This window comes from Heloderma suspectum, chromosome 1 (assembly GCF_057233095.1).
Source record: "Heloderma suspectum isolate Gila_16-S chromosome 1, 16-S_ref, whole genome shotgun sequence".
NCBI lineage: Eukaryota > Metazoa > Chordata > Lepidosauria > Squamata > Helodermatidae > Heloderma > Heloderma suspectum.
This window is the reverse complement of record NC_139458.1, coordinates 337,630,836-337,775,014: the sequence shown is the minus strand read 5'-3', so window position 1 is coordinate 337,775,014 and position 144,179 is coordinate 337,630,836. Positions and strand designations below refer to the sequence as shown.

General features: G+C 45.3%; 1 protein-coding gene across 3 annotated transcripts; it reads left to right on the top strand.

Moving 5' to 3' along the window:
• The first annotated feature begins 42,814 nt into the window (after positions 1-42,814).
• SGK1 (serum/glucocorticoid regulated kinase 1) lies at positions 42,815-139,009 on the top strand. 3 transcript variants are annotated; one of them, XM_084827586.1, is made up of 15 exons: positions 42,815-42,883; positions 86,467-86,682; positions 102,404-102,490; positions 103,554-103,581; positions 131,559-131,634; positions 132,459-132,534; positions 133,075-133,179; positions 133,830-133,913; positions 134,026-134,157; positions 134,461-134,573; positions 135,055-135,178; positions 135,621-135,716; positions 136,173-136,328; positions 136,447-136,536; positions 137,680-139,009. In XM_084827586.1, the coding sequence occupies exons 1-15, from the start codon at positions 42,815-42,817 to the stop codon at positions 137,845-137,847; spliced, it is 1,620 nt and encodes a 539-aa protein (XP_084683712.1). In that variant the 3' UTR covers positions 137,848-139,009. The 3 variants fall into 3 exon arrangements, with proteins under 3 accessions (XP_084683712.1, XP_084683711.1, XP_084683710.1); XM_084827585.1 differs by lacking the exons at positions 42,815-42,883; positions 86,467-86,682; positions 102,404-102,490; positions 103,554-103,581 and adding an exon at positions 128,102-128,186; XM_084827584.1 differs by lacking the exons at positions 42,815-42,883; positions 86,467-86,682; positions 102,404-102,490; positions 103,554-103,581 and adding an exon at positions 131,071-131,341.
• The last annotated feature ends 5,170 nt before the right edge of the window (positions 139,010-144,179 follow it).

The following is a 144,179-nucleotide window of genomic DNA, read 5'->3' as shown; positions in this document are numbered from 1 at the left end:
AACTCCATGATGTGCCTTTAGAACCTCTTACAACATTTTCACTAATACTCTGCAGATGTAGTAGGCCATCAATTCATTCTCTGTGGCCCAGATGATAATAAAGGAATTTTATCTTTGAATCTTTTTTATTATCATCTGGGCCACAGAGAATGAATGCCAATTGATGCTTTTCAGGGATAAAAAGGGGAACTTCCACAAATCTTGCAATAAACCAGCCTTCCCCCACCTGGTGCCCTCCAGATGTAGTGGACTTCAACTCCCAAATGGCGATGCTGGCTGATGCTGGGAGTTGTAATCCAACACATTTGGAGACACCAGGCTGGGGGAAGGCTGCAATAAACCACAGATCTCTGCATACCTGTTTTCCCCTTGTACACCCTGCATCTGTCAACTCCATGTGCAAATGAACTCTCTCTTCACCTCTGTTGGAGCACTCAGACTCAATTCAAGGGTTCCAGAAAAGACCAAACATCAGATCATGCCATAATAACTGCTGAGTGACATCTTTTGTTGAGTTGACGGTCAGGAATGAGCAGCTGATGTTCCCTGAATGGCGGCTAAGAAGTAGAACCCCCTTGGTCTGCTCTTTGTAGGTGCCACCCTTCAGTGTGTGAGAAAGAAAACAGAGTGGTGTTTTTTCAGTTTTGCAGGTTGAACTGGGAGGCAGACACTCCCTTAAGGCATTCCCCCTCACGTGATGAACCATCTCATGAGGAGGAAAGTGGGGCTGTGCCAGCTGGATCCGGCCTCACTGTCACATCTCCTTCTGCCCTCCTCATCATCCTTGTGTTAGGGTAAGGGCTACCATGGGAAGCCTGCTGCATCAACAAAGGCTCTCCCTGTCATCCGTTATGGAGGGTGGATGGCGGAGGTGGGCAGAGGCAGCAGGTTACGCGATGGTGGGGATAGGGCCAGCTGGTGCAGCTCTCCTCTCCCTTAAGGTAGGGGTGGGGAACACATGGGCTGTGGGCCACATGCAGCCCCCATGGTTCTTGTTATGGCCCCCACTGTGTTCCCCTGCTGTAGCAATAAAAGTCGCAGTGACTTTGCAGGCAATCAAGGTGCTCCCAGAAGCGTGGTTCTGCCTGCAAAATTGCTCTGATTTCTGTCACTGCCACAGCAAATTCTGCAGTGATGGGGGTGGGGGGTGGCCCCCAGTGTGTTCTAGGGGTGGCAATAGGACGTCCCTGGACGTTGCACACCCCTGCTCTAAGATGACTGTTAATCAAGTGAGGATGAAGATCTGATGGGAACTAGAGTGAGTCACAAATCTGATGTTTAGCTGGAATGGAAGCAGTTGGGGGGTGGGGGAAGCAAGTGTGTGGGCTACAGGACTTCCAGCCGTTGTTCGCTTTGGAAATCTTACACCAGATCAGCAGTTTTGCTTCCTGCTGTAGGAGTCTATTGCTTCCAATTGCTCCGCTTGTCTATTTGTAAATAAAACCAAGGTTTGACACCACTGAAATCTCATGCTGCATCATCCAAAGGACACTAAACCTGATAGCATTACTTCAGAAATTCTCACCACTTGGGGAAGTGAGGAGCCATTAACAATATTTTATAACACTGTGATTTTTAAAAAATACATCTTAATATAAAATACTTTTAAAAGACCATATCCATTTAAAAGCTTCAACACCACTGAGAGTTGAGAGTTGGGGGCATTGAGATGGACTGAGTTTCCTAAAGTAAAACAGTTCAAGGCTCAACTGATACACAAAGCTGTGATTATGATGATTAGGATCACCATAATTGCCATCATTTTTTTAGACTACCCTTCATCCAAATATATTTGTGCAGTGTACAAACAAGATCCCAAAGTGGATGTATAACTCTGAAATACGATAAAAATAAAACAGAATACAGTCCTAAAACAAGTGGAATAGATTTTATTTATATGAAAACCCACAGTTCACAATCCAGCAACAAACCATGGTTCTCTTCATGGGTTGTTTGTGGTGAACAAACCATGGTTTGTTAGCATGGCTAGGTTCAGACAACACAATAACCCATGTTTCAACAACAACCATGGTTCAACGACAACCCACACTCAACTCATACTCAACCCTTGAGTGTGCGTTATCATGTTGTGTGAACTCAGCCAATGAAACCATAGTGGACAGAGGGCATCCCAAGCCAGAATCAGCTTTGCAGCATGACTGTGCTTGTTTATATTTACCACCTATCTGCTTGAGCCTATTGTGAGGCCTGGACCTCTTGATACATGGGGATAGCAATCCTACAGCCCCTAGGCAGCATCTGGGGTGCCACAGGAAGCTGCAGATCACCGACTCTGTGCCCATAGACAGAGCCATGAGCACAGAGGAGGAGATCCAATCATGGCTCTTCCACCCTAGTCACCACAGAAAGCTTCTCTTATGACTCACAATTTTATCCCTTGGAGAGGGAGAAAAGCAGGCATGCTGATGGACAGGGGGTGGGGGGAGAGGAAAGGCCATGGTATATAATATCCTATGGGCTTTCCAGTCCTCTCCCCACCCACCAAAAGATAAGTCAGCTAGACAGGCTCAGAGGCCCACCTAGCTGCTTTTTGTATTTTTAATGGAGGAAAGGAGGCAAAATTGCCTCCATTCTCCTCTCACCCTGCCTGCAGGGCATAGGATAGGCAGAGGGCTCCAAACTCAGAGCCCTGTCTATTGAGAGTGCAACCCATGGGATTGCGTCCTAAGCCATAACTGTACTAGGTGGGGCAGAACAATAACAAAAAAGGGCACCTGAGGTAAGAGCCTTTCCGTGTTCAACCACATCACTTAGCTGGGCAAGTTAAGCAATGCTGAGTCTCCACGGATTCTGCCCAATTGTGCCTCTGATCCAATTAGCCCAAATGCAGGGTGAAGGAATGTTGTTCCCTGTTAAAAGCCATGTAAATGTAATGCCAAGAGGTACATAGCTCACTGGAAGGATGGGATTCAGAAAGCCCTTCCTGCCCAGAGCCAACAGCGGAGTGAAGTGCAGCTAAGCCGAGTAATCCGTACACTGCTCAGCCCCGCCAACCGCTGAGGATTTAATTCTGACTTGGTCAAATGTTTATAAAAATCATTGCCAGGAACAGCTCATAAAGTAAACCATATGCAAAGCGCACTTTCTTGCTAACATTTTTCAGCATTGAACAGATGCTTGTAAAGAATATTTCTGGCATTATGGTTTTGTTCTTTGTATTTTGAGAGAGAGAGAGAAAGAGAAAGAGGAGGAACTCTGAAATGATTTTTTTAACTCTGTCCTCTAAGGTTGTTTCCACGTTGACAGGCTGACAGGTGACTGATGCTCGGAGAGAGGACTGATCATTGGAGCATCTGAGATGTAGGGGCAAGAATGCCTGTTCTGACTGGTGCTAGTCAAGACAGACAGGCAGGATTGGTAATGGGAGGCAGAGCTATCACTGAACTCACAGTGATGGCACTTTTAAATGATCACAACAGGAAGTCCCTCTCCAATAAAGTGGCCCCTGATGTGTTTCCTGTTTGTGAACCACCACTGCTGACTGAGGCAATGCGCAGAAGAACCCTTAAAAATGAGTTGGGCCTTTCACTATTGTCTTAATCAGGTGTTCAAGCATACATGAAGCAAATCATGTGAGAAGGGAAAGCAAGTCCATACTCGCTGACCTCACCCTTGCCTTGCATCCTCTTCCACATGTTGGAAGGAAAATTTCTGCAGGGGGGAGCCTGCCATAAGGGTTCTAAGGGGATGCTTCCATGCCAATTGAAGGAGAAGCAAATGGAGGAATACCGAATTTTTTAAAAAGGAATCAGCTTTGCTGCACTTTGATCCATGCAGGGCTCCATGAGTGAGTGCTCCGCACCAATAAAAACTGCTTTACAGAACATACTTCTGGGTGGGGTTGGAGTGATGTCATCTGACTGGTGGGGCTGCTCAACCAATAAGAGAGGCTTCTCCCCCGCCGCTGCCTTTCTCCTTTCCCCTGAAACTCCAGATACACCTGCATTTCAGGAACAAACCTCATCTGAGTAGACACACATAAGTCTGTGCTGGGAAACGGGAAACACCTTTTGTCTCAATAAAAAAAAATCACTCCTTCTCTCTTCCTCCCCTCCCTGCACTGCATTAAGAACTTTCTTAAAGCGACAATCATAAAAGAACACAGTGTTCTAGCTGCTGTGCTGGATCAATCCAAGCGTCAAAGCGTCGACATTAAGGTTCCTAAATGCATTATTTTGATTCTTGGGGATATCAGTGACTTCCTGGAGTGCGCACTCTAGGGACAAGCCTCATTGAGCACAATGGGATTTACTTTTGAGTAGACACTAATTAGTTTGTGCTGGGAAACACAGCGGCGGGAAACACAGCAACTATACCATGGAGACCTGACTTAAGGAAAAGAATCAGACTTTAAGCAGTCTCAGGAAATCCATTTTTTCTGTGATAAGCTCTGGGGTGGCTGCTGGATGGCCACAACGTCATGTATCCCTAACGACCTCCAAATGGAGCCAGCTCGGAGTAAACCGCTCATAGAGAAACCCCTGAAATCTAGGGATGTCAGAGAAATTATCTCAAAAGTGAAATGGGCTCGAAATCAGCCACATTCAGTTCGCCGAACCCTATCCTGGGACGGGGCGCCCCGGTCTACCCGAACGTGAGCTCACGCGGCACTTTATATTTTTTTATCTGCCGAAAGTTTTACGAAGGTATTTACGAAGGCAACTTCGCAAATTAGGACAAAAGATGGCGAAAGGGATTTCACGAAACTATTTAATAAACATGCAGTTTCCTTTCCTGCTACGACGCGGCTTTCTTTCGCTGGGAGGGACGGGGTCACGAAGTGCACGTAGCCTGCCTGCCCTGAGGCTGAGCTGCATAGCCTCATCTTTTGTTTTATACTTTTATTGTCTGTTCAGGTTCAGGTCAGGTGAGGTCACGTGAGCGAGATCCCTCCAGGCCACCCCCCCACCCCCCCCAGGAAGATAACATCATTGAGGGGAGGGAACTCATCGACCATTTATCACCTGGATTCCTGCCTTTAGTTCACATAGGACGGCGGTCGTGCAGCCTCACTTGCTCCAAGCTAGACTCCAGAGTCCAGAGACAGACTAGAACAGGCGCTGCTGCTACTCCATCCCAGCTGCTGCAAGGAGGGTGTTTCTTTCTTTCTCTGCATCCCCGTGTTCTACGGCACTGCAGTTCAACCTTTTTTTCTTTTTTCTTTATTACAGTGAAGGTATGTTTACTTTACCTGAATGTGCCCCTATGCTTAGTGATTTTGGGGTGAGATGGAGGAGCAGGGGGAACTGGGTGGGAAGGAATCCTGCAAGGACTCCATCCCCCATCCTCCTGGGCTTTCCAGGATTCACCCATGTGCCTGCCTATGTATTTCTGAGTGGGTTGGGGAGGGGGGGGAACTGGAAGGACTCCATCCCCCATCCTCCTGGGCTTTCCAGGATTCACCCATGTGCCTGCCTATGTATTTCTGAGTGGGTTGGGGAGGGGGGGGAACTGGAAGGACTCCATCCCCCATCCTCCTGGGCTTTCCAGGATTCACCCATGTGCCTGCCTATGTATTTCTTTCTGGGGCGGGGGGAGGGGGGAGCTGGAAAGACTCCATCCCCCATCCTCCTGGGCTTTCCAGGATTCACCCATGTGCCTGCCTATGTATTTCTTTCTGGGATGGGGGGAGGGGGGAGCTGGAAGGACTCCATCCCCCATCCTCCTGGGCTTTCCAGGATTCACCCAAGTGCCTGCCTATGTATTTCTTTCTGGGGCGGGGGGAGGGGGGGAGCTGGAAGGATTCCATCCCCCATCCTCCTGGGCTTTCCAGGATTAATCCATGTGCCTGCCTATGTATTTCTGAGTGGGTTGGGGAGGGGGGGGAACTGGAAGGACTCCATCCCCCATCCTCCTGGGCTTTCCAGGATTCACCCATGTGCCTGCCTATGTATTTCTTTCTGAGGCGGGGGGAGGGGGGAACTGGAAGGACTCCATCCCCCATCCTCCTGGGCTTTCCAGGATTCACCCATGTGCCTGCCTATGTATTTCTTTCTGAGGCAGGGGGAGGGGGGAGCTGGAAGGATTCCATCCCCCATCCTCCTGGGCATGGATGGACCACATCCTCCATCCTGGGCTTTTCAGCCTAGTCTGCTGTACAATATGCCCCTATTTAGTTAGCACTGAATGGCTGGATTGGAGGGTAACTACTTCTACACTGTACTATATCTGCGATTGTAGGCTGTTCACATGATTTCAGCTTTGCCACATGCATTTATGTCTCCTTCTGCCCAGAGACATGAACATGGAGAAAAGAGGAACCCGTGGTCAATCCGCCACTCAAAAGAGGCGTGGACGCCCAGCAAGAACATACACCGCTGAGGTTGCATTTCAGCGGTATTTTAATAATGAGATGGCAGTGGAGGAAGCCCAAGGTGTGACCAGCAGCGACAGAGGCCCCAGCCCCAGCCCACCCCACACCCGTAAGCAGCGCACACCACCAATTTCTGCTACAGAAAGTGACACAGGCACAACCGGCCACAACTCCAGAGGAAGAGGAAGAAAGTTCTTGGATGGTGAGCGGAAGGGCAGTGTCTCCAAACCCAAAGCGGATGAAAATGTTCCCAAGCAGACTCTGCAGCGGCGGGATGAAAGTCAAGATATCTACCTCATTCCAAATGATGAATCTGGTAAGACTCTGTCACCACAGGTGCTTGTGAATATCTGGATACAAATAAATATATTTGAATATTTGAATAGTCCCTACATTAGCCTTCTGCAACCTGCAGCCTTCCAGATGTTTTGGGCTACAACTCCCAGCATTATTGACCATTGGTCATGCCGGCTGGGCCTGATGGGAGTTGAAGTCCAAAACCTTTGGAGGGGAGCATTTGGGGAAGGGATCTTCTTCTTCAACACAACAAAACATACACGACTGTTTTACATTCATTCATATTCATTGCTGTGAACATATTTCATATTATTTAAATGTTACATGGTGCTCCAGTACTAAAGAAAACCCCAAGTCTTTAAAAGAACTGCAATACTTTCTTAAACGATACACCTTTTCAGTGGGAAAACACTTCAGTGTTTTGTGCTTGCTTTGTTTCCAAAGCCATTCATCATAGTTTGCTGTCTTGTTTGGGCTTGATCTCTTTTTAACTAGAGCTGCAATGTGAATTGATTAAGCAATTACATTTCTGAGGATGGTTTTTAAAATGGTGCAGAAATCTGAGTCAGAGACTTATTTAGTCTCTTTAGTCTGACCCCCGATATGGCTACTACAAAAAGAGGGCCTGACCAATCAGGCACTGCTCCTGGGGGACCACAAATCCACCCTGGAAAAAGGCAGTGGGATTCGCCAAGTATGTGCTCAGGTCAGGACCAGCCCTATCGTTAGGGAGCTGCGAGGTGTTGTGGCACAGAACTGGGGGTGCTCCTCAGACTGCCTTGCAGCTCCTCAGCCAGCTTGTTGTCCTCTGGTGTGGTGGAAGAGGCTCTCCTATTGTCACTGTTCAAGTAAGATTCAGCTATCGCCCTATGTAGGATGGAGGGGTGCCATTTTACCCTTTGCCTCAGGAAGCAAAACGCGTTGGGCCAGCCCTGTGGGTGATGAGTCCCACACAATGGTATAATAGAGCTGATGAAAGGAGTGGACCTTGCAAGGGAGCCAGATATCTCCTCCCCCATGCTTTTCAGACTTTCACCAGTGAGGACACGTTTAGATAACTCTTGTTGAGTTTCCAAGTCTGTACAGTACATTTTTTTTGCACCTAATGTGTTTTCTCAGTGCCCGGTAGTGCAGGAGTAGCTTACAACTGCACCTTGTGTCATGTGGATTGATTGCAAGTCCTCCAAGCTATGTTTCATAGATTGCTACAACAACACAGTTTTATTCTCTTGGCTATTACTCATGTGTAAAAGTCGCATTTCTCATGAAACTCTGCTTCTATCTATTTTGAATCTTTACAGAGACGCCCATAACCGTCCTCCCTGCATCAGACAGTGGAAGTGGGACAGGTGAACCAGGTCTACAGCTGCCTGCTGATGATCACCTCGTGGGCGGCGGCTCAGGTGATTTTGAAAAAAAGGCCGGAGGACTTAGCGTCATCAGTGATCCGGACAGCGAAGATGATGAGGAGCTCTTCTATATCAATGATGTCCCTGCTGAGACTGGGTCTGACTCTGTTCTCCACTTCCAGCCTTCTGGGTTCTGTGGGAGCAATCCCAAACCTCAGGAACAAACATCCCCTGCTAAGCACTGGTCAGCACCATCAACAACACCATCAACAACACCATCCACAGATGAGTGGAAACATGCAGCTCCAGATGCCACCTCATCTGGAACCGAAACCCCCATTCCCCAAAGAAGAAATGGTGGTGGCAGGGTGAGCTCCTATGTGTGGCGCTTCTTCAAATATGCAGAGAATGACTGCTATGTCGTGATGTGCGATATTTGTCGAAGCCGTGTGCGGCTAGGAAAAGAAGGGGGCTGTCCACGAGTGGGCACATCTGCCATGAGGCGACACATGGAGGTGCATCATCCGCTTCTTGTGCCCAAAGATAGCAACGGGAAGCCACAACCATCCAAAAAGAACAGTACCGCCTTTGCCTCATCTTCCAAAGACCTCACGTAAAGTGGTCTGGGTGGGAAGGGCACAGAAGGCAGCTTCGCTAAGAGGCAGGTCTCACTGGAGAAATGCCTTGCGCTGACACAGAAATTACCCTCTGACAGCGCCCAGGCACGACTGTGGACCCACCTCCTGACAGTGGCCATTGCAGCACGTATGCTTCCCTTCTCCCTGGTGGAAGATGAAGACTTTTTGACCTTTATTAAGAGCATCTGCCCTCGGTGGGATGTCCCCTCTCGTCACTACATTAGTGGCGTAGCCATTCCAGCCCTGGCTTCTGCAATCAGACGGGTGCTCCAACAGGATTTGAAATGTGCAGTTGGAGGAAGTGTACATTTAACGAGTGACACATGGACAAGTAACCAAACAAAGTCTTATCTGTGTGTCACCGCGCAATGGGTATCCATCAGTGCGAGCAGCCGACTGAGTCGTAGAACAGCGACATTGTCCCTCACAATGCTCTCAGGGACACACACAGCGGAAAACATCAGCAGCAGCATCAGTGGTGTTGTTCAGTCCTGGTTGGCCCCCTTAAATCTTACAGTGGGCTGTGTAGCAACAGACAATGCCTCAAACTACCTAAAAGCAGCCCGCATTGCACAGCTAAACCACGTTCCGTGCGTTACGCACTGCTTGAAACTTGTGGTGCGTTCTGGATTGAGCAACGCCTCCCCTAAAATTGGCAAGCTACTTAAGGTGGCCCGATCCATTTGCACCCACTTCAGGCAGTCCTGCTCAGCAATGGAGGCAATCGGCGCCATCCAATGTAGCCGTGGCCTTCCAGAACACAAATTCATTTTGGATGTGTCCACACGCTGGAACAGCACATTGCATATGCTTCAGAGACTCTGTGAGCAGAGACCAGCTATAAATGACTACATCACTGAGAAGCAACACCACTCCAAATTTTTTGTCACACCACATCAGTGGCTCTGGATGCAAGACCTGGTGGACATTTTAAAAATTTTCGATGAATGCACAGCGGTACTGAGTGCAGACTATGCCACACTGGGCCAAGTGCTACCTGTGCTGAGGATCATAGAGGGGGTGCTGAGAAAACGCCATTCTGAGATTTGTGAGCGCACCAGTGCTGGAGGCAGTCAATTATTCCCCAATCCTGCAGTTAGGCTTGCAGAATTCCTTCTGCAGGAGCTGGGCACCAACAAACACATAACTTCAATCAGGGGGGACATGAAATACGTTGCTGCTGCATTCCTTGAACCACGGTTCAGGGATAGCTCAACAAGTGCGGAGCCTCCAAACGACAACCCTGACTTCCAAAGTTTAAAATAATATTTGACTGAGAAAGTCATGGAGTGCTTCCAGAGAGATGGGCTGGATGAGAAGGAGCTGGGTGAGGCTATTAGGACTACTACCTCCCCTGAAGACAAATCTGCAGCAGTAGCACCATCACCAGCAGGAGGGGCAATGATGACGCCACAGCAGCTGCACCACCACAACAAACTGAGTCAGACACAGGGGCATCTTGTCTCAAGTTCAGCTTTTACTCCTCAATGGCAGTGGAGCTTGGTGTAAGTGGGCGCAGGCAGGGGGAATGTGCCAAAGCAGCCAGGAAAGCATCAGCCTATGATGTGGCTGTCCGGGAACTTGAAGGTTATTCAAGAGAGAGTTTCTCGGGAACACAGATCAGCCCAGAGAGTGATCCTCTCCTATACTGGGATACAAAATGTGGCGTTTGGCCACATCTGACCAAAATCGCCATTTGGCATCTATCTTGCCCTCCCTCGAGTGTGGCCTCTGAAAGGCTTTTCTCCACCACTGGCAACATTGTCACCGCCCACCGAAGCAGACTCACGCCACAACATGTCTCCACCCTCGCCTTCATACGCTCCAACAGGGGATGGATTCCCAAGGAGCACCTCCCCCCCACCACCACCAGCTGTCAGCAACAGAGTAGAGCAGTCATCAAGTGACGAGGAGGACCCCTGGGATGATGACACTGCTGCTAATGTGAGCCAGAGTTCTCAGGGACCATGAGGCAGAATGATACAATTTGTGAGTGGTCACACTGAGGTGTCCCTCAGAACTTTGTCCAAACCTGCAGTCCCTGTCTGGCCTGGGCAGAGCCCAAAGCACTGGCGATATGTGGCGGAGCTTTATAATACCTCACATGCAGAATCCAGTTGCGCTACCCGACTGTGTGTGGCGGACTATGCAACAGCGTACATCCCTACTACACACACACACACACACACACACAGAGTTCTCTATGCATCCCAGTGTACTCCGCTATCGACTGTATATGTGTGTCTTTACCCCTCTGAATGTTAGTATGATTCTGATTCCCCAAATGTATGTATAGTTCTATTTCTCTTGATGTTGATGTGTGCTTTTAATTCATTTAAAATTCTTTCATAAATCACGGAATTGCTTTCAAAGACCTTGTTGTGGTCTCTCCCTGGACTCCCTCAGCTTTTGGGTTTTCCTAAGCACCGAGAGCTCTATGTGAAAAGATCCTTCTGGTATGCGTCCAGTTTACATGTATGTGATATGCACCTACACGTAAAACAAAGCATACTTCATAGAATCGTAGAGCCACAGAATCATAGGGTTGGAGGGGGCCTACAAAGCCATCGAGTCCAACCCCCTGCTCAATGCAGGTATCCAAGTCAGAGCATCCCTGGCAGATGGCTGTCCAGCCTCGTCTTGAATGCATTCATTCATAACATCAGGGATGCGGACTGTCCATCTCCCTATGAGGGAAGCTTACAGCAGCTGTTCTTGTTTGGCTGGGATTCTGGGGAGGCATTCTTGTTGCGGTTAACAGTAAGCAAACACAGAGATCATTGTGTACAATGATTTAGATTTAAGAAATTATATCTGTGGACTTGAACCAAGGAATTGTAACCTATTTTTTAGAAAGAACTTTATATACAAACAGAACAGATCAAAACAAAACACAGAAACAATTCAACAATTCAAAAACAACGTTGGGCTGGCTGGCTGTGGCTGCAGGCCTCGGCTCGTAGGAGGAGGATGGCTTTCCCGCTCCAGGGCCTCCACCCTTCTTCGAAGGTCGTCACCTCTGTGTAGAAAGAAAGAGAAGAATAAAGTACAATGGTAATATGCATCTTGCAGGCAGAGTTGTTAGCTCAGGTCAGGTGCCATTCTGTAGTACTACTTACAGGTCCTCCTGAGCATCCGGACGTCTCTTATCAGACACGTCAGGATCACAAGAGGAGGGGCTTCATCTGTGGAAGAAGGGTGGCCTTCCTCCACAGATGCTGCTCCTCTCGCTGCTGGCTCTTCCTCCTCCTCTTCCTCTTCCTCCTCTTCCTCTTCCTCCTCCTCCTCCTCCTCTGTCCTCTCCCTCTCCGTGGCCCTCAGTGCCTCCTCCACCAGCAAGGCACAATGCGCAGCTGTGGGATGTCACAGTAACAGAATGAATGCCTTTATATATGTGGTGAGTGAACAAAACCACAGTCACTGATTGATCTGTCTATCACCATCCCCACTACCATAAGGACCACTGATTCTGTCCTCCCACCACAAGGTCTAATGATGAGGGGATAATTAGGGAGGCAGATTATACAGTAATGACAGTTTTGGTGTGATGGGGACTGTTGGACTTCTGTAAACATGCACATGATTGCACTTCTAGTCACCCCACTTCTACATATGCAATGCCATGGTATCTGTTCATTCTAGTGATGCATTGCATAAATGCCACCTTTTTTCCTAGAGCAAGGAACCCAAGGCGGCTCACATTAGCCTCTTCCTCTCCATTAACGCTGACAACAACAACACTGAGGTAGTAGGCTGGGGCTTTCTGACTGGGCCAAAGTCACCCAGCGAGCTTCCATGGCTGAGTGGACTATACCCAGATCTCCAAGGTCTCAGATGAACACTTGCTCATGAGTTGACTTGAGTGCCAATGTCTTGGTAGAAAGGTGGGGTGGGTGGGGTGCAAAAATTCAGCAATCACTACATGAAGAAGGAAGATGACACCGAGAGGCTGGCCCTGTTGCTTCTGGGCTGGTGCCAGTCCCCCTGTGTGCACTGCAGAGACCGGCAGCAGCAGCATTTCCCTGGAAATGGACAGTGTGTCAGTGTGTAATATGAGTTGTAGTAGCCAGGCCCGCATAATCCTATGCATGTGGTTGTACAGGGAAAAACAATGCAGTTCCCAGCATCCCTTCTTCAACCAGCCAAAGTGGCCGGAAGATGATGGGACCTTTTTCTGTCCAAGTACAGCAAGCATAGGATTGCAGGCTAAATATCAGGATTTGTTTGTTTCTGCATGAGACCACAAAGAGATAGCTTCATTTTCGGTACACATCCTTGTCTTCATATTTAGTTGAGCTTGATGATGGGATAACTATAACTTACCAGGCATATACCTCTGCAAAAATGGGGGCCGGCCTGCTTGGACCCACACTCTGCGGATCTGCCAGTAGTAGGCGGGGGGGTTGGACAGCGGTGCCCTCCGCTTGGCAGCAGCAATTCCCTCTCTGCTTGAGTGCCTTCCATTTGGACCTCAATTGTCCAACTGTGCGATGGTGGCCCACTCGCTCCATCCTCCTCTTTATCTGGGCCCAATAAAGTTCATTGCGGCAGGAGGAGCTGCCAAACAGCACTGCCACCGCCTCGCTGCGCTTAATGTTGATGAGGAGGGCCTTGGTCTCCTCATGGTCCCACCTCCTGCCACGCACTGGTGCAGCCATTTTGCAATTTGCACACAAACACACACACCAAGACAGCCATGCGCACAACCACCACTTAACTACACACACACACAGACCAAACCGGACAAAAACACCACAATGCACAACTACACACACACACACAGACCAGACAAAACCACAACAATGAACAAACAACAGGAAATCCAATAATAAGCAAGCACCACCACTAACACACACCACCACCACACCACAGAACTCCACCCACAAATCCCCACGCAGACGCAAGCGCAAATGCAGACGACATTCAGGAAGTTAGCAGGAAGTTGACGACAGATTTTGCAGAAGCGGAGCTGCAGCCCCGTTTTTTTTTTATTGTGACTGTGAGACAGTTAGGTTAACAAGACCAGTAAAGGCGAGGATCATTAAGCACAAATACACAGAAATTAATAAAATCACAGTCCCTGTCCCTGTCCGAGAAAACAAGACAGCGGGGGAACGCACAGAAGGCGGGAAAGTGGGAAACATATTTCGGGCAGCAACGACAAAAAATACGTAAATAATTACGAAAATAGTGGAAAAGTTCTGGCCAAGGCAATCCACAATGGCGAGAGTACGGCGGAAGCAACGGGGGGATTCCCCCCTACGGAGGAAATCCGTAAGCAATCAGAACATAATATTTACAATTACATTGTAATTGTTAATCTTTACGTAGACTATGGCGAAAATAAGGGCAAAGCAAATAGCGTTGTCCTTATTTTCGCCGTGGTCTACGTAAATCTTTACGTAGACTACAGGGGTCAAATAAGGAACGCAAATGGCGTTGTCCTTTTCGCCGTAGTCTACGTAAAGATTTTTGTAGACTACAAGGGTCAAATAAGGAACGCAAATGGCGGCGCCCCATGGGCGCCGCCATTTGCATACACACTTTTTTTTTTTTCCAAAGTCACCCGTGATAGGCTACGTAACGATTTACGTAGCCTATCACGGCCACGTGGTCTCTTTCTTTCTTTCTTTCTTTCTTTCGTAGTTCGTGGCAGGGGAGACGGGGCGCTTCTCCCCGGCCTGAATTTCGGCCGGGCGAGGCAGGAAGCCTCCCCCCACGGCCTGAATTTCGACCAGGCGAGGCGGGAAGCCTCCCCCCCTTCGCATGAACTTCGGGGGGAGAAGCGAGACCAGGTAAGTGACTTTCGTACATCCCTAGAAATCACACAGACTGCCTACACAAGTCCCCAAATCCAATACCAAATCAAGCTGGAATGCCCAGATAAGGCTTATAATAAATCTGGCCCACCTGGATCCCAATCCGTCACCATCACGTAGCCTATCACGGGTGACTTAAAAAAAAAAAAAAAAAGCACGTACGCAAATGGCGGCCCCCATAGGGAGCCGCCATTCGCGTTCCTTATTTGGTCGCTGTAGTCTATGTAAATCTTTACGTAGACTACGGCGAAAATAAGGGCAACGCAAATATTAGCCGTATGTGCTTTTTTTTTTTTTTAAAGTCACCCGTGATAGGCTACGTGCCGCCCCCGCCCCTGACAAAGACCCGACGAACCGCCGCCGGGACCCGCCGCCGGGAGGGACATTCGGGAAAGGTAAGTCCCGTCCCGGGGCGGGGGGCAGGGGGGTGCGGAGAATTTCTCCACAAAACTTCTTCGGGGGGCCGAACACATTGGCGCTCGGCCCCCCGAAGTTTCGGGGAGAAATTCTCCGCCAACCCTAGCTTGAAAACCCAGATTATCCCAAAGCTAGCCTGAGGCTTTCAGCAGGTCACACGGCAGTTTACTGCGAATTGTTTGGGTAGCTACTGGGTGGAGTCTCATCCACACATCACCATTGAGATAGCCTGTTCCCTCCCTCCCACTCTCACCTTTTGCTGCCCGTTTTGCTTTCTTTGGCCAGTGTGTGTGTTAGTGCCCCCACCCTCCCCATTCTGTGTCTGACCCTCCCCACCCAATTTTTAAAAAATTATTTTCCCTCTAAGCCACAGTAGCACAATTAAGGATGGACGAAAGTCCCTTACCTGGTCCCATAGCTTGCTTCGTGGTGGGGGTAGGCGCTCCGTTTCTCCCCCTGAAATTCTTGGTGGGGGGGAGGTGCCCCGCCCCTCCCGGCCAAAATTCATGCCAGGGGGGAGGCGCCCCATCCCTCGCCGCCAAAATTCAGGCCGGGGGGGAGCGCCCCGTCTCCCCGGCTGTGAAATAAAAAAGTAAATTGAAAAAAGAAAAAAAAACGTGATAGGCTACATAACGATTTAGGTAGCCTATCACGGCTGACTTTGAAAATCTAGCTGTGATAGGCTACATAAATCGTTACGTAGCCTATCACGTTTTTTGTTTTTTGTTTAACTGGGAAATGGCGGTGGTGGCAGCCGGTCGGAAGACTGGCCGCTGCCCCCGCCCCCGCCGAAATGCCTCCAGGACCCGCCGCCGAGAGGGACATTTGACAGAGGTAAGTCCCATCCTGGGGGGACGGAGAATTTCCCCACCAATTTCGGGGGGCCGAATGCGTTGGCATTCAGCCTCCCGGAGATTCGTGGAGAAATTCTCCGCCATCCCTAAGCACAATAGCGATAGGACTAAATGTGCAGACCCATTGATTTCATTTTATTTGGGGTGCTGGAACCATCAGGTGGAGTAGTCTTTTCTGGGGGACTTTGCCCATTCCCTCTTGTTTCCCCAATGGAAGTAGTTTTTCCATTCCCATTGAGAAAATCCCCAGGAGTACAGCAAAACCCCTCATATTACCACAGTAGTGGGAATACTTAATCACTTTAGGTAGCCTGCTTTCAATTTTTAACATTTCCCCCGCCCCTTTCTGTGCATGTTTACTCAGAAGTAAGAAATAATTCTCATTCCCCTGCAGTGAAAAGGTTAAAGGCTAACTTTAGTAATTCACCCCAAAGCGCTCTTTCACTTCTCTAATGCTTTCTTAAATCGCTACTGTGATGTGCTTCTTTGATGTTCTGTAGTTTCTCTGTTACGTAAAATTCCTTCTCCGCTTTTTCGCTTTATCACAGTAATTTCTCATTGCAAGCAGGGGGAAGGAGAAAGGGAGTGGAGCCAATAGGCAAAAGTGCACACATGGTGGAAAATGGGGGTGGGAAACTCATTGGTCTCCCCAGCTTTTTTTACTCCATGTCCACCCACCCCACACCCCACTTGTAAATATCTCCACTCCCCCCAGGTGGCTGTGGCTGGTGAAACTGGAGCACTTACTTCAGGTTCACAATGTAGTGGCAACTAGGGATGGCGTAGAAATCCGCCACAGACTCCAATTAGTCCATGACTACCCCCCCGCCGCCCCCCGAAATCCCCCCCGGGACGGAACCGGACGGTGGCTGGTCCGGGTCTCCATCTTCGTTCCACTGCTGGGCGTAGGGGACGCCATTTGCTTCCCTGCCATTGGCCATGATTGGCTACGTAAATATTTAGGTAGCCTATCACAGCAAAAAGCAGGGACACAAATGGCGTAGGGGATGCCATTTGCGTCCCTGCCGTTGGCCATGATTGGCTACGTAAATATTTACGTAGCCAATCACGGCCAACAGCAGGGACGCAAATGGTGTCCCCTATGCTGGACGCCATTTGCATCTGCAGACCGGCCGTGGCTGGAAGTCCGGCTGGAGCCAGCCGGCGGCTCCGTGGACTCCCTGCGGAGCAGAGCCAGCCGGCGAGGATTCCAGGGGGAGGACTGGATTGCCTCCCCCTGCCTGCGGATGCCCCGGACCAGAACAGGGTAAGTACTTCGTACACCCCTAGCAGTATGCTATTTCTACATTGTGCTTTTACACAGTATCAATTTAAGAGGATTTTCTTAAAAGGTAGAGGCTGCTGAGCAGAGCCCACCTAGGCTGAATCTACACATAGCAGTTATACCATACTGTTATCATAACCATTGGACACCAATGGGCACCAATAGTTATGATAACGGTATAACTGCTATGTGTAGATTCAGCCCTATACTTTTGGGGAGATGCCCGCCAGAGGTTAGTGGTAGGCAAGGCAAAATAAATACCATGAGGTAGTTCAGAACTCCTGAACACCCAGCTGAAAAATGGCGGAAACACCAGGGAAACACAAGGAGGGGAAACACTGGGGGAACACCCCTTGACTGGGGTCAGTGAGGTCATGGCCAGGTGAAAGACACACCCCTGGGCAGGGCTATCATGTAAATGTGGAGGGTTGGTACACAACACAACAGAAGCACAGGCAAGCCAAATTAAGGAAAAGAATTGGATTAAAAGTAGTCTCAGAAAAGCTGGGTTTTCCATGAAAATCTTCAGGATGGGTGCAGGATGGCCACAACGTCATGTGCCCCGAACGACCTCCAACTGCAGCCAACTTGCAGCAAATCCCCCATGGAGATACACCCTTGGTTTTTGCATGTTTTTCCACCATTCTAAAAGGCTGAAATGCCTCTCCTGAGGCTTAGTTAATGGCAGGAAGAGCTTTCAGCTAAAATATGCTGGTGCTTTGGGCCCCACCACTTTTGCCTTTGGCTCCACCTAGGGATGGGGGAGAATTTCTCCCCGAAACTTTGGGGGGCCGAGTGCCAATGCATTCGGTCCTCCGAAGGTTGTTCAGGGAGAAATTCTCCGCGCCCCCCGCCTCCCCCCCCCCGGGATGGGACTTACCTTTCATTAATGTCCCTCCCAGCGGCGGGTCCCGGCGGCGGTTCGGCAGGTCTTCGTCAGGGGCGGGGGCAGCAGCCGGTCTTTCGACCGGCTGCCGCCGCCGCCATTACAAGAAAAGTTTAAAAAAAAAACCGCCCCTGTGATAGGCTACGTAACGATTAACGTAGCCTATCACGGCTAAATTTACAAAGTCAGCTGTGATAGGCTACGTTAATCGTCACGTAGCCTATCACGGGTGACTTTGAAAAAAAAAAGCGCGTACGGCTAATGGCGGCTCCCATAGGGAGCCGCCATTCGCGTTCCTTATTTGGTCCCTGTAGTCTACGTAAAGATTTACGTAGATTTACGTAGACTACGGCGAAAATAAGGGCAACACTATTTGCGTTGCCCTTATTTTCGCCGTAGTCTACGTAAATCTTTACGTAGACTACAGGGACCAAATAAGGAACGCGAATGGCGGCTCCCTATGGGGGCCGCCATTTGCGTACGCGCTTTTTTTTTTTTCTCAAAGTCACCCATGATAGGCTACGTGACGATTAATGTAGCCTATCACGGCTGACTTTGCAGATCTAGCCGTGATAGGCTACATTAATCATTACGTAGCCTATCACAGGGGCGTTTTTTTTTTCTTTTGAAGTTCGCGGCCGGGGAGACGGGGCGCTTTTCCCCGGCCTGAATTTCGGCCAGGCGAGGCGGGAAGCCTCCCCCCCGGCCTGAATTTCAGCCATGCGAGGAGGGAAGCCTCCCCCCCCGACCTGAACTTCGGGGGGAGCAGCCAAGCGCCTCCCCCCCACCGCCAAGCAAGCTGCGAGACCAGGTAAGTGACTTTCGTGCATCCCTTGCTCCACCCCATGTTACTTCCAGCCCTTCCACCACTGTAATGTGGCCCCCAACAGCTTCTCCAAAATGGAATTTGGCCCCCTCAGGCTGAAAGAGGTTCAACACCCCTGGTGTATAGGACTACAGGTCAAATCAACTTATCTTAGGATCCAAGGCATTTTGTGAAACACGCTTTCTGGGTTTGTAGCATTCAGAGTGAAGGTGGCAGAGTTCCTGTCTAAATGCTTCCTCAATCATGTTAAAAGCAAACAAAACCTGCCTGCAAGTGGAAAAATAGCCTACCTTCTTCTCAAACATATTTTAAATGTGCAAGGAGATATTTAGGGAGGCATTCAAACATGGAAACACGTATACCTGCAAGCAGAAATCATAGTATCTCAGGAAGTTATGCCACTGGATTTCTCTGTGCATGTAGACTGGACATAAGGAATGTCATAGAGATTCAAGCCCGATTCAGGCATTCAAAGAAAGGGGTTAAAATCAACACATGAGGAGGAGTGCTCCAGCCCGCCCCTCTCGTCGCATTTGTCACCTTCAACCCATGGAGGGCGACGGGGAGAGGGGCGGGCTGGAGCACTCCTCCTCCTCATGTGCTGATTTTAACCCCTTGATGGGGGGGAGCCTCCTCTACCCCTGTGGGCCCTCCACATGAGGCAGAGGGAGGATTTTTCAGCAATCTGGCTCACGTGGACAGCCTCCACAGATATAGGAGGCCCTCCGCTTCACACTGTTGCCTTCCAGAAGTTGGGACTTGGGAGCAACAAATGCGACAAGGGAGAGGGGCGGGGCTGGAGCACTCCTTCCCCTCACATTTTGATTTTAACCCTTTTTGAATGCCTGAATAGGGCTATAGAGGTGGAAGACGCAAGCTCTAGGGTAGGTGGGGTCCAAGCCATTTAGACCTTCATATGTGAAAAGTCGTGGGGTTGTGAAGTGATGAAAGATGACAAGAAACATCTTCACTGAGTTCACATAATGAAATATTCCCATACATACACATTACAGAAAAAGATATCCAAAAGATAGCAAAGGAGGAGAACACAGGCATCCTTCGAGATCCCTGTCATAATTTCATAATTTTGAAAATTTCAGGAGCTCCTCCAAGAAGCAATGGTGTGTGTGAATGCTGGACTGAGTCAGCCATACCATTACTGAGTACCTTTGGGCATATCCTTAGTCTGTAAGATTAGAATGCTAATGGCCTGTCTCACAGGCTATTGTAAAGGTGAAATAAGAAGAACTCAGAATGGAAAAGTACCATATAAATTGGCCAATAACGTACTGGGTGCTCTGCTGAAATACTGTAGAATGCATGAGAAGGTTCATGATAGCGATATGAGAGCTGTGTGAGAGAGAATTGCATTTGAAAACTGCCAACGTAGCAGAATTGTCCTCTCCTTCCCCGGCGAAATGCTTCCATTTATTTCTATTAAATGTGAATATTGACTCTTGATTAATATTGGTAGCCGGCAAAAGCAAAAGTGCTGACTACCATGGGCATAATTCAGAGGTTGTAACTTGCCCAGGCCTTGTATATCCCCAAAGTTTTTTGGAAGAGCAAACAAATGCAGCCGAATGTTTTATCATAGGGCTCCTTTGCCGGCCCGTAACACTACCCTAACACGTTGTGCAGCGCAGCCCCAGGATGAAAGGACCTCGTGGAGACTGAGAATGCTGCTGCCCGTTATGGCTTTAACCAGGCTGTTTCACGCATCCTTGGCATAAGGTAAGGAATGGATGGAGCACAGTATTGTGATCGCATCGCCCCAATGCTGAAAGATCTGCACTGATTGCCAATCGTTTTCCGGGCTCAATTCAAAGGGTTGGTTTCAATTGTTAAAGCTTTAAGGGCACAACGATATGCATGTTTAGACAGAGAAAAGGCCTACAACTCCCAGCATTCCTGTCAGGAGTGCCCTAGCTGCCTCTTACAGTCCCCTCCAATAGCCAACTCAAGACACAGACAAAAGGATTCTTTTCAAGGCTTTAATCCTTTTACAACTTGATGACTCTTTCAGATGCTAATCACCAGCGACTAAGCAAGGAACAGTGCTGGGGAAAGATAGCAGAGTAGCCTATGCTCCAGGTTAGGCAGTTGGTCCCTGTTTGAAGGTGAATCACGGGAAGACCCTGAACTTATGGGCTATGGAGAGATCCTCCCTCTTTCCCTTGGGTCCTCGGGACGCAATTGTTGCTTGCGCACCAAACGAGCGCTATGCCTCCTTTCGGCGCCCTTCATCTGTCGTCGCTCCCTGCGTCTGCGCCGAGCGTCCAGCAAACCCCCCTCCACTGCTCTCTCACTGCCAGGGTCACTATCTATCCCAGGAATGCTGGCAGGAGGAATCTCTGCCAGCTGCTGTGCTTGTGAGAGACACGCAAGCTCCTCTCCCATGCATTGCTGTTCCTCCTCAGAATCAGAACTGCTCTGGGGCTCTATTGGCTCAGTTTCCATCCTGACAATTCCCCAGCCAGCCATGCACCCTAAATGATGTAGGGCCTGGCTATCTGACGGACTATCTGTTTGGTATGAACCATCTCAGTTATTAAGATTGACAGGCCATTTTGACCCGCACTTGCAAAGGCCCACTTATCAAGCACAGGGAAAAGGGATTTCTCTTGTGTTGCTCCCAAATTCTGGAACACATTCCCTTTGCAATTGCAACTGGCCCGACCCACACGTTCTTTGCATTCAGGAAGTGGGTCAAGACACATCTTTTTTAACCTGGCTTTTTAAAATGTTGGGTGTGTGTTTTTTAAGGCTGTTTTTAATGTTTTACCTTTTTTTTTTATTTGATTATGGTTTTTATTTTCTAAATGTTTTGTAAACTGCCTTGATTGGCTTCCAAAAGGTAGTATGGAAATAGAATAAATAAATATGGACTGGGTCTACTTTCAGTCACATATCTGGGCACACTTTAACTCTGATGCAAGCTGGTTGTTTGCATACAAAAAGTGACTTTTGTGTGGCTTGACAGGTGGCTACTCTAAGCCAGTGAAGTTTTATGTCACACTCCAACTGCCTGGGTGGGGGCTACAGATTTGTGTTTGACAAGGAGAAAAGAAAGAAATTTGTATTTTTACAGTCGTCTGGTAAGCAACTGTCTGGGAGGAGGATGCCATTGCATTTGATTCTGATTTAAAGACCAGCATTCCTTTAACATTGAATGTCTGCCTGCTTTCTCCCCCCACCTGCACTCCCATCTACTCATAGATTTAAATGTTTGATACCAAACTGCTACTAATGGTGTGGATCCAGAATGGGTTCAGATCTGCCTACCACATACAGCAGGGAAGAGGGTCCACTCTTTTCAGCTCCATTTTTGAGTCCACAGCTTTGCTCCAAAATAGTGCCGACATAGACCCAAAAGGGTTTCTAGGCCTCACTGCATTCCTTGGGATGTGACAGGGCCTAGAGCAGCCTTCTCCACACTGGTGCCCTTCCGGCTTAGACTACAACTCCCACTATGCCCCAGCCAACAGAGCTGGCTGGGGCATTCTGGGAGTTGTAGTCCAACAGATCTGGAGGGCCTCAGGCTGGGGAAGGCTGCCTCAGGGAAAGGATTTGCTGCCTGCTAGCTTTCTAGGCTACCCCTGAATGATGGGGCCTAGATTAAACCCTAATCTAGCCTAATCTGGCCTAACATAACTTCTTCAGGGCCTCCTCAATCCTGATAAACTGTACTCTTGTTTTCCCACTTCCCTGCACAGTAGACCTGACCTGTTCACAGGGTAGATCCTACCCAGTCTTTGCTGACATACTACCACAGACCTGCATTTTTTGCCCAGCCTTATGTTCATCCAACTTTGACCGGCTTAAGCATGCTCAGTTGTATGTTATTACATCCCTTCCCTAGTCATTTTGACTGCCTGTTAAATATGCCCTGTTTAGTCTGTGTTTATCAGATTCTGCATTTGGAAAAGGCGATATGATGTATTTTTCTCATCTCAAATACATCTCTCACACTCTAAAGCCTTAATGATACTCTTCACCGATGTGTGGACCATCCCATCTCATTGAAGCTGCTTTGAGATTACTTAGCACTGCCAGGAAAGGTAGTGCTTTAAAATGACTCACTGTGGCTGGAGATAAACAATGATTTTTGTTGAAATGAAAGTGGTTTGAGTGAGGCATCTCGCTTCTCCAGGGCATATACATTTCTTTTGTTCCACAAACTGTTTCCCCGAGGTAAAAGTGAGAGGGGTGTACACACAAACAAATAGAGTTGTGAACTGTATTGAGCAGTATAGAAATATAATAAATAAACAAGCAAGCAAACAAACAAACAAATAAACTGTCTGGACTGTCTCTGATCTGCCCAGAGTTTCTGAATTAGCTTTATTGCTAACAGGATACATAACCAGTTCTTCACACAGGTTAATTTTTGTGATCCATTCCCTAGATAGAAAGACATTCCACAGTAGTAGTATTTCTACAGAGGAATGTTACCTTAAAAGAGAAAACAATGGAAAACAGGAAAAGTCATGACAATGAAATGCAGCTTTAAAAAAAAAAACATCTAAAGTTTATCTCTCCTTGGCATTTCATAAGGATTTAGCAAATGTGGAGATAACTTTTACAACATCAAATACCTATTTATCTTTTGCTCTTCTGCCTCCAACTATTGTACATTAAAGAATTTTGACTCTATTTTTTTTACTGTGGGTGTCACGCAGTGCAAACACCAGTTCTGCAAACGTTTGCAGAGATTCTGTTGGGAAACATTTGGTAATTAAAATGGAAAGATATACAGCACCAAAGTTGTGCACAGTATGAATACACAGCAGAAGCTTCCAATAGTAAAGCCCCCCCCCCCACACACACACACACTGGAACAATTATGCCATAATCAAATGATACAGTTTGTTACAAATGATACTGCAATTCCCTAATTGCAAATTTGAAACAATTAGTGACTTTCACTTTACTATAGGAAAAACGGACTTTTGCTGTAGCAGAGTACAGAATAGGCAAAAGAGAAATCCTGAACAACTCATTGAGAATGGAATAACATTGCTGAGCCTCGCATATCCATTTCACCCCACCCTAAGAAATGTGACCCCTTTGCTTGTTAAACTCCGCCATTCAGATTACAGACGCTGGCCACGAGCCAGTACAGTCCCGTGCTTATAGGCGAGGTTCTACCACTGTTGTCTATGGCAGGGGGAAATGCTCTGGGATGCTTGCAGAACTCTGTCTCCCTTAGCCCATAATGAGAACATCATGTGCACAGAGGGCTTTGGATGACAGCCAGTCTTGCTTTAGAATATTGCCTGTTCCTCCTTCTGGAAGTCAACAGGTTCGTCTTGCCAGATCAAATGTTCAAAATGAGATAATACCTGGGGGCCATGAGGCATGTTTGACATCTTCTGCGCTTCCCTTTTCACACATGCAAGTAAGCCATCACAGGTCAGGAATCACTGATGAGAGGCATCATATCACTTCAGATACAGTGTATTTTAGTGCAGTCATTTCATGCATCCAACTATAACTCTTCAAGCAGGGATGGCGTCAAAGGTAGGCATGGCTGGGCACCTTCCAAGGACTCACACCTGGCAGCAGTCCACTGGCAAGAGCCCCCTGGGGTTGATCCTCCTCTTCACCCTTGCAACCTGCCTTTTTACCTGCCTCTTGCACCGATCCAGAAAAAAGTGGTGTTGAGAAGGAGAAGTAAATGCCACCGCCTGCTTTCACATTGGCCCTCTGCCTGTCAAGCCAGCAAGTGGTAGCAATGATGAGAAAGAGGATGAGAAGCAACAGCAGTAGGGATGCTGGAGAAATCTGCCGCAGACTCAAATGAGACCGGATTCCAAAGAATCTGACCTCCGGAGTCTGCAGTGCCCTTACCTCCAACTCCGGAGGAGTTCCCGTGGGGTGGCTCTCCAGCTTCCTAAAAAATGTGATATGCTAATGGTGGCTGCCATTAGCTTATCACAGGAAAGATACAGCTGTAAATGGCATATTGTAAGCCATTTGTGGCTGTAAAGCACTTCCTTTTACCTAAAAGCAGCCATAAACAGCTGCAATTTAAGTAAAAGAAAGTGCTTTATGGCGGCAAATGGCGTAACATTAGGTGTACGAAACACTTACCTGGTTCCGCTGGGGCCATCCACGGTGGGGGGGAGGCACTCCGTCCCCCCCCCCCCCGAATCCTCCCCAGCCGGCTCCGCTCTGTGGCGATTCCATGGAGCCGCTGGCTGGGGCCGGCTGCAGCCAGAATTCTGGCTGCTGCCGGGCTGCTGTGGCCGCAAATGGCAGCCACTACGCCGGCCACCATTTGCGTGGCTGCCAGCCGTGATAGGCTATGTAAATACTTACGTAGCCTATCACGGCAAAGAGCAGGGGTGCAAATGGCGTAGCGGCCGCCATTTGCGCCCCTGCTTTTTGCCGTGATAGGCTACATAAGTATTTACATAGCCTATCACACTAAAGCAGCCACGCAAATGGCAGCCGCTACCACGGCCGCCATTTGTGGCTGCAGCAGCCCAGCAGTGGCTGGGAGACCAGCCGGAGGAGCCGCTGCCACCGCATCCGCCACCACCGGAGCCGCATCCGCCACCAGGTAAGCTCCGTCCCAGGGGGATTCCGCGGGATGGCGGGGGGGGGGAGGCTGTTCTGCCACGGATTCCGGCCTCGCTGGAGACCATGGTGGAATTCTCTGACATCCCTACATAAAATACACCATTTATGGCTGTAATTTCCCCACAATAGGGTAATGGCAGCCACCATTAGTGTATATGTTTTTGAGAAAGCCAGTGAACCACTCTGCCAACTCCGGCAGATGCGGCAGGGCTCCAGAGGACTCTGTTGGGCCCCAAGTGGCCCAAATTGGCCCACAGCAGACCCTCCCTGGACCAGGCAGGGATTCATACATCCCTAAATAGCAGCTGGTGGCAATAGCAGCTGCCGAAAATACCACAGGAATGGTGCCAAGCAAACCTCTTCGGGAAGAATGTTCCAGAACTAGGGTGCCTCTACTGAAAAGGCTCCCTCCCTCGTAGACACCCACTTCAGTTCATTCAGTGGGGGCCCTCAGAGTAGGGCCTTCTGAGGAAATTCTTAAGGTTCAGGTTATTAATAATAATCATTAATAATAAAATGTATGTATCACTTCTCACTGCAAAAAGCAGTCTTGAAGTGACTTACACACACAGAAATCCATATATATGTAACATGGGCTGAATCTACACATAGCAGTTATACCGTTATCATAACTATTGGTGCCCATTGGTGTCATATGTACCAATAGTTATGATAATGGTATGATAACGGTATAACTGCTGTGTGTAGATTCAGCCATGGTTAATACTTTCAAAGTTAAGCCTGTCACTTCAAATTGGGCCCAGGCAGAAATGAACTGGGCACATAGATTGTGTTGATGACAACCAAAGAGTTCAGCTAGGAGAGGATATGTCGTAATATTCCGCTCTATGGCCTTTAGCACTATAAGTAGTCCACAGGAATAACAAGGAAGTAGGGGAGGAATCATGGCTCAGAGGGATGCTTCTGTATAATGAACTCCTGAGTGCTGTTTTTTGGCACGCTACATTTTCTGCATCACCCCTCACCTAAATATTTCCCCAGAAGTCACAGAACAACAACCCTTTAAGAGATTGTCTGAAATCTCTGGTGGGTTTGTGTGTTGTTTAGTCTGGTAGCTCTTCCCTTTTCTTCCCCCCTGCCACTGCCCCCAATGAATATTATTGATTCAGGGTTCCTAGAGGGTTTTTCCATGTGTCGCACCACCACAATAAATTCACAGTTTATTCGTCGGAGGATTTGTTCTGGGGAGTCAGAATCTTTCCTCAGGTAAACAGCCTTCACTCCTAACAGCCTGCCTGCACATTAAGATCTGCACCTGAGGCCTTCTCATGACCCTATTAGTAAGTTGGTGGGTAGTGGCTCCACAGCTGAGGAATATCCTTCCGGCTGGGGTCCAGCAGGTCCCATCATTACATACATTGAGAAGGGTCTTAGACTCATTTCTTTACTGCAAGGGTGGGCAAATTGTGGCCTTCCAGATGTTTTGACCTATAATTCACATCAGCCCTGGGCAACAGAGCCAATGCTGAGGGATCATAGGAGTTGTAGGCCAAAACATCTGGAGGGACACAGGTTGCCCACTCCTGGTTTACTTTGACCTGTTTATCGCAGAGAGGGTTTTTGGACTGCTGCTGACTGGTTTTAAAAGCTGGTTGTATCTCTTGATTTTTAGTATCTTTGTGCTGGACATTTGGGGTATGTTTGTTTTAGCCCTGGCTTTTATTAATGTTTAATTGTATTGAAGATCATTGTTATTCAAATGGGGGGTTTGCAGAAGCTGTTTTACCTGTAAAGGTGGCATAGAACACTTTTAAATAAACAAATAAAATGTTTTTCCCGTTGTGGGGTCCAGTTGCCTATACATGCAACTGGAATCTGAAGGAGAAAGCATATGGGAGGGGGATTCTGAGTGAAGGAAATGATCAGGAGGAAAAGGGTGAAGGCCCAGCCTCCGAAGATGGCTTTTCATTTAAAACAAACAAACGCTGAAGCTTTGTTACGAATATATTTATGTAACAATACATGCAGTTTGCCCACAGTCTCAACGTATCACAATTTCTCCAGCTACCATTGGCTCAGCTACTCTCTGATGTATCTTGACAATCTTAGTGCCAGGTAGCTGACTGTTTCTAGGAAATGGGGCACCTTTCAAATCTCAGTGCCAACATCCTTGATTAACGATTCCTAAATTAAATGGTATAAGCGCAATCCAGTGCAGAGTTAAATGTGCTTCAGCATAATAGGCACAATTAAGCGACAATAGCCACAATTAAGAGCTCTTTCCAGAATGTGACCGGTAAAGTATTCCATGCACATACAGACTATTCTGAAGGCCTTCTTTTGAGCTGCATATGCCAGATACAAAGCCACAAGGCACAATCCTATGTGTGTTTAGACAGAAAAAAGGCCTATAACTCCCAGCATGCCCCAGCCAGCCACAGCTGGCTGGGGCATGCTGGGACTTGTAGGTTTTTTTTTCTGTCTAAACATGCTTAGGATTGCACCCTTACCACTCTGAAGACCTCTGGATGCCTGATTCACGTTCATAAGTTTATTTATTACAGTCACCTATTTCCAATGTTGTGCTCCATCATGCATCGCCGCTCATTCCACAGGCCAGCGTGGTCAGTGATAACAGAGCACCAAATGTTTTCTCTTGGATGGACTCAACCTCTCAATATGCAAAAAAGAGACTTTATTGCCATACGGCATTTCCAGAACGTTTGTCATCTGGCCATATTTTACTGTGCTTATGCATCGTGGGTGGGAAACAATGTGTGTGAATAAGAATAAATCTGGGATTCCAACTTTAATGCATTTTCTCCCATCTGGAATCACTACTAGGTTTATATGATGTTCCTAGAAGATGCCAGATAGCTCATAATTTATGCATACTTCATCACTTACTCAATTGTATTCACACCTCTCAGATCGTGAATCTCCTTTCCCACTTTGTGTTATACTTGCAATTTTGCTTCTCCTTTTTTGACAGAAGTTGCTTTAAACATTTTTGTCATCTTTTGGAAGGGTCTCTGGTTTTTAGGGTGCCCCCCACCCAATATGCCTGCAGGTTCTTATTTAAAAAATATTGGGAAATGCTTGCAGTGTGAGTGACGGTGAAAATCCATGTAAAAATCCATTAATTTTTTTCCCTTTCCTAACTGGACAGTGTTATTTTTCTAATTTTGGGAAAACCCAAACTATCTCCTATATTGCTATTCACTGACGTTGAAACAGTTCTGATGTGAAATTTAAGGAAAATTCATTGAAATGTAGCAATGATCCAAAATGTGCATTAGGGCTTCATTGCTAGAAAAAGAGATGCTGGAAGTCATGTCTTGCTAGAAACATTCTCATCTTGAAACCCTACCTCAAATCTCTGATGTGTGGTGAGGGGTATGCACTCTACCCATGCTCAGGAGCTGTTCTTCACAACTTCAAGGGTTCAGCTCAGGGCCGTCCCAAAGCACTTTGCTGCCAAGAACCCAGACAAATTCCACATACAGAATCTGACTGGACTGGACACTGAGTCTTACTTCCGCACTGGTGACAGGATAGCACCTTCAGGCAGAAGACTAGCTTAGGCAGCACAAAACAAACTGTGTGGTACATACAGGTCTGTTCCCAAACAGAGGGGAAGGGCCGGGGTCTGCCTTCCACTGCTCGCCTGAGGCAGTTGCATCACTTTGCCTAATGGTAGGACTGGCCTGGGTCAAGGGCTGGCATTTAAAACAAATGCCGAGGCTGAGTCCTGATGGAGAGCACTGCCAAAAATTAAGCCCTGGGAAATATTTGTCCCTCTCTGAATAGTTTGCCCATAGGCAAACTATTACTGTATCATGTTTCCTAGCCCTTATGTGGAAAATAGTTGGCGTCATATACAAGTCAATAACTGTTACCCTATGAACTATTTATCATTAAACTGTGATAATGGTAAAATGTTTCCCTTTGCCTATGTCGCTTATTTCATATCTCCTCAGTTAACAGTCATCTGTTCTGTTGGGGCTTTTACGTGCACCTGTGATTTGTTAGCCACAGTGAAAATCTCATTGCTGCTAGGCCTCAGTGCAGACCTATAGCATACTCACAGCAGTAAATGGATGAAGCTGAGCTAAAGCAGGCTGCCCTGAGAGAGAATTCATTTAACATCAGAATTGATTGTCACAGTCTGTATGAGAAAGGATCTGGTAAGCCTGTAGAGCTGCTGTTGAATTAAGCTCTTTGTGTATGGAACTCAGAAATGGGGGGGGGGGACTAAACAGATAAACTTTCTGAATAAACATCTCCTCTTGCTTTTAAATGTATCCTTGGCCGACCAAGTCAAGATACAGAAAGGAAATGTAATTAACAGGCTGCAATAATCATGAACTTCTGGTACTTTGCCTCTCAGGGCCAGGCTAGCTAGGACAAATTCAGGCATACTCAGAACAGCACAACTCCTGAAGTTAAGGTGAAGTTTAATCTGTTCTCCCCCATGATACATTTGTTAAGACGCTGAACTGCAGACTGGAAGGTCGGCAGGACAGCAGTTCGAGACCCGAGTGCTGCGTGACGGAGTGAGCTCCCATCTTCAGTCCCAGCTCCTGCCAACCTAGCAGTTTGAAAGCAAGAAATTGCAAGTAGATAAATAGGTGCCGCCTCGGCGGGAAAGGTAACAGCGTTCCGTGCACCTCGGTGTTCAGTCATGCCGGCCACATGACCACGGAAGCGTCTTCGGACAGCGCTGGCTCTTCGGCTTAGAAACGGGGATGAGCACCGCACCCTAGAGTCGGACACGACTGGTTGGGGACACCTTTACCTTTACCTTTATATCAATGTAACACCCACATTTGGTGTCAAAGAAAGCCAAACTCATGTGGCAGGCATAATAAATACAAACAGTGAAGACTGCTTCATTTAAATCATTTATCAAATGATGGCAGCATTTGAGCAGATGATAAGATCATTATGTAACACAGGGGTCCCCAATCTTGGTGGAGCTGTGGGTACATTTGGGAATTTGAGAAACTGCTGTGGGCACCACCACAGAATGGCTCCCATGGAGAAAGTGCTGCTGTGAGAGCTTGGCTGGTCAAAAGTGAACTAAAGAGAGGGGAGAAACAGTGTGTGTGTGGGGGGGGAATAGCAAGGCAATGGGGGAGGGGGGAAGACAAAGAGCAAACAGTAGAGACTGGGTTAGAAACAGCAAGGTAATGAGGTGAGGGAAAAAATAGCAAAGCTAGAGACTGGAAGAAAGGGGGAAATAGCAAGGTAAAGGGGGGAGCAAAGATAGATGCTAGTAAGCAAGAGAAAGACAACTACCCCAACATTTCCCAAAGTTTTTATTGAAAAAAAATTGGCAGTGGGCAGGGAGTGGAGAGCTTTGTGGGTGCCATGGCAGCTGTGGGCACCACATTGGGGACCCCTAATGTAACACTATTCCCATTGGGGTATTCTGTGGTGTCTGGGATTGCAACTGGGGTGCCTTGACTTCAGCTTGAAGCTGCAGCAAAACCTGTTTTCTTTTTTAAGGACGGGGGAGAAAGAGCAAAACCCCTCCCCCAGAGTAAAATTCATGGATTTCTGACAATCTCCAAAGATTTTGCAATGTTCTTCCCACCCCCTGAAACCAACAAAAACATATGGGCTGAATATTTTGAAACAAGACACCTGTGCACTTCAAACATCACTGTTTTAGTTGGTACCCATTAAACCTACTGATATGTGAAGTGACCCTTAAGATATTCTTCATTTCCATGAGGGATGAAAACTTCCTTTTCAGAGATGGAAAGCTTGGAAGCCAAATTTTTCATCATGTTTCTGACTCCCATTGTGTTGTGTACATATGGACATTTAGATAATGCAAAATTCTCCTTATATTCTTAGTATGTAGCTCCTTCAATGGGAAAAGAATAACAATAATAGCATGAACATATTTTTTTAACCCACCCCCCACCCCAAAGAATAGAAAAGCAGACAAATTAAATATTTTGTACAAGTTGTAAGGGTGCTTCCAGAGGAATCTTATCTCTCACTAACAAAAGGCATTGTGCTATTCCATCTTTTCTACCTTGATGGATTATCTGCAGTAAGAGAAAAGACAGAAGAAGCAGTGGGAAAATATGGGAGGGATATGAGTTGAAGATGACATCATCTGGACCCCACATATAAATTCTGTGAATGAGGCAGGGTAAAGGCATGATAAAAGCCTCCTCAGGCACCCTGAATTATATTAGCAGTGGTCAATGCCCTTTTGAAAGCACCCACTATTTCTCAAAATGAGCACATGTTGCAATCCTAACCTCATAATAACATGCATACTGTCCTGTACAGGGAAAAAGGAACTATCTGAGATCACACTGAAGTCCTAAATAGAAGCCCTAAATCCTCTTTGTGCTAAGGCCGTATTATTTCACCATCACTGTAAAAACAGGAAGAACAAGAGCCCCATATTTCCCACATGGCAGCACTTTCCTCCATCTTCCTCTCCATTGACCCTACCAGAGATGGTTATTTCCAGGTCTCACAACTCTGGAAATTCCCTCCTACATCCCTTCCTCATTGTGAGAACACTGGAGGAGTTGTTCTTTCAGTTCAGCACCACACCCCAGTTTACTTCTGTCTGTATATTGACAGTATACCAATGTGTACTGATCTTGTAACTGACAGTAAAGTTTGGCTGCTCTGAATTTGTCAGCATAAAGTGATGGATGGAGAAGATATACTTGCAAAATTCTGGGAACTCCTGCTGCCCTGGACGTAGACTTGCACATCAGTAGAGAACAGGTTCCCCTTCATGGATCACTGCCTTGTTGTGGCGAAGGGGCTTGCATAACTCAGTGAAGCCATAAGCTACACCGTGCAGGGCCACCCAAGACGGACAGGTCATGGCAGAGAGTTCTGACAAAATGTGGTCCACTGGAGAAGGAAATGGCAACTAGGGATGTCAGAGAATTCTGCCACGGATCTTGGTGAGGCCGAATGCCAGTGTATTCGGACCCCCGGAATCCGCGGCGGAACGAAGCCCCCTGCCCCCCCCCACGAAAGCCACATGAAACGGAGCACTTACCTGCTGCCGTCCGCGCTGACTTGTAAATGGCGACTACGGCTGCGGCTGCCATTCGCTTCTTCATTATAGCCATGAAAGGCTACGTAAATAATTACATTGCCTATCACAGCTAACACAGGGACGCCATTTGGGTCCCTGCGGAGGCCGTGATAGGCTACGTAAGTATTTACGTAGCCTATCACGACAAAAAACAAAAACAGCAGATGCAAATGGCAGCGGCTATGGCAGCCGCCATTTGTGTTCCCTTTTTTTCGCCGTAATAGCCTACGTAAATATTTACGTAGGCTAAAAGGGCGGGGGAAAAGGGAACACAAATGGCATAGTGGCTGCCATTTGCGTTCCTTTTTTTTTTTTTTTTGCCATTTTAGCCTACATAAATATTTACATGGAGTGGAGCCAGCCGGAGAGAATTTCGGGGGGAGGGACGGAGCGCCTCCCCCCCCCACCGCGAATGTCACCCTTCGAAAAGGTAAGTGACTTTCGTACATCCCTAATGGCAACCCACTCCAGTATTCTTGCCAAGAAAACCCCATGGAACGTATCACAAGGCTAAAAGATATGACGCCGGAAGATGAGCCCCTCAGGTCGGAAGGTGTCCAATATACTACTGGGGAAGAGCAGAGGGAATTTCCAAGTAGCGCCAGAGAGAGTGAAGCGGCTGGGCCAAAGCCGAAAGGACACTCAGCTGTGGATGTGTCTGGTGGTGAAAAGAAAATCCAATGCTGCAAAGAACAATATTGTTTAGGAACCTGGAATGTCAGATCAATGAATCAAGGTAGGCTGGAGGTGGTCAAACATGAGATGGCAAGATTGAACATCGACATCTTGGGAATCAGCGAACTAAAATGGACAAGCATGGGCAAATTTAACTCAGGTGACCATTATATCTACTACTGTGGGCAAGAATCCCTTAGAAGAAATGGAGTAGCACTCATAGTCATTAAAAGGGTGGGAAAAGCAGTACTGGGGTACAATCTCAAAAATGATAGAATGATCTCAGTACAAATCCAAGGATTGAAGGCTAAAGGAGAAGGGGATAGCAGAGGATGAGATGGCTAGATAGCATCACCAATGCAATGAATATGAACTTGAGCACGCTCCGGGAAAGAGCGGAGGACAGGAAGGCCTGGCGTGCTATGGTCCATGGGGTCACGAAGAGTTGGACATGACTTAACGACTGAACAACAACAACAAAGAGAACAGGTTGTAACAATAACATTTTTCAGATTGTTTTTAATGATACATTTTAATTGCTTTTTGGTAAGCAATATTCTGTGCACTGTGAACTTCATCTCATTTATCTTCACAGCAGCGCTTTAGAGTAGATATTATGAGAACCAGACCTAATTTGTGAATTTAAGCAGGGGTGTGGCCCTCTAGATGTTGCTGGACTACAACTCCCACTATCCCTGACCATTTGGTCATGTTGGCTGTGGCTGATGGGAACTGGAAGCCAACAATGTATGGAGAGCTAAAGCTTGCCTGCCCCTGATAAATGAGTCATGCACACTGACTACTTGCATGAAAAATCTAATGTACCAGGACTGTAGCAACTATTTCTATTAAAAGGGGTTTAGGCTTTCAGAGCTACCCTATTCATGGGAAATTCAAGTTATGTGTCAAGAATGCTTAAATGCCACTTTTAGAGTATTGTTTAGTATGCCGCCTTTCCAAAGAAGTGGAAGTTCTGGAAGCATTTAGAGAGTGAAGGAGGAAAGTGCACTGGAGATTTACAGTCTCTTTGTAATAATCTACTTACACATGTACAAATTGAGCAGGTATGAAGAAAACACAGATATCAGCAATGCTAGTCCCAAAGCAGCATCAGCATCCTGGAAGCCAAAGTAATCTCTTTAGCAAGCCCCCCCCCCCCCCGCCCCAGCCACGCTCCAAAGGCTTAGACGTCTACTTTCAACTTCTACGCATACGTCACCAGCAAAACTTTCTGGGCCTTTCTTCAGCCCACCACAATGCTACAGGGGTATGAAAAACTGCACCTGCTGAAATTCCCTCTTCTGTACAGATCTTAAAGCTGCAGAAGGTTATCCACGATAAATGCAGTTTCTCCTTTTGGACTTGTTTTGTTTTTCTTTAAAAGCTGTACTTAAAGCTATACCAAATATATCAAATGGTGCCTGGCTGCACACAGCAAAAAAAGAAAAGAAAGAAAAGATGGATATTAAGACACTGACCTGATTCACACATAATGTTAACCCATAGTTTATTTAACTCATGGTTAACTCATGGTTTCTTATCCAACCCAGGGTTTGTCTGGGAGATGATTGACTGGTATTTTGTTTTCTCAATCCCTGGGTTGTTTGTTCCCTTCCTCCTTTGCCTGCTCCCTCCCTGTATCCCAAATGCCTTTGCAGTACTGTAGTACTGGTATGTAGAGCAGCTGGTTTGGTTTTTTTAGAATCATTCTTGGTCCCCACCTGTGTAGCCTGGTGAAACAACCCATGAACACCCCATGGTTCTGGGTTCACACATAACAGCAACCCATGGTTTAAACAACCCAGAGTTCACAACCCAACAACAAATCATGGGTTCCCTTTATGACCTAGTTTGCACATAATGCCCAGTTCTTGGGTTGTTTAACCCAGGAATTGGTGCGGCCACACAGGAGCAAGTGAACCACTGCCTATTGCCCACTCACCACTTCTGCTTTCCTGCTTATCATGTTGCTTGAACCTGAAACTCTGGGTTGTTTAGGGGTTAAATGGCCCAGACTTAACCCAACAATCACCCATGATTTGTTGTTGGGTTAACTCTGACTTCTTTAACCCCTAAACAACCCAGAGTTCTGGGTTCAGATGTCACAGCAACAAGCCACGAACACGGCATTCCTGGGCTGTTTAGGAAAGTGAAAGAGTTAGCTGTTACATGCAGACTGGGTTGTTTCGGGAAGCTGGCTCAAAGCGGAAGTGACAAGCACACAGGTGACAACATGCTTATTCACACTGTCATGTGGTTCCACCAATCCCTGGGTTAAACAACCCAGGAATTGGTGTTACATGCAAACCATGGTTTGTTAGGGCAGCTGGGTTCACACAACATGACAACCCAGAATTCAACAGCTCACACCATGACTTAGCGTTATGTGCAAAACTGTGGGTTGTATCCAACAGTGGGCTCGCCTTCTCAGAAAGCGCTTCCACGCTTCCACTCAAGCAAGGTAGGGCATTCAATTGTCATCCTACCTACCATAGCCTTTCGGGACATATCCCATTCTGTTCTGGAACTTTTCATGGAGGGCAGGAGGCTTAAGTGGGTAAGAAGCATCAGTGAAAATTGGGCACTCCAATGTGTGTGAGTTGGAAGTAGGGGTGTACGGATTACTTACCCCATTTCGGGTGGGGCTGTCCGCTTGTGGGGGAGGTGATCCATCGCTCCCCCGGAATCCTCCCCGGCTGGCTCAGCTCTGTGGCAAGTCCGTGGAGCTGCTGGCCAGGCCCGCCCGCCTGAAGCCTAACTTCTGCTCTTTTTGTGATAGGCTACGTAAATATATACGTAGCCTATCATGGCTAACGCAGGGACACAAATGGCGTAGCGGCCACCATTTGCATCCCTGCGTTAGCCGTGATAGGCTACATATATATTTACGTAGCCTATCATGGCTAAAGTAGGGAGGCAAATGGCAGCCACAAACTGTGGCAGCCATTTGCGGCTGCAGACTGTGGCAGCGGACGGACCGGACTGGCTGACACCAGGTTGGGTCCGGCCCGGGAAAATTTTACGGGGTGGTGAGGGGGATTGCTGGAGTATGTGGTGGAATTCTCTAACATCCCTAGTTGGAAGCACTTTTCACTAAAGCAAAACCACCACTGGAGACAACCCTGTGTTTTTATTTTATCCAAAATAGGTCCAATGGGATACAAATTGCTCCCCCTGTACACACCACACCAAAAACTTCACTGTAGTGTCCCCCCTCCCAAAAAAAGTGGGAGTGGGACACTTTGAGATGTCTCCATGGCACTGTGTAAGAGACATGTCAATTGTACAAGGTAAAAAACAAACAAACTACTAATGAAGCTTCTATTGGGAAAGAGAAGAAAACCATATGTTTTATTTTAAAAATGAAAAAGGCTGTGATAAAAGAATATGAAGGGGAGGGGAGAGGGCAACAGCAATGATGAGAAACATTTATCCAAACACATGCAAGAGATACCAACAGGATGCCAGGAGCTGTTTATCGAGGTATTAGTTTTCTCACAAACAAAGTTGGGAGTGAAACTTTCTTGCCGCTTTTTAAATAGCCATTCATCTAGTTGCCTGTCAAAAGCAACAATTGCCTGCAGATGACCAAACAAGGAAGACTGTGCAGTGAGGAAGACTGTTGGGTTTCCCCTTTTCTAAACAGTCCATGTGCCATGTGTAAGTCATATCTGGGATGTGTGAGTAGGCAGTGTGGAAAAGCTCTTTGTGGACTAGTAACTTGGGTGGGCTTATTTACAAGGCTGATTTATCAGACAGGTCATGCAGTGAAGATACACTTGCCATTCATATTGTTTTCCTGTGAAAATCACATGAGAAAAGTGCTGTCCTAGATAGATCCTGAGTATCTGAAATCCACTTAACCCTTCTGGTGAGGCTTTCCCTCCAAGTCACTTCAGAATAGGTGGGGGAGGGGGGTTAATGGAAATCTGCTTGGCCTAACTGGGCAATAAAGTGAGTTGGGTGTACCAAAATATGAAGAAGAAATAAAAAGGAAGAATACATCTACCAAGTCTTTATCTGCTGGGGGGTGGGGTGGGGGTTGTAGCATGTGGAGCAGATATTCGTAAAAATGATAAGAGAGGAGCCCACCAACTCCATGAAATATCACAAGTCCAAAGTATAGAATTCATATGCGAAAAGGAAAAGGAAAACGTAATCAGTTCATGGGGCAGGCAGAGAGTGTGAAAAATATTTCTAGGTAGATGAATAATAGTATTAAATTGCGGGGGGGGGAGCTGAGAGAGACAGATCAAAGATTTGTCTGCAGGTGTCACGAAAAATGAAGAACAGCTAATGATCTTTGTAAACTATCATTTGGTGCAGCCTGATCTTATACACTTATACTCAGAAATAAGTCCCATTGAGTCCAATGGGGCATGCCCCCAAGTGAGTCCAATCATACACGGGACTGCAATCTTCAGGTCTTCAACTTAAAGAAACAATGCATGTCTTCGAAGCCTCCTGTGTAGCCCGCCATGGGTGGCCACACTGCCACCAATGTCCCCTGAATGCCCCTCCATGCCACCACTGCTGCTGGGATTATGCAGGGAAAGTGGGTCCACGGGGATGCCTCCCCTTGTGTGCCCCTCTTCCCCAGCCCAACTGCACCCCCAACAACCTGCCATACAACTGTTTGGTGGGCTGTCAAGAGTGTGGTTTAAATGGGAAAGACAGCACACAGGCAGAATCATCCCTGCACGCTTTCTTCTCCATTTAAATTACACACTTTTCCCCTGCCCAGCATATTTATTGGTGCGGGGAGGCAGGCAGTGATCTCAGTGCATAGGGATGGGAGGTTTAATCCTCCCCATCCCTGCATACTGAGATGGGGGGAAGAGTGACTTGGTTCGCATGTAATAACAACCCAGCGTACAGGCTTGAGTATGGGTTGTTGTTGAATCATGGGTTGCCATTACGTGCAAACCCCGCGTTATGGTTTAACTATGGGTTGTTAACCACAAACAACCCAGAGTTCACAATCCAACACTGAGAGTCACTGTAGTGGCTAGAGTGTTGGACTGGGAGTTGGGATATCTGGGTTCTAGTCCACCACCCACCCTCACTGGGTGACTTTGAGCCAGTCTCAGACTCTCAGACCAACCTCCCTCACAGGATAAAATGGAGAGGAGCAGGGTTATGTATGACCCCTTGGGTTCCTTAAGGAGGAAAAAAGCCAGGATATAAATGTAATAAATAAATAAACAAACAAACAACTATGGATTCTCTTCCTGGATGTTTGTGGTTAACAACTAATTGTTAAACCAGAGTGCAGAGTTCACATGTAACGACAACCCACGATTCAATGACAATCCATAGGGGCTGTTTGCACAACACACCACAGCTCATGGGTCCCATCTTGAATATTCAATCCCCAACCATGGGTTGTCATGTCATGTGAATCTAGCCAGTGTGGGTTATGTAAGGGTTATGCAATTACCCTCAGGCCATGAATTGTGCAAGGTTTGTTTAATGTTCGCATAACCCCTGCTGGCCAGGTTCCCATGACATGATGATCAGAGGTTAAATATACAGGATGGTACCCACAGGCACTGTGGCTCATCATGGCAGCATGTCGTGCAAACCCAGTCATACTGAACCCATAACTCTGGGTTGTCATTATGTGCGAAACAGGCCAGTGTGTGTGTGCATGCATGAGCCTGTGTGTGTACATGAGTGTGTGTATAAATATGTGCATGGGTGCGGCCCCCAACCCACTTCCCATCACTGCATGTTGCCCTTGGGGACAAAATGGTTGCCCATCTCTGCTAGAGTTATGCAAATCAAGTGCACATTTAATACAGGGAACATGCAATGTGTAATATCCCTCGTAAAGTTTCTCCTCTTTACCTCAGCTGTGTAGATCTTGACAACATGGACAGGAGGGCAGTTAATGACTGGGGAGAAGATAATCTAGATTCTGCCTCAAGTGCGCAAAAAGGTCGGTCCTGAGAACAATGATTCAATATAAGCTTTCCAATTAGCAGGAGACAAGAAGCTGCCATGCCAATCGAACCCCCCTAAGAAGAAAAACTTCCATTTTGTTCTGAGCATCTATGTTTAGCTCTCTTTATCAAGGGAGACTAATCTTCCTAGCAGGAGCAACAGAGTTATTGTGCTTTACTGTGACAAATTTCACATGCAGAATCAGCAAGGTGCTGGTCTCGCTTTACATTGTATGGCAGCCTCTGTTTGCCTGACTAGGAACCAGAAAGCAGAGGGTGGCTGGGTATGACACCAGTGAAATCCCAAACAGTAGGATTTAGCAGACCACCTCCAACCCCTTTCATTTATTACTGACCATGTTGGGATTTTTGGCCAAAGGCCCCAACCTTCACCTTTCAAGAGGGCTATCCCAAATCTCAGATTTCATCTAAGTACTTTGTAATAGGGAGGAACAGGGAAGCACGTCCCATTTATTTGTCTGGGATGTGTGTGTATTCTGTGCCTCCAAAGGTTTGCTGTGTACACACATGGAATCCGGTAGCTGATGCAGAATTTGGCAGTCAAGGAATAAATGAGATTTTCCCCCTTTTTTTCTTTTTAAGTGGCAAAGAAGCTGAACCTGCTCAGTTTCAAGGGGAAGTCTGAAGGAACTCCTACCAGTTTTGCTTTATCAGTAAATCTAGCTGAAGTAGGCTTCCCCAGCCTGGTGTCCTCCAGGTGTGTTGAACAACAACTCCCAGCATCCACAGCCAGCATCAGGGATGCTGGGAGTTCTACTACAGCTCATCTGGAGGGCACCGGATTAGGAAAGCCTGAGCTAAAATATGAAAGGTTGCTGTGGTGTGCGTCCGTGTGTGAGGGAGGTTGTTGATGTTGTGTGAAACTGACAATGGGATTCTCCTTCCTGACTTTGCCCAGAACTGATGAGGGTTGCAACTTGCAACACATGCAGGAATTGGGGGAGGGGAGTTGCAGGCTTTATCCAATAGGTGCCTGTGACATGCCATGCAACTACAACACTGCAGACAAATGACAGTGGCTTTTCTAGCTTGAGAGAGAATCGCATTCTCCAAGCAGGGAAAGGTAATAACTTCAAAACACAAACATCTTGATCCTTCACAAGAAATATGGATTTGCATCATAAAATATATTGATTTATCTCAAAAGGCCCAGAGTATGTGGAGACAGGCTGCGAGAGGGGAAAGCCTTCTGCACATGCTTAAAGGTTCTTCATTTCATATTATTATTATCATCATCATCTGATACCCAGTTGTTGTTCAGTCGTTAAGTCATGTCCAACTCTTCGTGACCCCATGGACCACAGCACGCCAGGCCTTCCTGTCCTCCGCTCTCTCCCTTAGTGTGCTCAACTTCTCAAGTCCATATTCATTGCATCGGTGATGCTATCTAGCCATCTCATCCTCTGCCGTCCCCTTCTCCTTTTGCCTTCAATCTTTCACAGCATCAGGGTCTTTTCCAGAGAGTTTTCTCTTCGCATTAGATGGCCCAAATATTTGAGCTTCAGCTTCAGTATCTGTCCTTCCAATGAGCACTCAGGGTTGATTTCCTTTAGGATTGACTGATTTGACCTCCTTGCAGTCCAGGGGACTCGTAAGAGTCTTCTCCAGCACCACAGTTCGAAAGCATCAATTCTTCGGCACTCAGCCTTCCTTATAGTCCAGCTGTCACAGCCATACATTACTACTGGGAAAACCATAGCTTTGATTAGATGGACCTTTGTCGGCAAGGTGATGTCTCTGCTTCTTAATATGCTGTCTAGGTTTGCCATAGCTTTCCTCCCAAGGAGCAAGCGTCTCATGGCCACAGTCACCGTCTGTGGTGATCTTGGAGTCCAAGAAAATAAAATCTGTTACTGTTTCCATTTCTTCCCCATATGCCAGGAAGTGATGAGGCCAGATGCCATGATCTTTGTTTTTTTAATGTTGAATTTCAAACCAGCTTTTGCACTCTCTACTTTCACCCTCAACAAGAGGCTCTTTAGATCTTCTTCGCTTTCTGCCATTAGGGTGGTATCGTCTGCGTATCTGAGGTTGTCGATAATTCTCCCAGCAATCTTAATTCTGACCTGTGATTCATCCAACCCGGAGTTTCTCATGATGTATTCTGCATATAAGTTAAATAAGCAGGGCGACAATATGCAGCCTTGTTGTACTCCTTTCCCAATTTTGAACCAATCGGTTGTTCCATGTCCGGTTCTTACTGTTGCTTCTTGACCCTCGTACAGGTTTCTCAGGAGACAGGTAAGGTGGTCTAGTACTCCTATCTCTTTAAGAATTTGCCACAGTTTGTTGTGATCCACACAATCAAAGGCTTTAGCGTAGTCAATGAAGCAGAAATAGACATTTTTCTGGAATTCTCTTGCTTTCTCCATGATCCAGCGAATGTTGGCAATTTGATCTCTAGTTCCTCTGCCTCTTCTAAACCCAGCTTGTACTTCCGGTAGTTCTCGGTTCACATACTGCTGAAGCCTAGCTAGTAGGATTTTGAGCATCTCCTTGCTGGCATGGGAAATGGGTGTAATTTTACGGTAGTTTGAACACTCTTTGGCATTGCCCTTCTTTGGAATTCGAATGTAAACTGACCTTTTCCAGTCTTGTGGCCACTGTTGAGTGTTCCAAATTTGTTGGCATATTGAGTGCAGCACTTCAACAGCATCATCCTTTAGGATCTTAAATAGCTCAGCTGGAATACTGTCATCTCCGCTAGCTTTGTTGTTAGTAATGCTTCCTAAGGCCCACTTGACTTCATTCTCTAGGATGTCCGGCTCAAGTTCAGTGACCGCACTATATAGAAATTCTGGTCCTTGCAGAAATTAAGCTCTGCAGACTATACATCAGATATATTAAATATTTCTCTTTCTATACCATCCCTGCAGAAAATGTGATGGCTTTATCATGTTTTCCTTAATACATTCTGTATTAACAGGTCCCCCACACACACTGTACTAACAGGTCCCCCACACACACTGCACACACTACATTTTATCTTGTCACGCACACAAAACCCCTCCACCTCTTGGGAAAAAGTAGATATTAAATTTCTAGATGTTTATTGCATTGCTGCATGACTATAATATATTGGGCTTATAAAGAGCATTTATGAATAGCATATTCTCATAGTTACTCTCTCTCCCCCTCCTCCCCTTTTGTCTGTATTGAGATGGCTCTGCTGTAATGCAAGACCTGTCAGTATCATTTTCCCTTGGGAAACATATTGCCTTGTGCTCCTTCTGTGCCCTGAGCTTTCCCTCCACCCTTTGTACTAATTTCTGCCCTGCTGCTTCTTCCTGTGCATCTCTCTCTCTCTCTCCCTCTGTCTCTGCTGCTGCTGCTGCTGAACTGCATCTCCCTCTGGAACTTGCACAGTCAAACCATCTCTCATCTCAAACAACAGTGAATCACTCCATCACCTGAAGAGGAGCAAAAGGAATTCACGCACTAGCCTGCTTGGCTTAGGAAGCGATCAGGAAAGAAGAGAGCATCATGCAAAACAAGATCCTCCCCTCCCCCCTCCCTCCTCCCACTCCCCCAAATTGAGATTTGCTAACTGCTTCTGGGTTTTAGAGCAGCTCCCTTGATGGGTGAATGGATTTTTTTTTTTTTTTTGAAGCACAGCTGAAAAAGAGAGAGGCAGCAGCTCCTGCTGCTGCGGTAGCCAGTGCAGCAGAATGAGCGTGTGAGGGCTACCTCTCCTGAGCAGAGCCTGTGCTTCTTCTGCCCTACTCAGTCTTCATTCACCGTCTCCAGAAGGGACACTGAGGAAAACAGATGGACTCCTAACTAAGCAAGTCCTGCCCTGGATCTATTGCTGTTGACGCCTCCCTCGAGGAAAATGGTCAACAAAGACATGAATGGCTTTCCAGTCAAGAAGTGTTCTGCTTTCCAGTTCTTTAAAAAGAGGGTAAGGATGCTTTAAGCACAGGTTACTTTTATTGTCAGGATTTTTTTTTTTTACTCTACTACTGAAAAAGAGATGCGAGTGCATTATGTTCATTGGTTTGTGAACCAACCACCAGTGTGAATAGCATGAAACAGTCTGGTCATTTTAAGGGTGCGCTAAGGGACATTGCAATTGTACTGATTTCAAGTGGACTGTGTGTGTGTGTGTGTGTGTGCGCGCGCGCGTGCGTGCGTGTGGTGGGAGGTTAGAATATTACATGAGCATTGTTTGGTGAGGAATGCATTTATACCATTCATTGCTATACCACAGACCTTTATTTGGTAGCTTGAGTCAGACATGAGCTGGGGAGAGATGCCTCAAAAAGAGTTGTGTGTTTGCAGTAGGAGGGATGACAACGTGGTCTACAGAATTTTTGTGTTTAGATTCTGGTTTCAACAGCTGTAAGCCACGAGGACGTAATGGGGCTTCCATGTTCAGAGGCAGTGTACTTCCAGATACCAAATGCAGCAGGGACACACAACAGGGAAGAGTTGATGCCTTCATGAGCTGCTTGTGTTCTTTCCAGAGACATCTGGCTGTCCACTGCTGGAAACAGAATACTGAACTGGCTAAAGCTTTGTTCTGATCCAGCAGGACTTTTCTTATAGCCTTAAGTTTTACGCTGAGTTATTATTAACCCTCTTTGGCCAGTATATCCATTTTCCTCTTCTCCCTTTCAGTTTCCCATCAGAACAATGGGAATGCTCAGTGATCTACTTCAGTTCCTCTTTCTGTAAAATGGGAGCGTGAATCTCCTTACACATGGGTAATCAATAAAGAGGAAAAGGGCAAATATTGGAAAGAATGGTGCACAGCAATATAACACAGGATAGTGATATAAAATTTAAAATGACACGTGACGTCAATACCAGCAAGATCACAATTCTCCAGATCCATTATCCTGCCTCTCACTCTGTGCCTCTTGTGCATCTTGTGGTGTGACCAGTTCTCAACCCACTCATTCACACCTAGGAAAGTGCTGCATTAGATCGCCTCCATTCATTGCCTTGTACTAAGCTATTTGCAGGTTCAGCAAGACTGTGGCACAGTCGCTAATCTACCCAGTAACCACAGTCTATGTCCAATAGCAATCCCAGCTGCGGAGGCAGAAAAGAAGAATCAGAGGCAGTCGTTTGCTTTGAAAGACAATGATAGATTCACTGAAAGCCTTAGGTTCTCCTCATCTCGATTTACTCTATTTGGTGTGTCAGAATAATTGTGGTTTGTTCTGGATGAGAAGGAAGGCTGCATGGTGTGTTGTGTGACTGATTATACCTATATGGAGATCTCTGTGTCTGTGTGGGCATGTACAGTTATCTTCATAGGGTTCCTTATTAGTTCTTTCACAGCATCCACTATCATTCAGGGATCCTGAATGCCACTAAATACTGCTAATAGATGAGCAACATTTTTCCCCTGGGGTGGCAATACAGAGATTCAAGAACAAATAGGGGGTGAAGGCGTTTTTCAGCAGAGATGGACAGAGCAGCTTCTACCTAGTTCCTTGCTTGTACGGATTTTTCCCCCCTGAATGATTAGGACTAGAGATTCCATTTAATGAATGTAGTAGAACCAGGCAGACTGTACTGTTCATTCATTCACCCCTTCCCATTCACCTTCCGTCTGCCATATATGGAGGAGACTGTCACTTCATTTAACCCAGTCAAATGCAGAGAACCTCTGCTCAGACAGCAGCGCTCAGCTGTCCTCTTAATTCGCATGGCATAAATTAGGACTGCATTATGTGTCTCCAAGTACAACAATCTCAGTGCATCAGATGGAAAACTGGAGACAGTTCACCATCTATAAAGTAGGTATAACAGTACCTCTCCCTCCCACCCCATAGCATGTCATATATTAAGGCTGCAATCTTAAACACATTTACAGTGCAATTCTATGCATGTCCACTCAGAAAGAAGGTTGTTTAATAATGCTTACTCCCAACTAGGTTTGTATAGGATTGTGGCCCTAGTTAAGAGTAAGGCTGCAATCCTATACACCCTTGTCTGGGAATAAGTCCCATTGAACTCAGTGGGACTTACCCTTAAGTAGATATGAATAGAGTTGTGCGTAATTTCTGAGTAAATCTGTAAAGGATTGGGCTACATATCTTGTAAGAGCTTGAGGACAGAGATTGAATTATACTACTTGCATGTAGAAGAGCAAATGTAAGTAGTTCATCTTTTGTGGTAATCGCTTTGAATAATTTGTTTCATTTTATACATTTGTACTCCCTGAGGTTTTCCTGTGATGCAATGCTATGTTTTAGATCCCATGTGACTATTCCTATAAACTATTAAGCAGGGTTATCTGTTAGGCATTTGTCAAAGGCACAAAATTCTTTGCATTGAGAACAGGGGTGGGGGTCTGATAGTCTTGTTGAGGATGGCCTTTCTATAATTATTATACATTATTAAAAAGTAACCACAAGACATTATTTTAAAATGCGACCTTATTGCTCTTGAATACATCCAGGAGAGGGTCTTTGAACCATGCCATTGCTATAGTTGCATGACACTGAAATCTCTTTGTTCCTCCCATTGATATTAGAAATGGCATCCTGGCTATCAATTGTCTCAGAAAGAAAACTATAGTTCCCTTGTGATTGTAACTTCTTTCTAATCAGCCTCATGATCAGCCCAACCCTAGGGGGTTGGACTTGATGGCCTTGTAGGCCCCTTCCAACCCTACTATTCTATGATTCATCAATCTCTGCAGTATAGCAGTACAGCTGAGTATGAAAGGATTACCCAACCATCATTTTTTATTTGTACAATTGTACCCTGTATTGAATTCAGTCTAAATTAAATTCCACTTGGGGAAAGTTCTACCATTAAAACAAACCTCTGAGGAGCACTCATAGCTGCAGTCTGTGCCAAAACACAGAGACAGGAAAATCACCTTGTGATTATTTGCCTCCTATGCTTTACCTGTCTAGAAGTCATTTCCCCGGGTACCCATCTGGGTAAATGTATTCTGTGTGAATTGTTAGGCATGGGTGAGACTCAAACAGATACATGGAATCCAGAGTCCATTTGGGAATTCCTTGATTTCATGGGTATGTTGATGAGTCTGAGTGGGGATGATAGTCATTTAGATTGTGGCATGGTGTGGAAGGATGAATCCCCCCTCCCCACCTGCCATGGTCCCAACCCAACTCAGCGAAGGCCATGGTGGCGCTTTTTGAAATGTGCACATCTTTGTATTATGTCAGTGGTCCTTAGCCATTGACATAATACACGGATTTCCAACCCCTGTATTGGCAGGGACTACAGTGATTGGGTGGGAGTGATTGCATTTTGCCATATAATCCAACCCATTTATTGTTGGCCAGTCTCTACAATAACATTTCCAACACCTAGCAATAAGAACTTCACAGTTATAGAAGACCTGTCCAAGGGCACTCTACAAACATTTGATGAAAATATTAAAGATAAATATTTGTTTAAAGTTGCTGGAGATTGGATATCCAAAGTGTGTGTGTGTGTGTGTGTGTGAGAGAGAGAGAGAGAGAGAGATTATATATTGTTTTATAATAGTAGGGTTATGAAAACCAACCACATATTCTGTGCTTCCCCTAGATTATGATCTCTTTCACATAAGTTCACTCAGTGTGATATCCAACCTCCAGTGACTTTAAAGATATATTTTTCTTTGATATTTCATCAAATGTTGGCACAGTGCCTTAGGATATATCTTCCATAACCGTGAAGTTCTTATTGCTAGGTTTTGCAAATGTTATTATAGAGGCTGGCCAACAGTAAACGGGTTGGATTATTTGGCAATATACATTCCCCCTGCCCTGTATATAACATAGTGTGTGTGTGTGTGTGTGTGTGTGTGTAGTTGGATCCAGACTTAGAGGAAACCCATTGAAATAATAGAACTGAAGCTAGTCATGATTAACTTGCATTTCATTGATTTCAGTGAGTCTACTTTAAGTATGACTAATTCTGGATCCAACGCATTTTGTTTCTGTGTTTGGAGAGATAGATAGCTATAGATACAAACAATGTATAGTAATTCATCTTCCGGTTAATATGAGAACGTTTCTAAAATTCCACAAATCTCCATTTCAAATCAGGAAGATAAAAATGGGCAACACATTATAGTTGTATTGTTTACACCCATAACATTATGAAACTCTGTAACAAATGGAGGGGGCAGTTGATTATAAGCTTGTACTGGATAGCATGTGGAGATACTTCCCTGTCCCTTTCTATTTGGGACTTCAGTGGGAAATTTCAAGCGCATTTTGTACTACCTTGTTAGATCTTGCTAGCCAACCTTTCCAGACAAGATGGGAACTTTTGAGCCAAAATGATTGCAAGGGAAACACAAAAAGGCTGGTGCACTGTGGCAACAATTCCCACTGTTGATGGAGTGCTTATCCTTGGCAAGTGTCCCCATCACAACCTTGCCTGGGCAGTAGCAAGCTGATCCTCTAGATCAGCCATCCCCACCAACCTGGTACCCTCCAGTTGTTTTGCATTCCAGTTCCCATCAGCCCCAGCCAGCATGAGCAATGGTCAGGAAAGCTGGAAGTTGTAGTCCAAGACATCTGGAGGGCACCAGTTTTGTTGCTCGAGATCATGGAATCTGCTCATTTGCCACTAGATCCATCAGACCAATACTAACAAGCCAATCATCTATTACTTGGGTGCAGAACAATATTTAACACATTTTTTGAACTTGAACTCCACTCAAGAAATACTTCTCACACAAGGAGGTAACTTACTATTTTAATGGTGGCAACTATCTCCTGATTTTTGTGCTGAATCTCAAAAGTAGTGTTTTTGCCCCTTGGTCTGACTTCCACTAAATCCTGTTGGAGAAATAGGCAAGAGAGACGGTTTTGGAGAGTGGGATACCAAGAGAGATAGGGGAACTTTGTTTACATAGTCCAAACAGGTTCATGAAATTGAAAATCACACCTTACAATCATATTAATAATTCAAAAACTATTATCATAAGGCTATATTGGCTGAATAGCTAATTATAAATGCACATAGAGTTCTAACTCAAAGACATCCCTTTCCAGTAGACACAATGGTAGAACACATTTTTAAAAAAACAATATGAATTATTGACAAATTGAGCAGGGAAGTAAATCTGGATTATCATCATCACTACATACAAACCCCACATTTTCCTATTTGATCCAACCCTGTAGGTTAACTGTTGCCCAGTCACTGTTTCTCATGTGAGCTCACTTCTTCGAGTGTCTGGAGTCCATAACCAATCCTGAGTAGCTTCTACTGTAACCAGAAAATAAAGATAACATTTTCTTTGTGGAATCATAACACACATTTACCAATTTGCACCAGGCTTCCAAAGTTACCTGGGAAAAGATCTGGCTGAACTAAGTTACTTCTGTAGAGATGCCGTAGAGATACTTCCAGCCTTGCGGTTCTAACTGTGCCTGTTACTGTGCTCTGTGAGAGTACATATGCGCCAACTATATAGCTAGAGGGACATTTATTTATTTTTTGCAGGGGCTGATCCCTGAGACCATTAGACTGCAGTTTTCTACCATGGATTTCCAAGTTAAAGGCACTTTGCTTATTGCTTGAGGTTCTTCTGGTGTTGCATGTGCTTCTTCCTACACAGGCAGCAGGAGTAGCACACCAGTGCAGCATGTGCCCAGGCAGAGATTTCCTGGCATGCTAACACTGCACATATATGAGCCAGCAACCTGTTTTTAAATGTGATGTTGGCTATATGTAACCTTGCATGGTTACATTTCTTTTATATACTCTGCATCCATTTAAATCAAGCATTGATAGATATCCTTTCCTATTTGTCATTTCTACTTGCAAAAGTTTTTCAGTCTATGGAAGAAATGAACTAAGTATTCAAGGTAAACAATGAAACTGACTTCAGTAAGGAGAATGGATTTTTTTTTAAGGAAATAAATGTATGCTTGTTCTCATCTCTTAAACCCATATTCATAAGACCACAAAAGCAATAACACAGAATTCATAATTTATGTGCACCCTGAAGCAATAATCTGGAATACATTTTGTATGCATTCTTGCATTCCAGGGATTGCCCTCTTTTTCTGAAGTGCATGTCTTAGACTGAAAACATGACGCAAACAGGGGCCGTTCTTGTGCAATAAATAATACTTGTAGCAAGATTCACCTGTATCAACATGCTAATTGCCCTACTTCAGAAGGTTTGAGCACTTATGCAATGCCAGGTGGTAGCTGTTTTAGACAAGCTATTTTTTCACTTTGCTAAAGTAAGGTAGTGATTTCTTATAATTTTTATAGATATTATTTCCTATATCTTATTTCAGTAGGTTCTATTTAGAAAAATAGGGTCTGCAATTATAGCAGGTGTGGCGTATCATATGGTGTGGTATACATGTGTTCCTTTATTTCCTAGCAATCTGGGGAGAGGAGAAAGGCAATGATACACAATTGAACTTTTATGGTACATTAACAGCCTGATTGGCAAAGTTCAAGGCAAGAAGTCCTTAAACTGGTCCATACCAGGCTTCAGTGAAGCTTGTGTGTGTCTCCTTGTCTAAACATAATTTTCCCCTGGTTGGTTTCACACTGTCACATGTTGCCTCTTACAGACACTTCAGACAAGTTGGTGTCTTGATAATAGCTGTGTTTGAATTTACTCAAAAAGTAAGTTAGAGGTCAGAGATGAAATTATTCATGCTAACTGAAGTCACAGTTATTAGAAGAATGTCTGATGTTGTCCCCACTGGGCATGCACACCTTCTTTGACAACTTTGTAGCAATTGAGATAAGAAGCAATGCTTGATCTACATCCATTGAAGGACTACGTGCAACTCCAGGCACTCATCAAGTCTGGGATGTGATTAGGAATTTACATCACCACGTTTATTATCATTATTATTTCATTTATACGCAACCTTTTTGCAAAAGTCCACAAGGCAGATTCTGTAAAATATCAACTTAATACATGTGGGAAAAGATACCAAACAAACAGCTAAAAACAAAAACAACAGTTAATGTCAGGATCTTTTATTAATCTTTGATATTCTAAATTGGTTGGGTTGTCTATAAAGTTACTTGGGGCAATGATTCTGTGAACTGGCACTCTGCGTTCAAGAACACAGCTGTCTACCAGAATCAATGGCAAACTAAGAAACATGCATACATGTATGTGCGCGTACACCCCCCCTTTTCATTTCAATAGAAAACCACTGTCTTATCAGTTAAGTTTAACCTCTAAATTCCTATTTACAAACTATCAATGAAGTTATGATACTCTCAGAATTTTTAGGTTAAGTTCCCTGTCACTTTTAAGCACCTTTCACAAACAAATCCCCTTCCATGCATTCATGGACACATGGGAGGGAGAAGCAGGGCCTCCCCAACGTTGCCATTCCCACCGGCTCTAACCTTTTGCCCTCTGCGCATTCAGTGGAAGCCTACGCACATTCAGCTGGAGGGGTTTGGGTTGGCTGGAGAATATTCATATTGTTTGTCTGACAACATGTGAGACAGAAGACAACCGCAAGCTTTAAAGAGGATATTTACTTAATGTTAACAGACTTCTTCTTGTTAAAACTAAAAGTGTAACAAGAGTGAAACCAAAACCTGCACCCCCAACTCCCTACCTGCATTAACCATTTAGTGACTTTTCAACCAGTTATTTTCCCTTCCACACAGTGAGTCTAACTAATCACTGCTGCTTATTGCAACACATATTACATATGATTTTCTATATTCTTCACCTTCAGTTTTTCTTCATATTAGTAATATGATATGATTTTTTTAGCGATCATAGCAGTCTGAAGACTGTCAATGTGCATTGATTTTTTATCCCAGCAGGATATAATCAGACAACTGTAGGGAGAAATACTGCAATGCTTTTGCTATATCTCATGGGATACAGAAGTTACACCTCTTCTTATGCCTGTGTATTTACATCTGCCTAAATTGCTGCCAGATGGTCTTAATAAGGGCGGTTTTGAAGTGCACCATTTTATTTCCCCCCTTGCCTTTGCTTGTCGTTCCCTAAGTAAAAAGAAGTTTATTGCACAGCTTCTCGTGATAGATCAGCTTCAGCTTTCATACAATAACATGGTATGATATGATATCTCATCAAAGGGAGAGAAGGAAAGAAAGAGGGGAGAAAGATTTTATTAAGCTCAGTGGCAGATGAAGCAGTAACCTCAGCTATCCCCAAACTTATTAAGAAAAAGCTATTTGTCCATTTGGTAAAGGCTAAAAAAAGAAATAAATGATAAATGGGGAAAAGAATGTTGCATTCTCCAAGAGACTGTGAGAGAATCCGAGAAGTGAACCTTCTTTGTTTATTTTAGGATAGACTCCGGATTTAGGAATTTGTAGCCTGAAAATGGATAAAGTCTGCTCTCCCAATTCGTCTTAGAAAATAAGCAGTAATTAGCAACTTTGGCCAAAGGAGGGAGAGAAGATGAAGAGCAGAGGTACAGAACCTCAGGCAGGGCAGCCAAATCCAGCTATCCTGGGGTCCCAATACAGCTCTCTGGGGTTCCCTGCCCCTGGCCCAACCTCTTTCCTGCAACTATCAAGCATTGGGTAGTTTCCCAGCTTTTCTGCAGTCCCCCCACCCCAAGTCTGAAAGGCTGAAATGCCTCTCCTAAGGCTTAGTGACTGTCAGCAAGAGCTGTTAGCTACAATAGGCTGGTATTTTTGGAATGTTTGGCCCGCCCCCTTTGGCGTTGGCCACACCTGCCACTGGAATGTGGCCTCCAAGAACTTCTCCAAAATGAAATTCCACAGTCGAGTGGAAAGAGGGTTTTGTACTCTCCTGCTGATGGAGAATACAAAAGAGACATTTCCTGATTCATATTTAGATGCATATCTCATAGGGATGTTGGAGAATTCTGCCACGGACTCCAGTGAGGCCAGATTCAGCCCCCGGAGTCCGTGGCAGAACAGCCTCCCCCCCGCCACCCCCCCAAATCCCCCCCGGAATGGACCTACCTGGCGGCGGATGCGGCGGCTCCAGCTCATCTTCCGGCTGTTGCCGGGCGGCCGCCATTTGCATGCCTGCATTAGGCCATGATAGGCTACGTAAATACTTACGTAGCCTATCACGGCAAAGAGCAGGGGCGCAAATGGCGGCCGCTACGCCATTTGCGCCCCTGCTCTTTGCCGCAATAGGCTACATTAAGTATTTACATAGCCTATCACGGCAAAAGGCAGGGATGCAAATGGCGTAGCAGCCGCCATTTGCATCCCTGCCTTTTGCCATGATAGGCTATGTAAATACTTATGTAGCCTATCACGGCTTAATGCAAGGATGCAAATGGCGGCCGCTACGATGGCTGCCATTTGCAGGCGCAGCGGCCGGAAGTCCGGCTGTGGCCAGCCCCAGCTGGCGGCTCCGCAGCCTTGCCGCGGAGTAGAGCCAGCTGGGGAGGATTCCGGGGGGGAGGGATGGATCGCCTCCTCTCCACCGCCGAAGCCCTGGACTGGAACCAGGTAAGGGATTCGTACATCCCTAATATCTCAACATATTTATTTAGTTATTTAAAGCACTTATTTGCCACCTTCTAGGGCAACCCCCTGCCCTCCCCAGGTGGCTTTAGAAAGATAATGTAGCTCTGTATTCATAGCAGGACAATTATACTTCCAAATGACTTAAATGATGTGTTTTTAAAAATAGCATAATTTTAATCTGGTGTTTTAATCTTTTTATCCTTATACTCTTTTAGCTCTTGTGTTCACTGCCCTGAAATCTGTTCTAGATATGGAACAGTATATAAATATTGTAAATAAAATAAATAAACAAACAAACAAACAAATAAATGATTTACAGTAAAATCCACTTGCAATGCTTCCAGATCCAGGCCCCCAGTGGTCTTTCTTTTATCCATTCACCCCTGATCCTTCTGCTGTGCCTATCAAGCAAAGCTGTTCCCAGCCGCTATGCCTTCCCTCATCCTGGCTCCACCTCCCTCTTTGGATTGTCTGATGCCTTCATCTGTGGAACTTTGTTCTAATGATGTGGGGTTTGGAATTTGAACTGCGCTCCATTTCCCTCCGCTTGAAGCTTGCCTGAATTTCACACTCTGGGGCGTGTCCTTTGTCCTAATCCAGGGGTGTTGAATCTCAGACCTGGGGTGAAATCTGGCCCACCTGGGTTCCCAATCTGACCTTCCAGGGGTACCCAGATAGCCACACACCCTTCACCTGGCCCCACTCTTTTCCCACGCTGCTGATTATTTGATGACTTTTGTTTTGTGGCACTTTCCCTGCCTCCGAAGCATCTGAAATGCCTCTCCTAAGGCTTAGGCTGAATCTATACATAGCAGCTTTACCGTTATCATACTGCAATGATAACTATTGGTGCACATGACACCAATGGGCACCAATAGTTATCACTGCAATATGATAACGGTAAAACTGTGATGTGTAGATTCAGTCTTAGTTACTGGCAGTAACAGCTTTAAACTAAAATATGCTGGTGTCTTTTGCCCTGCTGCTTTTGCCTTTGCCCCCATTAGTCTTCAGCCCTCCCCACTACTTGAATATGGCCTCCACAAGCGTCTTTGAAATTCAGCCCTTGAGTGAAAGGAATTTGACCCCCTTGCCCTAATCCAAGACACATGGAGATCATTACAGTGAGGCAGTGTATTCTGCACATGTTCAAATTCACCTTCTTCTTCTTCTTCTTCTTCTTCTTCTTCTTCTTCTTCTTCTTCTTCTGATATACATTTGCAGCCTTCCCAGATCATATCTGGTCTAGTATTTCTGTTTCCAACAGTGGCCAGCCAGATGCCTTTGGGTGCTCACAAACAGGGCATGCCAGTGAAGGCCTTTCCCTATCGTTTATCCCCAGCACCTAGAATTCAGGGGTACCCTGCCTCTGAACATGGAGGTTCCAATCCATTTAGCTTCCCTGGCTAATAGCTGTTGGTAGATCTCTCTTCTCTGTGCCTAATCCTTTTCAGAAACACATTTCAGTGCTGATCTCCTGCACTGAAAACCATTTCTGGGGCTGGTCCTCTTGTCTCAAATTGCATCTGGCATGCAAGTCAGAGGGGCTAAATGGCATACAGCAGCAGTACACGTGGAACAGAGTGCTAAGCCCACGGGCTTGCTCAAGGGAAGCAGGACGCTGAAACCGAGAGTGCAGAATTATTTGTATGTTTTCTAATTGCATATTAGAGCCCTGTAACAGTATTTAAGAAACATTTAGAGCTGCCTGTATGTAGATAAGGAGCATTTCTGGTATAATTCATCTGAAATATGCTTTACGCTCTGCTTCTTGCAACATTACTTTACAGAGCCAGGAAAAGATCCAAGAAACTGTTGCAAACTAGACTCTTTAGGATGATAATGGCTTTTCCCTTGGGAGAAGAAGGGGGAAAGTATGAAAATGCCATCTAGATCTGGGACAGTTGCCTTTTTTTTTAACTGTCTAGAGTTATAAAAACAAGTGGAGGCATTTCTCCCTCTTTTAGTCAAAGAAAGTAGCATTTAAAACAAATTCCTGAAGAATAAGACTCTGGTGGGCTGCAACCCAAATAAGATGCAAATGTCTTTCCTATCATGTTTCCCCTCTGATATTGGGCAACAGAAGCATTGAAGTTTAATTGCTTCTAGTAAAAGAAATACAGGTGCTCAGTAACTCGTTGGCTCAGGCAGGCTCAGAATGCTTTTATCTATTGCATTCAGCAGAGCAGACATCTGGGCATTCCATGTGCTAAGCAGATGAGGAAGAGGACAGGGTGAAATGAGACATACTTCTGCGAAGCTGACAATGCACAACATTAGATGTTTTCATGCAAGTTTACTTTTTAAAAATTGGCTAGTGCTATTTTTTATGGTCTGTCTAAGTAAAACCAAGGCAAATGAAGGATGGGCTCTTAACTCTCAAATGACACAAAAGTAGGAGAGACTGCAAACACTATATTTCAGCAGTGGGTAACTTCTTTAGCACGGAAGGCCATATTGGAAATAGATCATCACCAGCTAAAGATTCATAGCTATAGATTTGTACTTGTGTTTTTCTTAGGAGCATTTAAAAGGTAAAGGTGTCCCCAAACAGTCGTGTCCGACTCTAGGGTGCGGTGCTCATCCCCGTTTCTAAGCCGAAGAGCCAGCGCTGTCCGAAGACGCTTCCGTGGTCATGTGGCCGGCATGACTGAACACCGAGGTGCACGGAACGCTGTTACCTTTCCCGCCGAGGCGGTACCTATTTATCTACTTGCAATTTCTTGCTTTCGAACTGCTAGGTTGGCAGAAGCTGGGACTGAAGACAGGAGCTCACTCCGTCACACAGCACTCGGGTCTCAAACTGCTGACCTGCCAACCTTCCAGTCTGCAGTTCAGCGTCTTAACCACTAAGCCACCACGGCCCCTGAGGAGCACTTAACAGAATCTATATTGCCATACCATCATATCAGATGATAAAATCCAGTTCTACAATATTTTTACCGTGCAATTATTATCCAGAAGTGTGTGTGTATGTGTGTGTGGGGGAGAACCCTGAGTTACAATGCAATCCTATATGTGTGTGCTCAGAAGTAAACCCCATTGAGTTCACTGGGACTTTCTCCCAAGTAAGTGGGTATAGGATCTTAGCTTTCATCCATATTTTTTTGTCATCCATCGTTCATAAGACTGCTAGTTTGTTGAGCACTATGACAGTATCACTATTGTAAATTATCTCGATAGCCTCCATATGTCTGACCATATATGCCACCATCCTTAGATGATTCTAGTTGGTCTGGACCACGGCAATGTACAAAACAATGAGCACGTCTGCTGAACAGAACAAAACAAGACTCTTGATCTTAATTGTTTATGCCAAGTCAGCCATCCCATTCCTTCAGCAGACATAAGATCTGGAAAAATAAAACCAATTTCTTTCTTTTGATACTCCCTGAAACTGATTCATGTCATCTGCAGGGACTGGAGAGAACCAGTGTGTCTGGCTGTGCCTATTCATGGCATTGGGGATGTCCAGTTTTCTTGGGGGCTTTGATTATGTTTCCTGCATACTTGTTTGGGATCCACTTGAATAGCATTGTTGGGGCTGAGAAAGAACTAGGCTGAGATTGTAATGGTATAGGGTGGGATGCAAATGTTTTAAATAAATAAATAAACTTTCCTTCCACCAGTGCCCCTCACCCCTATCAGATTGGTTGACAATACTGTGAATTCAGGTAAGTGCCTTTCCCTTTCGGAATGTGGAATAGCCAACATTTCCAGAGCTGCACCTGCATGGCAGCCCCCTATCAGCCTGGACATGGTGCCCAAAGGAAGAAATTCAAGAATTTGAATTGTCCTCACTCCGAGCTCTAATTAGGTCCTCAGTACGTGACTATGTATGCATATATTCTTACCCTACCAACTGAAAATGCACTTCATGCATCTGATTAAGTGGACTTAGTTCATGAAAGCTTATGCCCAGCCTTCCCCAAGCTGGTGTCTTCCAGATGTTTTGGACCACAACTCCTAGCATTCCCGACCATTGGCCATCCTGGCTGGGGCTGATGCCAAAACATATGGAGGGCATCAGGTCAGGGAAGACTGGCTTATGCCATGATAACACATTTAAGACTAACACATTTAAGGTGCTACGAGATTCATGGTTGTTTTTGCTGCGACAGGCTAACACAGCTAACCTCACAGATGGTGTTCCCTTCGCTTCACCCTTCAATCTGCAGACAGTTCCCCCACCTCTCCCCTCTCTTCCAAAAACTGCTTGGTTCTGTTCAGACTCCCTAACCAGGGCTACACATGTACAACCCTGGCTGCTGCCCATGCATATGTTTAGATCAAGGCTGCACTGTTTATCCCATTCTTCATAGCTAATTAATTACTTGGGACACCCTCCAGCCAATGTTAAGCACTTTTCAGTCCCATTGGATTTCAATGGAAGAGATATGAGCACATCCCATTGAAATCAGGGAGACCTCGACGTGCTTAACTTTGGCTGGATCATACCCTTAGGGTGCAATCCTATGCAGCTTTAGACAGGAAAACATCCTACAACTTCCAGCATAGCTGGCTGGGGAATGCTGGGAGTTGTAGGACTTTTTTTTCTGTCTAAACCTGCATAGGATTGCACCCTTAGTTTGTTGGTGTTAGACAGAGTTTCAGAATGAGACAAATCACATTTACTTTTTCTGGAGATATCCATGAATAAATATTCTAAGATATCAGCTTGCCTTTGATGATGAATCAGTTCAAAGGGAATCCATAAAGAGCATCTCATGAATGCCAACTAGTGTCTGGAGGGCAAGTGTGGTGGAGGAAAGTCGGAGCCAGCCCAGCTTGAAGTCAAGGATTCCCTAATGAATCTTTTCAGGAAGTTATGCACATCTTGAACTTTGAATGCAGAAATTCTGATGCCTGCTTATCTACCTTTCTGTAAACAAGCACGTGGTCCCAGGAGGAGTCCCTCTCACTCTTGCTCTCACTCTTGTTCTCCTGACTAGATTTCTAGCAGGGGACAGTATTTCAAACACTATCAACATATTTGAAATTCCTTGCTATCCTTCCCATAAACATACATCTCCCTAATGACACCAGTCTGAATTAATTTCCTCAGATGCCCTTTCATTTGGATCAAGCCATTTTTAACTGCATCCAAGCCCAATCTGAATGGAAAAGGAAAGCAAATTCTGTACTCCTTGCTCCTTCTCCCCTCCCTTCTCTCTGGCTGTAAGCCCTACTAAAAATGTACACGATCGGATTTCACTTTTAGGACCACTCCATGTTTTTACTTTCTTCAGTGTCAAGCATCTCCCCAGGTGTGTTTTTCTAAAGACGTATGCTTTAACCAGAGATGGCCACTAATCAGTCGGTTCATGTGTTTATCCAGTAATCTTGTCCCCACAGGAACACGAAGCGAACAAATAGTTTTCCCTCAAGGCCCATGTAAGGATAACAGTATCCCCTTTGGTGCACGTCCCTAGGCGACAGCTCAGATGCATTGCTACAAGGATATTCAGTTTCATGGTACTTTTAAAGCACCTTGGGTTGTGAATGTTGACATTAGTTCCCTAAATGTAAGCCCGTCAGTCTATCCCACTGTTTATAGACTTCCACAGTGTGCACTCAACTCTGAATTATTATTCCTACCCTTTCTCAGCAAAATTTTACTCCCCTTATGATTAAGAAGTTACACATATTTACACAGTGGAGCAGTATTTGCTATGGCAAGGCTGCTGTTTTGTACATATATGAAGCTGCCTGACTGAGAGCCACAAACCAGTCTTGACCGCTTCTTGTCTGCTCTTACCAACACTGGTATTCCAAGGGCTTTGGCAGAGGCCTTTCTCAGCCATTCTTCCTGAAACTCTGTCTCTCACTGGAGACCTAGAAATTGGACCTGGGACTTTCTTCGGGCAGAATATGTGCTCTGCAGCTAAGCTGCAATGACCCCTCTTCTTCTCGCCCCTTCCCCTCCCAAAGCTGTGGAATGGCTTTCTTCTTGGGATGGGAAATGGACTTGCCTAGTTCTAATTTCCTAATCATGGGCCCCCAGGTGTTGCTGGACTACAACTCCTATCTTTCCCGACCACTGGGCATGCTGGCTAGGGATGATGGGGATTGCAGTCTAACGCCTTCTGGGGGCCCAAAGTTGGGAAAGGCTGATAGATCCAACTTACTTTTATCTAAGAGATGAAAAGGAGGTACACCATTCACCCACAACTCAAAGGGCAATAAAGCGAATCCTCTACTCTTAGACACCTTCAGCCTCCCAATCTGTACTTTTTCTCTGTTTGAAGAGGGATCTAATTGCAGCAGGCCTATATACAGCTTGTGACCTACCAAGCCAAATGCATCTGAATTCTGAAGACCCATATATTGTGGCTTGTCAGGTGACAAATGGGTCCCCAATTTCTGCACTCCGAGGCAGACAGAATAACAGGTTTATTGAATCTTTGGTGAGCTGCCTTACAAGGCTGGTGGACATCAACAGTAAAAAGTATGCACAAAATCCCCCCTCCCTTCTCTTTTTTTTACCTAAAAAATAGGGGCTTCAGATCAGCTTTTACAGGGTCAGTTTCCTCTGGAGGAAAGAGCACTAGGGACTTCTGGTGCTTTTGTAAGAATCTATTTGTTACAAATGTCAAAAACTAGTTGGCCTTCAGACAGATATACAAATTCATCAACAGTGATCCAGGTTATTGTTTACTATGCTGGTTCATGACCCAGGGTGAGTATGGATGCAGCTAAATGGCCATGAGTTGATGGTTATGCACTGATGCTGTGGTTTGTATGTTCTGGGCTGGCATGAACTGAAATTTTCACTCAGCTTGTGTTGCACCTCAGCAGGCATCTTTGTTGTTGTTTTGTTTTACCTTTATGGAATTCTGTATTCATGGCTTGACATTTATGAAATTCTGGATAGGATATGGTGGGAAAATCAGTAGGGCTGTGCAGGGACCCCCCGATCTGACTTGGAAACTGCTTCGTGGCTTCGGAGGCGGGCCCAATTCAGCTCAGGCTGATTCAAGGGGCACCTGACCCAACTTGGCCCCAAACCCGAAGAGGGATTTGGCCATCTGAATCCCGCTTCAGGCCCCCCAGATGCCCCACGCAACCCCCCAGCTCCTTACCTGGGCCACCATTTCACCTCCTCTTCTGCCGTCATCTCCTCCTCCTCCTCCTCCTCCACCGCCGTCACTTCCTCTGCCGTCACTGCCGCCATCATTGCCGCCCGTCGCCACCAGCTCCTGAGCTCTGGACGCACACCAGCTCTTGTTGCAGGGTGTTGCCATTTTTAAAATGGCGACTCCCACCAAAAAGAGCCAATGCGTGTCCAGGGCTCAGGAGCTGGCTGGTGGCGGCGGGTGGTGACGATGGCGGCAGCAGCAGCAATAGCAGCGGCGGCAGTGGTGATAGTAACATCAACTCCTGTGAGTCACCTCAGGTAAGGAGCTTGAGGTGCTGGCACAGCTGGGCTGGAGACCTGGAGTGCTGAAGCTCTGAAGCACACTGAGCGCTTTGGAGAGCCCCCAACCCACTTCAGTTCACTTCATGCCCCCTCCACCTCACCCAGAAGGGGCCTAAAGCAGCGCGAAGTGGCCTGCTTTGACTTGGGGTTCAGGCCTTGGGCCGAAGCAGCACGCAGCCCTAAAAATAAGCCCATCAGCGGAGGAAGTGAAATAAATTCGGGTTGCAGGGGAAGGGTGATGTTCTTCTTTTGCCATCTGATGAAAACTGGTCATATTATTGTTACCCCAAATATGGAAACACAATAACACAAATTGCAATCTTCAAAACAAAACTGGTGAAGCCCTGTGCAGATGTTCTTAAAATGAGCACAGTTGACCCAGTTGATACACATTAGATCTGTACTCTGCCAGGGTAAGCCTCCCACATACAATGGGTTGGATCTGGATTTACAGTGGATCAACAGTGCTGGCAAAAGTGGATGTCCCCGCACCCTCTTTCCCATGGCAGCCCCCCCCCCCCCGCGCGTGCCGTGAAAATGCTACACAGAGAGTCAGGAAGCTGCTGAATGGTGTGAGCTGGGTGCCCCCACCCAAAAAAGAGAGAGAGATTCTGCAAGCAGAGCCCTTCCTCTTGTGGGAAAGTCCCTCTTGTGGGACGGTCTCATGTAAGACAGTTCCTGGATCCCAACTAATGTGTGGAGGTCGGGGTGAGGCCTTCAACTGTGATCCCAGTCTCCCCCTGCCACACACACATGCACATTGATTGTATCCACTCTAAGAACATATGCAGAGGGTTTAAGTCAACATAGTTATATGGTCGTGCGGCTGTATCCTGAGGGTATATTCTCAACTAGACCTTGTGTGGGAAGGTCGTTGGAGGGATGGGTATATTATACTATTTGATTGCCAGGAAAGGGGAGCTGTTCTGGAGATGGCTGAGGAACTGGAGGGGAAATTGTTCAGAATTACAATCAGTCTCAGTTCCTGTCATGTTTCAGGCTGTGCAGTGTGCATGATGATCCACTATAAAATGTCACTGCAAGATCCTACAGTTTCATGCATCACAGTTGCTTTTTCAAGGAATGTTTTTGACACTTCTGATTTAAAGCTACAGTACTAAACTGGAAGCATGGAAAACTGTGGCCTGGCATGATAAGTTATCTGCTCAGGACCATCACTGCATCAGGCTGTGTGCTCATAGCTGACTCCAGTCCAGAATGGAACACTGGTCAGAACCACATTGAATAGCAGAGATACAAGCTTGGGAGATCTCCAAAAATCACTCCCAGCAGTCCACTTGCCAGACAGCGAGAGCTGCTAGAATAGATTGAATTGCAAGAGGAATTTCCTCTATGCCTCAACTTTCATATGCATCCAGATGTTAACTAAGGCTGCCTGTCATATGCACGCTTTCTTGGCAATCAGTGAGACCTATTTCCAAGTAGATATGTGTAGGAATGGGATGTAGGATGCCTAAATTAACTCTTTAACATCAGTAGCATTTAAATAGCCCAACTGTGTGTAGGTTTGCATGCTAGATGATGCACCCGGTGTGGTTTTAATTTACACACTCCAGGAAGACCTGGCGTGCTATGGTCCATGGGGTCACGAAGAGTCGGACACAACTGAACGACTGAACAGCAACAACTTACTTTAGGACAGGGGTGGGGAGCCATTTTTCTAGCAAGGGCTGCATCCCCTCAAAGGTGATCTATCAGGGGATTACTCTTGCCAAAGGCCTGAACTGATTACTTGCGGGGGGGGGGGGGGAGGTTGAAATTAGGCTAAGGCCACATGAGGTCCTAGGGCCTTAGGTTGCCCACCCTTGTTTTAGGACTCGAGCAGGAAGTGAAGATGTGAGCATTCATGAAAACTCTTTCCCACCCCCAGTGTAGTGTTTTAAGAGTAATATTTTATGTAAGACATTACCAGAAATGCATCCCCCAAGAGCTGGCTCACTGTGATAAGAAAGCACCTGTCTAAAACCTGCAGAAAAGAGTCAGCAGAGCCCTCAGGAGGAAAATAGGAATCTCCACTCGCTATTATTTTGGACCTGCTGTTTATCTTGTAGCATGTATATTTCATCTTGACAGTGGCTCATTGGTGAGTAACGTCACTGGCTATGTTCCCCTTGGGGTTCATGTGGGATGGCTACACTTTTAATAACTAGGTTTGCAGCTTTGATTTACTGTGTTGTTGAATGCTTCCTTTAATGCTTTAATGCTGGTTCCTCCTTGAGTCTCTAGTTTATACACTCCATCCTTCCTCTAATCCTCTCAGGGGGAAAATATTTCTCCGTTTGGCTTTCTCTCTGGCAGTTGGATTTGCTCGTCTTGTCCACCTTTTACTTCGGCTCACAACCTGATTACTGAAGCAGCAAAAATCGCCTCGAGGACGCTGTTGATTGAAATTAACTTCAGCATTGGCTGTGGATTATTGGCTCTTATCTCTCTGCCAAGCTCCCAATTTTGGGCTGCTTGCCTGAGGCGGCCAGAGGTAATGATCCATGGTGATTTACCAACACTGTGTGTAATGACAGCCATTTCAGAGGTTTAGGTTACTTGGCATTTTTCAAGGAAATAAAGTAACACCTGAGCTCACTCATCAGGTGGCTTCACAAGACAACATCTCATCATGTTTTTGATTTTGAGATAGTTTTTCAAATAACCTTGCAGCAGATACCACCATGTATCTTGTCCTATGAACAATCAAACTCATGAGTCCTGTTCACATGACATATACATAGGTATGAGGATGTGGAGAGAAGAGGGGGTCATGCCCACTGGTCCCGCCCAATCTCCACCCTCCATGTGATCATGCAAAAGTTGGAGAACCTACATGTATACATGTTTTGTACATGTAGGCTCTCTTCCTGTGATCAGAAACCCTGCATTTTTCAGGTCTCTCAATTGGACACACAGAGCCTACAATGTTGCATACACAAAGGCTCTGTACACACATTTACATGACCACCAGGTTAAGGATTGGATCCGAAACATGGATTGGCTCCCATTCAAAAGTGCCACCACCCACCGTGGAAATGAGTCTGGTGCCAGGGCCCCATCAAACCTGGAGCCAGCCCTGCAGTTAGTTATGCTTCATTCCCATAGAAATTGATAGGGCTTAGGCTATTTAAGATAAGAATGCAGGCTGTGTGTCTTTCTCACAGCATGTTACAGAACCAGCCATTATTAGACCTGAAAACATGGAGATATTTGCTACTAGGTGCTGGAGAAGATGTGATTTAGAAGCTCTGATATGTTGATTTATTTCTAACCAGTTGGTTACCTGCAAACACAGTTTGCGGAGAAAAATCTAATCTAACAAAAGGTTTAACTGAACTAACTGCATTTACTGAAACATTCAAAGTGTTACATCTTTTATCTTTACAAAACTTCCTTAAATACAATGTTCTTGGTGTAAACTCCAGGGCGCAGCCACTGTAATGTCCTCGTTCTGGCCCATCGATGACTTGAATCTAGGGGTGGACGAAAGTCACTTACCTTTTCTCGCAGCTTGTTCGCGGTGGGGGGGAGGCGCTTCGCTGGTCCCCCCGCGAAGTTCAGGCCGGGGGGGGAGGCTTCCCGCCTCGCCCGGCTGAAATTCAGGCCGGGGGGGAGGCTTCCCGCCTCGCCCGGCCGAAATTCAGGCCAGGGAGAAGGCGCCTCGCCTCACCCGGCCGAGAACGCGAAAGTAAAAAAAAACCACGCCCCCTGATAGGCTATGTGATGATTCACGTAGCCTATCACGGCTAGATCTGCAAAGTCAGCCGTGATAGGCTACGTGAATCGTCACGTAGCCTATCAGGGGGCGTTGTGTTTTTTTTCCCTTTCATTGCAATGGCGGCGGCGGCAGCCAGTCGAAAGACCGGCTGCCGCTCCCACCTCGCTCGAAAACCCGCCGAACCGCCGGCCGGACCAGCCACCGGGAGGGACATTCGGTAAAGGTAAGTCCCGTCCCGGGGAGGGTGCGGGGGGCAGGGGGGTGCAGAGGATTTCTCCCCGAAACTTGTTCGGGGGGCCGAACACGTTGGCGCTCGGCCCCCCGAAGTTTCGGGGAGAAATTCTCCGCCATCCCTACTTGAATCTTGAGGTTTGCCAAGGAGTGCATATGACTCAAGGCAATGTACAGGGGTAGGCAGATAGATGCCAACTTGGTCCACAGTCTGTCCCTGACTCTTGTTGATGCTAATGGCAAAGGCCAGACAATTGGGAAAGTGGCGACGCTTCAACTGGAAGGGGAGAGATGAGTCAGAAGGAGCAAGGCTGATTCTTGTCAGGAAGAACTGCATGCCTTTAGTGTGTCCAGCAAGGGCTTCCTGATGCAGACAGTTGTTGTGCGTGGCAAGTTGTCAGGCTTCCCGATCCCCCCAGCACACACACTCAGGCAGTCTTGACACTGGACACCCAAATCAGTGAGAATTACAATTAGCTGATGGTCAGTAGCTATAGGCTCTATGTAATTTCAGAACAGTCCACAGCTAAATACTACTACCGTGACTGAGATCCTCATCAACGTGGTTTCCCCATTGTCATTCTCCATGGTTCTGAATGCAAGGGAAGGGACTCTGGATTCCTGGATACCTAACCCCGGCAGTTCTTTCATGGGGTTCCAACCCTGGACATGGAAAGGGAATGATTCCTGGAATGAACCCATCAGGCAATAAGGGGATAACTTCTTGAAGGGCCTAAACAAACCATACCCATAGAGAGTCCAAGTCTGAATCTTTCGTTGATAACTCTAGGCTACATGGTCAAGGCCTATCAAAGGAAGGGTAGACCCAGACAGGCAGGGAGTTCTGTGCCACCACTTTCAGATTGGTAACTCCACACTGCATATGTCTGCATGTGTCTGCACACTGCATGTGTCTGCATGTGTCTGCACACTGCAGAGGAAAGTCCAAAAGTCGTAGACCAAACCCAGCCTGCCAGTACACTGAGCTGATGACAAACAGACACACACAATTCCACAGCAATGAGAGTTCAAGTCTATGAAAAGCCTCAAAGGACTTTTCATGGCAAGTCCTTAATAATCCAAAGTTCCAGTCCACGTGCAGAGTACCTCCAAAAGCCCAAACGATGATGGATACAAACAGAGAAGGCTTCAGTCAATGAAGACAAGATGTTCCTAGAAAAGGCTCTTCACCTTTGCATCAGCTTAAAAGGGAAGGCATGACTATAAGGCACCCCCCCCTGGATTCCTTGACAGACAAGGGCCTTTAGCCTTTCAGCAAGGCCCCTGTCTAAACCAGGCATCACTGCTCAGCCATCCAGCAGTGACGCTTCAATCTGGGTGACCCTTCTGCAACCCCACCCCAACTCTGTCAGATTCTCACAGACATCTTCCAGCATCTCTGCCCACCAAGGCCAGACTAGCAGGTGGACAGGGAGTTGGGTGACTCCCCCTGCTTCTGCCTTGAGAACGCTGACAGAGATAAGCTCACACAGAGTCTGACATTCCAGAGGCTGAATAGGCCCAAGCCATTCCAGGCTACTTCTAATCAAATCCTGGCTATAACCTACAAGGCCCTGATGCAAGCACGATGAACCTTGTGCCATTGATAAGAGCCTGAGTCACATCCAGGTTCCTTAGCAGGATTACCACAATGCCCTTCTTCAGCATCAGCTTGCTTGGTGGCAAACCACCTGGGTTGAGAGCGTTTAGGAACTCCGAAGGGCATTGCACATCAAGCCTAGCATCGTCACCAGTTACTTCATCTGCGCTCAAGTAGGTCCTTCCCTTACCTTCCATTCTGTCCAGTACTATCTGGTTGATGTCGTCTCAGTGCTCATTCTTGGGAAACAGAATGACTTTGCCTCCATTAGCATGTATGTACAGCTGCCTCGCTGAAGGCAGTCCCATAGAAAGCTGTGACAATGTCCTCGTCAACAATCCATGAGTCTGAGATCTTGATCATGCCTTCTCCAACAGCTGGAAACTCTTCCACAGTACCATTACCAACAGTCAGAAGGTAGGCAGCAAATCCAGATTCACTCTCCAGGTGTGCATGTTGCGAGTAAGCTGGAATTTGGTGACATTGGTGGCCAGGCATTGGATTTCTTGACTGACTGGCCAATGGTGGCTGTACAGGAGTCATGCGGGATGACGGGCAAGGTCTGCCTAGAGTCACCACCAAAAATAATAGTCTTGCCACCAAATGGGGTGTCATTGCTCATATGCTCCTTCAGCAGCCTATCTACACAGTCAATAACAAAGCAGTTAGAAATTGACACTTAGTTCCAGATGACAATCTGGATCTGCTAGTTCCAACAGATCTAAGATCCAAGAATGCTCTCAGACTTCATCGATGAGACCAAAATCTTGTCCAGTTTGAGTGGCAGCTTTAGGTAGGTATACAGAGACTTTTAAATGTATACCTAAAGGTATACAGAGACTTTTAAATGTTATGTTGTTAAATTTAACAGCTAGAGACTTCCTTTCTGAGCAATAACTGAACTTTGACTGGGTTACTTTTAACTGTAGGTGTCTCCTAGTCCCTTCATGATTTGTTTATGGGCCATATATTACTGGCATGTCATTGTACTTTGGCCTGTACTTGTGTTTATAAAGGTGTACAGATACTTTTTTGTGTTCATATTTCATTTTGCTCCAATTTGCAATTAATTATGTTTGTTTAATTATACTTGACTTTTTTATATTAAAAATAAAACTTTATAGTACATTGTTATAGAAGATAACCTAATTCTTAAAAAAAAAAGACTTTATGGACATAAATAGACTTCTGACTTTGAATTATAGTGAAAACCATTGTTATTCGTGGAATCTGCATGTCAAGAACTTTCCAAAAAAGTGTATTTCATGAGCATTGGTAAATGGCAAGGCAGTCAAAAAGGATAACCAACTAACTCCCAACTTTGAATTATATATATAAGTTTTACCCATTTTGTATAACTTGTCAGCTGCCAATTGTTGCAGCCTAAAACTTGCAAAGGACTACCATTTTTTAAAATGCAATAAAATTAAGATCTAAAACAATGTTACCTTCCTAGGAGTGATGGAGCTACTCATCCTCGTTCCACCTGCGATATTTCTGTGATTTAGGACCACACATAATCTGTATTGCCTGCAGCAGACAATGAAATAATGTGGGTCATTCAGAGTCCATTTAGTTGAATGGGGGCTAGTCATTAAGAGTGAAATCCTATACATGTCTACTTAGAAGTAAATCCTACTGAGTTCCAATGGATCACTTGGTATAGGATTGCAGCCTTAGGGCATAATCTTATGCATGTTGAGGCACAAAAAAGTCCTAGCCAGCATGGCTGGCTGGGGAATGCTGGGAGTTGTAGGACTTGTAAACATGAATGGGATTACACCCTTGGTCTGTATATCTACCTCATGACCTCCATCAACAGCAGATCACTGAGAAGCTGGACAAATTCCTACCGGTGGTACATTGTATATAGGTGCCCACTCATACATCATCCAAAAAGAGGAAATGCACCACCAAAAAAGAGGACAAACGAGGACATAGATTTGCACAAGTTTGCATATGCAAGTTTATATCCAAGCTTGCACATTTAGAAATAATGACTACCATTGAAGTAGAAATGCAATACGTCTCGCCATGGTGAGGGAAGACTCCCCACAGGGGGAAGACTGTGAGCCAATGAGCTGTGTGCCTGCTCCTCGGTCTACTGTCCAGGTGCTATGGATGGGCAGCTTCAAGGCCCTGGGCTCTCCCTCCTTATGGTTCTTTATCTTTAAACCAGACTTGGACCAGACAGCCCTTCAAATAAAGCAGGACTGCAGCACCACTTCCAGCCTGAGGGCCAAGTTCTATTTTAGAGAACAGGCCTGGCGCAAGCTCTCCTGTCACCTGAGGTGTGAAAGCATACGTGCTGCTGCCGCCACCTGACAACCCACCCCTTCCCGCTGCCACCTCGCATCCCCTTCCTTTGGTGCCCCCCCACCTCTTCCTCTTCCCACAGTGCACAAATCACCCCTTCCCCTTACCACTGCCTCCATGTTAGCTCTGTAAAGTAGGACACTTCCCACCCCATCCCCCAAACATATAGACACGCCACAAGTAAAATAAACCAATATCCCCATTTGAATGTGCTGCTTCCAGGGCGGAAATGCAGATAAACCTTTCAATATATTATGGGAGTGATTTGTGAAGGAGCAACTCCTGTCATGTTGAGAAATCTTAACAGACAAAACCGGCCTCAGGCAGTGGCCTGGTGGCATGTCCATGAAGATAACTCCTTCCTGGTGTGCTTTTTAATTGCATTCATGTGTGCACTTGCAAAATTGTATGTTATGTGGCATCTGTTATTAGCCCCAATGCACTGTCAGTGCTCTTCTTTCAGAAAATCATGTAGATTTTAAGAAAACTTGGGCCATTTTGTTCTGCCTAAGTCACACTGACCCAAAGTTAAAATGCTGTCAAACAAGCATGAGGCCATATAGATGGCAACATGAAATCCTAGATGATTTGCTACCTGGAGGCCTCTAAAGATGAGAGTCCTCTGTTATGTAATACATATTTTTAGTCTCATTAAAGCTGTACCCTGTCGGCATGCCAGGGTTTGGGGTTGGGGGGAGAGATTGTTTACCAGAAAAGGCTTTGAAATTCTTTCACACATATTAAAAAAAACCCTGGGCAGGTAAAGTAAGAAAGTCAAAACAAGTCACCTCAGACATAGACTTCCCAATGCTAAGACAGCAGATGCGGGAGGCTACAGACCTGAGATTCCAGCTAATAAATCACTGTTGGTAGCTTTACTTCATCTTCAGTTTCCAGAACAAGGATTTTATTGCAGTGGTTCTAGTAGGGTTTTGCAAATCTATTTGATTTTTATTTTAAAAGCAGCAACACCCAAACTCTGGGCAATATATTTGTTGCAGTTTGTAACCATATGCTTGGAAAAATTCCAGCCTGGGAAGATATGTTGTAGTATAAATGTCTCAGATAGAAAAAAAAATATGCCACTGTCTGTGTGATGGCGCTGTGAATTGAAGTTAGCAGATATTGGGTTTGGGTGTCTCTGTGCCTGTTGCTAATTTTTTTTCAAGGGGATTTTTTTTTCTTTTTTTAGTTTTATAGGTGAGAGCATGGAACCACATGGAATGCTGAGGAATCACTTAGTCATTTGCCTGCTAACAAACTCTTTTGTATTGTGAGGATCTTGGGTAGAGTTCAGCCTTTCTCTCAGCAGTCCAGTGGGCATGTTGGCTGGGGACGTTAGGAGTTGTAGTTCAATGCATCTGAAGGGTGCCTGGTTGGGGGAATGTTGGACTAGGTGGACCTTGCTTAGGTCTTTAAGCAAGAGTGCATGTTCAGGACTACTGAATGCAGATTACTTAAGCCTTAACCCAGGGGTGCAGAACCTTTTTAATCCCGAGGGCCAAATTCCATTTCAAAGAAGGTCTTGGGGGCCTCGTGCTAGTGGTGGGTGGGGCCAAAGGTAAAAGGGCCAGAAGCAAAAGAAGATGAGGCCAAAATATAAAAAAATACTAGCATATTTTTGCTTGAAGCTCTTCCTGCCAGCAACTAAGCCTCAGGAGGTACATTTCAACCTTTTAGAATGGGGGAAAACTACACAAAAGCCAGGAAACCACCAAACAATTGATGGTTGAGGAGAAGGGGTGGTGCCCAGGGAAGGGGCACTTACATTCCCCTGGCTTTTCCAGTCCTTGTTGGTAGGCAGCAAAATGGAAGTTATACTGAGCCCTCAATGAGCTGCCATACATGGCTCTATTCAGCTTGGTGGGTCACGAGTCGTGCAGGCCTGGCTTATGGCCTGTTACACTGCCGTTATATAAAAACGAGGATTAAGCTGTCAGTGGAATGCTTAGGATGACACGGGATTTGCTCATTATGCCTGCATTGTATCTAGCACAAATGCATTTTTAAAGCTCCTTTCAGGAAGAGATTATACTTCTGTTATGTACAGTACAGTGTTTGGCTTCCCATACACCCAGTGCATACAGAGAGAGTTGTGTAGTGCATCAAAACAGACCATGATTCAATTGAAACAAGCATGCTGTTGCCTAAGATTGAGCCATCGCCTCCCCCCACCTTCTCTATTCTTGCTTGATCTTTATTTATTCATTTGCTTAGACAAGAGTCCTCTTATCTTCACTTGGAGAAGGATGTGAAAAAATAAGGCACTTCTGGCAAGTAAGCAGTTCAGGAAGGAGGTTTATGATTCCAGTGGTACTTCAAAGACAAATGGCTATATTGCATCTATTGTTATTAATAATGACATTTTTATTCAGGGTAATGCACCCGGTTCTTCTCTCCCCAATCTTATCTTCACAACAACCCTCTGAAGTAGGTTAGTTAGCTTGCCTTCACGGCAGAACAGGATTTGAGTGACGCCTAGTCAGACACTCTAAGCCAGACATAGGCAACTTGATGTTTTGGACCATTGGTCATGCTGGCTGGGGCTGATGTGAGTTGCAGTCCAAAATATCTGGGAGGCACCAGGGTGCCTACCCCTTTTCTAAGCACCATACCACACTGCCTTACACAAAAGTAGGACTTCCCACCTCAGCAAACAGTTAAGCCTAACACCATCAACATACTTTTACTTAGAAAATTCACTCTTCCTTCCTTGAAATACTTAAGTATCTTAATATCATTCATGTGCTTAAAAGTGAATATCTTGAAAACAATTTGGAATATCAGTTACCCCCTTGCTTTCACCTAGAGGAACATGCAGGGCTGCTGGCATGGAGGCTGAACGGATCCCTTGGTAGATGGGGCCTACGTACGTACACACACACACACACACACACACACATCTGCTTCAGTCTGCATAAGCAAGCAGGGCTGGTTCAAGATATTTTGCTGCCTGAGGTGAAGGACAAGTCCCGCTGTAGAGGACAAGTCCCTCTTAGTAGAGGTTGGTGGGTCTGATGTTAGTGGAACCGTGAATCCACTCTGGGTTTCAGTCTGTTATGTATTCTACGGGGTACTGTGGGTTAGTTATTTATTTTTTTTAACCTTGGCAGCTCCTGTAGAATCAGGAGCAGCAACGGTGGTTGGAGTTTCTACTAAGCCCTCACTTCTGTGTGTGCTGAATAGAGAACGGTTGTGTTTGAGGCCTGCTGATTCTTGCAGTCATTCCTACCACCTATACAACACAGTCAGAATCTGTCCAAATTCTAAAGGAGCCATCCAAGGCCCCACACCTTGGTTAGCTCCTGTAGAGTTCTGACTGAAACCTGGAGCAGCTTCACCGCCTCACTGACATTGGAGCCACCAGCCTCCACTGATCTTATTCAATGCTCACAGGGATGCAGTGCCTGCACTTTTTGCTTAGCGAGGATGTTGACCTCATGTCATGTGCCACTCTGCACTTCTCAAAATTTTCCCTTTCCTCTGAGTTTAGCCACAGTCCTCCCAATAAATGTGTGTGCGGGGGAGGAGGGGAGGATGAATTTTCCCAGTAAAGATATATTTTTCCTTGTTGGCAAGTTTTTGGGGGTGGCTTGGACTTGAACATGCAATTAAGACTAACGAGCTTTACAAAAGACCTGCTCCTTGTGGTGATGAAAACCAGTAGAACTGTTTTGTTGATATGGATCAACACAGCTGCCAACATTTTTGGACACTGGGCATGGCTATGGGGATGCCCCTGCACCACTACACCAATGGATGGGACAGGATCCTCCAGCAGGCTGGCTTAGGGGGCGTAGGGAAGCCATGTGGTGCATGCACTCAGTTCTGTCATCTAACACCTCGCCAACACACTCTGCCACCTGAGATGGTTGCCTCATTCTGCCTAATGGTAGGGCCAGCTTTGAGAGTACAGGACACTTGGAAGAGGGCTCCATGTTTCAGGGAGAGAGGAAGAGTGTGAGCACTGCAACTGTGGAGCCTTGCTCTTCCCACCAACCAAAGATGTGGGTGGGTTGAATCCTTCCTGGCAGAGGACCATTGTTTGGCCACAGATTGGTGGGAGCGACTACTCTCCTGCTCACTTAACACGATTCTAACCTGAGTTAGGAAGAAGATTGTTCTGGAAGGTTTGCTGCTTTTTCTAATGATATTCCTCTGGTTGTGGTGCTAGGAGTGGGTCAGAGAGTTATTTATTACACTGATAGCCCAGCTTTCTCCAAGGTGCTCAAGACAACATACATGGTCCTCTCCCACCCGTTTATCCTCACAACAGCCTTGTTAGGTTGGTTAGGTTGAGAAATAGTGACTGGCCCAAGATCACTCAGGGTGCTTCCGGATGGAGAGGTCCCTAGAGCTAACATTGTGCAGCAGTTCCGTCCTTTCTTACTTAATATATTTTTCCACTGTAAGAAAAAATATGGGGGAAGTGGTGGGAAAACACAAGATGGCTACAAGTGGAAGGCAACGATGTCTGGACACCATTACCACCACCATAAAATTCCATGAATGGGGTAGAGCAATGGTGTGATCAATGCTTCATCTTAAAGCACCCTTAGTGAGTCTTGGGGATTTGAAACGGGATCTCCCCACATCTAGTCTGGCAATTTAACCACTACACCATGGTTCCCTTTCCTCTGTTAAAGCCAACATTGGATTAGTGGCTCAATTCACAGAACCTCACATATGGCAGCAGGCTACACGGGGATGACTGCAGACAAGGTTCCCTGCCCTTTCACCTGTGGAACAGACAGCTAGTACTGGGTTGAGGAGTGGGAGAGGGAGCCAAAAATCATATGAGAAACATTGCATTAATTCAGTCTCAACTCAAGGCCAAAAGAGATACAATGACCTCTACTATTTAGTGTCATGCAATTTGAGGGTGGCATGCTCTGAGATTATTTCTGAGAGTAAGCAAACTACTTTGGTGATTCATTTTCTCTCTAAAATAGTATGTGACTATTAAGCAAAATGACATGTTGTACAGTTTGGAATGAAGCAGTCTCCTGTTGTTGTTATCTGGCAAACTTGTTTTCTCACATTGTTGCTTTTCCAGTGGGGCAAATCAGAATAAAATTTCAGGGAGAAGCAACATAAACCGCCATCTTGTGGGCATTAATCAGCCCGTTTAATTAGCCAGCTGTACACAGCTTGGACAATGTATCTTTCATTTGGTCAATCTTTTTCATAGTAATTTAATGTGGATTTCCTGACAGTTACCCTCAAGGTGTCAGGGAGATTGTTTCCATGGGCATGGCATACAATGCGCACCTTACATTTGCAAAAAATGGCTGGAGGTGCGATTAGATAATGCCACAGGAAGGAGAGAACGGATCGGATGTACTGAACTAGACTAAAAGGGCTGGGAGAAAACATTTGATATCACTGAGACAAAGAATACACAGATGCATTAGCAGGCCTAGATCACAAATGAGCTATTAGTTACTGTCTGGAGGGGAAATGCATATTCATGTTGGGAATGGTGCGTAGAGTAAGAAGTGGATGATTGAGAGCGATGAAAATAAATGGGGTGAGACAAACAGAAACATGAATCAGCAATGAGAGTTTTTAGAGCCTCCAAGTCAACTTGACACTGGTGTTCCCAGAGGCATCACGAAAGTGGTTCTAGGAATTCTTGATGGCCAGGAAAACAAATTGGAAGTGGTTATGAAACTGTCTTGAGCACGGCAGCCAGGAGTATTTGCATGCCTGGGGTTGTGCCAACAGTCACCGCAATCTGGCTTTCTACAGTGGAAGGTTAGCTTTCATTTTCATTTTTAAGTAATCTCAGTTTTCATATTTTTAAAAAAAGGCTAAATTCTTCAAGCACATTTGGGTGTCGATGAGGGAAAACATACAAATGCCTCTGAGTTTGATGGAGTCCTGTGGTGATAAAATTTTGACCTCCTCCCCCCACCCCATTTCCTTGCACCTGAACAACCTTTTGTCCTCAAAGTCCCATGCGTCTACTAGTTCTCTGATATAACATTCCTAGGGTTGGAAGACAAATCACACATTTTACAGCTAAGCCTAGAGACAGGTGTGTTTGTTTTTTACTGGAAGCAACAGTAAAAAGAGAGAAGGAGAGAGAGAGAGAGAGAGAGAGAGAGAGGAGGAGGAGGAGGAGGAGGAGGAGGAGGAGAACAAGGCCTTCTCTCAAAGAAGTTAAACTCTTTAAAAAAACAATTGCACCATTCAGTTGTTATCTGGATGCATGCACAAGGGGGAACAGAAACATGTCTGCTCAAGTTCTAATCTATCCCAGAGGTAGGCAACCTAGTCCCCTCCAGATGTTTTGGACAACTTCCATTATCCCTGATCATTGCCCATGCTGGCTGGGGCTGATGGGAATTGCAGTCCAAAATATGTGGGGGGCACCAGGCTGCCTAATGCTATCCTTATCGCTGACGTGGAATTCTGATTGCCTCTTCCTGTTCACCTGTCTTTCCCATGCTTCACTTGCCACTGCCTTCTCCTCTCCTCCTCCCGATCATATTAATCCAATCAAACATTTATTCATCACGTTTTTTGCTTCTTTTTTGAAGAAAAATGTTTTTACAATGTTTTTAAACACTTAAAAAACTGTTTAGGGAGGGGAGGAAGTTAGTTTTGTAACTGACACATGCACCAGCCAATCTGTACCTTCTGCCAAGAATAGACTCTCCCTAGGTCCAAGTCCAGATTAAAAGGTTGTACATGTGTCTCAAGGGCAGTGGCTATCTTTGCCCTGTGGCACTGCTGAAGGTCTGCCCATCTATATGCAGCCTAGGTGGATCTGACCACCCTCAGAGTTGTTGTGAAGGTAAGTGAGATAAGAATTGTTAAGTACAGAAGAATACATCATCACCATCATCATCACCATCATAGTTTGTTGAACTTCCTCTCGAAGTTCAGTTAACAAAATATACATGATCCAATCCATACATAGTTGTACTGAGAGTAGGCCCACTGAAATAGATGGGACCTGCGTTGACTAACTTAAGCCCATTGATTTCAGTGGGTCTCTTTTAAGTAAGTCTGGATCCAAACCACAGTATTCCAGGGTGCTGAAGTTAAAAAGATTTTTAAAGATCTAAAATGATGCTCTGCTATATATATTCTGTATGAGCCCTCTTCCTTAGTATTAACATACAGTGCCATCTTTGTGTGTCTCCTCAAAAGTCAGCCCCACTGAATTCAATGAGACTTATGCCTCGGTGAGTGCTTCCATAGGCTTCAATCCTATATCCCAATCACCCACTGAACTCAATGGGACTTACTTCTGAGTTGAGTAGACATGCCTAGGATTGCACAGTAAAGTGCATTGTGGTCACAGGAAAACAACAGCTAGATCAGACAGAGCAATGGTCCCGCTAGTTCAGTTTCCACAATCTGAGGGTATTTCCAAGTAGCGCCAGAAAGAGTGAAGCGGCTGGGCCAAAGCCGAAAGGACACTCAGCTGTGGATGTGTCTTGTAGTGAAATGAAAATCTGATGCTGTAAAGAACAATATTGTTTAGGAACCTGGAATGTCAGATCAATGAATCAAGGTAAGCTGGAGGTGGTCAAACATGAGATGGCAAGATTGAACATTGACATCTTGGGAATCAGCGAACTAAAATGGACAAGCATGGGCGAATTTAATTCAGGTGACCATCATATCTACTACTGTGGGCAAGAATCCCTTAGAAGAAATGGAGTAGCACTCACAGTCAACAAAAGGGTGGGAAAAGCAGTACTGGGGTACAATCTTAAAAATGGTAGAATGATCTCAGTACGAATCCAAGGCAAATCATTCAACATCACAGTAATTCAAGTCTATGCCCCAACCACTGAGGCCAAAGAAGCTGAGGCTGATGGGTTCTATGAAGACCTACAACACCTTCTAGAACTCACACCAAAAAAAAATGTCCTCTTCATCATAGGGGATTGGAATGCTAAAGTAGGAAGTCAAGAAATCACCGGGATAACAGGCAAGCATGGCCTTGGTGTACAAACTGAAGCAGGACAAAGGCTAATAGAGTTTTGCCAAGAGAACACGCTGATCATAGCAAACACTCTTTTCCAACAGCACAAGAGGCGACTCTACACATGGACATCAACAGATGGTCAATATCAAAATCAGATTGATTATGTCCTTTGCAGCCAAAGATGGAGAAGCTCTATGTTGTTGTTGTTGTTGTTCAGTCGTTCAGTCATGTCCGACTCTTCGTGACCCCATGGACCATAGCACGCCAGGCCTTCGTGTCCTGCGCTCTCTCCCGGAGCGTGCTCAAGTTCATATTCATTGCATCCGTGATGCTATCTAGCCATCTTATCCTCTGCCGTCCCCTTCTCCTTTTGCCTTCAGTCTTTCCCAGCATCAGGGTCTTTTCCAGGGAGTTTTCTCTTCGCATTAGGTGGCCAAAATATTGGAGCTTCAGCTTCATTATCTGTCCTTCCAATGAGCACTCAGGGTTGACTTCCTTTAGGATGGACTGATTTGACCTCCTTGCAGTCCAGGGGACTCGTAAGAGTCTTCTCCAGCACCACAGTTCGAAAGCATCAATTCTTCGGCGCTCAGCCTTCCTTATAGTCCAGCTCTCACAGCCATACATTACTACTGGGAAAACCATAGCTTTGATTAGACGGACCTTTGTCGGCAAGGTGATGTCTCTGCTTCTTACTATGCTGTCTAGGTTTGCCATAGCTTTCCTCCCAAGGAGCAAGCGTCTTTTAATTTCATGGCTACAGTCACCGTCTGCGGTGATCTTGGAGCCCAAGAAAGTAAAATCTGTCACTGCTTCCATTTCTTCCCCTTCTATATGCCAGGAAGTGATAGGGCCAGATGACATGATCTTAGTTTTTTTAATGTTGAGTTTCAAACCAGCTTTTGCACTCTCCTCTTTCACCCTCAACAAGAGGCTCTTGAGATCCTCTTCGCTTTCTGCCATTAGGGTGGTATCGTCTGCATATCGGAGGTTGTTGATAATTCTCCCGGCAATCTTAATTCCGATCTCTGATTCATCCAACCCGGAGTTTCTCATGATGTACTCTGCATATAAGTTAAATAAGCAGGGTGACAATATGCAGCCTTGTCGTACTCCTTTCCCAATTTTGAACCAATCGGTTGTTCCATGTCTGGTTCTTACTGTTCCTTCTTGACCCTCGTACAGGTTTCTCAGGAGACAGGTAAGGTGGTCTGGTACTCCCATCACTTTAAGAATTTGCCACAGTTTGTTGTGATCCACACAATCAAAGGCTTTAGCGTAGTCAATGAAGCAGAAATAGACGTTTTTCTGGAATTCTCTTGCTTTCTCCATGATGCAGCGAATGTTGGCGATTTGATCTCTAGTTCCTCTGCCTCTTCTAAACCCAGCTTGTACTTCCGGTAGTTCTCGGTTCGCATACTGCTGAAGCCTAGCTTGTAGGATTTTGAGCATCACCTTGCTGGCATGTGAAATGAGCGCAATTGTACGGTAGTTTGAACACTCTTTGGCGTTGCCCTTCTTTGGAATTGGAATGTAAACTGACCTTTTCCAGTCTTGTGGCCACTTGAGTGTTCCAGATTTGTTGGCATATTGAATGCAGCACTTTAACAGCATCATCTTTTAGGATTTTAAATAGCTCGGCTGGAATACTGTCATCTCCGCTAGCTTTGTTGTTACTAATGCTTCCTAAGGCCCACTTGACTTCACTCTCGAGGATGTCCGGCTCAAGTTCAGTGACCGCACTATCATGGCTATCAGGGACATTCAAATCTTTCCTGTATAGTCCTTCTGTGTATTCTTGCCACCTCTTCTTAATCTCATCTGCTTCTGTTAGCTCCCTGCCTTCTTTGTCCTTTATCATGCCCGTCTTTGCACAAAACGTTCCCTTGAGATCTCCAGTTTTCTTGAAGAGATCTCTAGTCTTTCCCATTCTGTTGTTTTCCTCGATTTCTTTGCATTGTTCATTTAAGAAGGCCTTCTTGTCTCTCCTTGCTATTCTCTGGAACTCTGCATTCAGTTGGGTATATCTTCCCCTTTCTCCCTTGCTTTTCGCTTCCCTTCTTTCGTGAGCTACTTGTAAAGCCTCATCAGACAGCCACTTGGCTTTCTTGCATTTCTTTTTCTTTGGGACGGATTTCGTTGCTGCCTCCTGAACAATGTTACGGACCTCCGTCCATAGTTCCTCAGGCACTCTGTCTATCAGGTCTAATCCCTGAAATCTATTCCTCACCTCCACTGTATATTCATCAGGGATATGATTTAGGTCATACCTGAACGTTTTAGTGGTTTTCCCGACGTTCTTCAATTTAAGCCGAAATTTTGCAAGAAGCAGCTCATGATCTGAGCCACAGTCAGCTCCAGGTCTTGTTTTTACTGACTGTATGGAGCTTCTCCATCTTTGGCTGCAAAGGACATAATCAATCTGATTTCAATATTGACCATCTGGTGACGTCCATGTGTAGAGTCGCCTCTTGTGCTGTTGGAAAAGAGTGTTTGCTATGATCAGCATGTTCTCTTGGCAAAACTCTATTAGCTTTTGTCCTGCTTCATTTTGTACACCAAGGCCATGCCTGCCTGTTATCCCGGTGATTTCTTGACTTCCTACTTTAGCATTCCAATCCCCTATGATGAAGAGGACATCTTTTTTTGGTGTTAGTTCTAGAAGGTATTGTAGGTCTTCATAGAACCGATCAACCTCAGCTTCTTCGGCCTCAGTGGTTGGGGCATAGACTTGAATTACTGTGATGTTGAATGGTTTGCCTTGGATTCGTACTGAGATCATTCTATCATTTTTAAGATTGTACCCCAGTACTGCTTTTCCCACCCTTTTGTTGACTATGAGTGCTACTCCATTTCTTCTAAGGGATTCTTGCCCACAATAGTAGATATGATGGTCACCTGAATTAAATTCGCCCATGCCTGTCCATTTTAGTTCGCTGATTCCCAAGATGTCGATGTTCAATCTTGCCATCTCATGTTTGACCACCTCCAGCTTACCTTGATTCATTGATCTGACATTCCAGGTTCCTAAACAATATTGTTCTTTACAGCATCGGATTTTCTTTTCACCGCCAGACACATCCACAGCTGAGTGTCCTTTCGGGTTTGGCCCAGACGCTTCACTCTTTCTGGCGCTACTTGGAAATTCCCTCTGCTCTTCCCCAGTAGCATATTGGACACCTTCCGACCTGAGGGGCTCATCTTCCGGCGTCATATCTTTTAGCCTTGTGATACATTCCATGGGGTTTTCTTGGCAAGAATACTGGAGTGGGTTGCCATTTCCTTCTCCAGTGGACCACATTTTGTCAGAACTCTCTGCCATGACCTGTCCGTCTTGGGTGGCCCTGCACGGCATAGCTTATGGCTTCACTGAGTTACGCAAGCCCCTTCACCACAACAAGGCAGTGATCCATGAAGGGGAGAAGCTCTATACAGTCAGTGAAAACAAGACCTGGAGCTGACTGTGGCTCAGATCATGAGCTTCTTAACACAAAATTTCAGCTTAAATTGAAGAACGTAGGGAAAACCACTAAACCATTCAGGTATGACCTAAATCATATCCCTTATGAATATACAGTGGTGGTGACGAATACATTTAAGGGATTAGACCTGATAGACAGAGTGCCTGAGGAACTATGGATGGAGGTCCGTAACATTGTTCAGGAGGCAGCAACTCAATCCATCCCCAAGAAAAAGAAATGCAAGAAAGCCAAGTGGCTGTCTGATGAGGCTTTACAAGTAGCTGAGGAAAGAAGGGAAGTGAAAAGCAAGGGAGAAAGGGGAAGATATATCCAATTGAATGCAGACTTCCAGAGAATAGCAAGGAGAGACAAGAAGGCCTTCTTAAATGAACAATGCAAAGAAATCGAGGAAAACAACAGAATGGGAAAGCCTAGAGATCTCTTCAAGAAAATCGGAGATATCAAGGGAACGTTTTGTGCGAAGACGGGCATGATAAAGGACAAAGAAGGCAGGGACCTAACAGAAGCAGATGAGATTAAGAAGAGGCGGAAAGAATACACAGAAGGACTATACAGGAAAGATCTGAATGTCCCTGATAGCCATGATAGTGCGGTCACTGAACTTGAGCCGGACATCCTCGAGAGTGAAGTCAAGTGGGCCTTAGGAAGCATTACTAACAACAAAGCTAGCGGAGCTGACAGTATTCCAGCTGAGCTATTTAAAATCCTAAAAGATGATGCTGTTAAAGTGCTGCACTCAATATGCCAACAAATTTGGAACACTCTACAGTGGCCACAAGACTGGAAAAGGTCAGTTTACATTCCAATTCCAAAGAAGGGCAACGCCAAATAGTGTTCAAACTACCGTACAATTGCACTCATTTCACATGCCAGCAAGGTTATGCTCAAAATCCTACAAGCTAGGCTTCAGCAGTATGCGAACCGAGAACTACCAGAAGTACAAGCTGGGTTTCGAAGAGGCAGAGGAACTAGAGATCAAATCGCCAACATTCGCTGGATCATGGAGAAAGCAAGAGAATTCCAGAAAAACGTCTATTTCTGCTTCATTGACTACAATAAAGCCTTTGACTGTGTGGATCACAACAAACTGTGGCAAATTCTGAAAGAGATGGGGGTACCAGACCACCTTACCTGTCTCCTGAGAAACCTGTACGAGGGTCAAGAAGCAAAAGTAAGAACCAGACATGGAACAACCAATTAGTTCAAAATTGGGAAAGGAGTACGACCAGGCTGCATATTGTCGCCCTGCTTATTTAACTTATATGCAGAGTACATCATGAGAAACGCCAGGGTGGATGAATCACAGGTTGGAATTAAGATTGCCGGGAGAATTATCAACAACCTCAGATACGCAGACGATACCACCCTAATGGCAGAAAGCGAAGAGGATCTCAAGAGCCTCTTGTTGAGGGTGAAAGAGTAGAGTGCAAAAGCTGGTTTGAAACTCATCATTAAAAAAACGAAGATCATGGCATCTGGCCCCATCACTTCCTGGCATATGGAAGGGGAAGAAATGGGAGCAGTAACAGATTTTATTTTCTTGGGTTCCAAGATCACCGCAGATGGTGACTGTAGCCATGAAATTAAAAGACGCTTGCTCCTTGGGAGGAAAGCTGTGGCAAACCTAGACAGCATAGTAAGAAGCAGAGACATCACCTTGCTGACAAAGGTCCATCTAATCAAAGCTATGGTTTTCCCAGTAGTAACGTATGGCTGTGAGAGCTGGATTATACGGAAGGCTGAGCGCCAAAGAATTGATGCTTTCGAACTGTGGTGCTGGAGAAGACTCTTACGAGTCCCCTGGACTGCAAGGAGGTCAAATCAGTCAATCCTAAAGGAAATCAACCCTGAGTGCTCATTGGAAGGACAGATACTGAAGCTGAAGCGCAAATATTTTGGCCACCTAATGCGAAGAGAAAACTCTCTGGAAAAGACCCTGATGCTGGGAAAGACTGAAGGCAAAAGGAGAAGGGGACGGCAGAGGATGACATGGCTAGATAGCATCACTGATGCAATGAATATGGACTTGAGCACGCTCCGGGAGACAGTGCAGGACAGGAAGGCCTGGCGTGCTATGGTCCATGGGGTCACGAAGAGTCGGACACTACTGAACGACTGAACAACAACAACAATTCAGGCCAGCCAGCAGAAAACGTAGGTTACAACCATCCTAACCATGGAGTTAGGTGGACATGAGGAATCAACCACCATCAACTTATTGTGGTATAACCTCCAAAGCCCAGTGCTGTTCTTCCTTCTGAGCAACCCATGACCAAGGAAAGCCACTAAGGGAAGACAGCCAGACAGTCTTCAGGCCTTCATTGTCAGCCTACCTGACACTTTGATCTGCTTGATCCACTCTCCCTTGCCATATCTTATTATGTCCCTGTGACCAAAGATTACTATGTTAATTTTGATACGTTGCATTCACAACTGCTTGTGACTCAACCCACACTGGCTGTAGTATCACGAAGCTGCTGTGTCAGGTGCCTGGTCCCTGAGTCTTGGCAAGGTCAGACTTGACTGGTGGCAGAAGTCTAAGAAAGGAGAGGTAGAGCATCTACCTCTGCTTCCTTAGACTTTTGCCACCAGTAGTGCCTGGCCTTGCTTTGTCATAGGACAGCCAAGTATGGGTTGAGTTGCAAGCGGAAATATTCTCCAGCGCCTGCTTTACCTCAAACCAAAACCTTCTTCATAGTTCCACTCAGCTTACATCTTCAGTATGACAGATTAGTTCAACGTCAGCAAAAGCAGATGTTGCTAGGACTTTCTTACAGGAAATTGAGTTCCACCTTTCTCATGGCCACCATGAGGTCTCTTATAAGAATCAGCCTGTTGTTGTTTTTGTTTTCCAATAGGCTGATGCAGTAAGAATACTTGCAGTGATCACTTCAGTAGTAAAGTAGCAGTTAAGTGTTCTCAAATTTGGATTAAGCATACCTCCAACCTCAGCTCTTGGCACTGACGCAGAAGGGGGGGGAACAGTCAGTACTGCTTGAACCTTGTCTACATTTTTTAAATGCTTTTGGACAAATCTCAACGTTAAATTATATCCCCTTTTCCCACTGAGTGTTCCAATGATAATAGGCACATGTTTTTGCTGAATTGTTTAAGATAACTATAGTACAAGGTAGATTTCATTTCTGAAAGCTGAAAGGAGCATACCAAGTACTCATTATCTCTGCTGTCTTAAATGCAAGAACTTCAAAAGTTGCCTCAGCTTCCAAGAACATTTGGCCAAATTCAGCCTCAAGTGAATTGACCTTAAGAACCCTTTTGTGGGTTATGGGGTTCATTTGGAGTGGCTCACAGAACTGAAACCTAAACTACATCTACTAAACTAACAAACCACATAGAGCTTGGCTGAACACATGTGGACCTGACCCACGCCTAACCAAACACTATCAAATCGGGTTTTGTTGATTCCAGCAGTAGGGTGGGCAAATCTACATCACCTGGATATGAAGTAGGTTTCTTCAGAGTTTTGGAACCAAGCGTGTTTGCACATGTTTCCTCAGGTCATTAAGTTTCCCATTCATGTTGGCCTTCTTAATCCATCCAGTTGCAATAAAGATGGCAATGGTAATTTTATCTCTCTATTGTTGCTTCATTGGCTAAAAATAATGAATAAATCCATTTTTAAACAGAAATAATGACATGTTTATGAGGAGACATCCGATTCAGTCAGTGGTGACTAATGCTGATTGATTCTTGGAGTGAGAGGCCTATCTTCTGGGAATAGAGGTGGTTTGAACCCTGCAGGAGAACTCAGGGGCTAATTTCCTTTTTCTAAGAATCAGATGAAGTTAATTGAATACTGCATCACTTACCCCTGCCCACCCCACAGACAGTCTTACTCAGCAGTGTGGGGTGCCAGCTGTCCTTTTGAATGGGAGCCGGTTGAGTAGTGTAGGCAGTGCTAGCTCATATTTCCCAAAATGCAATGCCTAGTGTCAACTGTGTGTGTGGGGGGGGGGGCTGCAATGCTGTCAGGAGGCTGAAGCTGCAGCAGCTGGTGATGCCAATGCCAGACAGGGGCAGAGTAGCAGGTGTTAGCCCTCTCATAGGGTGGCTACTTGTGAATTGCCAGAAAAAAGGTACCTATTTCCATAAAATTTGCATATGCTGTTTTTGTGTATAGATGCAAATTTAGAAATAATAATAATAATAATAATAATTATTATTATTTAAATAGGAATGCATCTTGATATAGTGTAGAAGGCTATGTCCAGGTGACCTATGTACATCCTCAGTCTCTCTCCAGCTGCTGTTGATGGGCTACTTCAAGGCCCAGCTCCCCCTTCTGATGCTTCTTTATCTTTAAACTGGTCTTGGACTGGACAGCCCTTCAAACAGGAAGCCTTCAAAATAGAGGACTGTCCTCTGTAAAAGAGGACACATGTCCACCTTACCTGCAGCTGCCCAAGTGTGCTGGGTGCTGACATCAAGCATTACATTTTGTTTGCTTGTTTATACAAGTATTTGTTTCCCTTCCTTCAGCCCCATGAGTCCCCTGCCAGCTGCTTCTATTGCCCACTAGATCACCACTGGCACCCCAGCTTTATTACTTAAGGAAGCAAGGCGCTATTCTCTGGCTCACCCTATACTGGTTTCTGTGAGATTTGGTAGTAAGCCAGGAGCAGACTCAGTCTAGTTCAGCCTTCCCCAACTTGGTGCCCTCCAGGTGTTTTGGACTTCAGCTCCCAGCAGCCCCATCCAGTATGGCCAATGGCCAGAAATGCTGGGAGTTGTAGTCTAAAACATCTGGAGGGCACCAAGTTGAAGAAAGCTAATCTAGTTGCTGGGCCTTGGGAAGCAGTTATGCTGAAGCAGGGAATGACCTCACATACATGGTTTTTCTTGGCTTGGCTAGACTTCTGATGGCCAAGTCTGGAAAACTCTGATTCCAATAATTCACATCTTCAAATAGATCCTAAAAGCCATAGTGGAAACGTATGAGAGTATGGCTAGTAAATGTCATCAGGAGAAAGTTTCCATCATGTTGAGATTCAGTTTTAATAAAGCTTAGATGCACTCATCACTGAAAAACCGAAGAGACATCCATACACATAATTCAATGCCTTTGAGAACATGACTGGGTTGGAAAATAAAGTGTGCATGTTCATCCAAGTAAATATTTTTTATCAAGATACCAAGCCTTGGTAAATAGGGCAAACACATACATTTATGATTTTACCCTTCATAATTATCTTAACAATCATAGACTCCATTATCTTTGGCTAAATACATGCCATGAAAGCCTGCCAAAGTTTTTTTTAAAAAATCAAAGTCCAGTTCTTGAACCAAAAGTAAATTAAAAAAAACAAAAAGCAAGCCCAGCCTGAATGCAATCCCCACCCCACTCCAAGCATCAAGAGAGCAGTGAAAAACAGACTTTGTACCCTATTAAGGAATGTAGGGATTGTAAAAACAGAAGAAGATAGATCAAAACCACATTTGGGTTTTGCATCATGGAAAAATGATTTAACTTGGCCTTCTGCCCCGTGTGTGTGTGTGTGTGTGTGTGTGTTTTAAATCCTGTGCTTTATTGGAAAAGCACAGATATTATGTGAGTCATGTACCCATCTGCAAGAGCTCTGGGCTCACAAAGGAGAAAGGACACAAAAGGACTGAGGTCTCAATGCAACATCAAAGGAGTCCAGTTTTAAACTAATCAACAAAAACTAGTAGTCCTGGAGGGGGAGAAAAAAACCCACAGAGAAAGCCTTGAAAATGACAGACACACTGTATGCTACTGGAGGTTGAGTCCGTTTATTTGTTTTGTGTCCATAGAGAGGTATGTTTATGTGATTTCCAAAAGACCAGCACCACACCAAAAATTTGGACTTAGCAACTCGTCAGAGTCACCAGCGGAACCTGTGCTTCATAGTATTTGTTTACCATGCATCCTTGGCAACCAGTTGCCAGCTGTACTCTCATGGCTGATAGAATAGGCATAATGATTCATGAAACGGTTAATTTCCTCTTTCAGATCACAAGCCTACCTATACTAGGTACAAACAAAACGCTTCAACTTACACCATGTGCAGTACAGGAAGTTGCATGGGGTCACGCCATCCTGTGTTGCTGAAACGAATCAAGTGCTTCTCTCATTCATCAGCTCAGAGACTCTGTGAGATAGCTTAAGATTGGTCCCAATTTACAGACACATCCAACTGCACACTGTCTTTTTTAAATGTTCAGGAGGGCAGGGGGTAAAATAAATTTGATGTTTCAGTTGAGAAGGTCTTTTGAATCAGGTCTTCTGAACATACAACAGAAACCATGAGCACTACATGCATATGAATCTTGTGTAGGCAGGCTCTGTGTCACAGCTTTTGCCACCTGTCCTCAAGCCCTTGCTCACAAGTAGTCCTATTCAGCAGGATGCTGGGAAGAGCTATACACGTAGGGCAGTATCAGTCCTTAGTTCCAATGAGTTCTATGGGACAAAACAAATGAGCTCTTAGAGAGAGCAAAATCCCAGCCCTTACCCCAGAAACTCGGCACGTGCAGGATCAGTTCCCATCCTAGCACTTCTGGGGCAAATGGCAGGAGAAGGGGGGTGGGTAGCCATTTTAATCCTGACCACCGTGTGGCTGGAAAGGGTTACTATCACACCACCCATACTGTGGTCCTGATCTTGATCAGAGCCACCCCCACCCCCACCCCCACCCCCGGGCCTGCTGTTATTTAAACAAAAACAGGCAAATGCAAATGCATATTTAATCTAGATTGCAGTTTGGCGGAGTCAGTACACCATTTCATTGCCTCAGTGATCAATTACTGGCCCCTCTGGGGAAAAATAAAGCATTGGATGTCCTACCCAGTGGGATTAAGCCAGTTTAAACATTGGCGGAGTGATTTATAGGTCCCAAAAGAATGCAGGCTGGGAATGATGGGAATTGCAGTCCAACACAACTGGAGGGCACCAGGTTGGAGAAGGCTGTTCAGATCCAAGCATCAGCACTGCCAAGAGTGGTGGTCCAACATAATGGAAAGAAATAGGGACCTGAACATGGACATGTGCAATTGAACATGAAAGTTGTTATTTTGTGAGCAGAATGAGAATAAAATGTGTCAAACCCAAATACGATACATGATATTTAACACGTCCAAAAATGCCTGGTCTGAATATATGAGACTTTGGTAAAGCCCAGTGTTGGGAGGACTTACTCTCCCTTTCCCTCATTTCAACTTGACTTTCCAGCTGTTGATTTTACATTTTCTCTGAAGCCAAGTCCAAATGTTGCTCATCACAACTATCTGATGATCCACATATGTTTTAAATGAAATTTAGAAATGCACAAGACAGGTGTCAACTGAGAATCTGTTTTATGCTGACAGGTACGAAGATGGATCAAGAGCCCTATGGTTAGCATGGAAAAACATCAGACAACCAGCCTCAAATACCCGGGATCCACTGTGATGCATATACCTCAAGGGGAGCCTGACATTGAGGCTCCATTATGCCAGATGTGCTTCAGTGACCACACTTTTCAGAGAGGGATTGTCCCACATGACCCAGAATCATGTTCCTGGGAAGGCCACAGAAGCTGCAACGTAAGCAAGGCTCTTCTTTGCATGTATTTACACCAGGGATGTTGAACCTTTTTCAGCCCAAGGGCCAAATTCAATTTTGGAGAAGCTGTTGGGGGCCGCATTCCAGTGGTGGGCAGGACTGTAGGCAAAATGGGCCAAAACACCAGGATATTTGTGCTTAAAGCTCTTACTGACAGTAACTAAGCCTTGGAGAGGCATCTCAGCCTTTTAGAATGGAGAGAAAAACAAGCAAATGGGAAAGAACCAGATGATGGGTGGCTAGGGGAGAAAGGGGGCCAGGAGAAGGAGGCATGGCCATCTGGAGAACTTCAGAGGGCCGCATTGGGACCCCAGTATTTGGCCCTCAGGCCTGAGGTTCAACACTCTTGTTATGCACCATGCATAGATCTCCAGTGCATGACCAAAGGCATTACATAAATCACACAGCCAGGTGATTGAAAAATGTGCCTGCTTCTGAATTGCAGATTTTGGATTCCAAACAAATCCATGTTTCCCACACAGCAAAAGCCACATTGTGAAGAAGCTGTCAAGCTGAGCTGGGCTGACAAATCTCCAGATTTTGTTATGTTGTGCTTTTTGTTTTTCGAGGGGTAGAGGGAGGTGCCTGACAATAGCAATGGTGCCATGGAAGGAGAAGAGCAAGAGCTGAATAAAAATATTGGCTCTAATGAAATATAATTATTCTGCAGAAGCTGGGCTCCAATGATTACTTTCCCCCCAAATATTAACTTTTAACAAAATAATTAAAGAAATAAAAGATGCTTATGTCAATTATTATGCCAGCTGTAAATCTTAGGCATTCTTGTGCAAGCTACATGAAAGGGCCTCAAGAACTGATTTTCATTATGTTTGCACATCCATATGGAAAAGATTTAGCCGAATGCAATTTTCTTCTCAGCCCCCTTTCCCATGGCTGAAGGCAGCAAAGAGATGTTTAGTCAGCAGAAGGAGGTACAAAGAAGAAATGACACTTTCTAATTTGCCACAGTTTGGATGCGCATACACACACTCTTGTGTGTATGCGTACACGTAGGACAACCGTGTGTGTAAACCCAGTGTTGAAAGCGCATAGGATTCGCTCATGGAATATCAGCATCAGGCAGGGCTGAGGAGAGAGCCTTGACATCCAGGGACTAGTATTTAGACTTTAAAGCAGCTGCACGCAACCTGCTGCCCTCCAGAAGTCTTGGACTACAACTCCCATCATCCCCAGCTAGCATGGCCAATGACCATGCTGGATGGGGATTGATAGGAGTTGCAGTCAGACACATTGGGGGATTGCAGGAGGCTCTGTACTCATCCAGAGGCATGAGAGCCACTGCCCGAAGACCCAGTCCTGCACAACAGGGGTGTGTGTGGACTCAGTGAAGTAACTGTGTGGGTGCAGCTAGTGGCATGGCTGTTTCACCCCTAATCAGCACCTTGCAGGAAGGGAGAATTCTGATCAGATGGAAAGAACCCACACAGTCAACCCCAGTGTGAGTGTGTACATATGTAACGTATGTGTGAAGGGCTTGGGTTGGAAGAGTCCAATTGGCTGAGAAGGCTAAGCAACCAGTCCTGCCCATATGGCTGGAATACTCATGCACACTCCCCAGTGGCATGGGATTATATCATGGGGAAATAGCTCCCATGCTGCTGCATGTGTATATGAAGAGGGCCTTAATCTCCTTAAGATCTGCAGTGCCAGCAAAAATGAATTTGAGGCGGGCAGGTTACCACAGTTGCTGTACCAATGCAATAGCATAAAGACTGACAGAATGAGGCTATTCATAGAACATTCAGTGAAGGCATCGTAGGGATGGCCTGTTTCTGTCATTGCTGCATGTGAATATTTGCACACATTACTAATAAGCATATATTAAGTGCATATTACACTCTCTGGAAAGTCCTGGATGTGCCATAAGGCAATGTATACGTTTGAACCAAACGTATGAATGAACGTTTCGGGGCAGTGTTTGCACAGGCAGTCTTGCAGGGTTCAGATATGCTCTGTCAGCAAAGCCGGTCTCAGCTATCAACCACAGAGCGCTAATGTTTCAAACAACCCTAGCCTCCAATCTATCTGCCGTACACTATGTGGACAGGAGTGGTCATAGGACCAATGAATCTGTGAGTAAAGCCACCGTGAGAGTCTTCTATGACATGTCGCATCACCTTTGCTTTTGCTGGTTTAGTTTAGTCCTAAATTGCTGAACTGGGAACATGGGAGGTATCTATGCAGCCACATCCCTCTAACAGGCAAAAGGGTGGTGATGATGATTTTAATGTTCCTTTTTTATTTAACTTTTACTTCATGTGAACATTGCCAATTAAACTGAGTGCTGCATCACGCCATGCTAATGAGCTTACTTTCAAAACAAACCCAAGGACACATTATGTAACGGGGGCAACTACATAACCTAGTTTTGAAAGAGTTCACAAAACAAGTTTGGAGACCAGTTTTGCTTTCAGCTGAATGTGGCTGGCGCTCTCTCTCGCGCGCTCTCGCTCTCTCAAAACTGGCTGTTCAAGTCTTGAATTAGCATGAAAATGTATAAGTCCTTCAGTAAGACTTCCTCAGGCAGAGATTACTGTCATGTTTGTTTATTTGCTTGCTTGCTTTCTCACTCAATGTAATTCGTAAAAGTGTAACAATTTAAAGTAATGCTCAGAAGAATGGGGGGAGGCAAACTCATGATATTTCTTTGAGGTTAATTTACCAAAATAGTTCAGTCATATAAACTCTACATGTTTTCCTGATAGATTCAAAACTTCTCTTACCTTATCAACAGCTAAGGAAATCTGTTCCTTTCTGTAAAAATACTTCAATAGCGCAATCTTATGCATTCTTATGAGGAAATAATTCCCACTGTGTTCAATGCAGTTTACTCTCCAGTAAGTTAGGATTTCAGTCTAGTTTTGTCCCACTTATTCACACAGTGACGGTGTCATTCGAAAGTAGTTGGCATAAATGCATACCAGTATTTTCTTTAGTTTAGCCAATAGTTGCCTATGGAATGTGGGATCAAATGTTCCTTCATTACTGCCAGCTATATGGGCCAAAGGCTCTATATGGCAGCCTTCCCCAACATGGTGCTCTTCAGATGGTTTGGACTTCAACTTCCATTAGCCCCAGCCAGCATGGCCAATGGTCAGGAGCACTGGGAGTTGTAGTCCAAAACATCTGGAGGGCACCAGGTTGGGGAGGGCTGTACTATGACATCCCAGACTTCAGACAAGCTGGACCAATGGCAACTAGGAAGCACATTCCTTGGGCAACTGATTCACTTGCAAGAAAAACAAAGGGCATGTTGCAGGTCCAAAATGACATCAGAGGGCATGTTGCAGATCCAAAATGTAGTTGAGCACATTACACACAAATTTAACTTACTGTAACCGGATGGCATTTTTTTTCTAGGTCAAAAAGCCACTTCAGGTTGAGGCTATTGAGAGCGAAGCAGCTGCAGAGAGCGGGGATACTTCATCCTTTCCCTACCAGCTGTTTTTCTTTTTTTCAATTGTCCCCTCCCAAGTGACCCTCCAACCTAAGAAAAGGTCATCAGGCTGCAGTTAAAAGCACTGGCATTTAGCATGGGCTTTGGACCTCTGCTTTTAACAGACAAATGCCTCTAACAGAAGATCAAAAGCAGCACATTATGACAGAAGACATCTCCTGATGTTTTCTCCTACAATCTAATAATCAGAGTTTTCCTTATTAGCTAATTATTATGGCTAATAGCCATTGATAGGCCTCTATTCCATGATTTTGTTTAATCCTGTTAAACAGGATCTAAAGCCATCTAAGCTAAAACTCTGCTTAGAAATTTCATTATTCTTCTTGCATGGACTGTAACAAGCTAAAATGTTGTTGGTGTTCAATCTACCAAGAATTGGGGAGGATGATAGCTCAGTGGTAGAGCACAAACATTGTATGTAGAAGGTCCCAGGTTCAATCCCTGGCAGATTCAATTATGAAAGAAAGAAAGAAAGAAAGAAAGAAAGAAAGAAAGAAAGAAAGAAAGAAAGATCTAGTAGCAAGTGAGGTGAAAGATCTCTGGCTGAGACATTGGAGAATCATTGTCTACTCCAGAGTAGACATTTCCCCCACAGCCACCAGAAAACTTTCAAAGAGTTTGTGTGTGTGCATCTGCATCTGTGTAAGAGCAGAATACCAGAACCCAAGCTATCTGACATACCAGGGCCGACCCAAGACATTTTGCTAACTGAGGCAAAGAATAAGATGGCGCCCTCTCCTATTCTATGTACAAAAACTGACTGGACTGTTTCTTCAATAGTGACAATGGAACAGCATCCTTTACTGTACCTGAAGACAGCAGATTAGCTTAGGGGGCCCAGAGCAATCCACGGCATTCAGCTCTCTTCTCCAGTACCTTGCTGCCGCCTCCCAGCTTCTATCACCTGAGGTGACTGCCTCACTCTGTCTAATGGTAGGGCCAGCCCTGTAACATACATTCATCTGGACTTACTACAACTGCATTACTAGATTAACAAAAGACCAATCACCTGTGCTGTTTAGACACCCTGGTACATTGTCCATCTTCTGTGTATATATGATTGCCTTTGAAGTTCTGTTCAGGCATTAAGCCCAAAAGGGTATATACAGCAGAATGCGCTGGCCCCACCTCCAATGTCCCCAGCTTCCCTGTTGCCAGCCTGTTATCAGGTTGAGTCCCGGGGGGGGAGGGGATGGGGGTTCTACTCAAGTTCACTTAAATGCGAGTAGAACTGTCCGCATGATCAGGAGCACTACTTACTCCACAGAACGAAAGAAATCCCACCTCTAAAAGGGAGAACCCTAGGTCTGGAATCTGTTGGGACAGGACTAAAATGCATAGCTACTCAGAGGCCAATTTATAGTTATGTATAAAAACTAATACCAGAAATAAACTATCAATGATAGACAGGCGATAAAAGGATATCTGGTATTTTCATGTCAGTGCACTTAATTATGTAGTGATGATGGTTTAGGATGACCAGATTATGTTTTTAGCTATCTGTGCTTTTAGATATAAGGTTCAGTTTGGCTCTATGAACCTATGAGGAACAATACTATGGTATTAAATACAGACATCCTTCAAGTACAAGAAATCTGGCCACCTCTGTAATTTTACACATTTGCACATAGCTCTTTCTCTTCTCCCTATGCTCTGCATCTATCCAGTGTAGTTCCCTGCTCTCAGTAAACAGGTTAAGGGTGCAATCATATGCATGTTTAGGCAGAAAAAGTCCTACAATTCCCAGCATACCCCAGGCAGCATGGACTGTGCCCTACGTGTCAACCATTTGCTCAAAGCCGGAAGCTGCCATTCTGTAACCAAAGTGACTTTTAAATAGCTAAATGCGCTGTTAGATAAACAACTAGAACATGGGTCTTTCAATGTCCTTCATTTTTAAATCCAGTAGGAGCTGGCTTCATAACATTTTCAGTTTATCAGGCTAGTGAAAGTCTCTAAACGCTACTGAAGTTGGCGAGCCAACATTCTGAAATGGAAAATTCAGTTTGGCAGCCATAGCTTTGGGCTAATTCCTAAATAGCAACTTCTCAACAATTAGACTGACTGTTGATATAAATATTTACTAATGTGATGTCAGTGGAATCTAGGGCTGCCCATGTATATGCCTCTAGGGATGTGTAATGGGGCAGGGTCCTAAATGAGCATATTTTTGTACTGACCTAGGATGCAATCTAATATCATTTACCCTTCTGAAGTGAGAAGGGTCCTTCTGAAGTGAGGTTTTTATCCTGCTCTTGAGTGAGAGCTCATTTACAAAGCTATTGTTCTGGCATAGCATCTCCTAGATCTAGTACTGTATATCCATTTCAGTCTCTGGTTTGAACTAGGGGTGCACGAAAGTCACTTACCTGGTCTCACAGCTTTTCACGGTGGGGGGGAGGTGCTTCGCTGCTCTCCCCCCGAAGTTCAGGCCGGGGGGGAGGCTTCCCGCCTCGCCTGGCCGAAATTCAGGCCGGGGAGGAGGCGCCTCGCGAAATTAAAAGTTAAAAAAAAAAACGCCCCCGTGATAGGCTACGTGACGATTAACGTAGCCTATCACGGCTAGATTTGCAAAGTCAGCTGTGATAGGCTACGTAAATCATCATGTAGCCTATCACAGGTGACTTAAAAAAAAAAAAGCGCGTACGCAAATGGCGGCCCCCATAGGGAGCCGCCATTCGCGTTCCTTATTTGGTCGCTGTAGTCTATGTAAATCTTTATGTAGACTACAGCGACCAAATAAGGAACGTGAATGGCGGCTCCCTATGAGGGCCGCCATTAGCCGTACGTGCTTTTTTTTTTTTAAGTCACTCGTGATAGGCTACGTGATGATTTACATAGCCTATCACGGCTGACTTTGCAAATCTAGCCGTGATAGGCTACGTTAATCGTCATGTAGCCTATCACGGGGGCGTTTTTTTTTAATTTACTTTTATTGGAATGGCGGCGGCGGCAGGCGGTCGAAAGATCGGCTGCTGCCCCCGCCCCTGACGAACCGCCACCGGGACCCGCTGCCGGGAGGGACACTCGGGAGAGGTAAGTCCCGTCCCAGGGGGGGGCGCGGGGGCGGGGGGGTGCAGAGAATTTCTCCCCGAAACTTTTTCGGGGGGCCGAACACATTGGCGCTTGGCCCCCCGAAGTTTCGGGGAGAAATTCTCCGCCAACCCTAGTTTGAACACACATTCAAGGTTGAATCAGAAGTTCAACTGAACTGAGTCAATATTGTTAGCAAGGTCAAGGGCTTTTTACTCACCTCTCTTTGAGCCCTAGATAGCAAATAAGCAACAGCTGGCTTCTTTTAATCTTATCTCTACTGAGTTGAGGTTACAGTTCCACAAAGACACACAGAATTGCCCATGATCATAGTCGGCAAGGGATGTGTGATTGAAACACTCTGCAATTGCTTGTTCATGTAGATAGGAGCATTGTAACATCAGGATAACAACTCTGAGATAACAACCTCCGATCCTTGATTGTATGAGCCTTCTGTTCCTAAAATGGTCCCGGATTGCAACGATTGGTTCTAAGGATAAGAAGAAGGAATGATAGGGTAATTATTGGGGGCTGACATTCACTTTGTGTCTTTTGGACACTGCACATATTACTTTTTAAAGGAGTATGCCTTATACATTTAAAGTGAACACCTAAAAAAGTGAACCATGAATGTGACAAATATCTGTTTACAAACATATTATAAAACACACATAGAGACCTGGGATTGGATTCCTGGGATGCAGTACTATAACCGAAATGCTGGGTATATTCCTACATAATGTGCATTATGCTCCTTTGTGCTTGTGTACGTGTGTGTGTACAAACTTGGTTAAAACATTATTTCTTTGTTTAAAACACTTCAATCACTCTTTCCCACAATTATTCTAAGCAACATCAAGTATATGAAAACATTTCATACAGTAAACTAAAAATAAACACTAAAACTGTGAAAATGAAAACATGCCATAGTGACACCATCAAAACTAAAGCACATTCTACTCTTTATTTAGTCAAAGCTCTCCAGAACAAATGGACCTTAGAAGTCTCTAAAGACCAAGACTGACAAACCTCTTGGGAGAGGTCACTCCACAAAGCTGCAGCAACCACTGAAAAAGCCCTGCTCCTTACCATTAAAACTGGAGCTTCCCAAAAGGAGAGAATTTAGAGCAGGGAGCTCAATTAAGATATTGAGAGTACACTCCAATAAAGAGAAGCACTCTCTAAAATATGTTAGTCCCAAGCCATGAGGTTCTTTAAAAGTAAGAACCAGGACTTTAAAATTGAATCCAGAAGTTCACTGGCAGCCAGTACAATTGGCACAGAACCAACCGAATATGGTCCTGCCTGCCAACATCCACCAAGAGGTGGGTTCTGGCATTCTGCACTAGTTACAGCTTGTGAATCATCTTCAAGGATAGTCCCACTGCAGTAGCCAATCCTTGAGGTAACAAAACATAAATGTTTTGAGGTCTCCACAAAGGGGCACATTTGACATATCAGATATAACCGATATCTGACATATTAGGTATAACTTTCAGGTTATCTGATGTCCTATTTAATGTCTGAGGCCTTCCTCCAGGTGCCCCTGACAAATGAGGCAGAGTGGGTGGCTACAAGAAAGAGGGCCTTTTCAGTAGTGGCACCGTGTTTGTGGAACAATCTCCCCGGAGAAGCTTGCCTGGTGCCTACATTATGGTCTTTCTGGTGCCAGGTGAAGACCTTTTTTCTCTCCGAGGCATTTTAAGATCTGTTTTTAGTAGTTTTAGTGTTTTATTCTGCTCCTGGTTTTAATTTGGTTTTATGTGCTGAGATGGTTTTATTCTTCACAGCTAGTTTCATCTTGGTTTTATTCTGGGCTGTTTAATTATTGTTTTGTTTTGAAGTTTGTATCTTATGTTTTAAATGTATTGTACACTGCCCAGGGAACTTTAGTTATTGGGGGGTTTAAAAGTACAGCAAACAAATAATAAATAAATAAAATAAACCGATTAAAACATTCCTGGCCACTGCTGCCACCTTCTTTTCTGGTATAGCAGCAGCAGTAGATCCAGTAGGATGCCCAAACTGAGTACCTGTTCTGACAGAGCAACACATACACCACAGAATAGCAGGTAGACTGCATATCCCCCGGGGTACTGGAGATCCATTGCCTGAGGGTTCTTAAGATGAATGAAAAGAGTTTTTCTTTTCTTCCTTTGCAAAATCAAAGTAGCTGTGAGAGCAAGATGTTTGTTCTGAGGATTAAATCTAAATAAAGTGTCTGCTTTCATGGTATGATAATAGATTGATATAGGGTTATTATGGATAATATTTATTTAGATGTGTCAGATGTATTGAGCACAAAAGAGTTGTTCAAATGGGAATGGCAAAGAAGTTGCGTGACTCAGATCTGAGACATGATAGGTCAGTCGCCTCCTGTGTAAATAAGCAGCGATGAGTTTGTAAACCGAATTTGAATCTGTTCAAGTGTTCTGAGGCATGAAGGCACGAGTAAACACCACTGGCATAGGCTGGATTGCTACCTCTTTCCAAATGGAAAAGTAAAGGGGGCAGTACTAATTTGGATAGGCAAATATAAGCATATGCAAGTTAAAGGCGTTTCTAAGGAATGATGCTGACTTGATAATAACAGATCAGAGGTACCATCACTCCCATGAATGTATGGGAATGTTGCGGATGGAATTTTATTGTGTGTTATTTTTACGTACATATACAAGACTATGAGCAGTATCCAAGGAGGGTGTTGCACTTGTCAACCGACATAGCACTACTGTAAGTGACCGCTAGTGCAACACCAATAGCGTAAGCTGGCACAAGAAACCCATGCTGCAGGCTTATGTTATTGGCATTGCACTAGAGATCACTTCTGTTAGCACTATGTCAACTGTGTAAGCACAGTGTCCTCATTGGATACTGCCCCTTGTCTGTATTGTGCATCAGTTCAATCAGAATAACTCCTTTTCTGTCTCTTCTACTCTCAGTCTCTAGCACACAAACACACAAAACCATTTCAAATTCATGAAGCTTCTAATTAAAATTACAGGGGATCTTTGCTGAATGGGATTAATGTCTGAGTAACCATTATAGAAGGATCTTGGCCATAGGGATAGACATGGCCAGATAATATATCAATGAATTAAGTTTGGTATGGAACCTCTATTTCAATTCTTCCTTCTGCTATCACAGAAAAGCAATACCTCAGCAGGGTTAAACGACCCTAGTACAAAAGCAGCCAATATGTTTTCAGCCATTTTCAAGTTGGGTGCACAAATCTGTGAATCAGGACAAACATTAAAGGTTGTTTTTGCAGGAGTTTTACTATTCCTCACACCTCTGCAAACCCCACTCTGACTCTGTTGGCTGGTGTTGATGCAAAGGACGATTCCTGATCAGGGGCTCAGAGAGGGGTGGGTGGGCTGATGGGGGAACTTCAGCTGCTGTTTTTTCCTTCTTTGAATAACAAGAGACCACCTGCAGAATCCCAGCACTTGAGACCCCTTCACAGTTTGAAAAACAAGATCTACATTATGTTCAATACACACACGTTGAAATGAATACATTCTGCACATATGTTCAGTATTGTGCTCCTGGCCAGGTTCTTAATCATTTAATTTATTTGTGATTTACAAATTTAACACATTTGTTTTTTGTTTTTTTTTAATTAACACATTTTCCTGTGAACATATTATTTCCTGTTTTCCAGTTTGCACAGAGGAGCCATGATTACTTAAGACAGGCCTCTTTCATAATACAATGTATTCCGTAAATCCTATTAGACTATTAGGTAACATAGTAAAGATAGGCCAGCCCAGTCATCTGAATGCTATTCTTTCTGACTGCCCTTTTGAAATCTGGTATACTTGCTCTAGATTAAATTATGTTCTTTGTATTCCCCACATAGTTTTGGTGATTGAATAGTCAATGAAGTATATTTAACAGATGCTAAGAAGTACATTAATATATTGTTAGGATCCCTGAAACTCTAGGAAAACACCCGTTTTAAGGAGTGTGTTTGCAGTGTAGTGAACAAGACAGAATTTCTCATCTGTTTCATTAAGGCTTTGTGACATAAACAAATCTATTGGCCATGTTCCCAATACACAGTCACATGTACCTTAGGTGCCATTGAAATCAGTGGGGTTTAAGGACACCTATTTCTGTGCTAGATTGCAACTGAAGCAATTAAAGGCATCAGCAGCTCTTGGTTCCTAAAGATGGTGAGCCCTCAGCATTATCACAATGGGCATCTTCCTGCTCAGATTTCAAATGTACTGCTGTCTTTCTTTCATGGGAATACTACCAAGGCACATGCAGGACAGGCATTTTGTGAACTCATGAAATATCATTCAGTCCAATGTCAGCTCAGCCATGAATTCACAGCACCGGCTACTATTTCTCTGGCCCCTGCTGCGCTGTATGTGAGGCTGCCTTTAAAGATGGTTTGGACCTTTCCAAGTGGTGCATAATGCAGCTACTCGAGCACTGGTAGATGTTAGGAAATCGGATCATATGACAGCTTTATTGTACCAGCTGCACTGTTTGCCAGTGCATTTCTGGGCCCAATTTAAAGTGCCAGTCTTGGTCTTGAAAGCCCTACATGCTTTGGGTCCAGGTTACTTGAAGGAGCACCTTCACCCATACCAACCTGCTCGCACTCTGAGATCAACATTAGAGGCCTCACTTGTCTGCCCACCTGTCAAAACAATTAGGCTGGGTGGACCCAAGGGACAGGGCCTTCTTGGTAGTGTCCCTGTTGCCCCCACTTGTGGAATTCTGTTCCAAGAGATGCCCACTAGGCCCCATCATTACAGGCTTTCAAGTGGGCCCTAAAGACTTACTTATTTACCTTGGCATATAGCTGAGTCAGGTCTTTTATTGGGTGCCATCGCGTATATAGTGTTATCTGGTTTTAATGGTCAATTTTGATTTTTATTATTGTTTTTATCATGGTTTTGTGAATTTAAATTTTGAATGCTGCCTAGGGAGGATTTCCCCTAAATGTAGTTTATCAGTCTTTTAAATGAATGAATGAATGTATAATATGGAGATCATAATACAAGCCTATGCTAGATGGTTGCTCCACGGATCACTGTATGTGAAGTTCTGAGCATTTAGGGGAAGCAATATAGCAAAGTTGTTTAGAAGTGTTTTGGAAGTTTCCATGTGGAGAGTTTTTCATTTCATGTGCTACTTATCCCATCAGAAATGCTTTTCTCAGTTGCATAAGGCCATCTTTTTTAACATTTCATGCCAAAATGCCACAGTTAAATGAGATTGTGATCGTGATCCATTTTCTGTCATGAGGTTTTAGAAAATGAATAATCACTGTTGAGTAAGTGTAAGCACTCATGCAAATGAGTGAGCAACAGGAAGTAACAGAGGTTATTTACATGTCAAATAGCCATCAATGCAACTGGAAACCAGTGGACTGCTGATACTGATAGTACATATTTTTGGGCAGCTGTTAGTGGCAGCTGTCTTTGCCCCTATTTTGCTTTTAAAGAAATGTTTAAAGATAGATATAGATATATGGCATACTCACCTGTGCTCTAGAGGTGTCATTCTTCATATTTCAGTTCCCTTCTTTGGTTCTCTGGTAGTTAAATCTCTGAGTGGACTGGAGGCATTTTGACCATTTGGTATGCATGCACGTACATAGAATCATAGAATCATAGAATAGTAGGGTTGGAAGGGGCCTACAAGGCCATCGAGTCCAACCCCCTGCTCAATGCAGGAATCCAAGTCAGAGCATCCCTGACAGATGGCTGTCCAGCCTTGTCTTGAAGGCCTCCAGTGTGGGAGAGCCCACCACCTCCCCAGGTAATTGGTTCCATTGTCGTATTGCTCTAACAGTCAGGAAGTTTTTCCTGATGTTCAGCCGGAATGTGGCTTCCTGCAACTTGAGCCCATTATTCCATGTCCTGCACTCTGGCATGATCAAGAAGAGATCCTGGCCTTCCTCTCTGTGACAACCTTTGAAGTACTTGAAGAGCGCTATCATATCTCCCCTCAGTCTTCTCTTCTCAAGGCTAAACATGCCCAGTTCTTTCAGTCTCTCTTCATATATGTGCATGTTACATGTACACTAAGGCATCTTGTAGTGCACAGCCTTCTACTCTACATTCTGGTGCTGAAAAGGATGAGAATATATTATAGGACCAGTTATTTCAAAGTAAATTAATGCAGTTCAGAATGTGGACAAAAGCCTTCTGAAATGTGTACAGGGGCTGGGGCCCTCTGGCAATGATCCTTGGTGTGAAAATAAGGGTATTACACAAGTATACAAGTGTCCCTATATTTAGCTGTGAAATGTCAGAGACGATGAGTAACTATATTCATGCACTATTAATTACACAATCAAATCAGTTATCACAAACACAACAGAAAAGGTTTTGAAAAGCATATGCCCGCCATTACGTGCTTACATTTCATTCCACAAACCCTATGCAAATTTCTAAAAGCAGCTGGGTGCACAGGGACATGGTGGGCTTGCATACGTGCTGACCTCCCCTTCTCTTTAACCCTTCACAAGGTGCAGGCAAATACTGTGGGAAAATAGTATTTTAGAACTTTGGAAGGGAGTGTTAATTTCTCCCGTACTTATGCCCCTCATGCCCAGAGCAGGCATTTACATTTGACCACTTCAGCTTAGGGAACTGCTGGACACCCTCACTCTCCTTGTCAGTGACCAGCCATTACAGATTGCATGGCTAACACACTGGTCCTTGTTAAGAGTTGGGCTGAAGCACAGAGGTCTGAAATGCTGGCGCTTCAGTTCCAGTCCTCCTCACAGAGTGGCTGCAGACATTATGTTGAGGCACAGACAACTGGAAATGCCTTGACCTTCCTGATTCTCTGCACCTCCTTCTTATGCAAAGTAGAACTTGCACATCTCTTTCACCCACCCGAGAGATGTGAAAACTCAGATGGGATGTACTCATGGATCACTATTTTGCAATAGAAATTGCTGGTGGTTGGGGTCTGATCTGGAAAGTGTTAAAACCACACACACACACACCTCACACTAGGGTCCCAATCCAGATTGGGGGCCCTGCGCTTACACTAGCGTAAAAAATGGGGGGTGGAGATGCTAAAGTAATGTCTGCTTTGGCCCAGAGATTCAGAGAAACAGGAAGTGTGAGGCACTTGCACTTCCTTTTCTCTCTGCAGTGATACCCATCATGGAACGACATTCAGTTATAGCAGTCTAAAAGTGGCTGAAGGGGGCCAAGGTTTTCTACGGACTTTTCATTGTCAGATTTTATTACTTGATTTATATCCTGCCTTTCTACCAAAAACATGGCACTTAAGGTGGAGATTGTATTATTATAAATATTCTGCTGAGCCTTTTGTCTGGAATAGCTGTCCTCTTTCTGACTGGACTGCAGCTATGATACTTTTTTTGTTTTGTTTTTGCTTTTCTCGTCTTGGAGGTGGGAGTGTGGTTCCCAATTTGGTTTTTATGCTGCTGTACTCTTTTTTCAAGAGGGTTTTTAGTTTGTTGTTGTTCTAATTACTATTGTTATCTTACTTTGTGATATAATTTATAATTTGTTGCAAATTGATTTGAAGGGACTCCTGACAGAAAAGCCACTTATACAGTTATATGCTATGCTATGCTATGCTATGCTATGCTATGCTATGCTATGCTAATTCTGGTATATAACTGGCAAGAATTTTCCATGACACACTAAGTAGACCTCAGATTCCTTATTCCTCAGGTGAGAATCATTTAGACAGATCAAATGACTACTTCAGCTCCTGTCTTGTATTTCTGTAGGTCAAAGGGGAATGCATTTGGGAACCTGGAGACTCCATGTTCAATGTTTCATGATGATACAATAGGCTGCGCAGGGTTTTTGTAGCCTGATCGACCATTGTCTAGCTAGTATTTAAAAATATTTGACCAGTTTCAGTTATCTCCCAAAGCTTAAGTGTGCCAGACAATCACAAAGGAGAAAAGACTCAACCATCTGATTACCCAAATTGACTTAGTCTGAGCAATGTCAAAAGAAACCTAAACACTGACTCTTGGAAATACCATTTGAATACACAAAGAGGCTCTCAGTAAGCCCATCTGTTCTGGAACAAACATATTTGAGAGGCAAAACTGAAGGAGGAGGGGATGGAAATCCTTCTGAAATGTGACAAGTAGCCAAGTTCAGAAGACAAGAATTCCTGGTGGTTCCCCAGGTCTACAGTGATTGAAAATGTGAGATGTCGAGCTTGATTTTGCTTGAGTTCTCCTCTTTTTTTCACTTTTGAGTTCATCGCATCTCATTTGTACATTGGATTTTGGTTTTTGTCCACATGAAATTTATATGCACTTTTTGTGTGTGAAAAATACACATTTTTGAACTCATTTTCAGAAACATGTGCATCTTTGTGTGTACTTTTGCAAATGTGCAGTTTTTAAAAGAAATTTCCTAATGAATAAAGCATTTTTGTGCATTTAATAAAATATGCATGTTTGTGTGGATTTTTTGAAATGGACGCAGTTTTGTGCATCAGTTTTGAAATGTGTACTTCTTTTTTTACAAACTGCATTGCAAACTTCATAAATGTATGGATCTTGATAGTAAACTGCATTCTTATTTGTGTTTAGATATAGGAAGTGTGAATTTGCTAAATTGGCATTAAAATGTGACTCCCCCAAAATTCTCACCCATCACTAGTAGTGACTGCCTCTCCTATTAAGGTTCTACCAAAGCACTTCGGGTTAGTGCATGCCCACTAGCGTCTGGCCACCAGGACTCCACTGAAACAGCTCCTGAGGACAGAGGGCAGGTACTTCCTTAAGGGACGTAAAGAACTCCACGGTCTCAGCCTATGATCTGCTTTGGCCACTAAGCAGTGTTCTCAGGGAAGGAAAGGGACTTCTCTGCCCGCAATCACCACACAATGGCAGCAGCCAAGTTTAGCCCCTCCTTCCGTGCACTGCCAGTGTGAATTTCTCTTTGCCAGGAGGATACCAACTAGACAAGGGCAGGCAGCTTGACTGACTGGGCTGGGATAAGATTCTGCTCCAACATTGTAAAGTCATCTTATGAACTTTAAATAGAAAAATGACTTGGGGCATGAGAAAAATGCTTCCTTATGTATAGAAGTTTACACTATCTCATTCCTCCCACCTGTCTTTTTTAAAGGCTTCCTTGGCATGGGGAATGTCTGTAATATTTTTAAACCATAATAAAATGGAGCAATTTTTGTTTTGTTCTTCTGTTCTATAGATGAAAGAACCCTACAGTAAAGACGATCTGTTGGCTCAGCCTGATCAGAGAACTTTCTGGACTAATGACGACCCAGGTAAGGATGGAGTACACCTTGCCTTTAAGCAAAAGAAGATATATCCTTCAGAATCAGAACACTGCCCACCCCACAAAAATGTTTATTGCAGTTTTAAAATTCCTAAAATGTGGGATATGAGGACTGTGGACGAGGATTTAGTATTCTGGGTTGCTTTGCTTGAGAACATAAGAACAAAAGGACATAAGAAGAGCTGTGCTAGGTCAGACGAAAGGCTATCTAGTCCAGCTTCCTGTTCCCACAGTGGCCAACCAGATACCTAAGGGAAGCTCACAAGCGGGACATGAGTGCAATCAGTGGTGCAGCTAGATAATGTTAGACCCTGGACCTAAGGGTCTTATGCAGCTGGGGGGGGGGGGTCAGGTTAGATGACCATGTGTATTATTCCCCACCCACACTACCATTCCATGCTTTACAACTGTTTTTAAATTCCTGATACGATAGAGGAAAAAACCCAAAGCAAATACAAACCTATTTGCCAACTCTATTCTTTTTAAGTGGGGGGAGAAATACTCTGAGCATGCAGAGTTTTGCATTTTAAACTGATTTAACACTGTTATGACTGCAGAAATAAGATGGAGTTGGTTTCTGCTGCCCTGATGCTAAACAAATAAGCACCGTTATTTTTGCTATGGGTGGGCTGGGTGGAGAGGGTAATATATTTAAAGCAAAAACAATAAAATGAGCTTCTGTAACCATATGCATGTCCAGCCAGCCTGACTATAAAATGTGTTTGAAATAGGGAGAAAGAAAAGATACTGTGGTGAGCAGTGCCAGCCCCAGTAGGCCTTGTGTAGCCATGCCAGACCAGGTGCTGAAGTTGGGCATCTTTGCTTGCTGCCCCCAACGTTCTCTGGTGGTCATTTGGTACCGTCCCAGCTGTACCACTGAGGGCAATAGCCCTCTCCCACTGGTTTTCCCTAGTGACCCATATTTGAGGAATGCTGCCTCTGATCCAGAAGGTTGCACATAGCCATCTGATAAGCAGCCATTGATATTCCTCACTGAGAAGCAAGGGAGTCCATCCAGGGAGCTCATGTCATCAGCTCCTGAAGGGACCATCGATGGCCTGAGAGAACTGTGGGCAGCCCCTCCACCACTTGCCCTGGACTACTTAAGGCCTGTGTTCCCTGACAGAAGGCAACAGTGAGGAAGCCCAGGCAGGGAACTAGTGACATCAGCTGCTGGAGAAACCTTCAATCACCCTGAGAGAACTCTGTTCTAGTGTTTGTTGGGAGCGGGGGAGTTGTAATCTTTTTGTTTCAGTATTTTAAAAAGTGTAAGCTGTCTTGGGTGTCATGGCAGAAAGGTTGTATAGAAATGTGTTACATACATACATACCCTTACCTTCCATGAATTTGTTGAGTCCACTTTTAAAGCTATCTAAGTTGGTGGTCATCATCCCTGTATCTTGTACATGTGTTTAAAATATGACAAGCTATGAACCTGGCAGTATGTCTCATTGTATTCACTGGGTCCTGCTCTCAGATAAGTGTGGAGAAGATTTCAGCCTTCAACTGACCATCAGAACATAAGAAGAGCCATTCTGGATCAGACTAAGGTCCATCTAGTCCAGCAATCTGTTCACACAACTAGCCAACCAGCTGCCTGTGGGAAGCCCACATGCAGGACATGGGTGCAACAGCACCCTCCTGCCCATGTTCCCCAGCAACAGGTGTACATAGACATACTGCCTCTGCTCTGATACTGGAGATAGTATATAGCCATCAGGATTAGTAGCCATTCACACACACACACACACACACACACCAACTTGCATATTTGTTAGTGTCCACATACAGATTTAGGATAGTTGCCCACACAGTGTGTAGCCTGGCGATTTGGCAACAAATGACCTGGCCCCTCAAGCAACATTTAAGAAAATGTGAAACTGAAAACTACATCAGAAAGTGTCTGGGAAAACTGCTGGAAGGGAATCTCTCTTGGGCCGATAAGGCATAATAAGGCTAATGATCACTTAAGCAATCTGAGAGGGGTAGTTGTTTAATTGCCCATTTAGTTTATCATGTTCTAACCCTGTTCTGGCATTTTTAAAAAGTGCAATAATTGACTTGAGGGCTCCTCCGTTTGTTACTGTTCAGCTGATAGGAGCTGGAGGGAAAGGGTTCTAATGATCTGTATCTAACTGAAATGCTTAAATTCTCTTTAAGGCCTTAAGGCTTTATTCGCATGAGATAACTTTGGTCCAACTCCTTAGGGATTTTAAACATGGGTTTTTTCCAATCTGTCCCCCAGGTAGATTGATTTACACAGGGCACTTGAAGGGGAGAAATTCCTTAAAGAAATATCTCCTTAAAATAAACAAACAATTCCTTAAAGAAAAATAATCCCTTAAAGATAATTCCTTAATACAAGATAATTCTTTAAAGAAATATCTCCTTTAAATGAACTCAAAATTGGATCTGATCACAGGAGAACATACATTCACATGAAAGTGGTAGACCTGAGATTCCTAGCCTTCAGCTGTAACATGAAGGCAATATGGCTGTTCTCTAGGTATATCTGTGCACACATTTTTACTAGGAAATGGGGGACATAGTCTGGTTAACAAATTACCTCTGCAGGTCACCCACTAGACTTGCTACCTTTTCCAGACAGGGCATGTATAACTGTCAGAGCTGTGTGACAGGAAGAAATTCAACTAGCAAAACATTCCCTCTTCACTATATGGTTGTGATGGCAAACATTTTGCCAGTTCCTAAAAGATGGCAGAGTGGTGGCAAGCAACTTCATGAGATATACAGGCGTGTATCCAATGTTAGTCCTACTTAGAGTAGACCTATTGAAATGGATGGGATTTAAACTAGACTAATATTAGACACAACCCACAATGGCAGTGATGAAACAACAGACACAAAAGATTTTATAATTATTTGTAATTGCTGTGTTGATCAAACTATATTTAATTTCTTTCTCTGGCTGGCTTTTAATTGCACTAAAATCTTCATAAGAAAGATTTAGATCTGTATCTCTTCACATGTATTCCTGGACAGTAGTTGTTTTACCCAGATCAAATGCCAGGATTTGGGAAGCTGGGGACTCAAACCAATCACTGGTTCCGCTGCATGAGTGGAACCTACTCCCATTTTCTATTTAAAGGTCAAAACAGACATTACTTTAAATCTGTGTCTGTCAGTTATGGCTTCTTTTCATTTTTACTCCAAAGTAGGTGCAGGGCCCCTGATCCAGATCTTAAGAGCCCCCCTATTACCCATGCCGGGTTCCAATTCAGATTGGGACCCCTGTGCCTACTCTAGAATAAGAATGGGGTGGGGGGTAGGCAAAAGGAAGACATAGCTGTTAAACACACATGAAAAATAATGTCTGTTTTGATCTTTAATGCAGATACCTTAAGGAACTCCCCCCCCCCCACCGGACACATGGTAAGACATACCAGTCTTGCTAAAATACATATTTTAGCAACACTTGTGTATCTTACCCTGTGTGTGTGTGTGTGTGTGTGAGAGAGAGAGAGAGAGAGAGTTTTGATGCCCTATACCATTCACACAAGTAAGTTCATACTGCAGTGCATTCTGACCTGATATTGTGATTACATAAATTGCAAGATAGCAGATTATCAGTTTCAGCTTCTCTTTTCCTGGCAGCCCCCTGGCTCCAGATGAGTGTTTGCTCCTTAGGCTGCTTAATAGTGTTTACATTTTAGTGCTTCCATCAGGACTTTGAAGTCAACCGCCCTTTGAATCATCTAGAGGACACCCTTGCCCCTGAGCTGTGGGTAGAGAGTTTCACTCCTAAATGCATCTTTTCCACTGGAATGGCTGGAATGTGCCTTTTGTGTGGAGAATGTTTGGATTTCTGGGGAGAACAGCCGGTCATTGGGGAATGGATTGGCTGTTTCTGGTGCTTGTAGTTTTCCACAGGCATATTCTGTATTCTGCAGGTGTTTGTCACATGAACTGGCAGGGCTCCTGAAGCTGGTCTGCAAGTGTCCTATTGAGGGCTGGGAATTATGAAGGCTTTTCTCTTTGGCTGCCCTATCCTTTTCCCCGTCATGTCTTTGAGCAGGGAATTGTAACACTACAAAGGGCTCAGTGGTGCCAGACATGGTTTGCAGAAGAATCTGCCATCCCAGGTTCAATTCTGGTAGGACTAGGAATGACCTCTCTCTCAAAACCTGGAAAGCTGCTGCTAGTCAGTGTAGACCAGGGGTGGGCAACTTGGGGAGTCAAGGTCACTTCCCTGCTCCCTTGGACATCCCACGGGCTGCACTCCTGCTGCCACCATGCTGCCAAATGTGGTGATGGCCACTTGCCAGTTTTGTTCTCAAGCTCGGTTTGGCCTTTTTACTGCTCTGTAGTGTTTCGTTGTCGATTTTGTTTCCTGCTGCCATGAATTTCAGTGGTGCATTGGGGGCTGCATATGGACCACACTCTGTGTGTTGCCCATCTCCTGGTGTAGACAGTTAGAGATGTTGGAGAAATCAGCAACGGATCCAAATGTAGGGATGCTGGAGAATTCCGCCATGGACTCTTTACTTCTTTAGAACTAAAGTTCTAAACATTCCGTTCTGTCTAAACTAGAATGGAGTTCTTTAGAATCCAGCCCCCTGGAGTCTGTGGCGGAATGGGGCAATCCCCACCACCACCCCACAGAATCCCCCTGGGACGGAGCCTACCTGGTGGCGACGGCGGCAGCTCCAGAGGCGGCTCCAGTGGTGGCTCTGGTGGCAGCAGCGGCTCTGGGTGGTCTTCTGGCTGCTGCTGGGCTGCGGCTGCAAATGGCGGCCACTTTGGATAGGCAGTCGCTTCCAAGTTTGGAGGCAGCCGCCTATCTTGATGGGATTGCGCCTTACCATGCAATAAAAACACAACAATTACAAAAAAAATATATTAAAAACAGCACCTAACACACCATATCCACTTACAAGTTAAAGGCTTTCTTAAATAATGTGGTCTTTGCCTGCTGGAGGTAGGTCATCAAAGAGGGAACAAACCTAGCCTCCCTTGGAAGGGAGTTCCATAGCCTGGGAACAGCCACCAAAAAGGCCCTCTCTCAGATTGTCACCAAAGCATGTCTCTGAAGACAGCAATCTCAAAAGAAGGGCCTTTCCAGAAGATCTTAGGAATCAGGCAGACTCATGTGAGAAAAGGCGATCTTTCAGGTAGCCAGGTCCCAAGCTGTTTAGGGCTTTATAGGTCATAAACAGCACTTTGAATTCTGCCCAGAAACAGAGTGGTAGCCAATGAACCTGTTGACAGGAGTCATGTGCTCCCGGTATCCAGCCCCCAGTCAACATTCTGGCCACAGGATTTTGGACCAGCTGAAGTTTCAGAACAATTTTGGAAGGCAGCCCCATGTAGAACACATTACAATAGCCCCAATGGGATGTAACGAAGGTATGTGTAACCATGGCCAGATCAGATGTCTCTAGGAATGGGTGCAGCTGTGCAAATGCACTCTTGGCCACCACTGAGACCTGGGCATCCAGGTTTAGGCTGAGTCCAGGACTACACCCAAACATATGAAGAGATCAGGCAGAGCAGTTCTATCTCATCCTGAACTTCTATCTCATCCAGAAATGAGCTGGTTAAGTAGATGAGGCACTTAATAAAATTCCATTTTTAGCCTTATTAGACATGGCTCTGAGCCCAAAGCCCCAAACATTTTGGCAAATCCACATCCCCCTTTCAGCATCGCTAGAGCCCACCAATAATCGTAATATTTTCTTTGGTGATCCCAATCTTCAATCCTATCCCCTGGCTATATTTAAACTCCAGTGTTATTTTCACTAAAGGTTTGTCCTGTCATGCCTGCAGGAATCCACACTTTTGTTGGCAAACCAGTTCAAAAGATGGTTCATAGACATCTATGATGATTTGTTGGCAAACCAGTTCAAAAGGTGGTCATAGACATAGACATAGATTATTTTCAGTAAACAAAACTCTGGGCTACATTTTGAGTTGTTATAATTGTAGAAGGAAATTATTGTAGATGCATAGAATAACAGGATAGTAAGGCTCAAAGGTAGTGTTTTGAATAGAGTCTTGTCCAAAGCCAAAGTTGTGACAAATCATTTCCTAGACTTCTTGTGTATTTTAATAATCTCCTTCAGGCTGCAATCCTATGCATGCTTACATGGAAGGAAGTCCCATCAAACTCAGTGTGACTTTGAGTAGACTAACATATTGTTCTGTCTGTGACTAAGGGCCAAATTAAATGTGATGTTAGTTGTGTGAATGTAATCAATGTGCTTTTTTTGTTATGTAAATAGCAGCCACAGGAAAACCAGAGCAGCCTTGGGAACATGGAGGTTAGGGTCCCTCTTTTTCTGTTTTTAACTCTTTTTCTTCCCGCCAGGGCCCTTACAAAATCACCCCCTGAAGATGCTTTTTGCATTTCACTGGAAGCCACGATTGGTGCCAAAAAGCAAATAACAGCTTCAGAGAGGCAATTTTCGTTGAGACAGTGGCAGGGAAAGGAAGAGTGATGCTTCCCCTTCCCACTTCCTACATTCTGAGGCTGCTCAGGCTTCCCCTCCACTCATAACAACAAAACCCACATGCACATTCATGCAATTAACATCACGTCTAATCTGGCCCTTAGCTTGCCTGTTCAGCAGCTTGCTAGCTGAAGTGGAAGCTTCAGAGGCACCCTAAGAACATAAGAAGAGCCATGCTGGATCAGAACAAGGGTCTATCTCATCCAACATTCTGTTCACACCGTGGCTAACCAGCCATTGACCAGGAAACCACAAGCAGGACATGAGTGCAACAGCACCCTCCCCCCCCGTGTTCCCCAGCAACTGGTGCACATAGGCATACTGCCTCTGGTACTGGAGGTAGCACATAGCCTTCAAGCCTAGCAGGCAGTGATAGACTTCTCCTCAAGGAATTTGTCTAACCGCCTTTTTAAAGTCATCCAAGTTGACGGCCATCGCTACATCTTGTGGTAGCAAATTCCATAGTTTAACTATGCTCTGTGTGAAGTACTTCCTTTTATCTGTCCTGAATCGCCCATCAATCAGCTTCATGGATGACCTCAGGTTCTAGTATTATGAGAGGGAGAAAAATGTCTCCCTATCCACATTCCTCACACCATGCATAATTTTGTACACCTCTATCATGTCTCCTCTTACCGTTTTTCTAAGCTAAACAATCCCAGCTGTTATAAGCCTCTGATAGCGGTGTGCACAATTTCCTACGATGCACATTGATAGCTTTGTTGGATTGTGGCAATGGAGGTCAAGAGGAGCTGTTGAATTTTATGTCCAAATCTGTTCAGATGACCTCTGATGGTGGGCACAAATCTGTGATGGGCCCCCCAAAAAAGCAACCCAGAATACTGGTCCTCAGTATAACAAAATTTCAGAATTAATGTCCTCTGCTCCTTTCCCTACTCTTTTCTCTGATTCTAAATCCCTTTATCAATCAATGTTTCTATTTGCAGTTGAAGGTACAGGACAATAAATTTAGTACTTAGGCAAATGAAAATCAAATTGGGTGGTAATAATGAGATCTTCAAATAATGGAAATCAATTTACCCAAGACATCTTTAATCCATTTCATTTCAGCTATCACATCCTGAGAAATATGATTGGAGGTAGATAATTGCTGCAGGAAGCCAAGTCCTTGTGTGCATAGGACATAGAATGTAATCATTTTCTGAAAACTAAACAGCAGCTTGGATGATCAGCAAATAATAAAATCATGATAATCTAATACATAAACAATGGCAGAGCAAAAGTGTGGCTGAAAATAGTGATGGCAAATAATACTTCTTTATTCAGAAAGACTAGAATTACGTTGCCCTGCTTAAAATGTGAATGGCTGTCCACTAAACTGTACAAGATGCTAAACTAGTCACTAGAAATTGCATCTGTCTCTCTCTCTTAATACTCCAAATACCTCTGCAAGCGAGGGACACAATCACACAGGGAGGGGTGTTCCTGCTGTTCCAAGAAAAATGACACACACACACACACACACGTAGCTTTTTGTTGTGGGAGGTAGCAAATAGCAGATGCGGTGGGTGGGGATTTTCTTATACAATCAGACCAACAGTTTTTGTTGGGACTGTGGCATAGAAGGGTTACACGCTCCACCTCCCCATGTGTCATGGTTCTGATCCTAATCACAGGCCCTTGCAGCTGTTGAAAAACAACAAAAAAGAGATACAATTTCTAGTGATGCATTAAGTATCACATGTAGTTTGGCCCTGTGTTAATTAATCATGTGACTCTCAGCCAAATATTCAATGAAGCATAATTAAGTATCCAATTTACCAAAGCGCAAACTAATTGTGGTGCCTTATTGAGATACTGAAGGAAACGGTAGGTAGCATACAATGAAATGGTAGGTAACTTACAATGTAAAGCTTGCTACCATTGTTAAAAAGGAACATTCATCTTTAATATTTTCTTTTTCACTTCAAAACAGACAATATTGACAGCATCTCTGTGTAATGCTAAGCCATGGCTTGTGTTAACCAAGGCTTATTGCTTTATCTATGAATTGTCTTGCAGATGAGCAAATAAATCATGGCTTGTTTTCCCTTTTTGTGGTTTGTTTCTCTCTTGCCCATTTTATTTATTTAGCTAGTTTGTTTGTTAGATTTACATCCCACCTTTTCTTCAAGGAGCCTAAGGCAGTGCACATGATCCTTCTCCTCCTCATGTGTCAGTCTTCAGAGCAGTTTCATTTGCAGGCAGCACAAAGAAGCTAAGAAGCCACCGTTCTGGGTTCAGAAATCATAACAAGCCATGGTTTAAACAAGCCAGACTTGTTGGCTTACAAACTATGGCTTCTATTTGTGGTTTGTAGCTGGTTAATAAATCATGGTTTGTTTGCAGGGATGGGTTTGGACACAATGACAAGCCAGGTTTCAACAAACCACACCATGGCTTAGCATTATATGTGAGCCAGGCCGGTAAAATGTACCAGAACCAAAACAGCATCACCAAAAAATGTGTATCGTTAACCCAGAGCACCATAATTTGGCCACAGACACTCCTGTAATATCAGACATCTCTCAGGGTGCTTCCAGATGGAGGACTCCTACCGCTACCAGCAAAAGATATTGTGTAGCTATTCCATCTTTCCCTCCTTAATAGATTTCCTGTGGTAAGAAAAGACATGGAAGAAGTTGTGGGAAAACACAGGAGGAAATGGAAGATGACAGCTCGACCCCCCCATAAAATTATGTGAATGAGGCAAGGTATTTGCACAGTAAAATCCTCACCTGGAAGCACCCTCACTCTAATAAAAAATACACACAATGTTAAGTGCACAAATTTAGTTATAAGCTTTTAATTTATTTCCACTGTAGTCACAGTACTGAGCAACGTATGCACTATTGTTCAGTGGCACATGAAAACAGTCCCTGCCTAGGATATGGAAACAAGAGGAAAGAAGGGCTGTCTTTATTGGTTTTAATAGACATTATTTTAAAAAGGGAACTCCTGGGAGCCATCGTAAGCCCTGTCGGGCTCTTGGCAGCAAAATGGGAGCTGTAACGGAGGCTATTTTTTCCTCTCCATCCTCCGATAATTTGCATTAGACAGGCCTCTGAGCCCATCTAATTCTTCCTGTCTGCTGGGGGTGGGGCCAAGGGCCAAGAGGCCATTGGATCCACAGCAGGGGTATGGTGGTTAATGTTGATGTGCAGGCACTCATCGTGACAGTCCCCAAGGACAGCCAGTACAAAAATGCAGGCAGCTGTGTTGATCCGTATCAACAAACCAGTTCTGGCAGCCTTCTCCCCATCAGGAATAGGTGTTTTGTAAAGCTAGTGGCCATTAATCACCTATTCAAGACCAAGCCATCCCCAAATACTTTACCTTACAACAAGGAACAATATATTGTTGGGAAAATTCTTCCTCCCCCTGTGAGAATTGCAGCGAAACTCAGAGGGAAGGCTAAGGGTGGGGTGTGTGTGTGTGTGTATGATGCCACCATTAGGGAAGTCCGTCACTGGGAAATCTGGTTCTGTTTTGGCTCAATGGAGTTCCACAGCATGTACGACTCATTTTGCAACCCAAGCCAAGCTGCGGGCTGTTCCCCGAACTCTGGGAAATTTTTTGCCCGTTTTTAAAAAGAAGGTTCTTCAACTTGCACAAATGTCTGAGTAATTTGTGCAAATGTGGCCTTAATTTGCATGAATTCAGCTGCAATTTGTGCAAATTGCAGACCCCCTCCCCAATGTGCAGAATTCCTGGAAAAGCCACAAACTGGCTCAACTCATGGCAGATCAAGTCAGGCAGTGCAGCGGGAACCGAAACTAAGTCCAGGGGGCTGTGCCTAGGAAAAGTCATCAATGCCCCCAAATGGACTTCTCCGACATTCCTAGTTAGCACTCCTGCTAATAAAAAAGTTCTGGTGCTGCATCCCTGTGAGCCCTGCCTCCACTACACCACTGATCCACAGCCTCTCCTTCTCCCGCTCACTGGCCCGACCACAACTCACAGATTTCCTCCGTCCCAGAGGTCAGAGTTCCAACCTTGGGAGAGGGAGCCACCTTGGAGCTTTCTGCAGCACCTGGGAGGGGCTTGGAGGTGGGAAGTCCACAGCTGGTTCTCCTCCTCTGAGGTTGGAGCTCTGCCTCCAGCCTTGGAGGTGGAGATCTACTGCATCTGTGGCACCCCCAGATACTGCCTAAGGGCCCTGGAATTGCTCTCTAAAGGAACTTTCTCCCTACTTTCAGTGCTGCTGCTGCTAGCTTCTTCCAGGTAGTCCAGCTGTACCAGGACATGGAGGGCTCTGACAGTATTTCTTATAAAAATGAAAGATGCACAGTGATAACATTACCAATGGTTTCATCTTGTCCCTTAATCCTATTCTCATGACATGGCTGCAGTCCTGCTGCAGTCACATTTTTGAAACCAGCTTGTCTTTAACGGATCTGTGCTAATTGATACATGCGGACTTGTTATGCATGTATAATAATCCTTTTTAACAAACACTAAGGTTTGAAGGGAAGCATTAAAAACAAAATTGCTCTATGTGCAGCCAAGGTAATTGGTCCAGGGAACCATGACCACTTCAGTGAGCTGCGGTTGCAACATCCAAAAGCAAACATTCCTCAAATAACTGGGTCAGCGCTCGAGGTATTGTGCGAGTGCCGATCTTTCGTCAGTGTGACCTCAGATGGGCTGAAGCACAGGAGGCCTACGTATGCTTTTCAAATGAGAGCATGATTTGACATACACATATATAATAAACGTCTGTTAACAACAAAGTGGGGATCACTGCAGTAGTTACAAAGAATCACATGAATGCTTGCTGAGGTACTTAGAGACAGGATCTGTGTGATTTAGGGAGGGATTTAGTCAAGCTGCTTTCAGATAAGGCGGGTAACATTTATTTACCTTTTCTTTGCAACCCACCTCAAAAAGATGAATCATGGCTTCAAGTCTGGCTACATAAACAAATTAACTCCTTTCTGTATATGATGTATTTCTTACATTTTAAGCCTGGCTACATCTCAGAAGCAGTGATCTACTTTTCACAGTATCTTACCTCAGCAGTTACAAATTTCAGAAAATGTGCTCAACTTAGGGCTATAACCAGATAGTTGGTGTTTTGTTTTTGTTTTTTAAGTGAACTTTGTTCAGTTTCATGGGCAGAATAAGATCTGGTCATTCTTTGGTCTGTCTGCATAACTAAAATGATTGAAATCAGTATTATCGTAGTGGTTTAGATTAGTGCTGGGCTAACGTATTTGGCCTGTACATTTTTGGCATAAATCAAGGTTAGGCAACCTTTCTGGGCCATGGCACATTTGAAAATTTGAGAAACTGTCTTGGGCACCACCCCAAAATGGATGCCATGGAAGGTATAGCAAGAACAATTAACCTGCCCAAAAGACTACAAGGCAGAGTACAAGGCAGTGGTGGTGCATTGTTTAGTGTGTTGAACCCCAACACACTAAACAACACCTTTGAACTCACTGTTTTCAGCACCAACAGAAACCTATTTCGCAGCAAACCCAACTACTGATAAGAAAATGTGTTATTTTTTTAAAAAAAGTAGGAGGGGTAGGACACCTTGGCAGGTAGGTGCCAAGAAAGGTATCCGGGGGAGCCTTGGTGCCTATGAGCAATTTGTTGCCTACCTGGCTTAAAGGGTCCTATGGACTTAGCGGGGTGGGGGACACGTGCCTAAGGGCACATGCCCTCTGCCGAATCTGTCCCCTCATTTGGGTCCCAGGATGAATGGAAGCAAGCCACCTGCTTCCCTTCCATCCATTTGCCAGTTTCTACTTGGTGTGGGATCACACCTGCATGCGGATCTCTGCTCCTCATGTTCACTAGCACCTGCACAGCCACCCATTTCTTGTTTTGATAGGGCTTTGATCCCACATGAAAGGCTTAAGGCAACATGGCAATTGAAAAAACGTCTCCAGCAAACAGATGGATAGATGTGTGGATAAGATTAGATTTCAATTGCACATCGTCCAAGTGTGTTTCTTGAGTAATGGAGTAATGGAATGTTCTTCAATATACTAATATGTGAAATGTGCTTTATTTCTTAATTAAAATATTTGCCATTCACCTTTCGATCCATATATCCACAGGGCAGCGAACAAAAAAAAGTTAAAACTAGAAAAAAAAATCAAACTACAGTATCACATAGGGCAATTAGAGATGCCTCCTTGCTGCCATTCACCTGGTTTGTTGCACCAGGTTAGAGAGAAAGGCGACCTCGGTGTGGAGCTTCATGCACAGCATTCCTGTACACAGGTGAGAGCAGCTATACTTCTCCATGCTATCCCAAGAGTGCAGTCAAGAATTCTGTCATTCCAGAAAGGGAGTCCCATTTCTGGGTTCTATTTCTGAAAAAAAGCAGGTCCATAATCAGCAGAGTGCTTCTTAATAATTTCTGTACTGCCCAGTAGTTGAAACTCTCTGGGCAGTTCACAACCTTAGCATTATTTTACTGATATGCACTGTTCTCAGTGACAAGTGTCACATGTGTTTCTGCTTCACAGCCTGTACAAGCTTCCATTATAATATAATATAATTCCTTATAATTCCTTCATGAGACAGCGTGCAGTGCTCTGAGCTACACATCCCTAATAAGATTGTACCCAATGTACCACAAAGAAAACCTTCTTTCTAGATCCAGTGGCAAACCATAACAACCATAATTCAAGATGGTTGCTTCCTAGTTTACAGAGCACCAACGCAGGACATTTAACAGGAAGAAGTATTTGCCAGTATGGGTTTGCTTTGTTTTTTGCACTGTCGTGGCTTGTTTGGCAATGCCCTTGTTATGCCACCTGTGCTGATTCTGCTAGTCCAGTTTGGACTGGAATGGATCACCATGGATATTAGCACAGTCCCCAAGCAGTTTGTGTGGGCTAGTTCATACAGGCACCATACACATCCACCTCTGGGAGTGTGCCATTCCACCACTAGGCTCACAACATAACCAGGAGTACCCAGTGCATTGACTGACACCTCTGTATATGGTCACTACAATTCTTTTGTGCAATCAAGGTGATCTGAAAAGGGTCCACTGTAACCGTGCAAGTCATGGTGGTGATGCATACAGCTCACATGCAGAGGCATTGGTCCATACAGTGGGTGTCTCCATGGAATCCTGGCCTTGGGTTCCTTGCAAGAGGAAAAAAGGCGGGATATAAATGCAATAAATAAATAAAAATAAATATGGAGGCCACCTGCCATATGACCTGACCCTTGCACATCCCGAGATCAGTGCAACCTCTGCACAAAATTCAGGTGTGTGTCAAGAGCACATAGAGAAATGTTCTTGCTAGATGCGCCACATGTATGAAACTGGCTTACTCTGGAAGAGTGCTTCAGGCCTCTGACACAGTACACCGCTGTCTATGAAAGCTCATAGCACGACAGCCCAGTTATAGTCCCTGGGGAGCTACAGCAATCTTTTTGGCTGCTATAAATCCAAGCGATCCTCTGATAAAAAAGTATTAATTTTGCTCTCCTACCAAGTGATATGCATTAAAAAGCAATTGAAGATGGAATTATAACATTATAGAAAATCTGAGCATCCTTTGGGATCACTGTAAGACCTGTCTGAGGATAGATTTTAGTATCTAGTGCTAAGGGGATAATGCATGGAGATTAACTGATTGGTGTATTTTGGAAGCTCTTTTACACCCCAGTTGTAAAACACATCATCTAAGTAAGCTCCATTGAAACCTTTTACCTACAGCTAAATGTGACTTTAGTGAAATTGCTTTGTGTGTATTTTTGTTTTCAGTGTCCAAGCTTTAGTGATGCACTAGGCTACACATGAATATACAAATAAATAATTTAGGGTGCAATCTTATGCAGATAGGCAGCTGCCTCCGAACTCGGAGGCAACCGCCTATCCAATGCAGGGCAGGAGAGGCACGGAGGGGATTGTTCCCTCCGCGCTTCTCCTGCCCTGCATTTTCGGCTAGACAGCCGATTGTGGCTGTGTGTCAGGGTAGAAACTGAGCCGAAAGAACCCCAGAGCAGTTCTGATTCTGAGGAGGATCAGCAATCCATGGGAGAGGAGCCAGCTCATCCCTCACAGGCACAGCAGCTGGCAGAGATTCCTCCTGCCGGCATTCCTGAGATAGATAGTGACCCGGGCAGTGAGAGAGCGCGGGAGGGGGGCTTGCTAGACGCTCGACGCAGACGCAGGGAGTGATGAGCGATGGAGGGCGCGGAAAGGAGGCGTAGCGCCCGTTTGGCATGCAAGCAACGGCCGCATCCCGTGGACCCAAGGGAAAGAGGAAGGATCTCTCCCTAGCCCATAAGTTCAGGGTCTTCAAGTGATTCTCCTTCAAATGGGGACCAACTGCCTACCCAATGCATAGGCTACTCCACTGTTCCTTGCTTAGTCGCTGGTGATTAGCATCTGAAAGAGTCATTAAGATGTAAAAGGATTAAAGCCTTTAAAAGAATCCTTTCGTCTGTGTCTTGAGTTGGCTATTGGAGTGTACTGAAAGAGGCCACTATGGCAGTCCTGACACTGTCTAGCTGTGAGAGGGCAGAGTGAGGGAGGGGGCTGCCATACGACATACTGGATGTGCCATGCAGGCATCTCTGCCCTCTCTGCCCCGGAGCGCCCTCCGGGAATGCCCCATTTCAGCCGCTCCGTGCGCCTCTTGCGACTGCGGAGCATGGGGCTGTTCTGCACTGCCTCTAAGGCAGCATGGAAGTGGGGGGAGGTCAGTTCTCCAGGAACCGACCTCAGAGTGCGGGCTCCAAGGTCAGTTCCCGGAAAACCAGATATCCTATGGCCTTCTAGCCACTGACTAGCAGCCAGAGGATTGCTCCCCCCATGACTGGATTTTCAGTGTCAATATCTCAGAAAGCTAGGCCTTTAATCATTTGTCCTTAGAGTTTATTTTAAACCCCCCCCCACACACATTCATATGCTAGCTGTTTTGGTTTAACAACCAACAAAAAGAGAACATGGGACTAAAACTGGAAGTATCTAAATAAGAAACATTGTTTATCAGATACATTTTAGCTACAGGTCAAACTAGCAAAGAAATGCTATAATTTTCCATGCAGGGGAATTGCTTTCTCCTAGTACAACTGCTCATCAGTTTGCGATCCTACACCTATAATCCCTGGACATTAAAGCTTTTTTTTATTATTGACAGTGCCACAAACCTGCTACATGGATAGCTGCAAAGTGAAATAAAATAGCAGGTGAATTTATGTCTGGCAGAATGTGGCACTCAAATCAGATCAGTAGGAGCATTTTCAATCAATACGGAGCAGTATCCAGTGGTGACCACCTGTGAGCAACCAGTCCTGCTGATTCCACTGTGCACGCTGTGCCCACCATTTGTGCAATGGAGATTTAGTGCTCCCACAGGCAACCGGAAATGGTTGTATTTTGTCCCTTGATGCTTTTTGACACCTGCATGGAATGCCTGGAAGAGACCATCCAGGGATGTGGAATGAGTTTTCATCAGTATGCTGATAATACTCATCTCCATATTTCCTTTCCATAGCATTCTGTGGAAGCTATGGAGGTTCTGAATCAATGTTTGGAGTCACTTATGAGCTGGATGAGGGTAAACAAATTAAATCTAGAGAAAAACAGAGGTACTGTTGGTTAGGAAACTTACCAGTCCAAGGGTAGGATGTCACACTATTCTGGACAGGGGTGCATTCCCTTAAAAAATCAGGCTCCTAGCCTGGGAGTACTCTGGATCTTTCTAGGTGGCAGGGTCCTAGTGCTAACTATGAGGAAACATGGCAGTTATTCTGCCATTTTTTCCTTAATAGATTTCGTACAGTAAGAAAAAAGATGGAAGAAGTGGTAAGAAAATACAGGAGGGCTACAAGAGATAGACAACATTGTCTGGACTCCTCTCCCCTCCTTAAAGAAAGAAAGAAATCCCAGAAAACATATGGTTGGACCCAGACTATGTTTGATGACATTCGCTCCCTTTAAAATCAATGGGACTCCACTTAGTCATGACTAATTTTTCACTTAGATTTCACTGGCACCTAAGGCTACAACCCTGAGCATGTTTATTAGGGAGTTCAATGGGGCTCATGTCTGAGTAAGCATATACAGAAGACGCTTCACAACTTTTAGATGGTATATAAGAAAATGGGAGCCACTCCTCACCCTCTCCCCATCTTAATATGATAGTAGCACTGACAGCTAAATTTTCCCAAACAGGACTTGTTTTCAGGGCGACGTTTTAAGTTGTAGTAAATGGTTAAATCACATCTTTCCCCCATCCCCCACCCACACAAAAAGCAGAATTTGAAGGCGCAGGCTTCTACTTTGGGGGAGAGAGGGGTGAAAGCCACAATACTGACAAATCACAGGGACCCACCACTAGCACAATGGGAAGCTAGTGGATGCTGAAACAAATGGAAACGTTCATTTCTGGAACAAGGCAGGTCAGTAGGGCTTGCAGAAGGGAGCTGCACTGACCTGTCCAGTTGTGGAAATGAGTGTTTGAGCTCATTTCCAGGGTTGCTTTAGGAAGCCCTAGCCTCCCATTGTGCTAGTGGTGTGTCCCGCTGGCACAACAGAAGCAGTGGGAACGCAGCAGAAGTATTGGATGCTGCCCACCCTAAGTGAAGGCCTAGATTTCTACATTGTCTCCTAAAAGCATCTGTGATCATAATAGTCATACAGTGAAAATCCTGTGCATGTTTACTCAGAAGTAAGGGTCACTGTGTCCAGCAAAGCTTATTCCCTATTGTGTTTAGATTTGCAGCCTTAAGGAGAGATAGCCAAGGTATTCAAAATATCCTGGAAATGTGGCCTGCACACAAAAGAATTGTTCATCGACTATGTTCTTCCACCTCTCTTACCAACTAGCATTGGAGAGGGGGTTGCTGTTATCACTGCACATGCACCACAGTTACCGTACCACCAACCCTGATCCTGTGGACCTTTTTGGCCTAGCAGTGATCAGCAAAGAGATTCACTACACACACCCCCATGTGGCTTATAGGTATAACTATGCATAATATGCAGTCAATCCCGGAGGGGCGGGGTGGGGGCGGTTTAAAGGATTACAGATGGAAAGAGACCCCTGCCTGAGCCATTATGGAGCCATGAGTGCAGACATTCCCAACCTGGTACCCTCCAGGCAATTCCAGACAATTTGGACTTCAGCTCCCACCAGCCCCAGCCAGCATGGCCAAAGGTCAGGAATGCTGGGTGTTGTAGTCTAAGATAGCTGGAGGGCACCAAGTTGGGGAAGGCTGCACTAGTGGTTAGAGTAGAAGACTGCAACTGACCTCTTGTTGAGGGTGAAAGTGGAGAGTGCAAAAGCTGGTTTGAAACTCAACATTAAAAAAACGAAGATCATGGCATCTGGCCCCATCACTTCCTGGCATATAGAAGGGGAAGAAATGGAAGCAGTAACAGATTTTATTTTCTTGGGCTCCAAGATCACCGCAGATGGTGACTGTAGCCATGAAATTAAAAGACGCTTGCTCCTTGGGAGGAAAGCTATGGCAAACCTAGACAGCATAGTAAGAAGCAGAGACATCACCTTGACAACAAAGGTTCGTATAATCAAAGCTATGGTTTTCACAGTAGCAACGTATGGCTGTGAGAGCTGGACTATAAGGAAGGCTGAGCGCCGAAGAATTGTTGCTTTTGAACTGTGGTGCTGGAGAAGACTCTTACAAGTCCCCTAGACTGCAAGGAGGTCAAATCAGTCCATCCTAAAGGAAATCAACCCTGAGTGCTCAAGGACAGATCCTGAAGCTGAAGCTCAAATATTTTGGCCACCTAATGCGAAGAGAAAACTCCCTGGGAAAGACCCTGATGCTGGGAAAGATTGAAGGCAAAAGGAGAAGGGGATGGCAGAGGATGAGATGGCTAGATAGCATCACCGATGCAATGAATATGAACTTGAGCTGTTGAGCACACTCCGGGAGAGAGCGGAGGACAGGAAGGCCTGGCATGCTATGGTCCGTGGGGTCACGAACAGTTGGACACGACTGAATGACTGAACAACAACTGACTCAGCAAGAGGCAGGTTCATATGATTTTCCCCAGGCACAACGCTAATAGAGAGATTGACTGATCCATGTGGCAGAATTAGGCTTAGTCAGTCAAAATGCCGCAGTCCATGAAGGGAACTGTTTATGTCTCTTTTCCCTTCCTATTTTTTTTTAAACCTATTTCTCATAGGGTGCCAGCCTGGGAAGCCCCTTTGCAGACCTGCCCTCCTTGCGCTTCAAATCCTCACCTTGCACAGCCTTCACAGCACAGCCACCATCCTTATTTCCAGCCCATGTGATGCCAAGAACAGACACCCGAGTTTCCAAGGGCCCCCTTTGATCTGTCAGCAGCGGGTTTCTAAAACAGGCATTGGGTAGGTTCAGCAGGGCCGCAGAATAATAAGCGGGAAGGCTTTAACGCGAGGGGAACTTAAACCGGGAGACATCATGACCATGGAGGCTGGCGGCTCTGATCTCCAAGGGGCTGACCCTATTTGGGGGATAGGGTCCAGCCCCTTGGGAAGCTCCCTGAGAGCTTAAACCGGGAGACATCATGACCATGGAGGCTGGCGGCTCTGATCTCCAAGGGGCTGACCCTATTTGGGGGATAGGGTCCAGCCCCTTGGGAAGCTCCCTGAGAGCTTAAACCGGGAGACATCATGACCATGGAGGCTGGCGGCTCTGATCTCCAAGGGGCTGACCCTATTTGGGGGATAGGGTCCAGCCCCTTGGGAAGCTCCCTGAGAGCTTAAACCGGGAGACATCATGACCATGGAGGCTGGCGGCTCTGATCTCCAAGGGGCTGACCCTATTTGGGGGATAGGGTCCAGCCCCTTGGGAAGCTCCCTGAGAGCTTAAACCGGGAGACATCATGACCATGGAGGCTGGCGGCTCTGATCTCCAAGGGGCTGACCCTATTTGGGGGATAGGGTCCAGCCCCTTGGGAAGCTCCCTGAGAGCTTAAACCGGGAGACATCATGACCATGGAGGCTGGCGGCTCTGATCTCCAAGGGGCTGACCCTATTTGGGGGATAGGGTCCAGCCCCTTGGGAAGCTCCCTGAGAGCTTAAACCGGGAGACATCATGACCATGGAGGCTGGCGGCTCTGATCTCCAAGGGGCTGACCCTATTTGGGGGATAGGGTCCAGCCCCTTGGGAAGCTCCCTGAGAGTTCTGGCTGGTTCTGACTGAGACCCGGAATGATGCACAGCCCCACCGAAATCGGGGCCACCAGCCTCCGCTGCATCATGACGTGGCGGCGGCAGCCCGGGCCGCGGGAGTCCCGCTCCTGCCTCCTCCGGAAAGGAGCGCGAGCACGAGCGCCCTCTGGGCGCCCGTTCCGCACCGGAGCCGGAGCCAGCTCGGGCCGCCTCCTCGTCTGAGCGCCGGCATCCGCCGCCGAGCGTGTGTGCGGAGAGCGCGAGGGGAGAAGGGACGTCTAGAGGCTGCAGCAAGCCGGGCTCCGCGAGGCGGAACAGCCCTCGCGGCGCATCTCTCGCTTTCCTCTTCGGAAGCGCCGAGGTGCCAGGAGTGGAACGGGGGCGCCTGGCTGCTGCGGCCGCCGCCGCCCACCCCGCTCCGCTGTCCGGGCTGGGAGGAAACGGCCGTCTCGAGCACTCGCCTCTTTCCTCCGCAATGACACATGGTCGGGAGACCAGCTGTCTCCCGCGGCGGCTAAAAAGAGAAGAAAGGGGAAGTAGCGTGGGTGGCTGGGAAGCGAAGCCCAGAGACGCGGGGCCTCCGCCTTGCCGCTGCCCGACAATCGTCTCCGCGCACAGCTTTGAAAGCCCCTGACGTAGCCACAGCCCCCCACGGCAGGGCGAGTCCTTTCCCGCTGCCTCGGTCCTGCGATCCCCAAAGGCGTTATGCCGGAGCGCTAAGGGTCAAGGCCACACCACACCGACACCTCTTTCAAGGCAGGTCTCAGTGCAAATAGTCCGGCGTAACAGATCAGGGGATCGGCTGCTTGAGCCTTCCTACAATGAGCCCGCCCCTAAGCAGGGGTAAGCAACCTGGTGCCCTCCAGATGTTTTGGACTACAAATCTCACAGCCCCTGATCATTGTCCATGCTGGCAGGGGCTGATGGGAGTTGTAGTCCAAAATATCTGGAGGACACTATCAAGCTGCCTACAACATACTTGCCCCCAATCTCAACCCACCCCAAGTGGCCCCAAACTAGACCACAATCTCTAGAATAGCCATATGAACTTTAAGGAAGCCACCCAGGCACTGAAGAATCACAGACTCCTTCTGACACCTTGTATTTTCTTCCCACTCCTCTTCCTTCCTTCCTCTTTCCTAAATTGTGTTTTGATTGGTCTTCCTGGGATCCTGTTGCTGCTGCATCAATTATGAGAGACCTGCATTTCCAGTTGTTGCACTGGGTGTGCATGTGTGTGTGTATATAAGCAAGTGATGATTTCAGTAAATTTCAGGGTTATGTTGCAATACTGTGGCTACATACTGAACTTCAGTTCTCCAGTATGTAAATCACCTCTAATACGAGGTTCATAAACTGAGCATCCAGATCAGCTAGTTTCTTTATTTCATCACCCGCCTCCCCTTAAGCTGGCTGGGAGCCTGGGAGACAGACGGCCCAAAGAGACGTTTTGTTGGGAATTATAACAAACGGAAGGATTTGAAAGAACAGAGTTACAGAACTTCTCCTGGCTGCTGTAGTGGAATCTTAAGGAGGAGAGAGAGGGAGAGAGGAGCCCATCATGAGAGGGAAAGAAGAGAAGTCTTCACTGAAAGGTTGGTTAAATATTATTTTCATGGTAGGTTTTCAATTGAAGGTTCATAACGGGGGACTTTTGCAACAATTTACAACTTCTGACCTAGTGGAGGAACACAGCACTTGAATCTCTGGAATGGAGATGGGCATAATTACATTATGTTCTGTTTAAATAGTTCTAACAGGTGAGGCAAAACAAGGATTGAAGGCTCAATTGTTTTTGGTGCACTGGTTGGCTTAGTTCAGGGACAGGCACATCTGAAAGCAAACTCAGCAGAAAAGGAGTTGGATGGACATAAGATAGGAGTTGTGCAAAGCACAAGTAGAACGTCTTAAAGAGAAACTGTGTGGCAAATCTATGGGAACGCTGCCATGAACTCTACTGGTTATGTAAGATTTACTTAAAGGTTTTTAAGTAGAAGCGGTTTTGTCTAAAAGGAGAAGGACAATGGCTGGATGGTTCAGTTCAGTTTAAGAAAACTTCTTTCTTCTAAGAAAGTACACACAAATTATCAAAATATGTGGGATGACACATGCCTCTTTTCCTGCTCTCCTAGAAAGCAATGAATGTGGTCTCTTCTTCCTAACCTAGGAAGCTGCCTTTTACCAAGTCAGACTATTTGTCAGTTTAGGTCAATATTGTCTACACTGACTGGCAGCAACTGTCTAAGGTTTCAGACAAGAGTTTTTTCCAGCCTTACCTGGAGGTATGCCAGGGATGGAACCTGGGACCTGCAGGCGCTCTGCCACTGAGCTGGGGCCCCTTCCCGCCTCTTGGAAGTGCCCACATCCATCTCAACCTGTTCCACTCCTTGTGAAGCATGGGGATAAGACTGCCCTGGGCATTCCTTCTCTTTGATAAGGTGAGGGCTTGGTAAATTAAATTAAGGGAACAATCCTATGGCTGCTAGTCAGCGGCTAGACAGCCATAGGATACGTCAGTTTCCAGGAACTGACCTCAGAACCCGCATCCCTGAGAACCGACCTTCCCCCCCTCCCATGCTGCCTCGCAGGCACCTTGGAACAGCCCTGCGCTCAGAGAGGAGCGCAGAATGGTGAAAACGGGGCATTCCACGGGGTGTTCCAGGGTGGGGAAGGCGGAAATGCCGGTACGACACATCCTGTGTGTCGTCCAGCAGCGACTCCCCCTCTCCGCCTTCCTGTCTGGCCACAAATGCAGGACGGCTGAAGTGCGGAGGGAACAATCCCCTCCGTGCTTGTCCTGCCCTGCATTAGGTAGGTGGTCGCTTCCGACCTTAGAGGTGGCCCGCCTATCCCAATAGGATTGCACCCTAAATTAATGTATTTGTCACATTTCTATACTGCCCAATAGCTGACGTTTTCTGGGCAGTTCACAACTGTTGACATAAAATACAGCAACATGATAAAACATAATATAAAACTTCTAAAAGTTTAAAACTACAGTATAAAACCAGAGTGAAAAATAGCGGCAGTGTAAATCAGTGTGGGAGAGGCTGTAGCTCAGCGGTGGGGCTCATGCTTTGACTGCCGAATGCCCTGGGTTCAATCACTGGCATCTCAAATTAAAAAGGACCTGGTAGCACTTGATGGGGGATGCCTCTGTCTGAGGCCTTCCCCAACAGGGTGCCCGCCAGATGATTAGGTCAAGAATCTTTTAAGTGCCTAGCAATGCCTGCAGCCTAAGGAGTTTTCTGCCCTCGGGTTAGACTTGGCAGGTCTCATCTGCTTTTGAAATGTCCTGGCCTGGGTTCTTTTCCTTAATTCTTAGGTCCACGACTCTATGGAAAGGAAGTCCCTTATTGGCTCCCATCAGCCCCAGCTAGCATGGCCAATGGTCAGGGATGATGTGCGTTGCAGGCCAAACCATCCAGAGGCCTGGAGAGCCTCTGCAATGGGCTAGAGATGGGCACTTTGGTGCTTCCAGAGGAAGCTTTTATTGTAACATCTGCCCTGTCTCCAACACGGAATTTTACGAGGGGTCCACAAGTCCTGGTCTTCCATTTGGAACCCTCCTGTGTTTTCCCACCGCTTCTTCCCTGCCTTTTCTTACCACGAAACCTGGTATCTCTAAGGCAGCTTCCTATGTCCACAAACGCTGAAAGTAACAGCGGGGGCCTGCCATGCGCAGCCACAGCCTGGTGAGGCAGCCTACAAGGAGCCTTCCAGCGACGACGTATCTATACGATTCACAAAGCAGCAGCGCTACCACGGCAAGAAGGGAATGAATGAACTCGGGAAGGAACGGAGGTTTAGAGCCAGCCAGGCCAGCTGTGCAGCGCGGCGGCCGCTTACGGCCGGCGAGGCGGAGCCAAAGCGGCGGCGGAGCATGCGTGCTGGGGGAACGGCAGCGGCCCGCTGGCTGCCGGCGCTGTGCTTCCCGAGCGGTTGGCGTTGGCGGCGGCTCCAGGGGAGGAGCGCTGCCCTGCCATTTGTTGCCGAGGGAAATACTCGCCGGGGGAGGGCAGGAGGAGACGTGTCTTGCAAAGCGGCAGAGGAGCAAAGCGATTGGAAACCTGGAAAAGACTGGGGGGGGGGGGTGTCGAATTCCTGGTGGGACCATCGTGACTTTTTGTTCATTTATGAAGAGGAGAGCTGCGGCGTTTCAGCGAGGGCTTCGTTTTCCCCAGCCCCGACTTCCCAAAGAATTCGGCTGGGCAGGCGTCCATCATGCCAAATAAGCCAAATGCGAAATTTGCAATCTTGCATTCACGAAGTCAACTGGCGGAGGAGCCTCTCCCGCTGCCCCCATCTTAGCTTGGACGTGAAGGAGGCTGAAGCTGCCTTTCCAACGCTCGCTTTTCGAGTTGGATGCTGCTGCCTGCGGAGTCCGCTCTGCAGTGTAACGGACAGCAGCCCCCCAAAGCGTCCGCTTCAGCTCCAGAGCTTGCAAAGAGCCGCCGCCGCCTGTTGCGCAAATATTTACGTGCGCGCGCGCCGGCCAAAACTGCAACGCGACGACCCACAGGAAAGCGGATGGGGCTGAGTTGGTGCAAGAAAAACAACCCCCCAAAGAAAAGGGCAATAATCAGCAAATCCTCTGGAAGCTCTTTCCAAGGAATGCTGAGCATCTGACCTAAAGACAATGCTAGGAGTGCATTCCAACGGGCCCTTCGGTGTCGTTCCTTTCAGTACGTCTCGTGTAACGCATCCCACGCACACTTGCGTCGGAGAAAGCCCCATGGAACTCAGTGGGGCTTCCCTCCCCCACATTCCGCCCGAGAAAACACGTGTTGTAAACACGCGTGCACGCCTGTTCCGTTTATTATGCTGGGTGATAAGGAGCAAATTACATGCAGCACGAGGAAAATAGAAGAGGGATGGAGGGGGACTCAACCTTCCCCAACCCGGCACTCTCTAGGTGGGTTGGACTACAAGTCCCCTTATCCTCAGAGGGGGGCGATGGGAGTTGTAGTCCAACCCACCTGAAGAGTACCAGGTTGGAGAAGGCTGCTGGTGGTGACGTGTGAACGAAGACAAGGAAGCTGCTACATTATCTTTTTATTAAAAAGACTACTGTTTTAACTAAATCAGTGTATTATGAATAAGCATGCAAGTTTGTGATGCAAACTCTTGATCAGACGCTCGCTCTCCTCCAGCTCCTCCCTCTCCTTCCATGATGCCTATAGCTGAGGGAGGGTATGTGTGTATTGCGGGCTGGGGCTTTTGAAGCCATTTCTGTTGCATTTTCAATAGGGTGGAATGTAACGCGTTTGGAATGTGGTCAGCCAGTAACAATCGGGCCGGAAGGCAGCCTCCCCCCGCCCCCGCGGATATAAAACGGAATGTGGTCTCAGCCCTAGTATCGCCCCCCCCCATCTCTCTATTGCCAATGCCATCCGTTGTGTGACACCTGCGCTTCAGGTCACCAGTGGGCGGCGTCCCGGCCAACTCCATTCATAAACAAACCTCGCGTGTTCTGCAACAGTGCTGCTGCAGAAAAAGAAAGAATGTGCCATTCCAGCACAGACTGTTCTTATACGCTTGTGCAATTTTCAAAAAAAAAAAATTGCAGACTCAGTCAACTTTTCTCTCTCTTTCCTTCCGTTGCTTTTGCAAACATGGAGATTTCCATAACCACCTCCTTCTTCCATCAGAGGAGAGTGTATTTCCACCCCCACCCCCCCGTGTGTGTGTGTGTGTGTGTGTCTATTCTGGCCCAATGTTTTAAGAAGGCGTTTTCAGTAATATCCCAGGCAGCCAGTCAAGTCCGAAACCCGGCCGATCGCCTCCATGGGTCACTTGTTTGTTGAACTGAGAAAGCCGGGACAGGAAATTTAGTTCCCCTGAGTCATTCCCCGTGCTTCCTTGGCGGAAAGGCCATTTCTTATCAACCTTCATCCCGGGCGACTGCGGCTGCTTTTGCTGCCGAGCAAAGATCTAGAAACAGGGCGAGTCTTGGCTCTCTCGGCTGCCCCTTTGAACTGAAGGAGTCTTCATATGGGGGGGACGGGGGGCGGTTTGCAACCATAAACTGACACCAGCCGATCTGACACGGAGAAGGAGTTGCTGCGGCCGCACGGAAGGAAAAGGGGCTTTTGCTACTGGCTGGGATTTGGGGTAAGAAACTCTGATGTGCAGGCAACTTTTTCTTAATGCTTCCCTCCTCCTTCCTTATATTTGGGCTACTTGATGGCCTACAGCCACGCGGACCGGGACCATCTCTCCCCCCGCCCCCGACTCTGATGAGTTTAAACTTGAGTGGCAAAAGCTTAATCCCCCCGCCCGCCTTCTCCGCCCCCGGACGCCTCGCTTTGGTCAAGGATTCCTTTGAAGCTATTTGTTTTCAGCCTTGAGGTGGTGCCAGCAAATGCAGCCAATGGACAACTCCGCTCTCCCTCGACGCTCTTTTGCAATTAATAAATACCATCTGATAAGCAGGGACCGCTTTCCGACTCCCGCGGTTACTGTTTCGCTGTCTGAATGACCTTTGCTTTGAGGTGGTTTCAAAGGAAAAGAGAGCGAAGAGGGAGAAGAAGTCCAAAGACACCCGAAGGAGTTGTGTCAGCGCTCTGAGAGTGCGAGTCACAAGCCGCTTACGTCCAGAGGAGTGCCATTCATTGAAGTCAGTTTTGAACAGTCCCGTGGACTTTTTTCGCAAAATGTTTTTGTGGGTGATGTGTCTATTTTAAACGGCGTTACTAAACTTTCAGCCTGATCCTATGCATGTTTACCCAGTCATTCCCATTAAAGTTAATGAGATTTATTCCCATGTAGGTGTGCTTAGGCTTGCTTATTTAATTTGGGAAGGCCTCCAGATTAACTCTGAAAAGGAGGGCAGGGTTTAGGGTCTAACCCAACCTTCCTGGGATTAACTGCTCCTGGGAAACCCTTTGCCCTAATCTCAAATGTGTGAGTGTAGGAGTTTAGTTGTGGTTATTCATTGATTCATAAAGCACTTTTAAGTATGCTCAAGGATATTTTTGTTTCTTTATAACTACACTGGTACTTAAAGAACAGTTTCCGGAGCTAACGGTTAGACAGACATTCAGAAAGCATAGCGCTATCAATGATGATTAGCCATAATCGATATGTTCAGGGGCTGTATAACTCAGATTTCCAGGTTGCTGGCGTGGAAACAACAAAATATAGAACAATTTCACAGTCTGTTTATTGGTTTGCCTGAGGTCCCCTTTTGGAAACAGTAGCTGGTCTTCTCACTGGCACAAAACGTATCCCTGAAGGATCAGCTTGAAATAAGGGATATCCCATGAAGGACCTCCATGGAAATGTAAAAGGTGAGCCAATAAGGGACTTCTTTTCCATAGAGTTGTGGACCTAAGAATTAAGGAAAAGAACCAGGCCAGGACATTTCAAAAGCAGATGAGACCTGCCAAGTCTAACCCGAGGGCAGAAAACACCTGCAGGCATTGCTAGGCACTTAAAAGATTCTTGACTGAGGCCCACAGGACACAAATCTGCATGATATTTGCATATGCTAATTTATATCTCAATATGCACATTTAGAAATAATTGCTAGGACTTATTTAAATTTCACTGAGGGCAAAGCCAGCCCATTAATTTCTTATCCACATCACCTCAAATAAAATACTTCCCTTAATTTCTTCTCTGCTCCAGTCCAGATAATCCCAATTCAGTAGTTTTTCAGTTACAATTAATCTGCATTGTTGTGGGGAAAAACACAAAACAGAGAGTGTCTGGTAGGTTTTTTCATGAGCAATTCACACACACACACACACTCATATCAATGTTTGCACCAAAGTGGAATTTCAAAAATGGGTGTCACAGCATGTGGGGAGGGCTAATCCTTCCCTCCACAGCTGCTATCCCCCTTGAATATCACCCCCCCCCCGCGCGCATGGCAATGAAGCTAAGAGAATACACACCTTCCATTGGCTCCAACGACCCCTAACAGCAGTGTTCCTCTCCGTCAGTGCTGTCCTAGAGTCACAAACAGTGGAGACTGGTGACTCCGATTTTGGCAGAATGCCAAATTGCATTCTGGATTTCAGTCAGAACCAGCCAGAACTCTAAAAGAGCAATCCAAGGTGCTGCACCTATTCTGGGGATAGGGTTCAGCACTTTGGATAGTTCCTTTAGAGTTCTGGCTGGTTCTGACTGCAACCCAGAATGAAATTACCAGCCCATCGAAATCGGAGGCACCAGCCTCCACTGGTCACAAACTTTAGCCACGGAAACTTAAGAGGCAGCGAAAGTCACAAACTGATTTCTGAATAAATTTCTTAGACCCATGCATGACGGGAACGAGGGAAACACCAGGCTTGCCCATTTTTGTGGAGAGTTGGTTGGTCCTAATTGCCCAACTGTGGGTTGGGTTTTTTTCCCCCTCATGGACCAACAGGGCTATTTTTGTTGTTGTTGTTGTTGTTGTGTGTGTGTGTGTGTATATCAATCAGTGGGGAGTTCGTGATTTACCTCCGTGACCCACTCAGTAGTTTATGGCGATGTGAGAACGAATCCTGAGCGCCGGTTGGCGACGCAGGACTGTTCCATTTCTCCTGATAATGTGGTTTGTAACAGTAGAAGAGGGTGGGGAAGAATAAAAACATACCCCCCCATTTTTAATGCTTCCCTGGGGCGGGGGGGGGGCCGAGAGGAACGAAGACTTATGTGCAATCCCGGCGCTACGTTGCATTGTCTTTTCCTGACGTTGCTGCAGAGTTATGCTCTCAAGAGAGGCGGTAAAAAAGAGAAGAGGAAAGAAGGCAAGCGCGCTCCTTCCTGTAAGGCGGCTCGCGCGTCTCCTGCAAACGTCAAGGCAAGACAGGAGAGGGGAAGGGCGGGTCGCGCGCTGCCCGGGCCGGGCGCCAGCGCTGTGCGTCTCAAGGCGGCTCTGGGCGCCTGGAGTGGCGAGCGAGACTCTTCCTCATTGTCCCCATTGGGCTCCGCCCCTTCTTCCTCTCCCCACCGCCCCGCCCTCCCGGCCGCGCTTATATAAGCCCCTCCGGCGAGGGACGGAGCTGCAGAATCGAGCTGACTGGGGAGAGCCCGGTGGCTGATTGCCTGCTTGCGCGCTTTGTCCTCCCTGCACCGCGCTAACTTAACTAGCTGGCTTCCTGGGTTGATCGGCTCCTTCACTGCATCCCTGCTTCGTCGGCTTGGATTATTATTATTATTGTAGTTTCTGCTCATTGACGCGCCCTTGCCCAGCGCTGCGATGACGGTCAAAACGGAAGCGTCCGGATCCACGCTAACCTATTCCAAGATGAGAGGGGTGGTGGCGATACTAATCGGTGAGTGGAAGGGAGGAAAGGAAGGAGGCGAGAGGTAGCGGTGTGTACAGTTTTCTCGAAGCCAGAGATGTTTTCTATAGGGGATGCTCTTGTGAGGAATAATTTGTTTGATTCAAGGAGGAAAAACAAATTCCATTAATAATGGGGGGGGGGGGGAGAAGATGATTGGGGGCCGATGTCTAACCGTCTTTTTTTTTTTTTTAATTGTGCTTTGCAGCTTTCATGAAACAGAGAAGAATAGGGCTGAACGACTTCATTCAAAAAATAGCCACCAACTCTTATGCATGCAAACAGTAAGTGTTTCTGCTCTCCTTCCGATAGCACCTGGAAAATGTAACTTCTTTCTAAAACTTAAAAATATGGAGAGATTATATAACCTCTTTCAGTGGGAGGGGGGGCAGTTGAAATGTGATTTAAAAAAACACACACAACCAAATATATATAGTGTTATCCTGAGGATGCTTATTCAGAAGTAAGCTCCACTGAGTTCAGTGGGACTTGCTCCCTTGTAAGTATGCTTAGGATTGCAACTTTAGTTGTGTTAAAATTGTGTAGAGATAATGGGCCGTATCCAATGTTCATCTAACATAAGTCTCATGCATTTCAATGGGTCTGCTCTAAGTAGGACTGACGTTGGAGACAACCCAACGATCTTGATGATCGAAGCAAATGCTATTAAAGCTGCAATTCTATATATGCTTACCTGGGAGTAAGTTGAATTGAACTCAGTGGGACTTTTGAGTGTGCTGTAAGCATGCCTTTTGGCCTTAAATTTTCTGGATGTAAACATGCCTGAGTTCTAAAAGGACTGCATGCAGCTAAGTTTCACTCCTTTGGCTGGGGAAGAATAAACAAGAGAATGGTGGCTTGTCTAGATTTCCTGATCCCCAGCCCCTGACCTTTAATTACAGAGGAAACTTAAGTCCCTTTGCTCAGAAAGGGTTTGTTCCTTTCTCCTGTTTCATCTTAGCTCTGAAACCTAATAAGCCTTTTTAGGTGTTTTTAGTAACCTGCCAACTTCTCAAGTAGGATGTTAGCGTGCCCCCATGTGGTGAGATGTTGTTGTGCTCTGTGCCTTGTGCAACTGGGCTAATTACATTACGTCTAATCTCTGCAGCCCTGAAGTTCAATCTATTTTGAAGATCTCTCAGCCTCAAGAGCCTGACCTTATGAATGCCAATCCTTCTCCTCCAGTAAGTAGCCTCTGTTGTGTGCAGCTTTCCTAGAGAAGAGTTTAATGTGTCAATAATAGAAACAGGTTTTTAAAGTAGTCTTTCTGTCCATTAGCAATCAGGGCACACTGTAATGATGTAACCTGGAAAGAAGCATTTGTGTTTAGAGGAAATAATTCCTTTAATTTTTATAAAGGTTACTTTCTGTTTCATTTCAAGCAGGAAAAATGGCAAAATCTTTGCATGTTATCTTTAATAAAGCCTGTCATTCTTTATCAAACAATGTTTATAGAACTTTTTATTTAAAATAATTTTATACTGTATTTTGGAAAAAGCCACCATGGTGGTGTTCAAGAAATAAAAACAATAACATAAACATTACAACCCGCAATAAAATGTAACACATTTTGCTATGTTTCTTGAAGCCCTCTTCACCCAAAACCTTTACATTAAAGGATCCTGATGTTTAGGTGTATATTAAAAAAAAAAAAATAGAATACCTCCAAGCGTTTTAGTACACATATTAAGAATTCTTTTCTTTTTCATCTTTCTTCACTGCAGCCCAGTCCATCCCAGCAGATCAACCTTGGCCCATCATCTAACCCACATGCTAAACCATCCGATTTCCATTTCCTGAAGGTTATTGGAAAAGGCAGTTTCGGGAAGGTAAGCTACACCTTCATTTCGCCCATTTGCTTATGGCCTGTAATGTTTTAAGGTTGCAGATGCAATGTTTTTGAGAACCAAGTAGATTCTGAAGCCAGCTCCTTTTTTAAAAAAGTTTTGGTGAAACTCATAGTCTAGCAAGGAGTGTCAAGCTATTTGGAGTGACAGGAAGAGTTTAGCAAGGAGTTGGAAAGAAATGATGGAAGACTGAAGGAGAGGCTAGGCTGTTGTATGAAGGTGCAGGGCTGGGTATTCTTGAAAGGCAAGGTCTTGTCTTTTAAAAAAGTGGTATGGGGAAAATGTGTTTGGACTGAAGGGCTCAAAAGGATTTGAAGGCTATAGTGTCCAATTCCCAGCCTTAAGGCACTGTTCTCCACCCATTTTGCTGATATGCCTAGTCTTAACATTGACAGTCTCTGCAGCTGTGCAGGTAGTGCTAAGACAGCCTTCCCCAACTCTGTGCCCCCCAGATGGCACATGCTGGCTGGGAATGATGGGAATTGCAGGCCCACAGATTTGGAGGGCACCAAGCTGGGAAAGGCCACACTAAGAGTTGGTCCCATGTTAGCAGGAAGGACATAGCCGCTTACAGTTGTGACATGATTCCCTTGCCAAACACTTATGCAATTGGTTATTTTGGTTTATTTCAGGTTCTTCTTGCAAGGCACAAGGCAGAAGAGCATTTCTATGCAGTGAAAGTACTCCAGAAAAAAGCAATCCTGAAAAAGAAGGAGGTAAATGCTGAATTATTCCCATTTCAAAGTATCACTGATCAAGAGAATAATGATAACTGTCCTACTGCTGTACTGCTGAATACTAAATATGACTTCCATTCCCCCCCACCAGGAGAAACACATCATGTCAGAACGCAACGTCTTACTGAAAAATGTGAAGCACCCTTTCCTGGTGGGACTCCACTTTTCTTTCCAGACAGCCGACAAGCTGTACTTTGTCCTAGACTACATCAATGGTGGAGAGGTAAGCAAAAAGCACAAAATCATAATGGAGGTGTGATCCCATTGCACAAGAGTACAAGTCAGTCCTGCCATGTGTACAAAAGAGCGCTGTTTTGTTTCCAAAACAGAGTTCTGTGGAGGTGTTACTAGATTCAGTGTCTCCTGTTTGCCAGTCTCTACTTGCAGGAAATAGCCGTAGGATTACTAGGCCATTTCCGACAATTATTCCCTCTAGCTATATAAGTTGTGTTTAATTAAATGCATTGTTAAAAGGCTTCAGTACAGGATCAGTAACAGATTTCTCTCCCCCTCCTGTCTCTTGCAGTTGTTCTACCATCTTCAGCGGGAACGTTGCTTCCTGGAACCAAGAGCTCGTTTTTATGCTGCTGAAATAGCCAGTGCACTGGGTTACCTGCATTCTCTGAATATAGTTTATCGGTAAGTACACGGTTTATGGGCACTTATATACTCACCGTGAATATTGTGAGAGTTAGGCTCTAATGTGTAATAAAACTGTTATTTTGTAAATGAGAGGTTAGGAACTTTGTGAGCAAGGCTGCCAAGTTACTAGCAGTGGGGACTAAGATCAGTGCAGCACAACATTCCAAGAACTGTTTCACGTTTGGGTTATGGCTAGAACCAATGGGTGGCTCATGTTTTTGCAGATAGAATTCTTGTGAACTGCTTAGATATTTTTTAAATATGGTAAGCAGTATATAAATCTATTAAATAACAAATAAATAAATAAATTCTGTTGGTGGGTGGCCTTAAAAATTATTGAGGGCTATCTACCAAAGCAGTCTGTTTGAGGTGGGGGGGCATTGAAAAAAAATGTCACAAGTACATTACTTAGAATACAAATAGTAAGAATTGAGACTGGCTGTCTGACATTTGTGTTTCCTTTTCCTTTTTGCCACAGGGACTTGAAGCCAGAGAACATTTTGCTTGATTCTCAAGGCCACATTGTCTTGACTGACTTTGGACTCTGCAAAGAGAACATAGAACACAATGGCACAACTTCCACATTTTGTGGTACTCCCGAGGTAGGTTTGTGTTCTGCTTTTATCCACATGACAGTGATGTATGTGCCCAAAGTGCGTGACAGTAGCAGGAGTTTCCCAGATGGGGGGAAAAGGGACATTTTATGTTGCTTGGGTGAAGTGGACAGGGTTTGATTGATGAGCCCTGCTGACAAGCTGAAAAGCAAAAGCAAGAAAAGCAAGATTCTACAAACGATAGCCTTTCAGTGCAATAAATGATACCAGTACTATAGGAACTCCTATAGAAATCAGCTCTATGTGCACAAATTGCATTTGACAGACGGTTGGTCTGGTCCTCAATCCACATGGGCCTCCATTCATTTCACTGCTTCCTTTCAGTGGAGCATTTAAAGATGATGGGGTCTGAGCTTAGGTTAGGTCTTGTCATTGCCCTTAGCTTCTGTTCGAATCTAACATTTCCATTCCTCTATTTTCTCTTCCATAGTACCTTGCCCCTGAAGTCCTTCACAAGCAACCCTATGACCGGACTGTGGACTGGTGGTGCCTTGGTGCAGTTTTGTACGAGATGCTTTATGGACTGGTAAGTAAGAGAACCACCGATGACATCCGCACGCCAGTATAGTGTTTCCCCTCTGTAGTCAATATCAGCACAGAAACGGACCAAATCTTGGTTTCACTGAACGTTCAACTTCAGTTTTTTTGTTTGTTGACTTCGGTGGATCCAACATTTTGCATGTGGGTCTCTTGAATGCAGCAGTCGTACTGTTTTTTTGGCCTGAGGTAAAACAAATCTATGTAGTTACATGAGAAATGGCGGGGGGGATGTAATATATCCTTCTTTGGGATATAGTTACAGGTGCCATCATAGACTCTAACCTTCCCTGTGTGCATTAAGTTTGGGAGGGCTTCTGCCCTGAAAGGCTGCCTAGGAATGTTTTAAATAAATAAATAAGCTGGATATTAGAAAATCCATATATTTTACACTGAGGCATGCTCCCAATATTAAATATGTCTCTATTTTCTTCCCTCCTTACAGCCCCCCTTCTATAGCAGGAACACGGCAGAAATGTATGACAACATCTTGAACAAACCTCTGCAGCTAAAGCCAAATATTACCAACTCTGCTAGACACCTTTTGGAAGGTCTTTTGCAAAAGGACAGGGCCAAGAGGCTGGGTGCAAAGGAAGACTTTGTAAGTATAATATTGGGAGCTTGGAAGAGAAGGGGGGGAGGTAGGAAGTTGGCAAGACTGTGCCAGTCTTCTTCAATTACTGTTGTCTGAATTGATCCAATTTCCACTTCCTCAACAGATGGAGATTAAGAATCACATCTTCTTCTCCCCAATTAACTGGGATGATCTCATTAATAAGAAGATTACACCCCCTTTTAACCCAAATGTGGTAAGTATCTCCTAATTATAGGATGGGGAAGGCGTTTTTTTCTACTTATACCAGGGGTGGCCAGAGGCTGCAGATTAAAAAAAAAAATAACAGGCAGGTTTTTAATATGCTTTAATGCATTGTCAGTGTGACCCTGAAGAAACAATCAAGTGGATTCTTAAGTGCCATCTTCACTTCATCCATGGGGAGGAGGCATGCAGATTGAACGTCTAGCTTGCCCCAAATGCAACTTTTATAGCAAGTTGTGCTCTTTAAGCTAAGCAAAACAACTTTGCCTTATATTTCATCTTTGAGGTGGCCCTCATTGTTCCCAGCTCAGGAGCAGGCAGATCCCAAACACGTCTGATTGGAAACCCCCTTGCATACAATTGGACTGACTTAACTAGAAAGAGTTTGTGGTCCAAAGCTGAGATCAAGTTGACTGCAGTCACGCTATTGAGTTCCATAGTGCTTCAGATTACAGTCCCAGGCACACTCCTAGGCATGTTTACTCAGAAGTAAATCTCACTGTATTCAGTGGGACTTACTCCCTAGTAAATGTATTTTAGGATTACAGTCCTAGAGTTCAAAGTAAATGTGCATAAAGTTCAGCTATCGGTCTCTAAAGTCCAAGGCCAACCTACATAAACATTGGCCATCTGTACTGTTGAATGAACATGGCCTTTGGGCAATTGATCTGCACATGAGAAGTCTGTAGTACTGGTTGCCATTGGCATACCACCTCTGTGCTGAATGCTTGGACCAGGGATGGAGAATGTGTGGCCCGCAGATGTTGGACTGCAGCTCCCATCATTCCTGACCATTCGCTGATGGGAGTTGCAGTCCAAGAGCATCCAGAGGGCCCTTTGTTCCCCACCCTTGGCTTAGAACTTAGTCCTTGTTTGAAACTGGTTCAGGGGTGATGCAGTGAAAAGGGGCATGAGAATGTGTTTTCTTTATCTTGGTATGAAGTTTCCTTTAAAAAGTAGTTTTATGAGGGCGGCATCAGGGTTTGTATCCAGTGTTAGTCCTCCTGGCAGTGGACCCATTGAAATGAATGGGACTTAAGTTGGACTAAGATATAACTCTATGAGTCCTCCCACCTTTCCTTTAAGAACATATCTGAGCATCAACAACAGAACCTCTCTCTTTGTTTTCTCACAGAGCGGCCCCAATGACCTCCGACACTTTGACCCCGAGTTTACAGAGGAGCCTGTCCCAAACTCCATTGGCCAGGCTTCCGACAGCATCCTCATCACTGCCAGCGTTAAGGAGGCGGCAGAAGCTTTTCTGGGCTTCTCCTATGCGCCTCCCATGGATTCTTTCTTGTGAATTCCTATTAGTGATTTCTTTCTATCTTCTTGGGGTCGGGGGGAATAATGACCCTTCTGTTGGCCGTCTGGTCGGATGACTGCCAGGTGTCCAGTCATCTTGAAAGATAACATTTTGCACATCTTCCCACTGTGTGGCAGCTTTGCAGCCTTAATTTCAACTGTACTGCTGTTTGCTGGAAGCTTGGTGGTGGTGGTGGGGGGTGTTGTTCATTTGGAAGAGCACATTTAACTCCTTTTAAATGAACTCACAAACATTTCACTTCCAGTTCTTCCCACTCACCAAAGTGGTGCTATATCTCCTTTGGAGGTTTAAAAAAAGAAGGAAAAAAAGCGACCGCTGCCATGAGACTGCCGTAGATTGTAAACATAAGAACAACATGCTGTGTGTATTATTATTATTATTATTTGGAGAGAATGTTCTGAAAAGCCTAGTTTGAAGACGTTTCTGGATGTGATGAGGATTTTATGAAAACGTGCCTTTTTTCCTGATGAGATCTTGTGAGCTCCAAAGCTTTTCCTGTCACAGAGTGTTTCTGTTTCTTGATTCACACGCATGTGTGTGGTTTTGCTATGTGAACAATGGTATGAGTGTGGTATGCATAATTTGCAGATGGACTTAGTTCAGAAGCATCCGTGTGACACTTGCAGGACTTTACAATGTGGGGCATTGTTTGTTCCTTCCATATTTGGAAGACAATAAATATGTGTAATGACTTTTAAAATATGTAAATCTATACAGTTAATAACTAAAACAATCAAGATAGGCTTCAATGACTTGTTTCCCAAATGCTTGAAGAAAGCGTTGCTGCTATGGAAATACATATATATATATATATAAATATTTCTATTTTTAGAAAGGGTTTCTATGGACCAAAATGCCCCAGCTGCAGTCTGTCAAAGCTGTTGGTTTATTTCATTTTTTTTGTTCATCTGTAAAATTGGGCATTATTTATGGTTTGTAAAAAACACATTGTTTTCATTCCTGTTTGTATGTATTTGTAAGATACCTGTACAGTTGGTTGCAATGCTAGATGTATATTTAAAAGGAGAAAAAAAAATTAAAGGCTTCTAATGTATACCACCATTGTAATGTACTTAACATAATATGTACCATTTTTGTGACCAAACCCATTGGTTTGCAGTAAAATCTTGGACAATATTTCTATAAACGCTGTCAGTTCTTCCTTTATAAATTCAGAGCATACGTCCTTACCATCAATTTTTAAGCATTTTTCTTCACTGTACACATTGGGGTCAAAAACGTTTAATTATCCTAGTAAATAAAAACACTAAGGGTACAATCCTATGCATGTTTAGACAGAAGGAAGCCGTACAACTCCCAGCATTCCCCAGCCAGCCATGTTGGCTGGGGAATGCTGGGAGTTGTAGGACTTCCTTCTGTCTAAACATGCATAGGATTGTGCCCTAAGCACTGTACAGTGATATCAAGCCAAGACATAAGGTTAGCAAAGGTTTGACTGTTTGTTTAAAAGATTTGCCAATGAAAAAAATTAATTGCCTGCGCTAACTCCTAACTGTCCACCTGCATGTTTGATAACATGGTAGTAAAAGCTCCTGCCATGGAAATACCCTTTGAGCAAAATTTGTTGAAACTGCTCAATGCCCTTCTTTAGATTGGTATTTTATGTTGCTGATTCCCAGCTGCCTAATCACGCCTTGCCACTAGCCCACAAAAGCATTTGGGGGATGCATTATGTTCTTGCCATATGTTGGAGCGATCATGGAGTTGGAAGGTGCCTTATTCCTAGGTCCTGCTAAGTGTAGGATCTGTAGTGCAAGGTGCGACTACAGCATCCCTGTCATGTCCGTGCAGCCTCTGCCTAAACACATCCAGCAAAGGAAAGTCCATTGCCACCCAAGGCGGTCTGTTCCACTTCCTAACAGCGCTTGCCATTTTGAAGTTTCTCCTAAGGTTTAATAGAAGTCTCTGTGAGTTCCGCCCATTGTTTCTAGGCCTGCCCTTGGGCAACAGAGAAGAAATCTCCCATCTTATGCATGGCACAGCCCTTTAGATATTTGAAGGTGGCTATCATGGCCTCTTTTAATCTCTTCCAGGCTCAGCTTTGGCTCTTTTGACTGTTTCTCATAAGACATGGTTTCTACACTTTTGCCATTTTAGTTACTTGCTCCAGTTTGTAAATCTTCTTAAAATGTGTTGCCCAGATCCGGACGCAATAGTCCTGCTGCAGCCTGACTAGTTGCATTTCCATGAAAGTTCCATTTCCATGAAAGTATCTAGAGCAGCTTTCCCCGAGCTGGTTCCCTCCAGCTGTATTGGACTGCAACTCCCATAATGGCCAATGGACATTCTGGCTGAGAGTTGCCATCTAACACATCTGGTGGGCACCATGTTGGAGAAAGCTGATCTAGAAATTCCTAGGCAAGTCTATGCAGACACAAAATCCCATTAGTATATCGGGGGGGGGGGAGGAATGATGGGGCACATATGTTTTATGTTACTACAGTTATACCATTCTATTTCAGTGAGCACGAATATCTGGAAGTTTAAGGTGGATGGTACTCCAGAACTGTGGACCACACCGGGCCGCCTAGTCCAAAGCTGTTAGCTCCCCACACACTATTTGAACCAGTACAAAAACAAGCAGAGTGTGTCACAAGCAGAGATCAGAGGTTTAGCAACAGAGATGTTTTTAGATTAGCAAATGGCATCTGATGATTCAAGCAAGTGAGTCAACTCACATGCTATGGGGGAAAGTGCACACACAAACACACCCTGCCTCCCCCCTGCCCCCCCCCCCAGTACGTTAGCCAATCTGATCTGAGAGAAAAAGTATATCTAGGCACAAATACAGCAATGAGTCAGACTTTGGCTACATATGTATGTTGAAAGTTCTAGTTAACATACATATCTAGACATAATCTCTGTTCTAAAAAAATTGTGTAAGAAGGCAGGAGAACCACTGATGATTGCCTGAGGTCAAGAGCAGAGGTGGGGAAAGATACCAAACCCTTTATTCTTTCCCATTACCCTCTCACAAGCTATGTACATTCACACAGGTCTGTGGGTTGGTTGTGCATCATCTCTGTTACTTGGTGACAAAGCGAATTGCAGATCAGCAATTGTATCGTATAATAACATTGTGCACTCATATCAGGCTTGTGAATCTAATACAGTCTACTTTTAGAATCATTTAGATTTTAAGGGAAGCCAAATTCTACGAACATCCAATTTTAAAAAATATATTGCTCAAATGAACACTCCATATATTTTTGCATAATTTATTCTGCCCCATGGCTAGCCACAGGAAGGCCAGAGTTATGCAGAATAGTCAATCCCTGTCCCTGGCCATTGGAAGTCTTTTTGAGATCACAAGACCTCACCCTCTGAGAGATTTCTAGGGAAGTTAGAGAATTCTGCCATGGAGCAATCCCCCCCGCCCCCCCATGGAATCCCCCCGGGATGGAGCCTACCTTTGTCAGCCGTCCGCTGCCCCACAAATGGTTGCCCTGGTCTGCGGACGCCATTTCCTCTGTACTTTAGCTGTGATAGGCTACATAAGTATTTACGTAGCCTATCACGGCTACCGCAGGGACGCAAATGGCATAGCGGCTGCCATTTGCGTCCTTGCAGTAGCCGTGATAGGCTATGTATATATTTACGTAGCTTATCACGGCAAAAGGCAGGGACGCAAATGGCATAGCGGCCGCCATTTGCATTCCTGCCTTTTGCCGTGATAGGCTACGTAAATATATATGTAGCCTATCACGGCTACTGCAGGGACGCAAATAGCATAGCGGCCGCCATTTGCATTTCTGCCTTTTGCCGTGATAGGCTACATAAATATATATGTAGCCTATCATGGCTACCGCAGGGATGCAAATGGCGACTGCTACAGCGGCCGCCATTTGCAGCCACAGCCAACAGCAGACAGAAGTGGATTCCGGGTGGGGAGGGACGGATCGCCTCCCCCACCCAGCGGACGGCCCCAGCAGAACGAGGTGAGTAATCCGTGCACCCCTAGATTTCACTAAGCACATTTTCATGCTTATTTTGCATCCATGAGATCTAGAAACTCTTTCATTTTTCAGGCATGTCCTTCTCAGCACACCAAATCCTGCCTTTGTATATGATGTGATTGGAGAAGTTTAGAATACACAGGGCTTGCTTTTGCCTACATTCATTACAAACAAATCTATTACTTATACATAGTTTTCTCATTTAATCTACGATTCTCAAATCCCTGTGAGTTGGCCTTCCAAAGTGGAATTGCTAAAGCAGAGGTATGGAACAGAGATAGGAAATAAGGAGAAGCAAAGGGCGGTGTCTGTGCTAAACTACATACTACATGCTACATTAAATATGTAATGTGCTAAGGGGTCAATCCTATGCATGTTTAGAAAGGAAAAAAGTCCTACAACTCCCAGCAGGAGACCACCAGCACGGGACCAGCATGGATGAGTAGGGAAAGTTTAAATCCCCGCCTCCCATGCAAGGGCTAAAAGGAGGGAGGGGAGTCCATAGGAAGAAATATGGGGAAAGGGAGGGGAAAATATAGATCATGGCAAGGACATAGTTTCTTTTTGAATGTTCAGGAAAATTTCTTAAAATGACCAGTGGCGATCACTCTGCAGGGCCCCATCTATATGGCACCACTTTGGCGCCCCACCCTGTCACAACTGCGCAACAATGCGGCTTTGAATCAGCATGCCCTGTGACACACTCACGATGTACTGCACGCTTCCCTTACAGACTCGACGTGCCCTTTTTTTTGCCATTATACTGAAATGCGCAGCTGTGCAGCCCTGTGAGCATGGGGTGCGACACTTCAGTGGCTGTTTTGTATTTGAGGGGCTCTGCTGTGTCTTTTCGTCCCTTTTTAGGTAAAAAGTGGGTGTTTTGTGCTCCTTCATTTCCATCAATCTGACCATCAATCTGTCAGTTCTCCAGCCCGAGACTCTTGCGATGGTTCGCACTCACAAGCGTGAGCACTATTACGTGCCTAGCCATCGCTCCGAATGGTGGCTGGAGCAATGTTGATCCTCCCCCAAGACACTCCGGCACCCCGGTCCTTCGGTACTGAGTCCACAACCGTTGCAAAGATACAAAGCTGCAAAACTGCGCAGAAGTGTGAGTAAATAGATGAAAACGCCCCTCTGTGCCTCTGTAACTGCACAGCTGCGAAGGGATAGGGGGAGTAAAGGGGCATCACAGAGTGACGCAGGCACTACGCACGCCTACAACACACCCACTGCAAAATGCGAAGTCAGTTCGGGGAAGGAACAGATGGCCCGCAACTGTGGGGAAACCCACAGCAACCCCCCCAAATTGCAGTAAAACAACTCCTTGGAACTCTGCATTTTCTGGGTGAAAACCACGGATGGCTGCAATATTGCTATTGTGTCATCCATCATGAGGGATCTCGACTCACACCATCCCCAGAGTAAAAGCCAGGTGTAGATGGGGCCCAGGTTCTTTGAATAGTTTGTAGAATCAGATACTTTCTAGTTCAAAATAGTCCTCCTCAAGAGCATAAGAAGCATTGTGGAGTCAGACTAGAAGAAATCTACTTCACAGAAAAGATGATTTTAATGCCCAAGGCAAAGGGCTGTAATTTGCCAGTAATACCATATATGACATTGAGAATGCCATGGGATGTCTTAATTAAACATTTCTAAATAGAACAATGGGTTTGTTGCTTATTTCCTGCTGTAGTAAATTATTACAGGCCCTGTGAGCTGAGCAAATTAACACTCAGAAAATGTGGCCCCATAAAATGTTATCTTTGCCACTTGGCAACTCTGCTTGTGGTGTATTTGACTAAGAGGGAACACGGGAAAATATTTAACTGGGCTATGCAGAAATGCAAGGTATTTGTTGCATTCGCACAGAACACCACCTCCCCGCACTTTCTGATCACAGTACTGATTTCTTTGGGCCACATGAAGGGTGTTCATAAAAAGATGTAAGTCACAATCCAACCAGAATAAAGCACTTTTAAGTCCCATTGATTTCAATGACAACGTTAAAGAGAGTGGCCAGTGATGGGAATTACAGCCCAAGACAGATGGAGGGAAGGCTGCCATATTCCATTGCTTTTATGGTTTGGAAATTTGTTCACTAAGAGATTGGGTACTTCCAAGATGAAGGGCTCCAATTAAAAGACATTCTCCTGTGTTTTGTTGTTTTAATCTATTTTAAATTGTTTTGTAAGCTGCTCTGAGTGCCATTTTTGTTTTGTTCTTTGATAGAAAGGCAGAGTATAAATAAAATAAAATAAAATTGCCCAGCTATTGTATCTTTCCTTCTTTAATGGGTTTTGTGTTTTTTTGTGGGAAGAAAAATGGTGG

Excerpts from the sequence above, each read along its gene's own strand:
- SGK1 (XM_084827586.1), top strand. The coding sequence starts at position 42,815 with ATGGTCAACAAAGACATGAATGGCTTTCCAGTCAAGAAGTGTTCTGCT. Across the intron at positions 86,683-102,403 it reads AAGGCCACAGAAGCTGCAAC|ATGAAAGAACCCTACAGTAA; the intron begins GTAAGCAAGGCT and ends TCTGTTCTATAG. Across the intron at positions 135,717-136,172 it reads ACGAGATGCTTTATGGACTG|CCCCCCTTCTATAGCAGGAA; the intron begins GTAAGTAAGAGA and ends CCCTCCTTACAG.